General features: G+C 36.6%; 14 protein-coding genes across 24 annotated transcripts; 7 read left to right on the forward strand and 7 right to left on the reverse strand.

Moving 5' to 3' along the window:
- The first annotated feature begins 1,670 nt into the window (after positions 1–1,670).
- On the forward strand, positions 1,671–7,039 carry LOC113761709 (ubiquinol oxidase, mitochondrial). The gene is made up of 4 exons (XM_027304811.1): positions 1,671–2,377; positions 4,318–4,446; positions 5,378–5,866; positions 6,626–7,039. The coding sequence occupies exons 1-4, from the start codon at positions 2,009–2,011 to the stop codon at positions 6,683–6,685; spliced, it is 1,047 nt and encodes a 348-aa protein (XP_027160612.1). The 5' UTR covers positions 1,671–2,008; the 3' UTR covers positions 6,686–7,039.
- Positions 7,040–9,423: 2,384 nt separating this feature from the next.
- On the forward strand, positions 9,424–25,546 carry LOC113760753 (copper-transporting ATPase PAA1, chloroplastic). Its single transcript, XM_027303459.1, has 17 exons — positions 9,424–9,980; positions 10,102–10,155; positions 10,699–10,852; positions 13,751–13,825; positions 13,985–14,262; positions 16,193–16,411; positions 17,137–17,235; positions 17,641–17,790; positions 18,207–18,353; positions 18,619–18,669; positions 18,809–18,981; positions 19,806–19,938; positions 20,407–20,504; positions 21,898–22,138; positions 22,563–22,763; positions 23,894–23,974; positions 24,823–25,546. Exons 1-17 carry the CDS (start codon positions 9,510–9,512, stop codon positions 25,072–25,074), a joined length of 2,877 nt encoding a protein of 958 aa, XP_027159260.1. The 5' UTR covers positions 9,424–9,509; the 3' UTR covers positions 25,075–25,546.
- Positions 25,547–25,967: 421 nt separating this feature from the next.
- LOC113760754 (potassium transporter 7-like) lies at positions 25,968–34,166 on the reverse strand. 2 transcript variants are annotated; one of them, XM_027303460.1, is made up of 10 exons: positions 33,496–34,166; positions 32,483–32,711; positions 32,135–32,383; positions 31,951–32,001; positions 31,268–31,528; positions 30,850–30,902; positions 30,579–30,693; positions 30,196–30,450; positions 28,624–29,146; positions 25,968–26,984 (listed from the first exon to the last, which is right to left on the reverse strand). In XM_027303460.1, the coding sequence occupies exons 1-10, from the start codon at positions 33,787–33,789 to the stop codon at positions 26,444–26,446; spliced, it is 2,571 nt and encodes an 856-aa protein (XP_027159261.1). In that variant the 5' UTR covers positions 33,790–34,166; the 3' UTR covers positions 25,968–26,443. The 2 variants fall into 2 exon arrangements, with proteins under 2 accessions (XP_027159261.1, XP_027159262.1); XM_027303461.1 differs by lacking the exon at positions 33,496–34,166 and adding an exon at positions 33,214–33,301.
- Positions 34,167–36,841: 2,675 nt separating this feature from the next.
- On the forward strand, positions 36,842–42,301 carry LOC113763726 (serine/arginine-rich splicing factor SC35). 6 transcript variants are annotated; one of them, XR_003467386.1, is made up of 11 exons: positions 36,842–37,019; positions 37,131–37,209; positions 37,956–38,035; positions 38,879–38,945; positions 39,574–39,645; positions 40,144–40,224; positions 40,405–40,686; positions 40,764–40,944; positions 41,033–41,122; positions 41,449–41,597; positions 41,722–42,301. XR_003467386.1 is itself a non-coding variant. In XM_027307634.1 (9 exons), the coding sequence occupies exons 1-9, from the start codon at positions 36,944–36,946 to the stop codon at positions 41,036–41,038; spliced, it is 924 nt and encodes a 307-aa protein (XP_027163435.1). In that variant the 5' UTR covers positions 36,842–36,943; the 3' UTR covers positions 41,039–41,298. The 6 variants fall into 6 exon arrangements, 4 of the variants coding, with proteins under 4 accessions (XP_027163435.1, XP_027163434.1, XP_027163437.1 ...); XR_003467387.1 differs by having other exon boundaries at positions 41,449–41,593; XM_027307634.1 differs by lacking the exons at positions 41,449–41,597; positions 41,722–42,301 and having other exon boundaries at positions 41,033–41,298.
- Positions 42,302–44,208: 1,907 nt separating this feature from the next.
- Positions 44,209–46,746, reverse strand: LOC113761955 (DNA-directed RNA polymerase V subunit 7). The gene is made up of 2 exons (XM_027305161.1): positions 46,566–46,746; positions 44,209–44,976 (listed from the first exon to the last, which is right to left on the reverse strand). Exon 2 carries the CDS (start codon positions 44,963–44,965, stop codon positions 44,441–44,443), a length of 525 nt encoding a protein of 174 aa, XP_027160962.1. The 5' UTR covers positions 44,966–44,976; positions 46,566–46,746; the 3' UTR covers positions 44,209–44,440.
- A 1,092-nt stretch (positions 46,747–47,838) lies between these two features.
- Positions 47,839–48,507, forward strand: LOC113759268. The gene has a single exon (XM_027301834.1). It carries the CDS (start codon positions 47,839–47,841, stop codon positions 48,505–48,507), a length of 669 nt encoding a protein of 222 aa, XP_027157635.1.
- A 162-nt stretch (positions 48,508–48,669) lies between these two features.
- Positions 48,670–54,021, reverse strand: LOC113761619 (CD2 antigen cytoplasmic tail-binding protein 2). The gene is made up of 10 exons (XM_027304687.1): positions 53,816–54,021; positions 52,723–52,936; positions 51,947–52,072; positions 51,706–51,858; positions 50,967–51,096; positions 50,844–50,885; positions 50,117–50,407; positions 49,975–50,017; positions 49,109–49,186; positions 48,670–49,019 (listed from the first exon to the last, which is right to left on the reverse strand). The coding sequence occupies exons 1-10, from the start codon at positions 53,881–53,883 to the stop codon at positions 48,953–48,955; spliced, it is 1,212 nt and encodes a 403-aa protein (XP_027160488.1). The 5' UTR covers positions 53,884–54,021; the 3' UTR covers positions 48,670–48,952.
- Positions 54,022–57,254: 3,233 nt separating this feature from the next.
- LOC113763942 lies at positions 57,255–60,651 on the reverse strand. The gene is made up of 3 exons (XM_027307941.1): positions 60,402–60,651; positions 58,901–59,057; positions 57,255–57,684 (listed from the first exon to the last, which is right to left on the reverse strand). Exons 1-3 carry the CDS (start codon positions 60,585–60,587, stop codon positions 57,560–57,562), a joined length of 468 nt encoding a protein of 155 aa, XP_027163742.1. The 5' UTR covers positions 60,588–60,651; the 3' UTR covers positions 57,255–57,559.
- A 4,162-nt stretch (positions 60,652–64,813) lies between these two features.
- Positions 64,814–70,910, forward strand: LOC113762559 (putative pumilio homolog 7, chloroplastic). The gene is made up of 5 exons (XM_027306059.1): positions 64,814–66,832; positions 66,905–67,067; positions 68,947–69,110; positions 69,686–69,944; positions 70,362–70,910. Exons 1-5 carry the CDS (start codon positions 65,274–65,276, stop codon positions 70,467–70,469), a joined length of 2,253 nt encoding a protein of 750 aa, XP_027161860.1. The 5' UTR covers positions 64,814–65,273; the 3' UTR covers positions 70,470–70,910.
- Positions 70,911–75,990: 5,080 nt separating this feature from the next.
- Positions 75,991–86,659, forward strand: LOC113760657 (protein LNK1). 2 transcript variants are annotated; one of them, XM_027303328.1, is made up of 9 exons: positions 75,991–76,155; positions 76,719–76,826; positions 81,529–82,115; positions 82,199–82,535; positions 82,659–82,733; positions 82,982–83,674; positions 84,758–84,909; positions 86,018–86,153; positions 86,228–86,659. In XM_027303328.1, the coding sequence occupies exons 2-9, from the start codon at positions 76,803–76,805 to the stop codon at positions 86,291–86,293; spliced, it is 2,070 nt and encodes a 689-aa protein (XP_027159129.1). In that variant the 5' UTR covers positions 75,991–76,155; positions 76,719–76,802; the 3' UTR covers positions 86,294–86,659. The 2 variants fall into 2 exon arrangements, with proteins under 2 accessions (XP_027159129.1, XP_027159130.1); XM_027303329.1 differs by having other exon boundaries at positions 82,202–82,535.
- Positions 86,660–87,485: 826 nt separating this feature from the next.
- Positions 87,486–90,462, reverse strand: LOC113761758. 2 transcript variants are annotated; one of them, XM_027304878.1, is made up of 5 exons: positions 89,972–90,462; positions 89,739–89,859; positions 89,242–89,404; positions 88,517–88,610; positions 87,714–87,876 (listed from the first exon to the last, which is right to left on the reverse strand). In XM_027304878.1, the coding sequence occupies exons 1-5, from the start codon at positions 90,173–90,175 to the stop codon at positions 87,805–87,807; spliced, it is 654 nt and encodes a 217-aa protein (XP_027160679.1). In that variant the 5' UTR covers positions 90,176–90,462; the 3' UTR covers positions 87,714–87,804. The 2 variants fall into 2 exon arrangements, with proteins under 2 accessions (XP_027160678.1, XP_027160679.1); XM_027304877.1 differs by lacking the exon at positions 88,517–88,610 and having other exon boundaries at positions 87,486–87,876.
- A 2,542-nt stretch (positions 90,463–93,004) lies between these two features.
- LOC113760508 (endoplasmic reticulum-Golgi intermediate compartment protein 3-like) lies at positions 93,005–100,621 on the forward strand. Of its 3 annotated transcripts, none has more exons than XR_003467057.1 (14): positions 93,005–93,440; positions 94,651–94,724; positions 95,025–95,108; positions 95,297–95,377; positions 95,955–96,035; positions 96,477–96,569; positions 97,615–97,794; positions 97,953–98,020; positions 98,433–98,484; positions 98,899–98,952; positions 99,042–99,134; positions 99,423–99,489; positions 100,059–100,299; positions 100,416–100,621. XR_003467057.1 is itself a non-coding variant. In XM_027303115.1 (14 exons), the coding sequence occupies exons 1-13, from the start codon at positions 93,299–93,301 to the stop codon at positions 100,148–100,150; spliced, it is 1,161 nt and encodes a 386-aa protein (XP_027158916.1). In that variant the 5' UTR covers positions 93,005–93,298; the 3' UTR covers positions 100,151–100,192; positions 100,294–100,621. The 3 variants fall into 3 exon arrangements, 2 of the variants coding, with proteins under 2 accessions (XP_027158916.1, XP_027158915.1); XM_027303115.1 differs by having other exon boundaries at positions 100,059–100,192; positions 100,294–100,621; XM_027303114.1 differs by having other exon boundaries at positions 100,059–100,621.
- Positions 100,622–100,924: 303 nt separating this feature from the next.
- On the reverse strand, positions 100,925–103,934 carry LOC113760507 (3',5'-nucleoside bisphosphate phosphatase). Its single transcript, XM_027303113.1, has 5 exons — positions 103,389–103,934; positions 102,538–102,662; positions 102,020–102,334; positions 101,764–101,933; positions 100,925–101,564 (listed from the first exon to the last, which is right to left on the reverse strand). The coding sequence occupies exons 1-5, from the start codon at positions 103,716–103,718 to the stop codon at positions 101,146–101,148; spliced, it is 1,359 nt and encodes a 452-aa protein (XP_027158914.1). The 5' UTR covers positions 103,719–103,934; the 3' UTR covers positions 100,925–101,145.
- Positions 103,935–107,412: 3,478 nt separating this feature from the next.
- On the reverse strand, positions 107,413–109,402 carry LOC113759270 (probable inactive receptor kinase At2g26730). Its single transcript, XM_027301835.1, has 2 exons — positions 108,190–109,402; positions 107,413–108,095 (listed from the first exon to the last, which is right to left on the reverse strand). Exons 1-2 carry the CDS (start codon positions 109,400–109,402, stop codon positions 107,413–107,415), a joined length of 1,896 nt encoding a protein of 631 aa, XP_027157636.1.
- Positions 109,403–110,383: the final 981 nt, after the last annotated feature.

Here is a 110,383-nt window from a genome sequence, read left to right on the forward strand (position 1 = left end):
TTTTTTTTAAAAAATAGTTGGTGAAATGTAACAGCATGTGACCAAATTCTGGTAGCAATTGGTGAAAATTAGTCAATATAACTAAATGTGCTTAGAGATTGAAACATTTGATACCAAAAAATACAATTATTTCTTCTTTTTTAATATGTGAATTGGAAGTTGTTTTTTTCCTTTCCCACTTTTTGTGCAAGGCTGCATACATACATACATGTATGTATACCCAAAATGTATTGTGTACCTCCCAATAGGTAGTATTTTTCTCTTAGTTGGATTTTCAGGGCATCCTGACCTAAGGAAATTATTTCTAGAGTTATTTGGCAACTTGTTGAAAACAAAAAAAAAATGAAAGAGAAGTTCAAGATTCTTGACTCTAAATGCACCTGGCTAATTCCTACATACTGCAATTACCTCGTTGATTGCTTACTATGGTTGCTTTGTTTTGTGCCAATGTCTATTTTTGCATGAAATTAAAAGAGTCATTGATGCTCTCAACCTGGTAAGGTACATGACCCAACGGAATGGAAAACTCTTAACTGTATCTTTTTTATTTATAAAATTTTGAAAAAAATTGTTTAAAATATCACTTATATTTTGTTGAATGAATTTTTTTTTGTTCTTCATTTTTAAAATTGCTACCTCTCTTACAAACTCAATTCGACAAAATTTGGTCCAATCGAAGTTTTCAATTACATTTGACCCTAATTCATCATGTGGCCTGTGTATGGTCAGTTTTTAGGGTAAAAAAGATTAGGTCCCATTTACAATTAAATAAATGGTCTAATTCATATTCATTTTTGTTCATAAAAAAATAAGATATAACCTAAATTATATTCATTTTATGCTCTAAAAAAGTGAGATCTGACCCAATATATATTCAAATTTCGCCACTAAAAAGATGAGATCTGACATTTTATTTTTAAATATAAAAAAATTGATAGCATATGGATCAGTAGTGATTTCAAAATAAAAAATGGTGAAATTTTTAGATTGGGATCAAACTTCGTTAACTTATATTTGTAAGAGACGTAAAGTTAATATTTTAAAAATGAAGGATTTAAAAATTCATTTGACAAAATACGAATGACGTGTTGAACAAATTTTTCTAAAATTTTCTAATAAGTGTCTCAGTACATTTAAAATGGATTCAACTTATCACGTAAACACGCATAATCATAATTATTACATCTGCCACATTTAGTTATTTTTCTAAATTAATGACATTTTTTTCAAAAAAATAACATCTAAAACCCCTATTAACGAGTGTTTATTGAATACCTGTTAGTGCATTGTTTATTTACTTAATCTTTAACTCGTGCTCAAAATTGTGAACTAATGTACACAAGGACTCAAGCCTGAAAAAAGAATTGCATAACAAGTTGAGAACAATTATTGTTAGCAGTAGACTCTCAGTCATTATTGTGTCTGACCGAAAAAACAAAGAACATGATTATAAACACAAGTTTCTGTCAAAAAATACAACCATGAACATAAAATAAGAAAAAGATTTTTTTCATGGGAAAGTTTGTTATGCCATAAGCTTACTAATTTAGTATGTCTGTTTCTTTGTAAGAATATCACAAATGTTTATCGCTAATCTCACCTGCTAATCACTTTGTCCGGCAGCCGCAGCCGCAGCCGCAGCCGCAGCCGCAGCGGGACAGAGATGATGATCGTGTGTTGTTATTCTCACCTAGCTTTGCATTTCTGCTATGTCACGGCCAATCCTCAGTGCCACTTTCTTATTACGTGTCACCATGATGTGGTGACCGCGTGTTACGCTCAAGCACATCGATAAATTGCCCATAAACTTGGATAAAAAGTAAAGGCAAATTCCATTAGACTAGGGAATTCCATTTTGCAACAATGGGCTCTCCAGTCATTTCACAACAACGTCAAAAGCAACCGTCGCGTCCCACCATGATCGAAGTTCTTATTTTCAATTTCAACCCACAAACTACGCCAGTGAAAGGAAAAGCAATCCTGAGTTCGCCGTGCGGTAATTACGAAAATGAGCCACCTGTTGACTAGGTTAGCACTAAGGCGTTTGGTTGCCGGCGGTAACTGTGGCCGGTACCTGCCGTCGTCGCTGTCAGTGACTCCCGGAGCTGCAGGGGCGACGATGGCGGTTGTGAAGCCGTGGGATGACGTTGCTGTGGCTAGGGGCCAAGGTTTGGGGGCTTTGGTTGGTCAGTGGAGGAGGATGGTGAGCTCGGTACCGGAGCATGCAGCCCCGCCAGAGAAGGAGAAGAAAGAGAGTGGTGAAGCTGCGGTGATGGGAGAAAAGAACGACGAAATGATGGTTTCAAGTTATTGGGGCATTTCTAAGAAAAAGATCGTCAGAGAAGATGGCTCTGATTGGCCTTGGAACTGCTTCATGGTATAGATTCTACATACTATTTTACATAAATACTTGTTTTCGTGGATAAAAGTATAAAGGAACTCTGTGCAAACATGGTAATTGTGTGAATAAACCAAAGATTAATGCACAAAGTTATATAACTTCGGAACGGCGATTTTTTATTTTTCAATTTTTAAAGTTTCTGGATTGGCGGTGGCATTTTTGTTATCTAGGTCGTTTCATGCTTTAGATATAAAGAGGAATATCCAAAAGAATTTCGAATATTCGCATCTGAAATAACTAGTTTTCATTCTCCATCTGTTAATTAATTTACCCTCTGTTCTTTATTCTGCTGCTGAATTTTTTTTTTCCCTATTGGAAATGCGAACTATTTTGAGGATTTCTTTAGATCGTATTGTAGGTTTTTGTTACATCTCTACCGGTTGAGAAATTGTTATGTTATTGTTCTCTTTGTTCCGTTTCTCTTTCAGTTTCTAGAGGAAAAGTTAATAAAGTTCTGTGATGAGAAAGAAAATGGGATATGATACGGCTGTGAGCTAGTTGGGTGGAAAGTACGATTACCTGATAAAAATTGAGTATGATATCATTAACGATCAAATAAACCAATTTAGGCTGATTTAATAAAGAGTTCATGGTGGATTGGTTCGGATTGAAACTTGTTCGAATGAGTTTGATCATATACATCAATCCTGGAATGCTGTGGAGAAACTTACCTCTCAGTCACATGAACTAGATCTGAAAATTTTGTAATAGTGGATGCAAGTCTACTTTCCTAATTGGTGGGGCCTAAGACTGGGTCTTGAACTAGGAATATGCAGGGAGATATTTGGTAATTTTGTTCTTATGCGTGACCAACAAATACTTATTGTTAACAACAGTAGCAGGAAAATGTATACAAGATCATAAATCAGCTTGTATTAAAAATTTTGTGCTTCTTAGATTGTAGTATTTGATTCCATTAACTTGAATTGAAAAATTTAAACTGAATTTGTTTTGGGCATGAACATAATTGTGCAAAACCTATGTTGAATTCATTTCTCAAATTAGTGATTGGCTTAATTTTACTTGAACCATTGAGTATGCCTCTTGCCACAAGTAACAGAATGAATACCTATTTCCCCTGGAAATTCGCCTTCAAGCTAACTGTTACCTCTATCTCAATAGAATGTGATAAATCTATGAAGAAGCATAAGTATCACGTGCAAAGGTGTATTAGCATACCATGAATTATGCTAGTAAATGATCTCTATTCAGCTTATTAAGCTCAAGCATCTGTAATTGGGCTACGTATTTGTAGTCCGATCATTTAGCTGGTCATTATGTTGAAGGAGGTCTCTAGAATGTGCTTTCACTAATAGTTTGAACTGTGCTCGTGTCTACTCGAATAAAGTAAGTGTGAAAGAAATCACTTACTCTTCTTACAGAATCTTGCTAATATTTGTTTGATTCAGTTGAGTAGAGTATGAACTCTTTCATTCTGCAATTATCATTAGGTTACCTTGTCATTTAATATCCACTATTGCTTACTGGTGATTTTTTTTTTTTCTGTGTGGCTTTTTTCCTTCTGAAAGTACTAAATTAGGAAGAAATGCACAGGAAAGAAAAATTGAAGTTCTCAGCATTGAGGAAACAAGTCATCATCAAGAAGTCCTTGAATATGCCTATCGATATGTAGAACTCAATTTTGAAGTCCTACATGCCAGGTCTATAGTTCTTGCATTTTGTAGAGTTAAAAGATTGTTCAATATCTATAAAGTTGATTAGTATCTAACATTGTTGTTTGTAGAGTTAAAAGGTTGTAATGCTCATAATTTTGATTAGTATCTAGCTTTGTTTTGCATTTTTGCATTTTTGGTCTTCATATGTGTTTTGTTTTTCCATCATTTTTGTATCTGCACCATTGCAATCTTAATGTATAATATCATTTACTTACATTCAATTTGCCTTTTCTTTTGCAGCCTTGGGAAACATACCATTCCAACTTGACAATTGATCTGAAGAAGCATCACAAGCCCAAAAATTTTATTGACAAAGTTGCTTTCAGGACTGTGAAGATTCTTAGAATTCCTACGGATATTTTTTTCCAGGTGCCTTATTGTTCCATTAACTTGTTTCTTTATTGCAAATATAACTACTGAAGATTGATTCAAGGAAGATCATGGTTAGTTGTTGTCATGAGTCTCATGATAGTGGAATGTGTGCCCATAGGTGCTGATAAACAGTTAGAAAGCAGCTGTTTTTCTAACTGGAGACTATGTATTGTCAAAGATCCCAGTTCTCATACTTCCAAGGGTAGGTCTACCAAACATGACTGAGCATGTCGTTTACTCACCGTTATTTTGAAACGCAGACTATTATGTTGATTATAATAGAGATGATATGTCTTTACACTTTAGACCAACAATCTAAATATTGGTGTAATAAGCTGATTTCTAGATGATTTAGCATGTTCTATGCATGTTACTTCTGAATGCTCTTTCGTGAGTTGATGGGCAATAGGACCCTAAATGGTTAGAGAAGATTAATGCTGATATGACACAGTTGTTTTCAAGTTAAATATGCTGAGCAAAGAATGCACAGCCGGTGCTCCTAGCCTGTGCATTAAGGTAGTCCTGAAGTGGGTCTTTACGAAACTCAGACATCGTACCGACTGACCTACCATCAAGTCACTGAATTATGTCCTACGGAATGAGAATCAGAGATGACAAGGAAAAAATGTATGATATATTTCAGTGATTTGTTTAATGATGTCTTCCTAGTTATATACTATGAAATATATTCACCCACAGTAGTAATGATATTGTTTCGAATGCTTAGATGGATAGGGGCATGTTTAATTCTTTATAAGCATTTTTCTTTTTCTTTTTCCAGCCTTTGTTTCCTTTCATTCTCATTGCTTCAATATTGTCTTTGTTTGGAGTTCCCTTGTGGCTGAGTAATAAATGTTGCCTATCAGTTGGGTGCCTCTCTGTTCTGCTTGTTCTAGTAGGTGGTAACAATTCGTGCCATGTGATGCAGAGGAGGTATGGCTGTCGTGCAATGATGCTTGAAACTGTGGCTGCTGTTCCTGGTATGGTGGGAGGGATGCTGTTGCACCTGAGGTCTTTGCGCAAGTTTGAGCAAAGTGGCGGCTGGATCAAGGCATTACTTGAAGAAGCTGAGAATGAGAGGATGCACCTAATGACCATGGTAGAGCTTGTGAAACCCAAATGGTATGAAAGGCTGCTGGTTCTTGCTGTTCAGGGAGTCTTCTTCAATGTTTTTTTTGTGCTTTACGTTCTATCTCCCAAGCTGGCGCACAGAATTGTCGGGTATCTGGAAGAAGAAGCTATACACTCTTATACAGAATTTCTGACGGATATTAATAGTGGGGCAATTGAGAATGTTCCAGCTCCTGTTATTGCAATTGACTACTGGAGACTGCCTAAGGATGCAACCCTGAAAGATGTTGTTACTGTTATCCGTGCAGATGAAGCCCACCATCGGGACGTTAACCATTTTGCTTCTGTGAGTTTAACAGTTCTTGATTAATTCATTTCATTGGTTTAAGTAATCTGTAGAAATTGTCATTCTTTGGTAGTAAAATATATGCTTGTGTTATTATATCCCCCTTTGAAGCTTCTTTATCTCCTTCGATTTGTTTGGCTTTCTAGATTGTGATGGCAATCTAGCATTGTCATATTACACGAGAGAGGGCTTGGAACAGATACTTGTATATTATACAAGTCAGGAAACTTGACAATAATTTGTTTCTACTTTTAAGGCAGTGACTACACCTGCCTGATTCATCTCGAAACTTTAGAGATTGTTTGGTTCTCTCTGAGCTCTTGGTTTTATTATTTGATCTATCTTTTGTAGCATTTGCTTGTTTCTCAGTAATTAGTTTTTCTTCAGTTGTCCAGTTGCCTGTGGCAGGCACAATGCTTCTTTACATTCTCTGCTACCATGGAGTGATGATTGAAGAAAGAAAAGAAATCTTCGATTTTAAGTGTAAAAGAAGTTACAGAGGATTACAAGCATATGGCAACTCTTTTTGTCAGGAAATTGTTTCATTTATTAATCAGGAGTGCAGCTTTTATGTCTTGTTTCAGGGGATGAGATTGTGCGTTTTGTATAGCATTCAGTAATTTTTGCATCATCTCTCTAATATTTGGTTCAAAATCAATATTGTCCATTTTTTATGTGTGTCCTTCCTTGATAATCGTTGAATACTTTCTTTTTAAATCTTAGCATGCTGATGCTCAGAGACTATGCTTCTTTTTGTAGGATATTCATTTCCAAGGGAAGGAGTTAAGAGAGGCACCAGCTCCACTTGGTTACCGCTGATATCAGTCATGTTCTCATACGGTCAGAATTGGAATATCCTATGGTCTATGCGCGCTATACATGCTCAATTGCTTTCTTGAATAAACCAGTTTTAGAAATTTTGTTAGTTATATATTTCATATGTGGTGTGTATATCATGTATATGTATGCGTGTGCGCGCCTTGAAAATGCACTTGTCTTGCTCTGCCCCGCTTCTTTTCAGTTGGACGTTGTATGAATGAGGAAGTAAATGTAGTCAAAACTGCATGATTTTTGTGGGCTGGAAAAGATGCGTATGATCAAAATTTTGCCAAGTAGTCTCTATGGTTTTTTCGGAACAAATGGTCCTAGTACACACTAATATTTTGAATCTAATTCCTAGTTTGTCCGATCCTATTCTTGATTCTATGTAAGCTGCAGGTTTTATACATACAGATGAGAAGCCAAGTCGTTGAAAAGGACGAGCAAATTATGAAACTGGGCTTGTTTTGCTCGTTGCATGTGTACTATCTTTATTTTCAGGTACTGTTTGGCGGCCCCTGGGACGAAAGAAGAAAGAACAAAAAATTGTTGCGGACCCATGAAAATCCCTGTTCCCAATCGCTTACGATTTCCGAATGCCTCCTCAATAACGCGGTAACGCGGTCGTCTGGGTATGCTTACGATTTCTCTGAGGTTTGGAAAGTTTGAGAACGAAAACAAAACAGATCATATGCAGAGGAAAAATTGCCGTGTGATCCGAAGAACCCACAAATCAATAAAAACCATCTTTTAGTTTCAATTTTTGTCATAAAAGAGGTAGACATGATTTTCTCAATTTAGAGATAAGCTTGGATATCAGCATCCCTCTCTTTTGGGGTCTTGGTGGTTGTTCGAATTGCTGGATTGACCGCATGTGAGATTTCTTCCCTCCAGTATTTATGGCCGCGCGAGTATAGGTAGGCAGAGGCATGAAGGTGGCGGACACCAACCAGACTTTGGCTTCTTTCTTCTCTTTGTTGTTTCCTCCCTTCTTATTCTCAATTTTATACAGCCAAAAACTCAATGATAAGGAACGAGTTTTGCCGCGGGCAAGCCTCCCGCAGCTTTGGTTCAATCTGTGGAGGGAAGGACTTATAATTTTGGGTTTGTTAAAAATTAAAATTCGAGTTTTGAGTACCAGACAAAGCTGGCTTCCTGGTCAAATAATAATATTGTTTAACCAAGCAGTTTTGACTACAATAATGCTTTGTAAGGCCCGCGATGACGTAGCAGGTCTACACCAGTTTTTTGCTGGTCGGATCGGGATTGGATGAAGAGAGAGAGAGAGAGAGAGAGAGCGCTTTTATAATGTTTGGATAGCTAGGGCCTAGGGGCGTGTTTGGATTGCAGAAAAAATTACTAGTGCCCTGTTTGGAACTGTGAGTTTTTTACCCAAGTTTTTTAGCTCCTAGTTTTTTAACAACTTTTGCTACAGGAACCCTAAAAAATTTCTCAAAGTTTTTTACTTACACACTTCCAAAAATCTAATACACAAAAAATTTTCCAAAAACTTTTTTTCTTTTTCCTCGCTCACCCACCACGCCAGCCACCACATCCACCACCTCTCTCGGCCCCCGGTCACCTCAAATTTTTTTTTTCTGTCCCTCATCCTCACCCCCTCTCCTCCCCTTTCCCTCCCCCGCCACCCTCCCTCTCCTGCTAGGTGCGATCTGGTCGCGCAACCAGATCGCAAAGGGAGAGGGGGAGGGTGGCGGAGGAGGGAGAGGGCCTGAGAAAAAAAGCTAAAAAAAATTAATGGTCCATGCCGGCCTTCCTTTGTCGTCGGAGTGCGAGGGGGAGGGGAGAGGGAGGCGGGCAGAGGGGTTAGCGGGGAGAGGGGAGGAAAGGGATGGTGGGTAGAAGGGGTGGCGGGGGAGGAGAGAGAGGGGTGGCGGGCAGAGGAGAGGAAAGGGATGGTGGGCAGAAGGGGTGGCGGGGGAGGGAGAAAGGGGTGGCGGGGAGGGAGAGAGGGGGAGAGGAGAAAAGGAAAAAAAAAAGAAGAAGAGAGGTGGTGCTGGCGGAGGTGCTGGAGGTGGGAGGCAGAGGTAAGGGGAAGGGGGAGGGGGAAGGAAGAAGAAGAAGAAGAGGAGAGGAAAGAAAAGAAAAAGGAAAGAAAGAAAAAGAAAGAGAAAAGAAAGAGAAAAAAAAAAGAAAAGGAAAAAAATGTTTTTCACTTTACAAAAACTTCTATAAAATTTTTCAAATTACAAAAACTTCTACAAAAAAATTTTTCACCTTACAGAATTTTTTCAAAAACTTCTACAGAATTTTTTCAAAAACTTATACAGTGCACTACAGTAAAGTTTTAGATAAATTCCAAAAAAACTCAGGTTCCAAATAGACTTATAGACATATTTTCCAATCACTTTTTATTTCATATATATCAAATTATTACAGTAATTTTTTTATAAAAAAATTCAAAAAAATACAATTCAAACAAAGCCTAAATTATTTCACATAAAATTTCCTCTCTGTTTACTACCCTTTCTGCTTTTTCATTGTCACGGGCAGGGGGCAGGGTTCCAGCCAGCTTTACACCAGCAAAAGTCTATCTCCAACAACTTTTTCACTGAAAAAAGGAAAAGAAAAGAATAACAATTAGCACACGTGTTTCTTGAATAAATTGCGTCTGCGTTAATTGTTCACCTAACCCAACAGCCCACTGGTCCTCCTGCCATGAGGCCCAAAAGAAGAGTGTTAATGACTACCGTACCTCCGGCCCATGCTTAGAGTATGAAAGCTCTATCCTTCCTTCCTACTCCCTCCTACCGACCACGCAGGACAATTCCGCAGACGTGAATTGAAGCTGCGGAGCTCTTGGCTGATGGCTCTATCGGCAATGGAGTCAACATTATCAGTAACCACAACAATGGCATTTTTATCCCTATCCAAAACCCACAACTCCAGCTCTTCTTCTACTTCTCCATTCATTTCTCATCTCCACCGCCGTTTTTCCCCTGCTCGCCCAACTCAACTCCTACGTCTCCCCCTCCATCGCATTCTCCCCAATAATTCTCTCGCAAAATCAAACCGGTTTGGCTCTATCTATTTGCCGAGGAGCTTGGGTGCGGTGGAACTGCATCCTGCTAGGAGCTGCCTGGAGTGTGTGTCCTACTCCGCCGCCTCATTTGCTTCCGGTAGCGGAGGATTTGGGGGGAATGATGGGAGCAGCGGCGGAGGCGGCGGCGGGGGAGATAGTTCCGCCGAAGGTGGGGAAGTCAAGCCGGCCACTGTTGCTGCTGGAGCTGATGACATCTCTGCTTTGGCTTCTGACGTCATAGTTCTTGATGTTGGGGTAAGCTTTACATTTTTCTCCAGAATATAATAATCATTTCATCTTCTCTCTGTTTGTTTAGTGTTTTTGAAGTAACTTACTTTTGATGGAATTTACCTGTTTATAATGTTATGGTGCACAGGGAATGACTTGTGGGGGATGTGCAGCCAGTGTTAAGAGAATATTAGAAAGTCAAGTGAGTTTTATATTTTGATTGTTATTATTTTTGGCTCTGGTTCTAATTCTAATAAATGTGCCAAACATGAATAAAATGCGGGGTTGGAGTTTGAGAATGGATTTTGGAGTCACTCGTGGAAACTTCAGCATCTCTACTTGTGATATTAGTAAAAGTTAGAGATAAGTGGGCAATCCTGTCGAAAATGTTTAAATAGACTGTCAAAACCTTCACGTCATGCATGCTGTGTTGGAGGTCTTAACCTTTTGAAGGTGTGTTTAGAACATTATATCTTTGTCCAACTTCTATTATATGTACCCTTTTCTGAAGGGGGCGTATTCTCTGAAAATCATGTCCTTATTGAAAACTGTAATATAGAAAACAAACCTTTTTGGGCCGACAAGTATGCAGAAGACCTTAACATGCCTAGTGGTTACCATTTGGAGATCAGGAAAATCTCTATTTAGTGTGCCAAATCCAAATATAAGTAAGCATCATAGTGAGTGGGTTGTTACTCAAAATGGTATCATCAACTAGATACTAATGTGATACTTTTATGAACAGCCTCAGGTTTCATCAGCTAGTGTCAATCTCACTACAGAGACGGCTATTATATGGCCTGTATCTGAAGCTAAAGATATACAGAACTGGCAAACACAATTGGGAGAGGCGCTTGCAAAGCATTTGACTAGTTGTGGTTTTAAATCCAATCTTCGAGGTCAGCATTTGCTCAAGTATATTTTGATCTTCTGTCTTCTTCTTATGGACCCTGTCAAGTTCTACCATTAACATTTTTGTATCAAGTTTGTTTGTGTTTTTGGAATGTGTTAATGTTTTCTCGTACTATCAAATTTCAATGGACATACTCTTTTTTTTTTTTTTTGTGGAGGGGAGGGGGGTGTTCTCATCATTGGGCTTGCTGAGAGTTTGTTCTCCACAGTACTAGTTGTGACAAAACTTCTGTTTGTCAACAACTACAGAAGATTCGCAATGATGCTAACATGCATTTGAAATATTTTTAGAAGTTACTTGTATTCAGGCTGCAAGTGTTGAAATTCCAATGTGATACCTCTGGTGGTAATTATTGATATCTTGTATTGTTGGAATAAGTAAATTTTGCAATGGGGACAGTTGAATTCTTATTACATTGTCAAATAAGTGTCACTTATAGGAATCCAACCAATCAAAATTAATTCACTAGTCACAAGCAAAAGAGGAAGATTATTGATCTGTTTCATGGAAAGTAGAACAGAATGTAAATCTACCTAAATGCAACGACTGACAGAGGGATGTGGGTGACAAGGCATATATTAGCTTCATTATTAGATGATAAGGGCTTAAGCTGATTAAAGTGAAGGGTAGTTCTTTTGCTCATAAGCTTAAGAAACGGTAGAAGTGATTTACAACTGCCCAACACTATTGGCTAATAGTGCATTATTGTGCTTGCATTTGATAATTGATTTTATTTGAGACCTGAGATGACAAGGAAGGAGCCTGAGCATTACAGAAATGCTCTAAATTGTATCTGAAAATTTGAGGATTTCAACTAAAATTTTGTACTGCAGTAACCTTTAGTTTTCTTGACTCAAAAACCATGGAACATTTGTCTTATTCAAACAAGCTGTATGTATGTCCAGATGGCAATTTGGGCTCTTTTTGATGGATCAATTTTATCTAGTTCAAAAGAATGATTTACTGGGTGCTTTTTCTGTACTTTGCTTGAGGGTTTCCTGGGTGCTTTTCATATACATTTCCAATCTAAGAGAGGATTCTTTTATTAGTGACTGTTCAAGAGCCTATCTTGAGTGTTATCATATTGTCTTTTGGTCTAGCAATAGGACATACTGGGATTATTTGCAAAAGTTTGAACATTCAGGTGGTCTTCCTTCTTTAATATGAATTAAGGATGGAGGTAGAACTTAAATCTTGTCAATTTGAAGAAAAGGACTTGTACCTCTAGCTGAGGATAGCCCAGTCTTCATAGTTTTTTTTTTCTTTTTTTTCCCTCTTCTTTTCTTTTCTTGAGTTGATTGTGGTTTGAGTTGAGTGGAAACTAAAAATGGTACACCAGCTTTATCATGACTGAAGGCAATATTTTTCTTGTACATCCCTCTGTAGTTGAGTAAGCAATTTCAAATTGCATATGCTAGTAGAAACTATGAAGCATGTGGGCTTACATATGACTTATGATAGCTTGGTGGGAATGGCAGGTCAGGGAGCTATTGAAAGAGACGTTTCTTCTTAGATATGCAAAGGATTTCTTGTAACAAGTAATCACTCTCCTTCAGGCTATGTCCATAATATGCTGGTTGGAAATATTAGATTTATCCAAAACGTATTCTTCTGATGCAAAAATCTAGGCTTGAAAGATATATATGATAAAATAGTTGTTCTTTTTGTCCCAATAGGTGATTCTCGGTGATTACTAGTGGTGGTTTATGATTGAAGGCAGCGAGTCTTATCACTTGGAAGCCCATATTGGAATATATACTTTTCTACAAGCTGACGCAGTTTGTCTGCAAATTAGCCACTTGAGGAGTTCCCCAACAGAAAGAAGTGTAGTGTGTTGTGTTGATGTTTAAGAATAGATTACATGTTTACTAGCTATTGTAAAACCCTTGCCCGTTGAGGATTTTTTCTTAATTTCTTTTTCTTTCAATTTGTGTAATATCTGCAGAGCATTTTTGGGCTTCTTATTCACCTCTACCTGCCAAGGTCTTGTTGTATACCAAAATTGTTACATGATCACGAGTAAAACACATGAACAATTGAAGTTGTGAACAAATGATGCTTCAGTCTTTTAGTTCTCTAGTAAAGTACATGATACCTTTGCTAATTCTTGCTTATTTACTTGGGCTTTGCTGGAGTACAATGTCTTGTAAGTTTGCATGCTATGCTGGATTTGTGGACCAAAAATTGTCCCCATTTCACTGCAATTATGGTGCAACTGTCACTACCTCATTATATTTCCGGCATTTCAAGCATTACGCTTTTGGTTGATTTTCCTGGGGAGAAGCAGCTATAGAGATATTCTGGGGAGAGGCTTTATATAACTGCTTATACCATATAATGCCTATATGGTATTGAAGAATCTCTATATGGTAGAAGCAGCTATATAGAGATTCTTCAATCATAATGCTTTTGGTTCAATTTTCTCCTTTTCGGCTGGTTGGATAATTTTTATCTTATGGGCTTAGCTTGTTATGCATCTTAATCTCATAAATGTTGTGTGAATATTCAACATAACCAAGTGAGCTTGTTTCATCATTTTTGTTGTTAAACAGCAAGTTGTTTTGCTCTCCAAACACAAGGGCTCAGTTTCAACAGAACTAGCGAGATTGCTTACTCATTTTTGTTATTCAGCACTGAGTTGTTTTGCCATCCAGACCCAAAGATTCAGTCTAAAGATTTCACGTTTATTGCAGCACATGACTTCATTCTGTAGCTTTGTAAAGCAAATTAAGAGTCTGGCAAGGCTGTTAGACTTTCTTGAAACTTGTATTAGTAGTTATTGTGCTTAATTGTTTTGAAGCAGGATATTTTTTTTTGACAAATTGAATGGAAAAAGTCCTTATTGGTTGTAGCTAGATTAATTCTGTTGGCTGCCTAATTGCAGATTCCAGGAAGGAGAACTTCTTTGAGATTTTTGAAAAAAAGATGAATGAAAAGCGCAATCAGTTGAAAGAAAGTGGTACATATCTGATCATCATTTGACTAACTAAAATAGAAAGTGTTTCCTTTTTTATGGTGCTTTCTTGCATTTTCCATTTAATGTTTAATTCAGCACAAGAATCTGTACCACAAATATTTCTAAACCATGAGATTGAAAAAGTTACCTCTTGCTGAGCAGGTCGTGGGCTTGTTGTTTCTTGGGCTCTATGCGCAGTATGTCTTATTGGTCACCTTTCTCATTTTATTGGAGCTAAGGTTTCATGGATTCATGCATTCCATTCAACAGGATTCCATATGTCTTTATCACTATTTACATTGCTTGGTCCTGGTCGGAAACTTATAACTGATGGTCTCAAAAGTTTAATTAAAGGGGCTCCAAACATGAATACTTTAGTTGGTCTTGGGGCAATATCATCATTTGCAGTCAGCTCATTGGCAGCTCTTATACCAAAACTGGTACGTCTTATTTAACAGACTCAAAATAATTTTCTGTTAAGTTGATAATTGTTCTCAATTTCTGAATTAGTCTAAAGTACAACGACTTCTTGTATGGTGCACCTCCTTTGAACATTGTCATATTAGCCCACAGTTGGAGTAGTTTTTAGATTGAAAAATTGATTGAGCACTCTCCATAGCTTAGGGAAGTTCTCTTTTGAAAGTTTTCCTGCTGCAATAAGATCATGCTGAGAGTTGCTGGTTTTTGCTCCAGTTTTCACTTCTTTTGCCTTTGCATTTCTTAGTGATGCAGCATAAATTGATTAGTTAATCGACCGGGGTACCGGTCTTCCTTGTACTCTTGTACTTCTAACTTTGAGAGGGGAAGAGATGTGAAACCTGTCCTGGAGTAAGGCTACTAACCGGGTTAAACTGTGCTGAGGCACATCTTTGTGTGCTTACGGAGTAGCTATATTAGACAAACATATACGTTATTCTTTTTGTTTACAGAAAGTTAAGATTTTTATTTTGCTTATGTGATTCTAGGTGAAGTTTGCACATGTTAGGATCCAAGCGCGGAACACACGACTATTGATATATCAAGTACATAACAATTTAATAACAAACAAGCCACAAGTATGAAAGATAAATGGCATGCAATATTTAACGTGGTTTGGCTCCACCATTGAGCCTACGTCCACGAAGAGAAACTCATTTTTTATTATGAGAGGAAAATCCTACACAAGAATATAACTTGAATCCAAGCCCAATCCTTGTATACCATATCTCATCTCCCAACAACCTTCTCTCACATCCCATGTATTAGGCTGTATGTCACCTCTGTGTGTTCGTGTGTCTCTTGTGTGTCCTTTGTGTGTCTTTTTGTAGTATGCTAACCCACCTATTTATAGGGAACATTATTTCGCCAAAACCTAACAACAAGAAACCAGTGCTAATTCCTAGACTTGTATAGAATAGGAAATAACCTCTAATCCTAAACAAAATAGGAAATTCCTTGGCTATTATTTCAAGTAACTAAAACCAATTAGAAAACTAGTTACTTCCACACAAATTAAGAAACCTGCCTGAAAGAAATTAAACCAATTTCCTAACAGCACATCCCTATTAATGGTTGTGCCACTTGGCAATATGTTGTTTTGAGATTATCTTTTATGTGGTCTAATTAGTGTTGAGAAACTAATTATGTTGCACATCATCTTGCCACTGCTTCTAAAAACTCTGGATTGATAGTAATCAAACTCTGGACACTGATTTTTTGTTCAGTGTGTAGTGTTGCAGCTAGACGCTCTGGGAAAATCCTAATGAAATCTTCAATCTAGACTGTTAAGGCATATTTTTTCTACACCGATATTCAGTGAAAAAGTTTCTCAGTGTATCATGACTTGCACTAGAGATTTCCTAGAAACTCCTTATCACCATAAGAAAGTCCCCTCCTCTTCCACCAACAGTATAAGACAGTAAAATAAAAGGGCAAAAGAATCAGAAACGGCTTTTAGTCTGCCTATGACTTGCTCCTAGCCAAATTAAATTTGGAAATGGTCTTGCTGGAAGGCTTAATGTTCCATCCATCTGGTTGGGGATTTTGAAGTTTTTGCCATTTTCTGATGAGAAATTATCTTTAGTTTTATGTCTTAGATTTGTTCTGATGGCTGGGTCCACGTGTCCTAGATTATGCACTGAAGATGAATTATGTCAGGAGTTACAGATATTGCAATTTGGGGCACTGTAATGGGTCATTGTTTTTGAGATTGGAAAATATGATGCCTTGCCAATTGGAACCGTTTATACTTTTGTGTTCTGATATCTGCATACCTAGATGAAATAGCTAGTCTCTTTATTTACTTTCTTTTATGGACTCAATGATGGATTATGTACAAGTGATGCGATTAATAACTGTTGTACCTGTTAAATGGAATTGTTTTCCATACAGGGTTGGAAAACATTCTTTGAGGAACCAGTTATGTTGATTGCATTTGTCTTGCTGGGAAGGAATCTTGAACAAAGAGCTAAGATCAAAGCAACCAGTGACATGACAGGCCTCCTAAGTCTTTTGCCATCTAAAGCTCGTCTTATTGTCAATGGTGATTTGAGTGTAGAAGTTCCATGTAACAGTCTTTCTGTGGGAGATCAGATTATTGTGCTACCTGGAGTAAGTTAATTGTCCTTAAATTATTCTTAAAAATGTCCTGTTTTTCTCCTGTTTTTATGGAGTCAGGGACAAATGCAATTAGGAAGTGGCTTTGCTTTTTATCTTTGTTTCATCATGTTGAAAAATTTACAAGAGGGTGCAAATGTAGGCTATAACCCTCCGTCTGCACTTCTATGGATTGTCCCATTAGAGTATGGGAATGTTAAACCTTGCTCCTGAATTATGGTGGAAAAGCCTTTCATGTGATCAACATACCTTTTCTCTAATCTTTATCGTTCAACACTGCTTTTTGCATCATATCCTAGGGATTCCTTAGATGTCATCTTAGTGGTTGCAGTTGTGGATTGTAGAATCTGTTGCCTACAGCAGTTATGTGGTCAAGTCTTTGGGAGCAAAGTGGAAATTGTTTTATTTATTATAATGGTGATCAGTGTAGAACCTTACACATAATACTTGGACACAGTCTCCAACAAGTTTTTGGTGATTCATGGGGAGGGTATTGTGAGAAGCTAAACTCCTTACCTCCTGCATTATATCCATTATGGAGAAGGCATCCAATCGCTAGGTTACCGGGCCAATGGCAGTCAGCTCTTATAAGCACTTTTCTGTCCATTCTTTTGTTACTCAGGCTTTTCTTTAACTGCTGCTACCCACAACAGATATGGTGCCCACATGTTATAGTATGTCTCAGAACCTCGTTATGAAACCTTATTTTTTCTGGTTAGGACCGTGTTCCTGCTGATGGGATTGTTAGAGCTGGTAGAAGCACGGTTGATGAGTCAAGTTTCACAGGGGAGCCTTTACCTGTTACAAAATTACCTGGGGTAAGAATATTATCCTACTTATTTTCACTCATGCTATTTTGTTATCTTTCGTTTTTCTGATAAGCAAGAAAATATTGATTTTTAGAGAAGGATTAAAAGCTTAACTGCTTTGAGGGTTTCTAACATGGTTGTTTATTGAAATAAATGGGGAACTGGATCCTGTTCTATATCTTTCTTGTTTATAGTTACATGGAGAAGTAACTGGTCCTATTAGAAGCTTAACTACTATTAAGAGTCTTGATCTCAAAAGATGGTTGTGTTTTTGGGAAAAATTAGTAAGCGGGACTTCTCTCTCTTATCTGTTGTTGTTTGCAGAAGTAAACCACTAAGCCTGCTTGGTTTACTTTGTAGATTTCTTCCTTGAAAACCATCATGTCCTTATAGGTTATTTTTGTTTGTTATCAGGCTGAAGTTGCTGCAGGAAGTGTTAATCTAAATGGAACACTCACCATTGAAGTGAGAAGACCTGGTGGTGAGACTTCCATGGGTGACATTGTTCGATTGGTCGAAGAAGCTCAGACTAGAGAAGCACCTGTGCAGCAGTTGGCTGACAAGGTCAAGTATCTGTATGTTAAACCTTGCATAATTTGGCGGTAGTATGCAAAAAGTTGGTAGTTAAGAATGAACGGTACCATATATAGGGTTGAGTGAGTGACATGGATTTGTCTCTTAAATTTTGTTTGGTGTCCGTAAGGTTTGAAGTTTCAGGGTTACATGGAAGTTCAGTTAGGCTCTTACTTAATTAGCTCTTTAGAAACTAGTTAGTACTTCAAAATGAGAATTTTTTAAAATGTCTTACCTTCCATGCAGAAGTCTTTTCATTTAGAGGCATTTAGCATCTCTTTCTAACATCTGTATCTTTCCTGACAAAACTATGAAGTGACAGAGGATTGAAGTCTTTCCTGTCCTTTCTAGTTACAGTTTTATTGGAGTATTTATTTACATCTGAAGAAATTGATTCTCTTCTGCAGATTGCTGGGCACTTCACTTATGGGGTAATGGCACTTTCTGCTGCCACTTTTGTATTCTGGAACCTCTTTGGTGCACGGGTCCTGCCAGCTGCTCTTCATCAAGGAAGTCCAGTTTCACTGGCATTGCAGCTTTCTTGTAGTGTTCTGGTATGATATAAATTGACTCATGAACAAGTACATTTATGAATAATATTAGTTATAGATGTCTGTCTCTTAGACCAGAAGGCCTGCATGGGGGCACTTTTGGCATAATTTTCGTTAGGTAAGTATATAATAACACAAATGTTACCCAAACTGCTCTAGGTCTTCTAAAAAAATTCTTTTTGAAATTCAGAAAGTTCATCTTTGTTCATTTAATGCTATCAAATTTTTTTTTTCTGTTGAAGTTACAAATGCTTGTCTTCAAGTGCAGGTTGTTGCATGTCCCTGTGCACTTGGTTTAGCAACACCTACTGCTGTGCTGGTAATACTTTATAATAGTGAACTGATTAATATGATTAATATGAACTGATGTGCTGGAATTCAGATAATAGTGAACTGATTAATATGATTAATACTTTTGATTTAGATGCATTCAGAGAGTACTGGATTTTTCCTTGCAGGTTGGAACCTCACTTGGCGCTAAAAAGGGCTTGCTTTTTCGTGGTGGAAGTGTTTTGGAAAGATTTTCAGCTGTCGACACAATTGTGTTTGACAAAACTGGGACATTAACACTTGGCAGGCCTGTTGTGACAAAAATTATGACTCAGGGACATGACAAGGATACAAATACAAAGTTGAGTCCGTGAGCTTTTTTGAGTCAATTTCATTTGTGTTTTAAGTCTTAGCCCATTATGTCCCAAATTTAGGCTGGCCAGTTCTCATATATGCAATGGTTTCCTCTTTTCTTATTTCTCCATATGATACAGATTTTACTGCATTTGAGCTAGATGTGATTGTTGAAGAGTTTGTTATATCGTCTATCAGTATCTGAAGGATATTTGGTGACCAATCGCGTCATTGACTTCGTTTTCCAACCAAAACCTCCTCCTCTTCTCTCTCACTATATCATGATGCTAATGAAAATATCTGCCAGAGAAAAATTTGTTGATCGACATAAAGGAAACATTTGCAAGATTACAGATCAATCCTGCAATACTTCATTCATCATAATTTGTTAGCATAACTCGGTGGATATAGGACTATAACTACCATTTATCTGTCTCACCAAACAAGCTCTGAATAATCTACACTAACATCCTATCTCACCTTCTTCTTCATCTTTTTCTTCTTTGGGGAGGAGTAGAAACATTTTTTTTCCTATTAGACAAAATCTATTTGTCATCCCTTGCTTTCTTCTTCTCTTTTCATCAATTTTCTTCTTCATCTCTTTTCATTCCATCAGGTAATGTGCTGGAAACATGATTGTCATTTTTATTGCTTGTAGAGTTTGTATGACTTCTATACTTCTCATTCTGCATAAAGTTTTTATGAATAATGTCTAATTCTTGAAAAGTTTGATCACATGAAAACAGAAGTTTTATCATAAAAGTTTATACCTGCCATTAGTATATATGTTTTTTAGATTGCCTATTGACAATGAGCATAGTTTTTCCACAGACAAGATTCATCTCTTAAATGGTCAGAAGTCGATATCCTGAGGTTAGCTGCTGGAGTTGAGACAAATACAAATCATCCTGTAGGAAAAGCAATTGTGCATGCTGCTCAGGCAGCTAACTGCCCGGTCATGAAGGTAATTTCTTGCTTTTGGCAATCCTGCTATCTATGGAGCCCTGAATTAATTTCGTTTGCGGCATATTTTATGGTCTCCAAATTCATAAACCAACCTCTGGGCACTTAAGATTTTCCTGGGGCATGGAAAATTTTTTTCACACTAGAGTATTGGCTGTTCTATTTTTATTAGCATTTACATTCCCAGTTTGTACATCTGGGTAGTTTCTCTTTACAGAGGCACCGAAATACATATATAGGGGCCAGCTTTATGCATTGTACGTGACCTGTGTTCTCTTTTCCTGTCTTTAGTTTCTGATTTTCAGAAAATATGGGAACCAATTTTCGGTTATATTTTTTAATATAAAGTCAGATTTGTTCTGTTAGATCTAGTGGAAATCTCCATTTTTATCCCCCATATCATTTGGTCAACAACTTGTTGCACCAACTTCTCAATCCTTTGAAACATTTAGTTATGCAATATTTGCAGGCTGGAGAGGGAACATATATAGAGGAACCTGGATCTGGTGCAGTAGCAATTGTTGAGAATAGAAAGGTGTCGGTTGGTACACTGGATTGGATAAAAAGGTACATGAGGCAGTTATCTTTAGAACTTAATCATTGTGGTAGCTTTATGTGGCAACTATTTGTCTGTTTAAGTTAGATTGAAGTTTTACTTGCATTTTCTTTTCTTGAAGTAAGTTCAATCCTGTGAGTATTTTCTGGTTAATTGCTATCATTGTCTCTAACTGAATGAAGTTCCCTGCCTCTTTCTTTTGTGCTAGGTGAATTATTTTCTTTTGGTTTATGTAAATGATCAACTTTAACTCCTTTCATTCTAGGTTAATTGTGGATGAATTAACCATAGATACACAGGACAAGGTATCTAATCCATGTTTTTTGGCTGGTGTTATGCTTTTGGTTAGCAAAATTGGAAAAGAATTTAGTACTACTACATCAGTAGTAGATGAAAACTGTGATGATCCCAGCCGAATTAACCAACCGTCTTCAGTCCCATATTTTAGTGGACTTCTCAAATGCAGCCTGCTAGGGCATTTAGGCTGCTGGGTTGCATGTTTGGGTGGGTCCTGCTCAGCTTAACTAAACAGCTTGACCTGTTTAGAACCAGGCAAGATCCTTACTATCAAAAGAAAATAAGATCTTTAACAAACTAAATGTGGTTGGTTACCAAGATGCCAAATTGGGAAGAGAATTGAGGGTTTATAATGAAAAAAATATATTTTAAAGTGCACATCGATATTTATTTAGTATGCAATCATCAGAACTTTTTTTGGATAAGAATCAAGTTATCTGAGATTTGAAGTAATTCTTACACAAGACATAAACAGAAGACTTCATGAGGTGCTTATAATGAGAAAAATGCATATTAAAGCGCACATATACCAATGTAATTTAGTATAAAATTGTTAGAAGAGCTTTTCTAGGATGAGAATCGAGTTGTCTGAGATTGGATAATTCTTACAGGTGTGACTTCTTATGCTAAAAAGTTACTTTGTATGGAAATCTATGTGTAATTTATGGAGGGCATTTTGTTGAAAGATGAAGATAATGCAGTTAGACTTGGGCCCAGGTTCAGCTAGGTCTGACTAATATATCACATATATTGGAACTGAGATGAAATGGTCCATGTTGATAGGCCAAATGGCAGCCCTCCTGAATAACATGAGGGTCAGGCAGTGTGCCCAATGCAGTAAAGGTAAACAATGTTCTAGGGCAGTTGATTTGTGATCATTCTATCCAAACTGATCCAGTCATCCTCCCAATTCTGATTGATTTGACGGTTAAATGTGTTCCCTGTTTTGTTGCTGAAGCTACTTGCAGTACCTTCTCTTATGGGGTCACCCTTAGTATTTGTGAAACCTGGAAACTAGAGGAAGCCTTTAAAAATCTTTCTTTTCTCAACTCGGAAGAAAAACCAAGTGCAATTGCATTTGCCATGATATTTTCACGTCCACTGCAGGCATGGAGTTGATGAAAGTCCACTTCAGGAACTTGAGGAGACTAAGAATCAGTCTGCTGTCTATGTGGGAATAGATGATGATCTTGCTGGCATTATTTATGTCGAGGATGAAATCAGAGAAGATGCTAACCATGTTGTTGAATCATTGTCCAAACAAGGAATAAGCACTTATCTGTTATCGGGGGACAAGAAGAATGCTGCAGAGTATGTTGCATCTGTTGTTGGAATCCCTAAGGACAAAGTAAGCTACTCATTTTTTGTCTTTGTTCTGGACTATGATGATGGGATTGGACTGTCAAGTTTTTTTCTTGAAGATCAACTGATTCTTACATTGAGTTACTTGAGGAACATATCCATTGTGCTCTGAGAGAGACTAAAGATAGGGGGTTAGTGATGAAAAAACCTGCCAGACCAGCTTATTACAAAGTGTATACCTAAAGCTGCAAGTCGTATCATTTCAAGGAGATTTTTTATCCCAATACCCATCCTTGTATTTTAACGTGTGACTTATTCAATCACTCTCTAACCTCTTCTCAAAAGAGTTGGATGAATTTTCTGTAGTTGCTTGTGTACACGGAGCTGCACCAAACAAGCTTATGAGCTTTGCAAGTTTTGCATCCATATAATCAAAATCTGAGATATTTTTATGGTCTGGTGGATGACAGGTTTTATATGGAGTCAAACCAGAGCAGAAAAAGAAGTTTATAAGTGAACTTCAGAAGGAGCACATTGTGGCTATGGTTGGCGATGGAATTAATGATGCTGCTGCTTTGGCATCAGCACATGTAGGAGTTGCCATTGGTGGAGGTGTTGGAGCTGCTAGTGAGGTGTCTTCTGTTGTGCTGATGCACAACAGGTTGTCCCAGGTACGTCTAACAATTCTAATCTGCAAATCTATGAAAACTGTTTTCCTTTGCATTCCCTTCTTGTCTAGGTAAAAGAGGGATAATGGCACAGGTACCTTTCTGGATTTTTTTTTTTTGTTTTGTTTTGGTGTGCAAATTTTTTATTCTTGCATGTTAAAAGTAATCAAAATTTTTGCAAAACCCATGTTTGTTTTCTGAACTGATAGGACTCCTTCCACATTTCTATGACGGAGTGCTATGAAATTTCATCTCCAATGATTCCCAAAGCTATGTTGCCAGGATTCTGAAAAAAGCATGGATCTTGAAGCAACTGTAGGCCCTAGTATCACCATGAAAGTTTGCAGCCTTAAATGACTTAATGAACGTAGCTTCTGCACACATGCAAAAACTGGAACAATTTACATGAAATGGGATGATTGCTGATTGCTTTATAATTGGCAGGCAGCAAATTACAGCTTCTCTTAAATCCCATGTTCTGTCACCATCCATATTGAATTCAAAAATTGAATATAATAAAGTTTGGGATAGATGGAAAATTTTACTTGTACAAATAAGAAAAACCATCTGAATCATGCATTCAACCCCAACCTGATAAAAAACTTAGATGAAAAACAGACAATGCTGTTTCAATTTTTCCTTTTTAAGACATGGGAATTGAGGATTAAATTATGAGAAAATCCACATCAATATACAAAATGATAGTTTTGACTTTTAATTAGGACTAGCATAAAGTAGATGGAATTCAATTTCCGATGGAGCAAGAGACAAATCTCAAGCAATCAGATTACCTGCATAAAGCCAACTTCGTCATTCTTCTGCATCTTTTCTATCTGAATACATGTTACTGTACTGAATGGATATATTTAATTTTTCTGTTTGATTTTTCCAATCTTATGCCTGGTGCAATAAGAAAACGAACGACTTCATGGGGGACCTAGAGAATATATTATCCTGTAAATGAATTAAGATTGGTACACAATCTACTAAATCTTCATATTGTAGACAAGTAAGTCCTGCTACACTTGCATGATCACCGCTTCAAGATTTCTAGTAATTAATTGTGACTCTACTTGTGTCATTTCTTCATCATGTGCACTACTTCAATAACTGGTATGACCTTGTCATTGCAGTTACTTGATGCACTGGAACTAAGCAGGCTAACCATGAAAACTGTGAAGCAAAACCTTTGGTGGGCTTTTGCATACAATATTGTAAGTTCATTTTAATTGCAATTCATCAATATTTGAAGTTGATATTAGGCATCAAGGTTCTAAGACTTGAATTGCTGTCATTGTTTAATTAACTATTATCACCTTTTCTGTTGGCCTGTTTTCTCAACCTACCAAAACCAAGGTGCTATTGCTAAATAAAGCAAATATAATTCCTAAACTGCAGTTTAAATGTCTGGATATTTTTTGCAGAAATTGATCAGTTACCGTTATCGATTATGATATGACAACTCTTCATGTTTCCCCTTTTCAATTGATGAGTAGAAATTTTTCTTAAATTATTCTCGAGTTTTTCGACAAATCAGTGTAGCCATCTATTTCTGACTACTTGAAGGATTTTGCACTCATCAACATTGTGCTATTCGATATTTGCTAATTTACTTCGGGGAATTATTAATATTCTATACCATCTAGTGGATGAATAGTTTGTGACTTAATGATTTATTTGGTGAATGCATAATTCTGACTTACATTGAACCTCTGTGAAGTTTGATTTTTTCCGCCATTGGCTAAAGGAACGGGGTTATTCATAAAAGAATTTCTTGGGTTAATAATAGCTAATGAATTTTAGGGAGGATTGGATGTGAGTTGCACACCTGTTTGGTTTTCACCTTCTTGTCGAGAAGGTGATGCCTGTTTTTGTTTTTATCTTTTAGTTTTGTTTTCTTTTGAAACTGTCAGTCTAGTTCCATTCCAACATGTTAACCTTCTACAGTTCATGGTTATCCTTCAACATTTTCTTCCTTTCTTCCCCAAAACTGGTCTGGAGGATCTTACTTTGATGTCACCCCACTACAAGCTTATTTGCTTTTTCTTCTCTTCTCTTACAGTTTGGAATTCCTATAGCCGCTGGAGCATTGTTGCCAGTTACCGGAACTATGCTTACTCCATCAATTGCTGGTGCCCTCATGGGCTTGAGCTCTATTGGGGTAATGACAAATTCACTGCTTTTGAGATTCAAGTATTCGTCAAGAGAGAAAGAAATCGGTGGACCATCAGTACGGATTGATATCCCTCTTGATGCTGATAGAGTGCTGGACCAAGACAAAAAGTTGAAAGACCCTTTTGTATCCACTCGATGATGAGAACTGCAAACATGGGAAGTGAATTGGTTCTTGTGGACATTGCAGAGCCCTGTCAATTTCACTGACATGCCTTCTTAGTTGGAAGTTAGTTGGAGATGATCAATGTTCATGAGGATGTGTTGGCATTGGGGTTGCAAAGTACTGGGTTGGTGCACGAAATTATGCAACAAGACAGCAGTGAAGAAGGAAAAGCATGACCTAGGGATGTGCTATCAGACATCGCGGCTGGATGAGCCAAAAGGTGGCTAAAGCATGAAGCACATGACGAGGGAATACTGAGCTACGAGGATCATTGCTGCATCAATTAGGCATGAATTGGTATCGAGTAGTTTTTTGTTCTATTGCACGTCCAAGGATATCAAATTTGGTGGTTCTGGTAAGAAAATGATGCGTGAATGGGTACCCCACTCGTGACAATGCTAATTGAATGCTAGAAATATAATCAAGTATTCTTTCGCTTGGGGAATCATCACGAGTAGTTCGACAAAAGAGCAACGTACGTATTAAGACTCTCGTCCATAATTAATCCAACGTATTGGGAATGTCGTCCGTCATTAATCCAGTTGAACAGTCTCAAGGACCTGGGAATACGTCAAATGAAATAGTGGATTCAATTGTTGGGTGACACTTGACAAAAGCAAAGGCATGATAAAATGTCCGCGTGCTCTCAATACGTTATTGGTTGAGATGTTAGATCTCAACCTCCCAGAAAAGTATCCAAACGAAATGGCTTGGGTCGTGGTTTCACTGGTGGTTTTCAGCGCTTACGTCAATGGATGCCTATGCGCATAAATAGTAATACAAAATCAGAGAGTTCGAGACAAACAAGAAGTGGGGAAATTTAAAGTTTATGCAGGCAACAAAGCCAATCACCCAGGAATCAGGTGAAATCGGGCAATCAATATCAGTAGCAATATTTTCATTAGCACAACTAAATATGCATGTGTCGAAGATTCATATGATGTACATTAAGCAATCCCAATGTTACACAATAAGCGAGCAGCTTTTCCACATTAGTGAAATATCATCAAATTCACATAGCTCCAGTGACAGCTACGGTATGTTCAATCTGTGTGACTCCTGAAGGTATGGAGACTATAACGGGAATGGGAGTTCAAGTCATAAAATTAATTGCAAAATTTCGCGGTAACTGTATCAGAACACCAAAATTATCTGATGCAGAAGTTCAGCCCCAACCCAGCAGACAGCATGCAAAATTCTTCACGTTTAAGGATCAAGCTCCCTCAAATGATAAATGCACCATCCCTCACCGAACTTCTAACAAATCAACCGGCCTGGCCAAAGTATTGGTGCCATATTGATCTAGGTAAGATTTTTTTCAGAGTGCAGCCCGTATCAAGAAACTTCACACCATGTAAGTCATGCCAACCTGTATCAAATGTGAATGTGGCACGCTCAAGTTTGCAATCCCCCTCCTGCAGTTTTTTCTCAAGAAAGCATAAAAGTAATTTATGACCAGCTTCTTTATGAACCAGGAATCTTTCCTTGCCCTAATATCTCCATGACCAAGAAGATAAACAACCCCAGATTCTTTGGCTTTGCGTATGAATGACAGCTCCTTCTCAAGACTCTGTTCAGCGTCAGACAAAGTTGGACTAGAAGAAGACTCAGGCTTGACCTCTTCTGACGTGCTTGCTTGCGCACTAGACTTGCTTGCATCCCTGAACTCAGTCAAGAGAGGAACACCAAGTGAATAGACACTTCCATTTGGAGCTATAAGAACCCTTGAGAAAGAGTGCTCTTCTTCAGAATCTGAATCACCATCATCGCCATCACTCTCTAACGACCGTTCCTGAGCTTCCCGACGAATAAATTTTTCAATACTTTCAATTAGCAGCTGCTCAAATGTCTGGTGATTTTCTTTCCGAACATCTTTGTAGCCATATCTGTTCATAACACAATAGAGAGATGAGGAAGGAAGGGGAAAAAGGAAACAAAAGAATTTTTGTGCAAATACATGAGGAAACACACACATTGCAGATATTTCAAGACACTAGTGACACTAATGTTGGCTATTGACACTAATGACTTTATATGCATATGACACTAATGACTGGTTTTCCATAACAAGAGTAACCTATGCCTATGCTGGCTATTGATCAAACGTGACTTTATACGCATATGACACTAATGACTGGTTTTCCATAACAAGAGTAACCTATCCCTATGCTGGCTATTGATCAAACATTGTAAACTGCCGAGGTTGGATGGTAGGGTAAAGGGACTAAATTTTCTTCTTTCAATGGACGCGGAGCAATGGGAAGTCTAATGAAGTCAAGGTACAAAACCCAGAAAACTTCAATAGATAAACCACAGGACCATCAAGAAATCTGGAAGGTTCCAGTTTATTAGCAATATACAGATTTCTGGTCCCACAAAACACCCTAAGAAACCTCCAATCATGTCCCAAGAAAAAAAGAGAAGGAAAATAGAAGTGCAACATAGAATAACTAGATTTTGCATACAAACAGTAATTACTTGCCATCTATGTAATCTTTTGCAGAGAGACTCATTTTGAAGAAAGCATTGAAAAATGTTTTCCCCAAAAGAAAGAGAACAAAACTAAAAAAGCGAGAGAGTAAAATTCCTAAACATATCACCAACGTCCCAACATCCAAAATAATCCACTATTACTACTCCTTTCACCTCAAAAAGGACAGCAACAGGAGTGAGAGACATGTATGTAGGACCAAGTATTACCCTAGGGAAAAAAAACAGCTATCTGATCTTAAACCCCATTTATATTTGAAATTCATCCCTAAATGTGATAGTTAATTTTATTTTTTTTGAAATTTAAATTTGGAGAAAGATTTCACGCAAAATCTATCTCAAATATTTTATATGATGCTATTGTAAGTTTAGAGCACATTTTATAAATGAAGATGAGCGAATATCTCAAAATACAAACATGACATTTATAATAGATTCAAACTTTGTTAAATTGAAGACCTAAATCATCAATCAAACTCACACAATACTATGGATTCAAAGCACATTGTACCCAATCCTTTAATAAAATGGACATAGTAGTGTTTGAACTTGTCATTGGCATATTTCAAGTTGGACAAGGATCCTAGAACTCAGGAATCAACGTCACATTCAACTTCCAGGCCATATTCATTAGAACGTTTTCAATACAAATTAGAGCCCATAATGAAATTGGTTTAACTGGCCAGGACCAAAAATGGCGCATAATTAGCACACTCAAGCTCTATTATAATATGTAAGTGTTCCATACACTAATGCTTATTACTTTTATAACCTGTAGCATCACAGATGTGTTGTTGGACAATGCAAGTTAAACAAGATCAAGGAGAAAGGAATTTCCTCTGAACAATCAAAGGAATAAATGTGGCTCTGAAGAACCACATGGCAGAAGAGAAGACATTGAGTATACGAGCTGTGCATGGGCCTCTATCCATACAAAAGAAAAACGAGTCAATGAATCTAAACCTAACCTTAGAACTGAACAAAAAATGAGGCAAGCAACTAGCTTTGCAATTTGATAAAATATGAAATACTGACCGGGCAACACAGCGGAATATGTGGAAGCTTTTAGGGCAGACTCGACGGAACAGAAATCTTTCACTTTGGGGAACTACAGGAACCGGAACATACTTTATGCACACAAAGATGATCATGGAATGCACAGCAGGAAGTGTGGTGAGGAAATGTCCAAATATTGCTGGTATGCCCTTTGCCAGCTCATTGTAAAGCAAACCAATACCAGGAGCCCGGACAGTTCCAAGGTTAGGACCCAGTTGCCGCAACAAATCCATTGACATCTTCTGCTTGACCTCAGTTTCATACTTCAGTTTGCTCCCATAATTCCAGATGTACATTATTAAGAAGATGACAATTGCAAACAATAATATGATCCAACTTCCGTCACCCACACTCCATAAAACTGATGAAAAAAATGTCAATTCCAATCCCAAAAAGATACAAGCAAAGCTCAGCACAATGATGATGTTTATCTGCCAAATCAGAAGCATGACAAGGGTAACTAGAATTGTAGTCATCATCATCACTCCTAGCTCAGCAATGCCTGAAAAGTAGAATCAGCAATAGATAAGATAAAAGCCAGGCTAAAAACCATTTGGCATAGCAATTTACAGAAAAAATTAAGAGTTTCTACTTCTGTTTCTTCAGTTTTCTCCTCTTGAGCAGGGGGTGAGGTCTCTGCAGAATATTGTGTGCTAAAATGATTTATAATAGGGGATCCATTATTTCAAATTGAAGTACAATTCTCAACAGAAACTCGCATAGAGCAAACCTTATTTGTTTATGCATTACTGAAAATGAATTTGGGGACAAAACAAGGAATGATCAGATGGAAGTTAATAGTTATAAAACATATAGGACAAGAACCAAATTTAAGAATAAAAGAACCTTCACTATTCTACTACTCCTTCCATCCTGTCCAGCTTTCTTGATGCATTTAGTGATTCCAACTTAGTATGTACACTTTAAGAATTTTAAAGTGGTGGGTTTCGTTTTCGAAGTTTGCCCATGACAATAGCATATTAAAATGCCTTTAGCATAGAATTTGACTCCATCATATGTGGGATCTACTGATTTGATGTTTGTCATCCATATAACTCCAACTGAACACGATGCATAAGACATACAAGTGATCTTGTGGGTGGCATCAGTTGGTATGTGCGTATAGTGGAGATCAGGTCTAGTTAACAAGAGTTGATGTGTCAACAAATAAATTCTACACAAATTGAAAGACTGAAGGATATAGATCAGAAAGTTGTAGTGAACTTTATTCACATTTTTTTGGTAGCAACGAAGTGGACAACCCAAAACAAAAGGCATGACAATATCCATGCAAGGAAGGGAGTATATTAGACATGGCCAGACATTATTCATCAAGAAAATCCTACAGTGAGACTGCTGAAACCCCTCTTGTACATGGAAGCAAAAGCACATCAGCCAAAAAATTTTTTCATTCCTTTATCACTCCTCACTTTTTCAGATAGCAACATCATATGCACAAAATCTTCATCAGAAAAGATTGGGGGAGGGGGGGATTCAAACACACAAGCACAGAAAATCAATCCTGAAGGAAAAAAAAAAGACAAGCATTACCATATGCATTTCCGATCTCATAAATACTTGAGATCTTGCAGACCAGCACCAATGAGAAAAACAGGAGGAACCAGTTCATAACTGGGATATAAATCTGGCCCATGAATTTTCGAGATGTATGAACAATTTTCAGGCGAGGAAAACAACCAAGTGCTGTTGATTGCTTGATACAAGAGAAAGTCGCTGTTGTCATTGTCCTACTGGCAATCAATGCAGCAATATTAGAAATGAGCAAAACTGGCCAGAAAGCCCCACCTGCAGTTTAAGTGAATATCTTTCAACCATTAAATACTTGCAATTGTTTGGCAAAAGGTGGATCTCTGAAACTGAAAGAAACAAATGATGTATTTACTTGGATGACTTAAACAAAAATCATTATTTACTTGGAACAGATGAGAAGAAAGCTTGTGTAGTATCATCATGATTCTCCATAAGGTAGGCAGCTTGACCCAGGTAACCCAAAAGAAGGCAAGGCAGTACAACAAACACAAAAGTGAGCTGCAAACAAATTCCTTCAGGTTTTAGCAACAAAAAGTTTTCAGAGAACTCAAACAAAATTGGAAAGAAGACAGTGGATTTTTCAAAGAGAAAAAAAAAATGCACATAACGCACACACAAAGTGGGGTACAGCACAAATAATAGCTATTTTTTTACCTGAACTGATCTAACAGAGAAGTAGCACAGATCCGCAAACATTGCCTCTGAACCTGTTACAGTCATAACCACATGTAGTAAAGGTCAACTTCTTATTCCCCTTTTCAGAGCTATACAACCCACAGAGATAATAAGTTTTACAATCTTATCAAAGCTAGTAAGTTGCTACAAGAAGCATGGGTCTCATTGAAACTACACGTATCCGACAAGTTTAGAAGATCTACCATTCTGCATCAAAGCTAGTAAGTTGCTACAAGGATCACAGGTTTCATTTAAACGTACGCATATGCAACAAATTTAGAAGACATACCCGTTTATGAAACAAAAAACAAGGCATACCATGGCCCACGAATGACAAAGCTAAAGTTGAGAATCTCAATCATTAACTTAATTATCAGGTAATTACCAAAAAACTTACCTGTGACACAAAGAAGACAGCCTCCGAGAGAATACCATGCCTTAGTCGAGTTACGTTTGAAGAAATAATAGATGTGAATTGGGTTGAATGCCCTCAGAACATGTGTATCATACTTCAAAAGGTTGTAGATGCCAATACCCGCAAGAGAACAAAACCATACGAACAAGGTAGGACCAACGACAATCCCAACTTTACTTGTACCATACTTCTGAACACTGAACAGAATTACAAGAAATGCGACAGAGATCATCACCACTTCATCTGCAGTAATAAAGATAATTAAAACTTAAAAAGCTGATTAAAGTGGAAAACTATATATATAGCAAGCAATTATTTAGTACAAGCAGGAGACGACACTAGTTAAGGGGAAGTGAAATTCTGGAACCATGCATCCACCCAAGCAATATTTCGCTAAGCTTGAAAATGAAATGAAGAAACTGTTTGCTTGTGTTAAAACCACTAAATCTAGAAAATCAAGTGCAACCAGATTATTAGTGTTTTTTGTGATAAATCAACAACAATCAGTATTGTTCGTTAATAGAAAGCCAACCCGCTCAAAGTTTTGGTGATTTTTTGATAAAGATAAATGGATTTCCTTTTCCAGTGATCAATGCTTGAAATCCAAATATCCAAGGGTAAATAGCCTACAAATAGTTATTTCATCAATGTATTGACCATCTTACCTTGCTTTATCCCAGAAACACCGACCTTCAAGCCACCAACAGCAGACATTACTGCAACAACAGAAATTCAGACTGGCACTGCTCCAATACAAATACAAATAAATTTTCTGGAAGAAAAACTGCAAAACATATTCTTATCGACCACTGAAGCATATCCAAAATAAGAATGAAGGACAAGTAGTACCTGACATTGCAGGTGTAACAACACCATCAGCTATCACCATAGAAGTACCAGCAAGCACTAACATCAGAAGAAGCTTTTTCAGAGTCAAAGAAGTTTCAAGCCTCTCCTTTATTTTCAGTGACCTCTCAAGTTCAGCAGATGGCACCTTCAGCCTGAAGCTTGATATACGAGCATCTGAAGGAAGCTGATTTGGAAGAAGACTAACCTTAGCATGCCTACATATCAATGAGTACAATGCAAATGTACCACCTGCATAGTTAGACCACGTAAAACAACTCATCTATGCAATCCAGAGCAAACCATTGACAAGTTTCTGCACAAAATGTTGTGTAATAATTGTTCAACTACCTTCACCATCGTCATTGGCCCAGAGAACAATAAGGACATACTTGATCAGTGGGACCAGGATCAAGGTGTACAATACCAGAGAAAGTGCACCAAGAACATCTTCATTTCCATTGACAGGGGCCTTGCTGAACATTACGCTGAAGGTGTATAATGGGCTTGTCCCCACATCACCAAAAACAATACCCAGTGTCTGAAAGGCCAGCAAAAATTTCCTGCCCACAGTGATATCCTGCGATTATAATTTCGAATCAAGACACCAACTTCTTAATGAAATTTAACAAGAAGAAATATCCTCTTCTATCACACCATTCAAGAGCATGTAGTTTTCCTTAATACAGTAAGAAACCAAAATACATCCAGAACTTCTCTGTTATAACTGATTCCACTTTTCTCTCTCTTCCTATGTGGAGGCGTATGAACACGAAACAAGAAGAAAGGGCAAAAAAAGAAAAAAAAAATCATTTCTGTCTATTTAAACTCTCAACATGTGATAAGTTTCATTTCCATAAAAGTCAAAAGGCTTGTCCATTAGATTATGTGTATGATACCATTTCCATCTCAGTAGAACTAGTTCCTGAGTTATAAGAACAGAGAGCATTGGGGTGATTTTGACTGCAACTAACCAAAAAAATTAAGCCAACTGAAATCAATCTAATTTCTGCTGAAGCAAAAGTCCTCATCTCAAGCTCCTTTTTTTATCCAAAAAGGAAAAAAAAAAAAAAAAAACTCACCAACATGAGGACATCGCCAATTGTTTCATCAAGCAACCAAGGTCAATACGACTATCGCTAATAGTTTCCTCACAAAGAAACTTTAATAACCGACCCTCCTCAATTATTATCTTCCATTTCCACCTCGCACATTCAGTGAAAACATTTAAACACTTGATAGCGCATAAAAAACCGAAACAAATAATAATAGTAGTAAAACCAATCAGCAAACTGAGAAGCATGGTAACGAAAAAAAAAAAGGCTAAATAATCAAATTTTTTTAAAAAAATTGAAACGAAATACCTCAAAATCATTTCTGTGAGCGCCAGGTACTTCAAGAGCTTCAACGTCAAAGGAATCAATCCTCGGCCCGGTCCGAATCAACCGCTGCTCGGCATTATCATTATCATCGTCGTCGGAGTCCATCGTGCCATTGCGTGGCGACAATAAGCCATCAGCATCGTCATTTTCATCGTCGCCTTCGCCATATCCGATCGCCGATGCCTCCTCGTCGTCCTCCTCGTCCTGAAACACCCACCGCGACTCCGAATCCATCGACGATAATAGCCCTCCGTTCTCTCTCTCCGATCCCTCCATTGAATTAATCCGATGCCGAATTTACCCCAACCTACTCGAATACGATTTTATACACCATTACATCGCAATATACGAAAAGCACACTTACTTGAGGCGCATTCCTAGGTGTATTCAAAACAAAAGTGTGCTTAAATTAAACAATTAATAGTAGTAGCAGTAGTAAAATGGAGACCTGGGGGAAGAAGCAGGGGATTTTTTTTCCGCGGATTTTATTCGTAAAATTTTGATTGTGCTCTGGATCTTGTGTGTGATATATATAGAGAAGCACTAAAAGGAAAGGAGACAGGGCGGGGATTGACAAATCTCCGGGCGAGGGATGACGTTTCAACGACTTTGATTAACGGCTGGAGTGGGAGAGTTGGAGGCAGAACCGGGGCGGGGGAGGTCCGAACCGGATCTGAGGAATTTGGGGGCAGTTCCGGTCTGGTGCGGACCAGCTGGGGGATTAAATCCTCGCCACGTGCCCCGTTGGGGGATGGGGATTCTTAATTACTCCTACCAGTATTTTGATTTTTGTTGGCGATTTGGGTGGACCCCCGCCTATACATCTTCTTAACTTTTCTTTTCTTTTTTTATTTTGATAAGATGCTATTTTATATTCTAAACTGTTGTTTAATGATTAATTAATTAAAGAGTAAATCCCGCGTTGTTGAATTCTGCGGGTTTTTTTTCTCTTTACTCATGGAAAGCCATGGCTCCGTAGATGTGGAAAGGGGAACACAAATGCACAATTTTCACATTTTGTTAAATATCTGTATATTTTTTTTTTTGTTGGCTGCCACGGTATCCAAGGCTTTGCCCTGACTAATCCGTTGGTCGACCCGAGTCGCACACCTGGCTGTGGTGGGTAAGTCTCCCAACAAGGGTGACTACGTACGTTAGGTTTCAAATCCGAGACCTGTTTAAGCGGAATCAAGCTGCTTACCACTTGGGGCAACTCCGGTTGATTAAAATATCTGTATCTGTTTTATGGTATGCGGCTAATTCTGTTCGACTCGGTTGAATTTCTTGTGGAGAAAACTCTCTTGATATTGGGTCTGTTTGGTTGGAAGTAAAATGTTTTCCTTGGGAAAATATTTTCCGTGGAAGTAATTTTCCATGAAAATCATTTCCCTTTCATCATTTTCAGGTGTTTGGTTAGCTTATTGAAAATATTTTCTTACTTCATTTTTCTGGTGTTTGTTTAATTTTTGAAATATTTTCACTTTTATCTCTATCTTTACTTTCTACACATTATAACTACATACTTCTTCCCATGCAAAATAAGAAAATTTATCTCATTGTTTAACTTTAAAAAATCTTGAAGAAATGTATATATGAATAAAAAATATCTCCTTAAGCAATAAACAAATTACTGGCCATTTAGTGTCAAATATCAATCACATGCAATGCTTATTGTGACATATATCTTGCACTCTCACTGCTGAAAGTTTCTCTAGAAAAGAATGTCCCTATTATACATAATTAATTACTAGCAAGGATGAGCAGGATGAGGTTTTTTTTTTATTTTGAATATACTAGGAGGAGGGTTGGGTTAGGTTGGGTGGTACGGGGGAGGGAGTGTAAGGAAGAGATTTTGGGTTCGAGTGCACAAATCTCAAGATCAGTAAGTTGCATTACCGTCGCATTTCGCAACTTCAGTAAGTTTGGAAGGGAAGTTATTTTACATAGGAAAATGTTTTCAGTAACTTTTGTGCAACCAAACACGGGAAATTAGGAAAATATTTTCCTGGAAAATATTTTCACCCGAAACAAACGGACCCATTATCCTTTTCATTTACACTAGTTTGGAATTCGAAATTTTATGATTAATGAATGCAAGTCCTTTCAGCATAAATAAAGTAATAAACTGATAAACAGAAGTTGTTGCTCAATTTCGAGTGCAAAATCTCGATCGGTTGCTTACCGTGGGCTATTTTGCCATGGGATGTCGCCTGCGCAGGCTCTAAGCCACGTGGGTTACATTACAGTCACTTTGAGATGGAACTGGACTTTCCTGTTGACTGTTGACGTCATTATGCGTACATGTTACTAATTAATTAATTTTGCTTGGCAACTTGAACTTGTATAATTGGGGACTACTTGGGAGCTGGGATGGGAGTACATTTGAGTTTGATTGTAGACATTTGATTTAAAGAAAATAATTAATATTACAATAAGATAATTCAATCGAAGTTGCAACTTTTCATATCCAATTTCTTTGAATTGATTTGATGCGATGAATATGATTAACAGTCAGGATGGGATTTTTTTCAATTTTTTCTCTCTCTCTCTCTCTTTTTTGTGATTTGGGATTAAGGATGTAAACACTACTAATTAACTCGAACACCATGGTGTTCAAACTTGTTTAATTATTTTATCAAGTTTAAAATTTTGTGCTTGTTAAATTGCCAAACCAGCTTCCTATTTGACAAACCAATTTTTTGCCAAAATTTTCTTCCACATGTTGTTTTAACATTTTAAACTATAAGAATCTTAAAAAAAAAAATTAAAGTTTTTAATATACACACCTTAAAATATCCAAAAAAACACACAAGAAAATTTTCCCCTCTTTCGTTTCTTTTTCTTCCTCTCCACACCTCAACCCACCACCACCTCAATCGTCGACCGCCAGCAGCCTCATTTTTTTCCCTCCTCCTTTTCTCTCCTCCTCCCTCCTCCCCATCCCTCTCCTCCCACTCCTTTGTCCTACCACCCTCCCCCTTAAAAAGTTTTTCTATAAATTTTATAATAATTTACAATAAAATTTTATGCTAACACAAAAAAAAATTAAACCCGAGTTTGAACGTTGTTCAAATTTGACTTGACTAGTTACCGAATCAAACTCGAACGAATATTACAAGTTCATCTCTCTAGTTTAGACATATTATGGGACGGAGTTTACAATGATTAAGCTGTCCCTGTGATAAACGAAACAAAACACGTCTACTTTTATCTCGAGATAATATTGGGCTGAGGAAAGCCCAACCTAAGAACCGATTTTCTTTATATTTTCAAACCAATAAAATGGGGGAAAAATAGCATATAAATACCGGTGACTGGATGGATTCCATCCTGTTCCTTCACGAAAGTTCGTTGCAGGGAGAAAGAGTTTCCAGTGGATAGCGTAGGAGAACTTTGAGCCGATCACCGGACGCCGAGGAAGAAAGTCAGTATGTCACACTTCGGAAGGTCAGGTCCGCCGGACATCGCCGACACCTATTCTCTTCTTGCCCTCAACATAACGTTCCGTACGTCTCTTCCACAAAGCCCCCCCTTCCCTTTCTCTCTTTATTTGTTACATTTTATTTTCTATATTTTTTCACTATTCGTTTTCTCTTGTGGTGGAAAATAATCAATAGGCACGAACGCTGATGATCTCTTTCCGCTGTTCGATAGGTATGGAAAGGTTGTTGATATCTTTATCCCTAGAGACCGAAGGTTTGTTTTTTTCCTTTCTACTCTCTGTCCCCTTTTTATTCGGTTCCCTCTTTGCATTTGTTAGTTTTAATGCAAAAGTTTTTGTTGAAGAAATGGATGGTGTCATGCCCTAAACAATCAGATTCAAGAGTTTATAGTAGGTCTTTGTTGTTTTTGTGGAAATATCGCGGACATGCTGATCTCTGCTGCTTCATGCTTAACCAATTGCCTAATTTCGATGAGAAGTTTGTCCTAAACGGCTTCTTTTTTATTGTTAGAGTTTATAAAAGCGGATTATGAAACAGATGGCTGTTGAAAATCGCATTGGAAGCATGTTTTGTTGAAGTGTTTTTTCAGAAGAAAATAAATTATTTTTTTAAAGCATCCAAGTATCTTTGTTGCATAACTGTATTTTGCTGCTTCGATTAAGCTAAAGGAAATGACAGAAGCAAATTGAGACCACTTACAACAGCTTTTAGCTTAATGAAAAGATGTGGTTAGTTGAAAACATGCACTTAGTCATTGACATTGTTTTACTATAATGATATTGGATGCAGAAATAGCATCTTCTCCGTATCTTAAACCTATTAGTTAATAGATGATTGATTTTTATTGAAAATTTGTGTTCTACTTTATCTCCAGTGGTGCATTTAAACCGTGCTCTGAAATTCATAGAGTGAACATTGAACTGATAAAAATGGAGGTCCTTTTCTCCAGATCTCTGTATTTGGTTGCATGTTTCTTATTTTAATCTTAATTAATTGCAGGACTGGTGAGTCACGAGGGTTTGCATTTGTCCGCTATAAGTATGCAGATGAAGCCCAAAAAGCAGTGGATAGACTAGATGGTATATTTGTCCATTATATGTGGTTGAAAGGATAAGTTTTAGCTATTCTTTCTGAAGTAAAATCAATCTCAAACTCTGTGCTAGGGGAATTGTTGGCATGGAATTCGATGCCCAGAATGAATTTTTGTGATGCTTTTCATGGAACATGCCAAGTATTTTTAATCCTCCTACTGGCCTTCCCTGCTCAACTTTGGTGTTCATTTGACTTAATGATTAATAAACCCGTAGGGAAACTGGGGGAGAAGATATATCTGTGGAATTGGAGAAGCCAATTTATTCATTCTGCCTGAGCTTCCTGGGTACTTAATTATGGCACAAAATAGAAGCTCCAATGCACATGATTACAGGCTTTCTACTTGTTTAGCTTACTGGCAGCTTGTGGCTTATCTTCCATGCTCAAACCAAAGGTTCATTTGCATTTATAAGAGTATTAAGCTGGAGAACGGGAAACTGATTTTGTAATCTGCTGCCACATCATCATCTTCTATGTCCTAGACTGGCTTACATGTTGTACTCCAGCAGACTGCTATACAGTCACGCTTGAATTTTCACAATGTTGCAAATGTTCACAATCTCCCTATATGGCTTCACGAGTATCATCATGAGAGTTGTTTCTGAGATCATTCTTTTGTGTATCAGTAGAAATTTTCTGGTCAACGTGTAGGCAAATGCAATTCCAGCATTAGCTTTGTGGAATTCATTAAAGTGATCTGCATGCAGATCACTTGTTGGAGACAGTATTAATATAAGAAACTGATGTACATACTTCTTCACTTGTCTCAGCCTTTGTTAAGTATGTTTCAGTCTAATTAATTGTTGTTCTCTTGATGCCATGTTGGACAGGGAAATTGGTTGATGGAAGAGAAATTGCTGTCCAGTTTGCAAAATATGGGCCAAATGCAGAGAGGATGTAAGTCTCTCTTGCCTTGACCTCTTTCTTAAGTATTGTTCATCGATTGATTGTCATCCTTCTTTGCTGTTATTATGTCCAGTTCATATACAACAGCTTTGTTTTACTGGTTGTGAAATGACTTTCACTTGTGCAGCTAATTTTTTCTCCATTTAATACCAAATTCTAGTGGGAAAGTTATGCCCTATGTATGTGCAATTCTAAAATCAATTTTATATGGAGGATAAAGAAAAAAATGAATAAAGTGGTATTGTTCAAAGTTATCATGAGTTATAGTTATTCTTGGTAAGTTTGTTATGACAAACATTGAATGAGGCCATAACAAAGATTCTAAAGTGACATAAATTATTAACATCAAGCCACACTGATTTTGCTTTTTCTATAGTATTGGACAATTAACAATATTTTGTCTTTGTTTTTGTAATTGTCTAACTTTTCCTCAATGGTAAATATGTTATGTCTTGCCTACCTTTTGTTTCCAAATCCTTGTTTGGGGTGTTTTATCTTTGTTCTCTCTTTTTCCGTGTCTAGGTATGTATTGTCTTGAAGCTCTTTTTTTTTTCTAACTGTTTTTCTGCTAATTCCTTTTCTGGACATGTTGATTTGATCTTTCATGTTTGGATCTCAGCCACAAAGGGAGGATTGTTGAAAAGTTGCCCAGAAGCAGGTTCAGGTCAAGAAGTCGAAGTCCTCGACGAAGGTGAGGTCTTTGCCTTTTTTTGTTTGGGCTCAACTTATGGTAATATTGTCGAGAAAGTGCCACTCTAAATCTTCTAAAATTTTCATTGTCATGTGACTTCTGTCACGTGTATGCAGTTTATTACGTATATGACTTCATGTTGGTATTCTGTAATCATGAGGCTACATTATGTTGCTGGAATTTCATTTTTTTTTGTTCTGTTGTGTAAGTGTGGCATGGGTTGCAATTTGCTGAGAAGTTGGGGTTGGTTTAAGTGTGTTCCATGGTGTAAGGATAGAAAGAATCCAATACTAGGGGTGTAGTTTTTCTCTGCTCGACTTATTTTCTGGGGCAGATGAGGTATTGCAACAGAATATCATATACATGTTGGCTTGTGGTTTACATATCATGTTAGAAATTATTGGCATTTCTGGCCTTGAATTCTTCAAGATGCCAACATCTTTTTCTTTTTACTGGCATAAATGGGGATACGACTTTTAGGACTCAACTGTTTTCCAGGTATCGGGATGATTATCATAGGGGCAGAGATTACTGGCGGAGAAGTCGGAGCAGAAGTTGGGACAGCTATGAGAGTGATAGGTACTGAGGCAGGGAACGAGATTACCATTATCGATGCTATGATATCCATATGGACTTTTGGTTCACTTGCTGTGTTAGAATTTTTTGGCTTCTAGCCTTGAATTCTTTCAGATGCCAACATCTTTTCCATTTTACTGGCATAAAACGGGGATATGATTTTGGGATTGAACTGTTTTCCAGGAATCGGGATGATTATCATAGGGGCAGAGATTACCGGAGGAGAAGTCGGAGCAGAAGTTGGGACAGTTATGAGAGTGACAAGTATCGAGGCAGGGGACGAGATTACAATTATCGAAGCAGGGGACGAGATTACCATTATCGAAGCAGGAGCCGTAGTGCAAGTCCATATGATAGAAGCCATAGGAGGGGTCATTATGATGATGAAAGTCCAGAATATGATAGAATTCGTGGCAGGGGTCGACATGATAAACGCAGGATGAGTAGTAGTATATCTTCTGAAAGGTACTGTAAATGTTATGTCTGCTCTATTATTAAGACTACTGTTTTCTCCTAGCTAAATTGTTCTGGAAATGTTGCAGTGCATCGCTGCGCCGGCGTAGCCCCAGCTCTCAGAGTGATATATCACCACGGAGCGCATCATCCCCCAGGAATGGTACTGGTGCTCTAACCCATAATGATCTGTACTCCACTGCTCAAAGCTTGTCTCCACAAGGCCGAGCTGCTGATTCACAAAGCCTCTCTCCCCTCAATTTAGAGAAGGTCGTATCCTGAGTTGTGTTCTGCTTTATGAAATTTTACAGGCAATGACCTAATATCGTGATGCTTCTCCTTTTTTTTTTTTTTGCAGGAGTGATGGTTTTCTGGAAGGCACCCTGCTTTAAGTCAACATGTTGATTATGTTGCATGTTCTACATTGTGGTTTTAGCCCATGCTTTTGGTAGGAGGATCCTCTGAATCAACTAATTTGTAATTGGACTATATGTTCTGGGGGGTAGTCGTTCCTGTTTCTAAAACTTTAATGCTAGTCTGAATCACCTTGTTTTTGGCATCCATTTTGTCTCTATAAAGTTCTGTTTTTGTTCAATGGTGAAGCATCACTGTGTGCTTAATTTATGGTCTAGAATGTTCCTGGTGGTTGCATGCATTTATTGTAAATATATTTCAATTCCCAGTTTCTTCGTGTGATCTGCATAAATATTTTCTCCTGTCTGGGTGGTTCATAAAAATTCTATATGATGATGAAACTCGTGTTCTATTTTATAGCATGCTCGAGAAAAGGTGACATGAGGCTGATGATTAAGTAGCTGTTGATGCCGTCTGTTAGTTAGTAGATGCATATGCACTATTTTATAGTGGTTGAACAGCAGAATATGGTGTGCGGTGATTGACGTTCTTTGATAGTTATGTGGTGGGTAAGGCTTCTTTCCTGTATAGAATATGGCATTGAATACTTATTAAGAGATTTTGATGTGTGATAGGCTCATTATCGCATCTCTTTCTGGCTTGACCTTGTTATCCTTCATCTTTGGTGCTTAGATTGGACTTCAAATTGGTCATATAATTGTGCACATGTCCACCTATTGCTGATGCTGCTAGTCTGTTTACGCGGTAGAGGGAGAGATGTAGAAGCACATATCCATCCACCACCTATTGCTGATGCTGCCGGCGGGTAGATCTTTTACATGGTAGTGTTGGCGATGTAGAAGCGCGGTATTGGCCTGAATTTTGCGGTGGGACCCTAGAAAAAGGGTGTGGTCATCGGTTTTTTCTTTGTTAGTGTGTGTTAAATTAGGATCCTCAGGCTTCTGGACTCGTGGTACATCTACTGGGGAGATTAGATGTAGACGGCTGTGATAAACATCATCTTTGTTCATCGAGTTGGGTAGGTGTGATAAAAAAAAATTAAAAAGAAGCTTCGCATTATTTTTTACGGCAGACGTTGCTGGGTTGATGCTACTTGTGTTTTGGCAGCTTCTTTGTTGGGTTCGATTCCTATGGGGAGCTTTGAACTGGAAGATGCTAAGAATTTGTCAGGATAAAATTGCCCTAAACGAATTGGTCATGCATCTATAAAGTTTTTAAACATTTTTCTTTTCTCGTCTCCATTGGATTGTTTACCACAGTTCTGGTTTCGACTATTTGGGACACCATATGAGTTTTACCGAATAATTCAGTAATCTTGAGAACGAATCGAGGTCTATCATCTGTTGGTGAAGGAATTTTGAGGCGGCACTTTAAAAAATAAATTTCTGAAATTGGTAACTAAGCATGACCTCTGCGTCCTTCTCCTTTTGGGAATTATGGGTTCACTCTAATTTTAAGGCTCTAGGATTTAACCCAAGAGTTGCTCCTGTTCTGTTGGGAAGGAAAACACACTGGGCTAGGGATGCGTACTCGAGTTCGAATCGTTACTACAAAGGCATTACTCGACTCGATACTACAAAGGCATTACTTGAGTTTGAGTTTGAATAATTGTTTGAATATTCGATATCGATTCGATTATGCTTGATTTTCTTGCAAGTATGATCAAGTTCGATACTACAAAGGCATTACTTGAGTTTGAGTTTGAATAATTGTTTGAATATTCGATATCGATTCGATTATGCTTGATTTTCTTGCAAGTATGATCAAGTTCGAGTCAGTACTTGAATTTGAGATCCTTGTTTTATTTTACAAATACTCAATTTTGCTTTTTTAACCTATCAAATAATTTTTTTTTCATGTGAAATGACTGTATGACCTATAAATGTTTTAAAGTCATAGTCAATATTCTCGTAATTTATATAACTATCAAGCCTAAAAGAGTAAAAATATAATAATTTAATATATAATTTTAATTAATTACTTGATGCTCGATAAGATTCGATGAGCCTTCGATCCTAAAAAAATAATACTTGAACTCGAATTAAAGTACACAATCAAGCCACTGAGTCGAGTTCTTGATCGAGTTACATGCAAGTGGTTCGATTACATCCCTACTCTAGACTAGGCGATGATCACAAAAGGAAGGAGCAAAGATTAATGAATATCTTATTTTTGGATGAAGACACCAATGCCTTTTTCCCTGCAATGGATCTTCTATCCAATAATAATTATTGGATCTTAAGGAAACAAAAAAGAACTAAAACATGATGTTTATGTAGGAGAAATAGCAATATAATAAAAAGTGGGATACAGAGTTGCATAAAATGTGATATAGAAGATCCGTTGTGCTTTTTTCCCCTTACAATTAATAATTTCTTATTTCCATTGACCCGCAGCATAACAACAGTGCAAAAATATTGGATCTGACGTCTATGATAATTTTTAATGATATATCTTTATCCACAGCATTAGAAGGGTACTTAATGGAGATATGTAACAACGCACGGTGCAGAATTGGTCCACCATATAACTTTGCAATCCCTTGCAAGTAGGTTGCACGCGAGTTGAACCAATAAAAAATATTCAGTTAGTTAGTTTGTGACTCAGTTCGATTATATATATATACATATATATTTATTTATTTATTTTAATAATAAAATTATATATATTCTTAATATTTTATTATTTATTAAGAAAAATTATTGTTTTATTCATTTTTTTAAAAAAAAATAATTAATTTTTATTTTTTTAAACTCAACTCAACTAGAATTGGAAATTGAAATCGCAACCGAACTTTACATTGAAAACTCGTCGAATTTGAGTTCAAGCTCGAACTTGATAAAATAAAATCAAGATTCGGCTCAGTTAGGCCAAAACTCGTTTCAATTCTATTTGTTTGCTGCCTACTTGCAAGTGAAAAGGTGGATCCGCTCTCCTCGATGCATGGACTGCCTTCTTGTTTTCGATGCCGTTTGCATTATAGCTACTTATATTCTGATGTTAATGGTGCTTGTCCAGTATGGAATCTAGGCTCAAGACATAATAGTACACGACCACGTTAATTAAACACCATAGGCTGCAAGATACAACATTAGCTACACAATGTTGAAAAGTCCAAGCATTTCTAAGTGGTAGCAGATTAACAACCACGCCAGCACATGATCAACGGAAATTATATTCAGGTGGAGAACCAAAACAGGACAACAGTGAGATATTCACCACAAAAGATACAAAGTTGAGACAGCATTCTAAGATAAACAAGAAGTAACACCTTTTTTTCAGGAATCCTACCGAAAAGTATAAAGGAAATGTCAAACTACATTTACAATCAGCTAGACCGTGATCAAATAGGTGTTTCTTCAAAGTCAGAGGCTAAAAAGATTTGAGACTCCTACACTGGTCCAAGGAAGTCACCATTCAAGCCAACGACTGCTCGGAAATCCGCCTCAGCCTCAACATACTGCTCACCAATTACCATGAAACGTACAGTCACATCTTTCTCAATCTTGGATGTTTCACTTATGAAGATTGGGTTTTCTCCAGGCACATATCGATAATCAGGCATTTTTTGATGTGAGAGATAAATTTTGTCCATAGGTCCACATCTCAAGAAAACCCCATGCTTCAGAATCTTGTGAACAACACCTTCCAGAACCTCTCCCTTGAAGATTTTGAAAGTAATGCAGCTGAACTCTACTGGAAAGAGTACATCCCCAGTACGCTCTCTAATTTTTCCTTCCCCAATCTTATCCAAAGTAGTCACAGCAAGAAAGTAACCCAGATCCTTTGTTGCCTTTTTGGCAGCAAAATCATCCATAAGGCGAATGATAATGGCCTTTTGAAGTGCCAAACCATTGGAATCAAGGCTCTCAGGAGGGATTATTACATTCCATGAGAGTTGTGATTGAAGAAACATTTTGCTGTAACCTGTAGAAACATCAGAACAGAATAGACATTTTAAATGAAATTCAGAAAAATTCAAATGATCATTTGACAGTTAGGCTTCCAGGGAAAAGTTTATATGTGGTGTTTCTCAAAGTAAAACATATTAGCAGCACTAAATGTGATGCATGAAAGAGATCAACAAGAGTTCCACTATGGCTACTCGTAATCAAATAAGTCTTGAGCAAGAAAGGATAATTCATGGTTCCATATGCATAACTAAAACCGCATTGAAACAACTCGGACATTTCATATATCATTGCTATGGGTAAGCAGCGACAGAAAACTCACTAACTTCTGATATTCGTCCACATTTTGCATTCTTTTTACATGGTCTTTTATGTGCAGAACAAGGAACACTGGGCAGGCAGATGACCTTTTAGTTTTCATTATTGATTCATCAATTATCTTTTAATAACTTCTCCAACCTCAAACGCACAAGGCTTGGTCTGCCATCTGAATTATCTTGACTGCAAAAACATAGCATTAACCTACAAATGTTGGTGTCCAAATAATAAAAGCCCATTATGCATGCATCTGATACTTTGGCCTAATAAAGATTAATTAGTACGATAACTCCAGAAAGGAAGTTGAGAGCCTCATTTCAAAGAGTTTTAAATTAGCCAAGTTATCAACATATCCCCCTCTCTCTCTTCCTGCACATCACCAGTCTCAAAAAGTGATGAAGACTTAAAAAGAAGTAGCATATACAATCTATAAATCAACATGCATTTTGACAGACAAAACACATAAATCACCATGTCCAGTGGACAATTTTCTAGGAGATATCTGATCTCCATGAGTTGACAAATCAGATCTGTTAAACCTCTTTTGCTACCATAACAACCCCAGGAAGGGGGAGGGGGAAGGGGGAGGGGGTTGGGGGTGGGGGAATATAAGTAAAATTTTTTTAAAAAAATACACGGGAAAGAACTTGATGGCATAATTTATTCAATTCTAAACATACAACTATACAAAAAAATACCAGAATTGGGAGGTAGATGTCTACCGGAGGCCATTGCACAAAAAATAAGACGAGACTGTACGAGCTCCGGACTTTAGCTTAAGAAAGGGAAAGGCAATAGCTGCAACAGGCCTTGATTAGACCCATAAGATCCTAAATCAGAACAATGACCCACAATGTGGAGAAAAATCAACTGTCTAGTACACGGTTTGGACTCAGATAATCCAACCAACAAACTCAACAAACAGCAAGACTTCTACAATACTATTATCTACTATCTTATCAGTTGTTATTTTCTTCCTTTTTTTTTCCCTCTAGAACCAGAAATTTTAAAGAACCATTCGACAACCCTCGAAGAAGGCCTAAAACCCAAAACCCTTCGACCCAAAATGCCAACATGCTGTAACATTCAACCTTCACGACTTCAGCAGTTCATTTCACACACAGAAGAATCGGAGAATCCCATAACATACGAAAAAATTCCAAAAAGAAAAAGCGAAAAAAAAAAGCAATCTTGAACTTGATTTTCTCCGATTGAATGAATGTCAAGACAAGGTAGAAGCATGCTATGGAGAGCTGCTGGATTTAAAAAGGTAGGAGGGGGCTATACCTGGTGAATCAACTGGACTGACAACCCCTGTTCTCCCAATGGGGAATTCGCTTTCCACCTTCCTCACGCTAACCCAGAAACCAGCGTGAAAGTTTCGTACCGAAGCAGGAGGTGTAAAGGAATAGAGCAGTACTATTTGCTCTGCTTAGCAAGAGCATTATACTACTACAAAAGTTAAGTAGATACCGTCTAATTTGATTAACGTTAAACAATAAACAGATGAAGGAACAGAGAGATACGACGCCGTTGGGCTCGACAAACTACGCGTTACCTTTTTTTTGTTTTTTGGATGATACTACGCGCTACTTAAGCGCCTGATTATTAACCGACCCAGACAGATCAGTTCAAATGAGTCAGTCTAATATTTTATTTAATCAGATTTGTTGTAGTGAATCGTTGTTTTACTTGGTTTCGGCTTTTTGGTCCAGCGAAAGGGTTTTGAATTTAGATAAATATAATAAATTTTTTAAAAAAAAAGATTCCAATTTGAGGTAGACTAATTATGAGAAAATCGTTAAATAAATGTTGCACAATTCTAGACATTAATTTTCTGGTTTTTTCCCCTCCTCCAAGCCAGCCAGCTAACGCACAAGACACAGGAAAAGAAGTTGTATCCTCCCCTCCCCCCCCCCCCCCCGGGGGGGCTTCTTTTTTTTCTTAAATTCCCTCGTTCGTGTTTGAGTAGTTTTTCTTCTTTCGATATGCTCTGTAAGCTGGCAAACTGCCATCAACGCTGCCATTCTACGCCTCTCTATTGGCGGGTATAAATCTGTTTTACGGGAAAAGAAGAAAAAAAAAAAAAGAGTCAACAGCTCGAAGTACGTCTGTAACATCGCTGATATCCATGATGAAAATCAGACCTTGAACGATGGTATTTCATTCTATGGTTTAGCGAAGGCAAAGAGAAGTAAAAAAACAAATAATTCCCAAGGCTAAGGGAAAAGCAGGAAATAAATAAGGCAAAAAACCTCAGCGCCATTAAACTATTGTCAGGATCATATTTTAGCCATCAAACTATTTTTTGTCAATACTTGACCACTAAACAACTTAATCAATAGACCCGTGACCATTTCATCGGTAATAACTCTTAATTTCTCAAATTAGCATGACACGTGGCAAAGTACAAGGCAAATTTGTCCAACAATTTACTGTCATAATTTTGGATCTTGATATGGATCTTGACCAAAAACACTGTCAAATTTCTAATTCCAACATCCATCTCTGGGGAAATCATCAATTCTCAAGTAAAGATGGCGGATACTACTAGCAATTAATGGGGAAGTTGCACGGGAACAACCTCGGATCCGTGGTACTGGACCACCCGACTCCCGGCGGAGGGCGTCAGTTTAAGATTTGGTCAGCCTCATTCCGCCGCATTATAGTGGACACAGTTCGGTGCGGGACGCGGCAGCATCATAAGCACAACAACATTGGCAAATTAACCATCCAAGAGTCCAAGCCCGAGCCCGACATTGATCTCACTGCAGTCACAACACTGAGATCTGAGTTGAGTAAAGGTAGTACTAGCGACGGTAGGACTGAGACTAAGTATCCAGCAAACACACCGCCCTCCGGATCAGACAAGTTATCAGACCTTCTGAAGTTATCGGAAAAGGAAAACGAACCGGACGAGGAGGAGGCGGAGGCGGTGAAGAGGAAAGTGGAGGCACTGGAGGAATTGAAGACAGTGGTGAAGAATCTCCAAAATAGCAGTAGCAGTGGCAGCAGCCAACAACTCGAGGAAAATGAAAACCACGGCTTCTTAGCTCCAGATATTCGCGTGTTGGAGGCAGCCAAGGAGGTCAGCAGGCTCGCTAAAGGCGATTCTCAAGCCAAAACCACTCTTGCTTTGCTCGGAGCAATCCCCCCGCTCGTGGCTTTGCTAGACGCCCCCCCTGCCTTCGGATGTCTGCCCCCGCTCGTAATTTGTTTCAACAGTTAGTAAATTGTTGGACAAATTTGCCCTGTACTTTGCCACGTGTCATGCTAATTTCAGAAAATAAGAGTCATTACCGACGAAATGATCACAGGTCTACTGATTGAGTTATTTAATGGTCAATTATTGACAAAAAATAGTTCAATGACCAAAACATGATCTTGGCAATAGTTTAATAATCGCTGAGATTTTTTGCCCAACAAATAATATGCAAGAGCTTCAAGACTACACCGAAACTTTCATCTACAAGACTCCACATAGGAATTGAATCTCTACAAGACTGCAGAGTGCGCCAATGTGGGCTTAAGCAGACAAGTTAATAAATAGAGCCATAAAGGTAGTAGTGTTAACAGCACAAAGATTAGTGTATACAGCCATCTGTTTCAAGCCTCAGAACTCCGTAGTATGTACACAGCACTCCGCAATGTTTGAACTAACATACATATTGCAATCAGCTCATGGTGTAGGCAGCCTGTTGAACCTCATCATAGGTGCCTGATTCCTCATTATAAGAAAACCTACACGTAAAAAGGTTAAATTTCATTGAGTGTGCCTCCCGGTTGAAAACATAATAGTAGACAAGAAACATTAAACACAAGTACATTACCATTGTCCCGATGCCGCATAGCAATATAGCCCCGAAGACGGATCATAATAGTAACCCAGCCTGCTACTATAGTAATAACTGAACACAAGAAAGATCGGACTTTGTAAGCCAACTTCCAAGGTTTAAACATTCAGAGATATTTGTTAATCTTCGAAGGGCTCAAAATCATAAATCCAAGCGGTCCAGCACAAATTGTTGTCCCAAGCACATTACCAAACGGAGGAAGCAAAATTAAGATGGACTGAGCCAACTTTCTGCTTGAATGGTTAACATCACATTTGTCTTCAATAACTGAAACGGACTACTTACCAAACATTCAATTATGTAGAACAATCTTCCTAATACCCAAAACATTAGTAACCAATATTCATGATTGATTGCACTGTTACATCACAACATGAGGACAAGTTCTCAATTTTCGCAAGTGGTTCAAGAACCAATGAAGACAAGAAATAGAATTAACAAAACCCCAAGTAAAAGAAGGTTAAATAGGAATGCTCTGTAAGTCTGTCTCCTTGCATGACCAACACAGTTTCTTACTCTATTTTGCCGAACCAGACCAAAAATCATGCCAGCTATTCAACAGACTGAAATCACCCATCCCTTCCCAATTACCAAACTTTGGAAGCAAGGAACTGCTTGTGCACATCTTACTGAACAAGCATTCCAAAGCAAAGAAACACTCAACCCATCCTCAGCCATCCAGATTCATTAATGATTTTGTCTTCCATTTTCGACTTATCCATTGGACATTGGAGTAAAAAACAAAGAATCCTAACTACTTTCACTGCTGAGGCAATGTTGTTATTGGAGCAAATCTACTTCATTTTGCATCTTAAATTAATAGGTTTAAGATCAAGGCATACCCAGAAGATTCATCGTATACATAATCATCCTGCAGATCTCCACCTGCAATGGAATTCAGTTGCAAGTTATAACAAAATTCAGGTAGTGGCATATGTACCATTTTAAATAATAAATAAGCAGATTTTGGGGTCCAAGCCTTACCTTCTGAATGTTGACTAGATTTACTGAGATCAAGATTACTCCCATCAGAGACTGGATTGAAAGTTGCATTTTCATCATCTTCACCAAACATATCAAATCCATCACCAATGTTGTCTGCAGCAGCAGAGCTATTCAATGAAGCACCATTGCCCATGTTGAAAACGGAAGCAGCCTTCCCATTGTCCATTCCATTGGGAATGAAGTCCTCATCAAGGACACTACCAGATTTCCCTGGTCCTGAGCTAATGGAAGTGCCTTGCCTCCTTGCCGCAGCTAACTTTTCATATCCCTCTGAAAATCAAGAAAGAAATGCAAGAAAAAGGGAATTATTACAATAAGGTATGGACACATTTAGGGAAACCCACACAAAACTAAACTTTCTGGTAGGATAGACAACTCAGCACCAATTATAACTTCGCTTGTCCGACTATTTGTCATTCAGTGTATGGGCCACAAAAAGCTGTTAGAGAACAAGAAAAACACATAATATGCTATTATTCATCAGAAGTTCACACACAACATAATTCAATGTCTTCAAGATTTATCCCTCTCTGTCACTCTCTGTCTTCTCATATGAACTTATATTTCTGATTTCAGGATAGGCTTAATGAAATAGACTCTGCAGCTACCTTCCAATTTCCACAAGTCAGCAATAGCACTTGTACATCAGATTACCAGAACAAAAATGGTAAAGGCTGTTTAGACATAAACAAGCAACTAACCATACCTGCTTCACGCTGAAAAGTTTCCTGTTTTTCATTATATACATCTGCCATACCAAAATAACAAAATATGTCAGTTTTCTTCCCTCCAGGATCAAGTCTCTAAGCACTGAGAGAGTATACTGAACTGTAATCTCCATTGTCCATCAGCATCATAGCATCTTCAGTCAACTGATCAAAAAGCTGTTTAGTTTCTGCTGACATCTTTTCCTTCCTGTTATTTGAGGTTCCTTTCAACCTCCTCAAGGCTTGCAGAACCTGTATATAGTAGCAAAATGCCACCCACAACAACAAAACAAGAAATTAACTGTAAAAGTCAACAACTGAATCTAGGCATTTGTGACCCTTAAAAGGATTATACCAGGACGGTTCATGATTAGTTATGATTCTAAAAACTCCAAAAAATTGGAGGTTCCACCATGGGTAAAACCCCACAATAAATGCGAACACAGGGACAAAGAAAGGCTACTTCAACATCCTCTGGCAGATAACATCCAGAAGAAAAGTCTATTTGCAAATAATGACAAGATACGCAAATTTTTTAATAAACTAAATCTCAAATTACATCAAAGCAATCGACTTGGCTCTCTTAGCAAACTTGCATGAATCCACGTGAAAGCAAATAATGTCAGGCAAAAACATTTATAACATAACTATATTTTAATTTGAAGTGGTAATGACATGAAATACCCTCTCAAATGGCAAAATGTTCATGACAGCATACTTTGAAGCCATTTGCATGGTTTCGCCCAAAACAAAAATACTGCATTTTCCACATTGTAAGACAATACCAAATATTAAGAAAAGACATTCAATCCTTATCTCACATAGAACAGCAATAACTGAAAATAGGGAAATTAGTCTCACCGTTTCCCCAGGCTCAAGGGAGTCAGCGATGCGCCTGTTGATCTTCCCCAAATCGTCAGATGAAAGATCAGCAACATCATCGTCATTTTTCGGGACAGCAAAGGTATTTGCAGCATAATCTTTATTAGCATCAATGCTATCAAGCCATGCATCCTGCAAGAACACAAATACAAAAATAACGACTACACGCGCCATAAACGTGTAAGTGCCTAATATATGCATCTTAGATTTGCATTCACACCTTGATCTCATTCTCATTTAAAAATTCAACATAATTTCCTTGTGGATCAAAGTAGCCTCCTTCTCTCTCTTTTTCCAGATTAAAAGGTTCTATCTGGATCCCATCTTCAACAAATGTCTCATCATCCTGCAGAAAAGTAAGGTAGCATTAATGCCTACCCTTTTTGCCTTTCATATAAATATGCCTCTTCTCTATACACTGGACAGAAAGGACCATGCATTTGAACTCATTCTATTTGGATAAGTTAGTTTTTTTCCCCTATCAATAAAAGAGTAGGAAATTCTGGAATTCAGGAAGACAACACATATATCATAAAATGACATATTAAAAGCCTTCATGATCAGCCATGCGAACAACATGAGCAGGACTGCAGACAACAGAAAATATAATTAAATATCTGAAAGTGTCAGAAAGGAAGAGAGAGTTGAGGCAAGATACTAGTACTCATTCACCAAAGCATGCTTCAATATTGGACAAAGAACTCTAAATCTCAAAAAGTTGGCAACAGAAACTCTAGTAAAAGTTCCAAACACCGTAAAAAAAGTAGGGATAATTAATGGGAACATCAAAAAATGTTAGAACAGCATCATCTTTTCACTGTTAGATCATAGACCAATTATTTCTCCTCCGATGAGCCACATCTCTAAATACAGTTTAAAAGCACAATAGATAAATAGAAACAAAAAAATAATTGTACCAACATGAGAACACATGCTTTAAAAAAATACATCAATGCTTGCATAAGACCACAAGCCAAATGCCACAAAAAACCACACCTCATATTGGACTTCAGCCCTCGTTATGTCAGGAAGCATTCCTCTATTTTCTTCATCAAGAAGATCAGCTGCCATCTGACTACGGAGCCTTCGCCGCTCCTTAGCCACAAGCTGAGGATCCTGCGAACGAACGGGGCCATCTTCACCAGGTTGGTCATCCACATAATCCCCAGTCTTCACCTTTTTACCTTTTGGAAACCTGACCCTCTTCTGACTGCACATGAGACACATCTCAAAATCAAAGCAAAATTCAAGAATACTAAATAAAAAGCTATATGACCTGTGGAATTATGGCCAAGAACATATAATTTTTTCAAAAGAGTGACAAAAGCGTCATTTGGCAGTCATAAGACCTATCCCTTTTTCAGGCTGTCCTTTACGATTATATATGACTCAAATTTGCAAATAAATGGGAAAAGTGAAAACGTCAGATATGCGTAGCACCATAATTCCTCCTTTGACATGGTATAGAGCTACAGAAGCTCTAAACAATAACAAGCTTGACATATGCAAAATAAAGGGAATGAAGTCCCAGACTCTCCTCTCCAATCTCTAGCGGCAGGAAGGCTTCGAGAAAGGGGCAAAATATACTCGAGAATTAATGAGCCACATACAATTTCTCTCTCACCAATCCCCCACGAATAAGACAACTACTAAAAAGCCAAGTCAAACAAGATTAAAGATCAACTTCTTGCACTAATGATCATCTCCAAATAAGTTTCTCAATGAAAACACTGAACGAAACAGCGTTTTACTCAGCCTTTCAACTGCAAGCAACCTTCCCTCAACTCCAGAAGTTCTAAAACACTTTAAAAAACAATCCCTAATCACTCGAAATCAGTAACCTAACCAGACGTCTAGATTGCTGGGAACACCTATTGACACACAAACCGTATTAATTCAATCTACATGTTAAATTATTTTCAAGCATATCAAGGAAAAAAGCAACCGTTATCAAAATACCTCAATCAACTATGTATATATACCTTATTATCCCAAACCCAAAATTCAATCGGAATGGTGTTACCCAAAATTAGGGCTTCATATTTCTAATTCCAAACTATACGAGAGAGAGAGAGAGAGAGAGAGTTACGCGGGAGGCTTGTTGGATTGATCGTCGTCTTCCACAAAAGAGCGCTTGCGCGACGGCCCTTCTTCCATGGCTACTCAAAAATACTCTGCTTGCTACGCTTCTTCACTCACCACTGGTCGTACCAAAAATTTCGAGAGAGAGAGAGATGTTAGGAGAATATTACGGAAAGGCGGTGACGAAGCCGCATGAATGCTTAATTGGGCAGGCTCGGGTGCGTCAATTCGTGCTTATCGTAAAGCTTTATTAGATTGATTTTGTTCTGGACTAACTCCACTTTGCAGTTCACACCCTTAAATTGTACCGCATTTTCACTTTGCACCTTAAAGTTAATTTTAAACACTTTACATTTAAACCCTTAATTTTAGACACACTAGCATTTTAACCCATGCTATGCACAGGCTTATATGTCAAATCAAAATAACATTGTATATATTTATATATTGTGGTACAGAATAATTTTTATATATAGACTAAAAATTTTAAAGAAGTATATGCTTAACATGTTGAAAAAATTTAATTTATAATGATTTACATGATAAAGGAATTGTTAATGCATTTAAGGAAAGGGTTAGGTTGGGTGGTAAGTTGAGAAGAATTTTCTTTAAAAAATCAATTTATCAATATCTGACAAAACATATTATGTTATACCCAACTATCAAATCTTATAATATAAAAAATAAATTATAACCAATTTATTTTCTTCGGATTTTAGAAAAAAAAATTCTTTCTCCTATCTTGTACCCCTAAAATTGTTGACTGCATTTAGATTAGCATTTTTCATAAACTTTAACGTATATTTTTTTAAAAAATCTTTGTAATATGTGTTTTTAGAGTTCTCAAAATTATTAAAAATCACCATCATTTTCCTCATTTCTCACCTGCCAGCTAGTCATCAACTGCCTCCTACGACTTTCATACCTTCTATCTTGCTACCACTCTCTTTATTATTTTTTTATCATCTCTGTCATATCCCTTTCTTCTTCTCCCCTTTCTCCGCCCTTCATTGTAACCCACATTTCTTCTTTAACCTTTCCCGCCACTCTTCAACTGCTCACTATTTCCTTCCCTTCCCCTACCCAACCTCTAGATTCATATTCCTACAACTCAATATATTTAACTTTACCTGCCGTAATGAAAATATAAAATTAAAAATTGATTACAATGGTTGTAATTATTAGCATTTAAAAATAGAAATGTAAAACTGATAATATCTATAATACCCTCAAGTACTACAATCAATATATATATGTATATATATTAACATAGCAAATACATATTTACATATGAAGATAGCAATAAGAATATATAAAATAATTAATGATACCAAAAGTTTATCCTTAGTATTTGGATTTTGCACTCTTATTCAAATCTAATCAGGGACAAATTTTGGCTCAGATATATACAAATTAAGTAGTATTTTAGGGTCGATTGTTCTATATCTTTCTCTTAAACTGTAATGTTACTTTTTAAAAAAATTTTGGTAGAATTGGTGTTGTTGTTATCATTATTTTTTTTTTATCAAAAATGAATATTTCAAATCAAAATTTCCACATTAAAAGCCCAGTAGTACTTTACTTTCTATTTAGTGATTTCATAATTTAGATTCCATGAACGGTACCATTCTTGACTTTTTAATTCCACGACATTATTTCCTTTTTGTCGAGTATTTAATTTTGCCCTTTTACTTAGGATTATTAAGGTAAAAGATAAATTGTTGTCATTTACTCTTTTACTTTTACTAACTTTGGCAATGTTTGTCTATTTATTTACCCTCCCGCTAATAAACTACAAACCAAATTTCTATATAAGTGGAGTCACTTCTTATTTATTTAAATTAAAAAGGCATGAAAGCCACTTCTTACTTAGGAAAATGTTATTTGCACTCTATTTTTTATTATTTGCACTCCCACCATTTGTTTTATCATATAATCTAATGAATGAAAACTATAATATCAAAATGATTGTGGAAGTGTGAATAACAAAAATGAGAGTGCAAATAACATTTCCCTTTATTAAAATTAAGAAGGCATGAAAAGAGGTTATATTTGTTATCTCTTCTTAAGAAGACATGAAAGCATGGCCTTCATTGGAGTAGAATCGTAAATAATGCATAGCAATTGGGAATGTGATGACTTAAAGTTCAAATACAATAACATGCACATTAACTAACAATTTGAAATGAAATGATTTTACAAAAAACCAACAATTTCAAATATGCAGAGTAGATGCAAAAGTTGAGAGGAATATATTTTATAAATTAAATTAAATGTGAAATACTAGAAAAATGGAACTGGGAGTGGGAAGCTGTGTGGATGCTTGTTGCTGAAAATCCCTTCTCAAGCTTATATAGATATAGATTGCACTTTAGTTTTTAGACACTTTGCACCCATTGAACTCAGACAGTTGGACAAGAATTTGGAAAAATACCTTTTTACTGTCTTGCTTAAAATAAATTACAAACAAAAAAAATTTATTGGAGTTTTAAAATTAGAAGAAAAGCTGTATAACTACCACTGTTTAAGGACTACCTTGTGGACATGGGTAGATCCTACATTACAGTGCTTTGCTTCCATTTCTTCAATTTAAGACCACTAAAATTAACATACTAAAATTTGACCTTCATGTGCTTGTTACTTTTTTTTTATTATTATATGGAGAAGAGATGTTGCAATAATTGATTGTGTATAATTGTGCATTGCTGTGTTTAGTGTTTCAATTGTCTCCTCCGCCCATAAATATACAAAATGATTTTCTCCTTTAAGGAAAATATTTTTTTTTCTAAAAAATTGATGAATAGTAGTTTTCCACTCGCTCCATGATGACTCAAACCCTTGACCTCTTAGTTTCAACAAATGGAGCATCTAACCAATAAGGCCATGTTTCATTGTCCCTTTAAGGAAAATAATGTGTTACTTTCTGAATGTAAATCAAATTTCGTTTCCATCTAGTCTTAGTTTGCAGACTTGTAGACTTTCCCAAGCTCAAATTGGGAAGTTCATATCATAAAAGCAATACATTATGCATGTCACTTGCCAGCGTTCCTCAATTGACTCAGACTTATCTTAGTTTTAGGATGTCTTGACGATATGTTTTTTTACTTTCAATAGTATGCATGTATTAGCATTCAGCCTTGGCGCCCGTCATCAGAAAGACTTTGCCAGCACATGAATGGAGTGTTGGAGGGCTGCCCCAACACTTTCACAGAAAGATTGAGCAGTATGTAGAAGTTCAACTAGAGGTGCTGCTGCATCATTTCTTTACTTGACATTTCTCAAAATAGTCAGCTGTAGCATTCTTAATCTCATGTTCAAGACCGTATCTCTTGTTCCTGCTCTAGTGGAACTATCCACCTGCAGCACAAATCTCATTGTAGCACAAAAATTTACTGATAAAGTAGGCAATTCCTCAATTTAGGGGGAGAAAAAGATAAAAAGGGGAGTGCATAACAATCTCCAGACAAGGAGCAACAATGAATTATGTTATTGGACCAATAACAATCACGAAAACAATAGCCATCTAGGCACAAGTGGTATACTAGGATCGTGGAAGTCAACCAGGTTAATAAGATGTTAAGCAGAATAGAGTAGTTTTTGGAAAATGGAGAACGGTTATATTTTCAGAATTACTTCTCCAGAACTCCTTCCAAGAATTAGTAATATACATGAAGAGACGTATACAGACATCCTGCTATTCGTTTCCCAGCAAAGAATGAACAACATACTGGAGTGATAAGATGGATCTTAATCATTTGAGTGACTCTCTGCCTCCGAGTGTCTGAATTATAGCTTCTAGGAGCTTAATTTCATTGTCCCGCTTAGAAATTTCTTCTTGCTTTGCTCGCAACTCTTCCATGTGCAATTCAAATACTTCTGCAAAAGAGAAACATATTAGGGTGAGAGCAACTGTCACAAGCAATCTTATAACTACAAGATTTAGTATTGTGTGACAGAGAAATTTCTCTCAAATTTGTTAGCTTATAGTCTTCACATTAAATAGGAAATAACATGGCCATCACCAAAATTGCAGAAAGACCTCAACAACTTTCTGAAGGCTGGGGCCAGAAGAATAGAAAACTGACGCAAGGTATGCATAACAGGAGATGACCAAATCAGCTAAAGCCTGCTCCAGACTCTTATTTTGGGTCTAAAACAGCTAGATGATGCAGTTCACCTTCACCTTCCCATGCAGTTATTTCCAAGTATTGCACTCATTACTTTTAACATCAACATACTGAAGCGGCATTGCATGTAGCCCAACGTAAATTAAAAGGCAGGAACAGGCACTAGGCTAGCTCTTTGTGACTTTTGGGAAAGCATTTAGATTTTTAGCCTATTAAAATCCAATTTTAGAAAGAGAGAAAATTCAGGGTTCATCTGAGACAGACAAAGGAAGCAACTTATAAAAATATCTAGAATTACTTTAGGATCTAAACAAGAAAGTTCACTGCACAAAGGCTCAAAGCAAAGAAACTACAAGATGGAGAAGCAATTTAGTTTTCAACTTACTCCTTCATTACATGATCTGACCATAAATTCGGGATAGGTTTTGGAAAACCTGATTATGTAGCCATTCCCCCAAGCATGAGAACAGTATGGGGTCTTTATTTGCTGAGACTGTATAAGTCATAAATCAGAAAAACTTAACCAACTTAACCTTAATGAATAATTACTACAAAGACCTTTTAATCTGAAGATTGTAGGTGGAAATATTGCAAATGAGACGAAAGCTTTACAATATGAACTTCCATCAGAAGCAGATGCCCATGTAACACCAAAAGTTTCCACCGATCAAGATTGCATAACAAGCAGGCTTTTAAAGTACTGTCAGAGTCCCAACAACACAAGCAATCACCCCAACATAACCAGAGTACAGCACACTTACGTTAATGGATGAAGTTCTTCAATAATACAGGACAAATGCACTAGGTAAAGGTAAAGAAATAGATGTAAACTTTTACTAGAACTTATATTATGACCACAGCTTATTTTGGTCAAGAATCTCCTAGAACACAATTGATTCCATTTCTCTTCTTTAATGACGCATAAGGTGCTTATTCCACACTAAAGGAGAGAAAAGAAAATGTACTTGTAGTGTTCTCAAGCTCTCTCGTAACCTCCAAAGCACGTAGTTCGGCAGCTTTCTGTGCTGCCTCAGCCTGTCGTTTTTCATTTCGTGCACGGGCTGCAGCAGATATGGCAGCATCTAACTCCCGTTCCAAGGTCTCAACTCTTTGTTCAAGAACCTGCCATTTGAAAACAGCCCATCAATATGCTCACCTCAGTCAGAATTTCAGTCCTTTAATAGAATTAAAAGCTGATCATTATTTGTAGTTGGAACACAAGGATTTGAAACTAGATTTTTCAGCAATGAACTTCATAGAGATATAAAACTCCGTGGCCTTTATCCATAATCATAACAAACCAATGGTAACACAAGGTAATCAAACAATAAAGTATATGGTTTGGTCTATGAGAAATTTGCAAGAACGTACTCATTTTCAAACAACCTAGCGTTATTTTGAATCACATGACTTATGGAATATAAGTGTATACTTAGTATACTTTCCTTTGAAGTATTTGTTCTATCGAGAATTCCTTTGATGCTAGTCTGAATGGCCAGTGACCCATACATGTCAGTTGATCAGGGCCAAACTGATCTGTAACCTTCAGTTTTGTGCATTATGATCCACCTAAAGCATCGTGTCTTTCAGATTCTCTTACATTTATTGAAGATCCTTGCTTCAGAAAATTAAATTACCCTTCAAATAGCAAAGAACAATATCACTTTAAAGTGAACTCATTGTAATCCTTTTATGATCAAGTCGGCTTCTAAATCAGTATCAACCCCAGTAACAATTGATTCATTTTCTTCTTTTTGTCCTTCTGTTATGCGGCAATAGGTACATGTTGCTCTAACTATAATATGTAATAGTGCACAGATATATGCGCTCTTTGGTTTGCCAAGCACTTGAATTTTACATCTGATTGCCGCCTGAAGCTGTATAAATCTCACAAGCAACAAAAGCATGCAATCCGACATCTATTTAACAACATTGAATAATATAGCTAAAAGATACAGCTTGAACGCAGAAAACAAACTATACTAAGTCTGGTTTAGAAGTTTATACTGACCAGAATCAACAGCTCTAGTGCAGACAAGTGGAGATCACCTCAATACCATGTCAATAACCAAATCAATCATCAATGCAAGGAACAAAAAGCCAAGAAACTCCAATTATAACCATCCCATTTATGAAGCAGAAGGAAAAAAAAACAAATAAATGAAAAGGAATATCACAGTAAAATTGCCCGACAACAGTAGGTGAACGTAGTCAATTAAAAAAACAAACATTCAATCTTTCCAGCACTCCAATAAGATATATTCAGTGAATTAGAACAAAATCTGAGATACTTTAGCTTAAATATCATATAAATAAATTCTAAACGAAAGCAGTTTTCCAACAAAACATACCAAATCAAGGAAAACCCAGAATATAATTAGTCAAATACTGCATGAATATTCAAAGAATCCAATAATATAGAGTAGATAAGATTAATCAAATTGATAATGGTAGCCAAAGAAGTGCCTTGATAGTTCGAGCTTGCTCAGAGCTGAGAGAGGCTTTGGCGAAAGTCTCTTCGTCAACATATACAGCCTTCTTCATTAGTAGCTTCTGAAGTGAATCGAGATTAGCCGCTATCTCTGATAAATTCGTGATCGCTGCAGTCCATCTCTCGCTTCCTTTCGCCTTTTCCTTGTCTCTTTCTTCCATTTTTTCGAAGTCTTCCGAGGCCTTGGCAACTACCCTGCAAGCAAGGTTAGCACCCGATGAAAATATGAAATCCCTTCTTCTGGAGAACGACGCCGTTTCCTTTCTAGACCGATTTCCCAACAAACTTCAACCCAATCCCTCTTATCCTTTTTTTTTGTTTTTGATAACGTAAAATTTCCTCATTGACTTCTTATGCCGTATCATTTTATTCGTTACTGATGTCTATTTCTCTTGTACATTTCTAAGTTCTAACCTTAAAATAAATTTACCCCCTAAAAGAAGAAAGTTCTGGTGACTGCTTTTAAACATGTTAAAAGTTATTATGAAAGTCACATTTACTCAAACATATCCTGTAGCAAAACTAGTGTCATCTGCTTGTGTCCAAATTAATACTACTATTGGAATAATCAGATCAGTTTTAGAAAGTTTGGTATAGTTATTTTTTGCTATAAAAGTTTACTACGTGAGCCTGTTTGGATTGTTGTTTTCTGAAATATAATATAGTGACTTGATATAAATGAGATAAAAATATGATTAAAAAATCTTTTTTTTTTGAGACAGAAAAAATGGCAACTCAAATGAGACACTGTTAATCTACAATGATTGAGTGTTTAAAGATCCTATAAGTAATTGAATGCCTAAAAACCTCCAAATTAGAATAATCTTGATATACTTTAAACTCATATATTATACGTATGTATGCGTGTATTGTTCCCCAACACTAGTTAGTTGTGCTATTTTGTGCTTGATTTCTAACTAAAGTAAGGAGACATGTGGTTAGTAATTTAGATTATGTAGAATAGTTGTTTATGAAGCCGTTGATGGTATACTATTGGATAGTCATATTGCATGATAACAAAAAAGAAACAAATATTATGCTTATTTCTTGTTAGCTAATTATATATAGTCAACATGAAGACTAAAACAAATCTCATATAAAACATCTCCAATTGCACTAGGGCGGATTTACAAACGAGTAAAATGGAGAGAAATGTGCAAAGTTGTTGCTAGGATCAGCGGATATATCCTCATTGTCAACTTTACCCATATTGACTAAATCAATAATACATATCTTGAAGATTGAAAAGTCGTAAGGTTAAATAAGTAAAATAATAAAATTTTGGCTTAATTTAGTTAACTTCAGTAAATAAAACAAGAAAATATGAAACACAAAATGTTTAAATGCATTAATAAAAAAGACATTTATACAGTTAAATTAACAATTATTAGATACGATACCGAAAAGAAATCTTATTTTTTGTTTTCTAAAAATAGGATTCAACTATTTGACACGAAAAACAAGTAGAATAATGCAAATAAGGGTAAAATTAGAATAATGCAAACAAGAATAATTAGAATATTGCAAATAAGGGTAAAATTAGAACTTTTAATATTTTTCAATAGTGAAAGTTTTTTTTTTACCTTCCCTCTCTCCCCTACTATTAGAAAACATAATATTAGAAAAAACTACAAATCCAACCAAACACTAAAGGGCTTAATATATCTAAGCTTAGACAAATTGGTTTAAAGCAATGTTTTGAAACTTTGATTAGACAGTGACTCGGTCAAACCTACGGGTCAGGGGTCAATGGGTTCAATTTGGGTCGAACTCATCTAAGAACCAGGTGATGTCATCATGATGCTATAAATATATAATAATTTTATATAACATATATTAAACTTTATTTCCAAACATCCTATAATTCAATACCCTTTGAACCTAACTCAAATTTAATGTTTAGAAGCTGTAAATAATTGATAAGCTTAGAACTAAATTTGTAAGACCTATTTGAAGAAGTAAAGAAATTAAAGCTACAATTGAGACTCTAGCAAAACTTATAGGAGCAATTATAATTGTTTAAAATATTTGGGGGTCAAAACAGAATAATAGCAAATTTTATTAAACATTTACTTCATTAACCTAGCAATACCGTCTCTCAGCCTCTTCGTCCTCCGATGAGGAGCAACAAATGCATTAATGAGGAAATGGCATACCAAATAGTGAAGCCGGCAAAGGTTGGTTTGGATGAGCCTTAGGAGTGGGTTCATTAGATTAGGATCACACTTTGTTCTGAAAACATTAAAGAGTTGGTACCGTTTTTCGGATGAATTCCATCTTTTTCCGTTTTTTCATTCTTCTTTTGGGTCTCTTTTTTTATCAATCTCTTTTTTGCTTTTAATCTTTTTCTTTTTTTCTTCCATTACCAGAAGAAAATATCATATCATCTTATTATTTTACATTCTTTCCTCTAATGTTTTTCAAGTTCTTGATTCAAAACTTAAATGAACATTTTTTTTCCTTTTTATTCTCCCTCTCTCTTTCTTACTTTTTCTTTTGATTTTCGAATTTTGATGTTAGATCTGTAGTAGATCTTGCTTGATAGATCAATTAAGCTTGATTTATATTTTTTTTCTTCAATGTAATTTAGGAAAATAAAAAAGTAAAAAATAGAAAGCCAGCCAAAAGAAAAAAGTTTACCTCAAAAAAAGAAAAAAGGAAAAACCCAGTTTTGACTAGTTTAATGGTTTTCGGGTTAAACCTAGGTTTGACCGAGTTTTTGTTAGGTAGGTTTTTGGAGAGGCTCGGACTAGATGCCTGGCCGATTCCCCCATCCAACCGGTCGGTTCAGTACGAGTTCAAAAACATAGGTTTAAAGTTTATGTATATCAAATCAATCATTACATACATTTGAAACTAGTGGCGAAGAGATGAAGAATGTACGTGTAAGAATTGAATTGATAAACTCTCTCTCTCTCTATCTCTCTATCTCTCTCTCTCTCAATAAACCTTTCAACACCCAACTATTAGATCGATGATTCAAGAACGCTAAAAGTCCTCCCATAGTCACTGGATCAACCTTAATAATCAAGAAGTTGTATCATTTATGTAAACAAGTAATAAAAAAATGTGGTTTAATTTTATAAAATTCAATACATAAGAAAAAAAGAATCACATGCTACAGTATACTTAGTATACAAAATTTAAAACATGTGGTTGATTAAAAAACCTAATACACTTATTGAAAAAACTGAATAGTAAAAATATGTTTAAAAAATATCAATACTTCAAAAAAATTAAACAATAAAAATGCCTTTAACAAATATAAATTTGGAACTCGTAATCCTTACTGGTTCATGTATACATACAATACATACTTTAAAAAAAAAAACACTACATAATTTTCCTACTTCACATGGTCAAATATCTCTTGTCATCAACTTATTTTCACATCACAACTTCATTAGGGACACCTAAAAAAAACGTTGTTATTGAGATATAATGTTCTGAAGAAAGCAAAATATGCATCATGATAAAATTTGGAATTGGAATTGGATGCATGTTACCTAGGGTTGCAAATGACTCAAATCTATTTCAATGCTAGCTAGTTGGCTCAATCAAAACTCGATTCAATCTTAGTATTGAGTCGAGTTTGACCTCGCTTGGCGAGCCAATCAAGTATTCAACTTGTCAAGCTAGATTGAATTCATATATTTGTAATATTTTATATTTTAATAGCGAAATTACATATGTCTCTCCTATATTTTTATTATTTATTAAGATTTAATATCCAATCTATTTATTTTTTAATTATATATATATATTATTTTTGTTTGAGCTTGAGTCCAGTTTGACTAGGTTCAAACTAGTGTTTGAACTTGAACTCAAGTTTTCATATGAAGGTTAATTGAGTTCGAATTTGTGGTGTCATTGAGTCTCAGCTTGAGTTTGAATAGATAAAGTTGCGTGGTTTGTCTCATTTATAGTTCTAATACCACCTTATCTTTTAAATTGATTTTAAACTGTATATTTTTAATGTGAGATATATCTATACTCGAAAGTATACAAAATGTTAGTGTAACCTTCACAATACTCACAAACTGACAAAGCTAAACAACGAATGTATTTGGATAAGAATTATTTGCTAAAAAATTATTTGTTTATATTATAAATATATTTTTTAACAAAATTTTTATTTTTAATTATTTTTTATCTTATATATATTATATCGCAAAAAATTATTTTAAATAGTATTTTAAATAATCGCATATCCAAACATCCGAAACGTACGTGGGCGTTGAGAGCAACCAGCACTCCTTGACTCTTTGATTTGTTCAATAATATTTATTTTCGCTCACTCAATTGCTATATATGTTCTCGGGTGTGTGAGACTGTGAGTGAGAGAGGCGGAGAGAGAGTCTGTTGCTTTTCTCCAGCTTTAATGGCGTGAGACCGTACCAGAAGAGTGCGTGTGTATGTATTCTCTACAGTACATGTATGTAACCGTATCCAGTCCATTCTTCTTTGCATGCTTCACCAACTCATCCCAATAGAAAACCCAAAACCCAAATGAGCCGATTATTAAACTTATAATCCAACGAGAAAAAATGGATTTTGAATAAAATTTTACAATCACCATTCCCCACCCCACCTCACTCTTTCCATTTTCTTCAATCAAGACTCTTTTTTTGGTCTTTCACTCCATCCCAGATGATCAAAAGCGGTAATCTTTTCTGCGTTTCTGCGTTTCTGTTACTCTTTTTTTTTCTTAGTCTTTCTTAGATCAGTTTCCAATGTGGGCTTCTTGATTCTTGCCTTGCCTGCTTTTGCTGTAAATCTTTGGTTATTACTACCTTCTTGTTGTGAATCTTAGTTATTGTTGAAGAAGGGGAAAAAGGAGTAGGAAAATGAAAGATGATGAGGAGCTTGAATTGCTATTGGGTGAGATCCCTCATGCAATATCCTTCAATCATCATCATCATCTTAGACATGGTCATGGTAGTGATCACCATCATCATAATCTTGATGAGTCTTTGTTGGCACAAAAAATGACTGGTATGATGTACCGTATGGGTATGTATGATGATGTGACATTGGATCATAATAATAAACATACGTGTGCTTCCCCTGTGAGTGGGTTTTCTCTGCATTCAGATGGCTCTTCTTCAAGTTTGTTCTCTGGTGGGCATTCATTTTCAGACAATGGATCCCCTACCACACCTCCAGTGGAAGAGCTTCAAACTCACTCAAATGGTGGTACTAGTACACAATCACATTACTCTGACCGGTTGTGGATGGAGAACAAATCTCCCGATTCGTATTTTGGGCGGAAGGCTGATGATAACGTGTTTGATGAGCTGAGTTTGTTAAGAAATTTGAGTCGAATGTATGTTAGTAAGGAGCCAGAGGATGTAAAATTGCTAAATTTAAGTGGTCGTCAGATTTTTGATCGTGTTAGTGGTGGGAATATCGGGATGGATTTGGATCAACATGGCTTGTTTTCACAATATTATGCCAGAGGCATTTCTGATTATGGGAGAATTCAGTGCCCTGTTCCAGGAAGTCCCTTGAGTTTAGACGCTAATCTATTAGGATCCCGGTATTCCCTGAGTCAATCAGGTGAACCATATTCTCATTTATATGGTAGAAATGGTTCTGTGAGTGCCCAATTTTGTCTTACGAAGGGACTGGATGCTCATCATTATGTGGGATTTCCAGTTAACAACTTGTCAGGTACTGTGACTCGCCCTTCTATTACTGAGGCTCAATATTATGCTCAGCGAAATGGGATGGGTATCCTATCCAAAAATGATGTATTTCACTCTCTGGATGTGCCTCAGTTGGCTCCAATGAAGACTCAAGCCAATGTGGAAAATGTAAATTATTATCGCCAACAGCGAACAAATGCATGTAAAATAGTACGTCCACACGTTAGAGTACCTCATGGAAGTCTTGAGGCTCTTTCTGGTGAACAAAGCTTGATTATTCAAGGGGAAAGTTTGAATTATGCGTTAAATCGAGGACAGGAACGATCAAGGCACAACAAGGGTTCCCCATATGAGGCTGATGTAAATGCACATCAAGAAAAGCAGTCACTTATAGATGGTTGCCCCCAGATTGCAGGAAATCAAGTACGTGCTCAAAGTCTCAGACTGTGTTGCCCATTTTCTCTGCCATCAAAGTGTAACTCCTTGGGAGAAGCTCAAGGTTACATTTACTACATAGCAAAGGATCAACATGGTTGTCGATTCTTGCAAAGGATGTTTGATGAGGGAACTCCTCAAGATGTTCAAGTCATATTCACTGAGATAATTGACCACGTAGTTGAACTTATGATGAACCCTTTCGGGAATTACCTTATGCAAAAGCTATTGGAAGCGTGCAATGAAGAGCAGAGAATGCAGATTCTGCTCAGGGTAACAGCAAAACCTGGAGAGCTCATCAGAATCTCATTAAACACCCATGGGTAAGATTTGCATCTTTCGCTTGGAGTATTATTCAGCACAATACTGATCTAACAAAGCTATTACTGTATCAGCACACGAGTGGTTCAAAAATTGATTGAGACGCTTAAATCTAGGCAGCAGACGTCACTAGTTATTTCAGCTCTTGAACCTGGATTTCTTGCTCTTATCAAGGACCTAAATGGTAATCATGTCGTCCAAAGATGCCTGCAATGCCTTAGCTATGAAGACAGCAAGGTACTCCTCTATTTCACTGAAGCTTCTTGGACATTCTTAAGTGATCTTCCTCTTTTTTATGCAATTTCTGTCATCGATTTGAGTTATAGTATAAAAGTTTATGTTTTGGATTTCCTGATTGTCTGATTACAGTATAGATGTCTGTAGGATATTGGTTGAGAAGATTGGCTTCATATGTAGGGATAACCTTGTTGCATCATGAGTTAACATAGATTATATCTGACAATGGGCTAAAGTTCATAGCAAATGAATCTTATGCTTTGCTGTGGTTTATTTTTGATGAATTTCAAAGGCCTTCTCGTGAATTTCAAAATGCATTCAACACTATTCTTTTGCTGCTTCACTTATCAGAAGAAGTATGTATGCTCCTTATCTTGGTAAGTATACCAAATGCAAGAATTGGGAAACAGTTTTGTATAAGAGCTTTCTATTGCTTTGTTGTGTCTCTGAAAGATGAGAAGACATGATACCCAATGTTTCTCTTATTTCTTTCTGTGATTCTCATGATTGAAAGGAGAGACTGTGGATCTCTTCTCACTATTACATAATCAAAGTTTCCTGTGGTGATATCCTTTCACGACATTGACACGTTAGTCAGACATCTAAATGCTATAGAGGTTCAGTTCCGATGGTCTAAATGTCGGCCAAAGTCGTCATATTCTCATTTGGTTTTTATGGGACAATTCTTTTAGCTTAGCAAGCCAATAAGCCCTCAATAATAAGGCAAACATATGGGTTTTCTGCTTTGAACGCTGTTATCATTTATGGAGGATTTTTTTTCTTTTTTGGGCATTGCACAAACATTACTGATTGCTGAATTGTCTGTTTTCGACTTTGGCTAGTGTTCAGGCTGCTATAAGATGAATCATGCGTCTTTACTTGAGCATGAAAAACTTAGTTAAATGTTGTTTTCTGTTTTGGTGTAATACATACTGATGTGTCTTGTTTCTTACCTTGAGAAAGGAGGATGGAGTGGCCTATGACAAATAAAAGGGAGTGGTAGTGCCTTGTTTGGAAAAATTGAGAGGACATAGAAATTGAAGTGGATTGGATAGTAAGAAGGCTTGTGACAGAGGGCTTACTCTTATCCTCTACCAAATGTCGTTACTAATTGTTACTTGAGTTCACTAAGACAATACTCATATGCCTTACCTTTGCTCTTACATATGCATCGAATGTGTCATACATGTGGTTTTGACACAGACATGTGAGAGCATAGATAAAAAATTGCTAGCACTGAGGAAAATTGGCTACAGGGAAATGAAAGTTAATTCACAATTAACTAAAGCTTACTATATTATGGAATGGGCATTCCACGTAACAGAAAGTTGGCTTTTCAAGGAGTATAAATCGTGCGCATTGGATAGTGTTTCTGTATAATACAAAAAATTTAGAGTTCCAATTAATGCTAGAAGATGGGGTTGCTGCATTAAGTTATAGTCAGCCAAGTAAAGCTCCCAGATTTGTGGGCTTTCAGAAAGGAATTATTGCTGTATCTTGAATTCATAAAGTCCTTAACTATCAAAAGAGTAGAAACATGAAAAAGTCAGGGCCTTGACTATCATAAGAGTTTGTTCATAAACTTGTGGGTTGCAAAAGAAATCATGCTGAAAGAATTCACATTTCTACATGGCTTAATGAGGGCATAGGCCGGCTGAATCTTACTTTGCCAACAAACAAGAACTTCAATTAACTTTATCAAAGCTAGCATCACTTTTCTGAAGCAACATGAAGTTTGTTATGATCTCAGGATTAGGATTTTCATGGAGACCAATCACTTGTTAAAGCGTTATCAGAGTTGTGATACCATTTGATTCAAGTTGGTTGATTCTTTACCTTATCACCTATCTTATATGGATTCTTTATGACATTTTGGCAGTTCATTTTCGTTGCTGCTGCAAAGTATTGTGTTGACATTGCAACTCATCAGCATGGCTGCTGTGTTCTACAAAGATGTATTAGCCATGCAAGTGGAGAACATCGGGAAAACTTGATTGCAGAAATTTCTGCAAATGGCCTTCTGCTTGCGCAAGATGCATTTGGGTAATTAAGCACAAGAAGAATATCAATTATTATTTTTGTAACAACTTCTTGTTTGAGCATTTTTGTGGAACGTTGTATCATATACTACATAGAAAAGCTAGATGTTCTGTGCCTAACTATAATCACAAGTATTAGAATCCTACTGGAGAGTGGAGTTTGACAGCTTAAGTTTCAAGTTCTAGAGCTACAAAATTTAACCCTTGCCTTGTTTTTCTTTATAATTTTAATCAGCTAATCGTCATATTTATTGGCTCATTTGACTGAAAATCAAGATAAGTTAAGTCTTTCTTCTGTTTGTTGGGTCTTGATATGTCCATATCGCATCATCTCTCCCCCATTCTGCAGGTGGCAACTCTTAATGTTGTTAGTTCATTAGTGTGTTGGTTGTTTACTTGTATTGTTAACTATCTGGTTTTGCAGTTGTTTTCAGTTTGCTTGTGTTTTGAAAAATTCTACTAAAACCATTATACTTTAAACAAAATTTGAAGCTCTAATTCTTCCAGCTTAGGTAGATACATATTATCTTCCTCAGTTCTTCCAGTTATTTCTTATTTCAAGATGTGTTTTTATTACAGGAATTATGTTGTTCAGTTCATCTTGGAGCTTAAGATCCCATCTGCCACAACCAAGTTGGTTTGCCAGTTTGAGGGAAACTATGTCCATCTCTCGACACAAAAGTTCAGCAGCCATGTGGTTGAAAAATGCCTAGCAGTATGTAGTAATGAAGTGCGGTCAACGATAATTCATGAATTACTGTCTGCAACTCATTTTGAGCAGTTGCTTCAAGATCCACATGCCAATTATGTTGTCCAAACAGCTCTCAAAGTTTCTGAGGTATGAGTTCCCACATTGTACAGATATTTACTCATTTAAGATACTTCTTAAGCAATTATCTACCATGTTGTGAAATTCTTTTGATGAAAAGCTTTGTTCTTTATTTTGATTCATGTAATATGGGTTTCATTTTGCGCATTAACTTGAACCAAGAAAATTTTCTTTCTTCAGTTCTCAGAGTCTAACATTTGTATACAATACATGGAATAGAAGTGGCCTTGTTGGAATGAATTAGTTGAACAAGTTTTTTCCTGGGATTTGATCTGTTAAGTTTGTTGAATGCACTCTAGATTTTCCGGACATTTAAGTTACCAGTTGGCTGCTTATTTTGCTTGCAATCTATTTAAGAGATTTGGAGGCCAATGAATGCTGATAAGCATGTGTATCCTAATAATTTAACCTTCGATATGAAATCAGGGTCCTCTTCACAATTCGTTGGTTGAGGCAATTGAGTCCCACAAGGCAATCTCACGTAACAGTCCGTATTCTAAGAGAATTTTTTCCCACAAGCTTTTGAAGAAGTGATACAAATCATCCCTCTTTGGTAAGGCTCATGTTGTTGTTCTCCCTTCAGGGGTTATTACATTTTGCACTCCCCACTGAATAGTATCCATGAGGAATGGGTATTTATCTGTACGAATATCCTAAGACAGAATCCATTTCTTCAATTTTGCTCTTCAAAGTTTGTTCACTTGGTCCTTAACTGGGATCTGCAGAGTGTAAAGAAGAGGCAACTATGCTTTCAGTTACTTGAAAATGGAGCTGTAATGTACTATTTTGTTGTTAATGTACTTTCCAATAGTTTTAATCCCTAAACCTCACATTGTATGAGTTTAAACAGATGTAGGGCTCTTTTTTGTTTTGTTTCAAGGCATATATGTAGGCTTTCATCGTTAGAAGTACAGTACTTTGAATGCTTCTCAAGTGCGAGTGCTTTGCCAGATCTGAGACTTTAATCTTTGGTTGAAGTGCTCAATGAATGAACTTTGATAACTAGTTAATTCTACTGAGTTGACTAGACCTAACTTCGAAATTGAACATCTTGTACTTGCCTCTATCATCATTTCTGAGACAGTTTTGCTTGGGTAAGGATCTGTTACGTCTTGTCTGGCCGATCAGTCTTTTTTTTCTTTTTTTTTTTGAGATCGATTGTCATCATCTAAACCTACTCCTATTCTTATTCTAATCCATTCTAAGGGGGTGACCCAACAGGGTCACGGGGACTGAACCACTATCGGACTATACGAGTGCATTATATACTCATATGGATTTAAGAGAAGTCACATCAAATGATAATTTTGATGGACTCATATGGATTTAAAAGAAATCACATCAAATGATAATTTTGATGGGAGATAAGGTTTGAACTCTTGACCTCCCATCCTACAAGACATGCATTTCTTACTCCAACCTCCAACCAGGGAGACCCAGTCCAACCTTTGCAATTTTAAGTTGCAAATCCAACGTATCAAGCTAATACAAAGGATCTGGAGTCTTAGAGCATTAGCTCGCAATAGTCTCAATCTCATTTCCCTCGTTAACATATATGCTCCTTCACCTTCACGAATACTGCATGTTACTCTCTGATTAACAAATGAAAGTACAACGTATGGGTAAAGTCTAGGAGGTCAAGGTTCAAACGAGGCCATAACAACCATATGTCATAGCAGGGCCAGAGAGAGAAAACAACCAGAGCCAGAAGAGGGGTTTGTGTAAGATACACTAACCACGTACGTATGGTTGTGCTGCTACTTTCAGGCCTAAATATCCTTCCAAGGTTGGCAGTCGGCAGCCAAGAAACCACTCCTTAAACTCAGTCCAAAACTCAAATTAAAAGAACCACATTCACGATTTACTTTTAGATATAGACACGCAAATGCACTCATCATCTCAAGTTTTTGACATGTGCTTCACATTATTCTTACGTTCATAATTTTTTTTTTTTTCATGTTACCTGCATCCTAGTTTCCTATCAGAAAACTGTAAGCTGAAATATAGGCAGATATCGACGCCATGTGCAACCAAGAAAAGATCAAATTTGCACGACAATACAACATGTTCCCCGAGCAAAAGAACGGCTACACATGCTCGATCAGCTGGAGTCAAATTTCCCCCACCCTTCATGGCTTCTTGGCAAGCCCTACAACAGCTGTATATTAATCAAGTCCTTCACGTCGGCGACAATTCAACTATAGGGTTCCATCCCGTATAAATAAGCAGTATAGGGAAGCCCTCAACTTGGCTAGTAACAAATCAATGTCGTCCAAGGTTGCAGCGTACCAAGAAGGAGGCATGAGCGGAAGAACTCCAAGGAGGCACTTCGTAGTTTACGTAGGTGCTTGTTTGAAAAGATTTGTTCTTCCTGTGTCCTACTTGAAAAAACATTCGTTCCAGCAACTGCTCCAGATGTCTGCAGAGATGTATGGCTTCGACAACCGAAACGGCATTGTTATACCTTGTGATGAGTCTACCTTCCGAAGCATTGCAGAGCTCGAAGAGGGCAAGTGATCATCTACGCTACACTGCAGCTTGGATCTGCCCTTTTTTTATTTGTTCTTTTTTATTTGTACCATGAATTATTAGTTGATTGGCTTGTTTGTCTTGCATGATTATCTACCTTAATTACATATTAAGCTTAGGAAGCGGGCAGGATCATGCATGAAATAGGCAGTCGGGGCCTTTTCCAGGTATAGCAATTGATGATTTGGAAGCAAATCACTGGTTGGATTGGATAAAGATGTCTGAAAATATGGCTTATTCTGGATTTGATGATGGTGGAACCCAATCTTAAAGCAAGTTAAAGCTTAAAAAGAAAAAAAAATATATTTGAAGTTACTAGTACCAGGTTCCCTGCCAGTCCTCTGGACAAGTTGCTTTCATGAGTCCCTTCTTTGCTCCCCGTTTGCTTATGGAGACCTGAAAAACTGAAATATGATTACCACATCATTAGAGAAGTTTTGACGATATAAAGACAGACAACGAAAAACTTGCTGTTCACATCAGAGACATGTTTGGGTTTTCTCAAAAAATGTGGGGTACAAGAAAAGGAATTGCATCATTTTGTGGCTGATAAAGAAAGTGGATGTTGAAGCTTGCTTGCTTGCTTATGCAAATTTTCATCGGAAATGATAAAAGTAAATGTGGGCCTAAGCATAAAGGTCAAGAGTGGAGAAGGTCCTCTCATATATTTTGTTAGAGAGTACAAGAAATTGGTGGACATTAAGGGTCTGTTTGGTTGGAAGTAAAATATTTTCCTTGGGAAAATATTTTCCGTGGAAGTAATTTTCCATGAAAATCATTTCCCTTTCATCATTTTCAGGTGTTTGGTTAGCTTATTGAAAATATTTTCTTACTTCATTTTTCTGGTGTTTGTTTAACTTTTGAAATATTTTTACTTTTATCTCTATCTTTACTTTCTACACATTATAACTATATACTTCTTGCTATGCAAAATAAGAAAATTTATCTCATTGTTTAACTTTAAAAAATCTTGGAGAAAGGTATATATGAATAAAAAATATCTCCTTAAGCAAATAAATAAAATTGCTGGCCATTTAGTGTCAAATATCAATCACATGCAATGCTTATTGTGACATATATCTTGCACTCTCACTGCTGAAAGTTTCTCTAGAAAAGAATGTCCCTATTATACATAATTAATTACTAGCATAGGATGAGCAGGATGAGGTTTTTTTTTTATTTTGAATATACTAGGGGGAGGGTTGGGTGGTACGGGGGAGGGAGTAAGTAAGGAAGAGTCTTGGGTTCGAATCTTCCTGTTTACACTAAAAAAAAAAAAGAACATACTGCAAGATGATTTCAGTAAGTTTGGAACATACTACAGGCAAGATGCATGCATTTCGGAAAACAACTTCAGGAAGTTGGGAAGGGAAGTTGTTTTCCATAAGATGAGTGAAAATATTTTACATAGGAAAATGTTTTCAGTAATTTTTGTGCAACCAAACACGGGAAATTAGGAAAATATTTTCCTGGAAAACATTTTCACCCGAAACAAACGGACCCTAAAAAGCACACGTCTGAGATATCGAAAATGTAAAAAGCCCTTGTTTGGATTGTTATTTTTCTTCAAAAAATTTTATTTTTCATGAATATATTATTTCATTATCTTTTTAACTTACATATATCAAATTATTATATAATGTATATATATATATATTGTAAAAACTCAAAAAATAATAATTCAAACGGGCTCTAAAAGATGTGCAGCAAGATATGGTGAAAGCAGTGGAAAAACCCTTGAATTTTATACATTTCAAACTCATATCAATTTCAGAGTTAATTTAAATTAATTTAAGATCTTGAAGTTCAGTACTCGCTTTTTGAGTTGTATTACTTAATAGTTACTTCACAAAAGCGAATCAATTTATAGATCATTTTGGTTTTAAGAATTCAAGCGTCCTGTTATGTCAAATCTGTGGTATTTGTAAATTCATGACATTTCAAATTTCTTAAATCATATGGAAAAATTTTAGAGTCACCCAAAAATATTGCCATTCTAAAATCCTATGGCTTTCTTGATTATTGCTTTTCTCATCACTTAAATTTTTTATATCTTCATACAAATCTTATCCTAACACAAAAATAACACTGAAACTCTCCGATATAATTTTGATTCTAGATTTTCAATCGTGTCATTTCAAGAATCCCATGATTTCAATTATTGTAAAAAGAAGACACCATTGGTGATCATTCTCGATATTGATATATTGAATTTTAGATTTTTTTTTATTAAGTAACTTTTTAATCTATGCGTGGTCAAGTTGAAGGTAATGAGCAATTTGTTTTCGTTAAGTAATAATTATCCTGAAAATGAAAAAAAAAAAATACTAGCAAATAAACGAGACTTTATAAGGATCAAAACAGATCACAAAGTCTTCAAACCTCGTGAACTTTGGATGAAACATGAGCCGAGGATGGGACGACTCTTTTTGCCCACAGACAACTTTGTAAGGCCCAGGCTAGGCCTTCAGTAAATGTATTAGGCCCATTTAGGTGTTGCACGGCAATCCAATTTAGTACTTAAATTTAACGGAATCAGATCTTATTGTATCGGGACAATTTGATAACAAAAAATTGAACATCTGAATTGAATTAACTAAGTGGCACTGAATTTTCTAAACAAAACTTGCTCTCAAAATTAATTAATAAACCATTCACTTATCACTGAATGTAATATGCACTCAATTATATTGGATTTAATACTTAACAATTCAATAACTTAATGGATTCACACTTCAGATTTCATATTTCGAATTGAAGTTTGATCAAACGCACCACCCTTAATTTTACACTATAAAAGTAAAGATCTTCTTGTAAAACAAATTTTTTTTGGGGGGTTTTTTTTCAATGGGTATTTTAATGCTGCTATCATTCATTTTTCTTCATATGTTTGTATACTGCATTTTCAGTCTCCAAATAAAAATCATTACCTATGGAACATTAAAAAAAACCAAAAAATAAAAAAAAAGCAGTTCTCTTTTTTAAAATAAAAAAAAGAACTGCAAATATTCTCTTAGGGGTTTATTCCATAAACTATCCAAAACTAGCAAAGATACAAATGAGTCAGCATCACAAAAAAAAAAACCAATAAAATGCAAACGTTATCACTTATCAACTTTCCACCGCAGTATTACACCCGCCGAAGCAACTAGAACGGCCGCAAAACAAGTGTCCACCGTTGAAAACCATGTCCGCAATTTTTACCCACAACCCGTTTCTCCTTTCCGACCGTACAACCACCCCAGAAAATTGACACGTGTCTAACCTCACTAAAACGTAACACGCACCTGGACCAATCACGTCGCAGAAACAGATCGTATCTCCAGCCGCCCTCTCGTCCACGAATTCTGATACCCACCCGTCGCTCTACCGCCCTTGTTTTGATCTCCTTCCCACGTGGCACCTCATGCGTATCACTCATTATTTAAATAATATTAACAATTTCTTTAAAATATTCATACCCATAAGAAGAGAAAATTTTTTTTTACTTGTATTATTTTTTTTATTTCTCTCTCCCCCCCCCACCCCAACAGCCGCTGAGCAATATCCTTCTTCCTTTATCTCTCTCCTGTCTTCCCTGGTTTCTAGAACCTCCCAGATTTGTGTCCTTCATCATCAAATTAGGGTTTTGCCACTGCGTTACTGGATTCAATCGAAATTTCTTACTTTCTGCATAGTTCTTGATTTTCCGGTGAGTTTTCCGTCAAGTATCTTTGTTTAAGCTATCAACTTTAGCTGAAAATAGTACTTCTAGTTTTTTTTATTTTTTTTTATTTTTAACTGGACTGTTTTAGTCTTGTTATTGGCTTTCTTCTTTGTTTGATTTTCATATGTAAGCTTTAAAAAAAAAAAAAATCTTCATATGTAACTTGTTTTATGCTGTGCCATATGCTTTTTGTGGTTGTTGAGAAATGAAGGAAGATAAAAAGCAAGTTTAATATGATAACAAAGCTATTTCAAGTTTTCATTTCTTAAAGTAGAACTGAGGTGAATTTACTAAAGCTTGTACTTAGCTGAAGTAAAGATCTTACCTTTTTTTATTTATTTTTATTTTTTTCAAAGATCCCTTTAGATCAGAATTCTGTTCTCTATGCTTGTTTTGCTTTTCAGAAAAAATAAAAACTTTTCCTCTTTTTTTTTTCTCCTTCTTCTCATTTTTGTTGTCTTTGAATTGATGGAATAGGAAAGAAATCAATTGGAGATCAGATTCTAATGCTTTTGTCCTTTTCTGTGTTTGAAATTCTACGAACGAAGGTGGGAAGAGGGTTTGGGTTGTGGAGTATGATACCAGATCAGCAAGCTGCATGTGGTTTGAGTTCTGGTTGAGAAATTGTAGGAATGTCAGACTTGTCCATGTATGAGGTACTGTAACTTTTCCGATTGGTCAATTTGCATCTATGCTTGCATACCCAATCTGCTCTTGTGATTGCTTAAATGAGGTTAGCATTTTGGTCAGCCTATGATGACTTGATCATCATAGGTTGGCATTTTGAACCATGTTGTTAACATGGTTCAAAACTTGGCCTCTCGGTTTATGTATTTTATGGTAGCTAGTACACGGGAGATATAACGAATTCTGGTCATTAAGAAGCTTCCAAGTTGTTGAAGGTGTTAAATGTAATGCAACTCTATAATTGGAATATTCTGTCACTGGCAACAGCAATCTTTTGTTGCTCAGATTTGAATTCAGTAACAACATGGTAGTGCAACAGTAAATGCTTAACTTCCTTGACCTTACTCAGGATAGGTGACGAGGTTAATAAATAATTCATGAGAACTTGCTGATGATCAAAGTAACGGTCAGCATAGTTAACTGATATGCAAATGATTACTACATATGCTTTCTTAAATATGACAGCTATGGATAGTCTATAATACTTGGAATTTCTGTCTCTTTATGGTGATTTGAGAATGGTCTTGATGCAATTGAATATCGTGCATGATGATATTGATCGAAAAAGTAGATATTGGGCAATTAAAAGTATCCGACACGTTGAACATATTGAAGTTTGACAACTTCTAGGTTGTTTCCCTTTGTCAGCTACCTATTGCAGTGTGGGACTTATTCTTGAATTTAATTTTCTACCAAAGACGTATTGGGCTACACGCTCTTCACATGAGAACCTGTAGATAGGTTGCAAAACTTTTGTCCGTTAGTGTTATTTCCACAGTGATATCAATGATGGAGGACTCCTTAAGTGCCATGTATACGTAATATGTCTTACATAAAGAGGCTAAGTTTCAGAAACCAGATCTGTAGCTTTTAAGCAGTGGGTGGACATATCAATGTCTGTCAGCTGACCACCAGATACGAATTAAATCTATATTATCGGAGGACATTTTTTGATATTATAGTTATTTAGTAATTTCTCCTTTTAACTAGAGAGAAGTTCAAGAAAGATAGGAAATTTATATTGGAAAATTGTTTATTGTTTTTATTGGTATTTATATTGAATTGAAGAAGATCAAATGCTTATAACTTCTTTGCTTCCCTAGTTGATATGATAAGATTTTAGGTCCCACACTATCATGTCCAAAGATGTCATGATTGGTAGTCATAGTTCTTTTCTCTAATTTAATTTAGTTTATAGACCTTATTTGCTACAAAGGACAACACAACTTGCGAAAGCATTGAATACAAATAGCCAATCTCCTATGCACTTATAACAATGGAAAAACTTTATACCTGCTTGAAAAAACAGAATGGAAGATGTGCAAGCCACTGACGGATAAACAAGCATGAAAGAAATAACTGACACATGGTTCACGATCTAACCAGCGTCGACTTCATTTTCAACTCCTTTTTTGTCTTTTCAATGGCTTTGTTTGTAAGTACATTCCATCTTGCTCACAAAACTCAATGATGCATATGTTGAGTTTTGAAGAATCTGTCCTTGGTTTGTATAATGTTATGGTAACAATCATGTCTATAAATTTTTGGATTGATTATATTTAGGTGAACGGACAATTTTGAAACATTATACCGTGACTTTTTTGGGCCACGGGTTGTTGGGGTTTTTCTTTTACTATTTCTGCATAATGGTTCTTCATATGTTAAATTTTTGCTGTATTTTTTTTTTCTGGCTAACGAAAGTGCTGTTCCTCACTGAAACATTATTGAGTTCGTGCACAATAGCAACGTAATGGCTGAAAAATTTTGCAACACTACTTGATACTAAAAGCAAGATGTGAAATTATTCTGCTGCTTATAGGCATTTAAATTGTGCAGATATTCTCTAACTTTAATGCATTTGTTCTCACAAGCGTAGTTTTTAGAAAATATCTGTAATATAACCACAATCATCTATTATAAACAATATTTTTTTTGGAATAGTCACTATACTTATACTTTCTGCTCTTGAATCTATTTGTCTTTAGGCCTTCCTTGAAATATCTCATTTCTTTTGTCCTTCAATAAAGTGAATAACATGTTATCAGTATCAAGTTGGAGACCTTGAGCATAGCTTAGTTTTCTTGTATGTTTATAATAAGCTTTGGCCAAAAGGTGAAGTTTTTCTATAGGAAGTTATAACTTTGAGGCGGATGAATAATCATTTTGCTTATGTGAGATAAGGTCATATAAACCTTTCAATAGATGAAGCCTAGTGCGCTGGCTTCCTCAGTACTGCGAAGCAAAAATGACGAGACACTTGAGTTGTTGAGCTTCATTGAATTCGATATTCTACAAGTGATGGTTGTATTCAAGTGGGAGCTATACAGAATTCAATTTCTAGCGTTTCCTAAATATTTTGCTTTTTTTACTTGGTATATAATTCAAATCTGTAAAATCTATAATTGGGAATGCTACTAACAGGGGGCAGAAAAGTATACTGCCTCGAAAAAGATTAGAGTTCCAAACAATCTTTGTGCTATTCTATTTTGTATTTTTCCCCCTTTTCTTCTCACCCAGTCATTTATTGGCTCGCCATCGGAACAACTTTGCATAGTTTTCACTTAGCTGTGCATGAAATCTAAAGGTCGTTGGTCACTTCTGTTTGTCGAGATTGAGAACTTATAGTCACATTGGAATGTATTTTAATTGCTAAATTTTGTTTGAAGTAGTCATGTACTCGTGTTCTTTGATGTCGTCATTGAGGTTTTGAAAAAAAACTCCTTTTAGGGCTATAAAAATAAGTTGTAGATTTTTTGTCTTTTTCCAACAAAATGCATCTTTGGACTAAAGAGCACAAGACCTAAGTTAGATAAGAACTGAATTTTAGCTCATTGAAAATTTGTAAACATCAGTTATGTATTGACTTAATCATGGGATTTTGTAGAGAGTGCACCATCCGTACATTGTGGATGTTGTTGACTTTGCAAAAGCAAGAGGGCAACATCTTGCAAAAGACTGGGCATTAGTGACTAGGCACACCATGGAAATAGCCAAACTTATGCAACTATATGTCAAGGGAGTTTTTAAATGAGTTGTTAAGTTATTTGTTTTTGTAGGAGTGTGTGTTCTGTGTTAAGAGTGTACAATATGTTTGAAAGAACAAAGAATTTGACCAAGTTGCAAGGAAGAGGTTTTGGTTGGGATTTTCAGTCCTGAGAAACACAGATAAGATGATAAACAAGTACTATTGATGCGCTTATTAATAGGTTGTAGTTGTGTTGACATCCTGTTGATTTTTACTTAGTACCATCAACTCCATCTTCTTGGATAACCTGCTTGACAATTGCTGTGAAAGTTTTTTTTTCCTCTTTTGTTGATTTGTTCATCTTGTTCATTCTTACAGTACCATATGTAATGTGGGCCTGATGTCATCATAGATAGAACAAGTTTTGTGTGTTTCTGCCCTTGAAAATCTAAAAGGAGGTGGGACTGAAGGTGCTTGGCATAACATATTCTTGCTTTAACAAGCAAACATATAGGGTGTGTTTGGACAGGAGATTATTTTGGAAAAATTATTTAGAATAACACTGTAGACTTTTGCGATGTGATGCATGTGAGATAAGAAGATGGTTGGGATTATAGAAGGGTGGTTGGAAATTGTCTTTATGATGCAAGCAGAATAATATTTGAAATTTTTTTCCTAAATTATTGTATTCCAATGAACACATAGTTTCCTTTGTAACTTAGTTCAGCTCATAGTTGCTGTAACTATTTTCCAGACTAATTATCTGATATAGGAGTTCAAACACGCTATAAAGACTGTTCATGTTAAGTAATAAGAAAGGCGCAAGTTTTTGCTCCAGATAACTGGATTTAATCTTGCATCTACCATATGATACGATTTTTATAAACTGAGTCACAAGGTGGGCTCAAAATACATCTAGTTTTTTATGCTTTTTTTTTTTTTTAATTTCTTGGTGCATCATAGTTAACCAACTGTTCTACTGTTTGAGATGTTGGATGCTTGTTATTTTCCGTTCTCTTTTGTATATGCCTTCCTATAGCAATCATGTGAAAGCCGAGACAGCAAAAACATGACCTTTCATTTATGTTGATGCTATTGTTTAGAATATTTAGGTGGTCCAAAGTAAATTATGTAGACAAAAATGTTCCTTTTAGTCTTGTATAATCGCTTGGAAAATTTTCCATTCATCCTTAGGACGGAAGTTAAGTCTATTCCTAATTTGTATTTGCTCTAAGGCTATACTGTCTATATCTATTTTCTTTGGAGTTCTTGGTTTGTAGATAAACGTTTGCCCTTTGGTCGGATTGTGTGCTTGTAGTCGATGGGAGTCCTTCACATGAAGATAGATACATAAATTTGCTGTCTTGTTATTTCAGATGTGCCCTTTAAAGATATTTAATGTACTTTTGACATTTTGATGAGGTTGGACTGTGTGATGGTGTTTGGGGATGGAGGGCTCAAAATCATGTTGAATTGGACTATGTATAATTTTATTTGGTATTGTTGGTGTACTGTTGAGCTTCCTCAACGAAGTAAAGTGATGTTTGAAATGTAAAAAATCCAAGTTGGGTGGTGCGACTTGCCTTTGCAACTTCTTATTTATGATACATATGCTATTTTTGTCTCTTCTTTTGGATTTGTTTCACTCATTTTATGGGAGCACTTCTGCAGTTATTACAGCTAAAATTCTGTAACTGCTTTTACAGTTTGGAGACATAGTATGGGATGAATTTTGCCAGAGTGAGGACCATATAGTTCCCCATCCTGTTGGCGAAGCAGCAAGTGAACAATTATTTGTAGGTGACAGCCGTAAAAAACCTCGACATCAGTTTAGTGTTCTGGGTAATTCTAAAGAACAATCAGCAAAAGACATTGTTTGCCAGGAAAAGGACCTAGGAAATACATCAGTTCTGAACAATAGAAGGAAGATAATGTTGGAAAAGAATTCCTGGTCAGACACGCCTGATGGCATATTTCCTTCTTCATGCAATAGTAACTCCGTTAAAGAAGTGCCAAGTTTAGCATCTGATAGTGCCAGGGCATCAAGTCATTGCTTCAAAAGCAGTAATACAGATTTGCTTGGAAATGAGTTATGTACCACTGACTCCATGCTCATCGACGAGAGTGCTGCAGTTGATAGTAACTCGTACAATTATCCTCTGGACCCTCTGTCCCAAACAGACGACGATCTTAGCTTCTTTGACAGTGATCAAAATGGCAAAGATTCCAGTGATTTCTTATACTATAGTTGGCCAGATATTGGAAACTTCGAGGATGTGGACAGGATGTTTAGGTAATTATTGGCCTCATTTTCACTTAGAGTCAATTCTTCAAAACTGCTGTTATAGTTATATTGTTGTACATTTTTCCTTCCAGAAGTTGTGATTCAACGTTTGGACTTGGGGCTAGTAATGAAGATGAATTGGGATGGTTTTCATCATCAGACGCAATTGGAGGATCTGCAGATGCTTTGAAGTCAGAATTCAAAGCTTCATGTCCTGCCTCTGGTGCAATGGCTAAAAACTCAGAAAACCATGAGCCTGTAGGATTAAATGATACCTGCTGTTCTTTGAATGATACTAGCTTTGAAGTGGCATCTGTTAGCTGTAAAAATAATTCCTGGTCGTCAGACAAAGATGAATCCGACACTTTTGGTGATATGTCTGGGACTCGTAGCTATGACAGCAAGGATAATTATAGGCCTAGAAAGCAGGTCAGTAATCTCAATGTATTTTGAAGCTGGTGATAACATTTTCATCTTAGTACTTCTTTCAGAAAAACTCAGTGATGAAACGTTTTGGTTTGAATTAACTGTTTTTTTTTTAATTGTGTGTAGGCTGTTGAGCTCAACAACGAAGTACAACAGAGGATCTCGGCCACCAACATCTCAACAACTGGTAGCACTGGAATGGTATATTTTGTACTTCTGTTTAAGGGAAAAAATTGCAGAGCATGTAATTTTTGCAGTCCAGAAATTTTTAAACTTATTTTAGTGTGGTCTTGCTGTTGGACTTCGTTTTAACAATTGTCAGTCACAATCATGCCTATTTGTTTGTAGCTGCAAGTTGGCAGTGTTAGACATTGTACATTTTATTGGTATTGAAAATGAACTTGGAAAGATTTAAAGTCCTGACTCCATGTAATAATCATCTTTGACAGAGCAATGTGCACAAAAAGCAGCAAAAGAATCAAAGCCGATATGACTCAAAGAGAAAAAATCCATATGGTGGTTCGTTTTACTATAATGGAAGCCTTCCAACTGAAGACAAAGAAGCTCCTTTTGAAGCCACATCTGACCAGAGTCTTCCATCAGGAGGCATTCAGCAGCAAAAACAAGCATCGGGACCTGAATCCTTTGGTTACTTGCAGAATGACATTCCCTACATGCAAGATTGCAGTCATATTTCAGATCACACTTCAATTTTTCCAACACTCTCTGCTGTTAAGTCTGATACTAATGGCTTTAGGAACATTTCTCCCAAGGAGTCCTCCTATTCATCAAATCAGGTGCTTTCTTCAGACAGCTCTCACAGTCCTGCATTTCAGTTGGCTACTGGTGTACATTCTGAAAAGAGGGAAATACCACATCACCAACAACCTCTCCAATCATCATTTAGTAGCAAAGCTGAAAGTATGGAGATGGGGGTTCAGGTCCCCTTGTGTGATCCAGTGTCTGTAGAGAAAAAAGTCCAGTACTTGGGAAAGAATTTTGAAAGTCACACAGATGGTGAAGGAGTTCCTGGAGAATTTGGTTCCTCAACTATGCAGGAGAGCTCTTCTGCGAGTTCTGGTTTAGATGAAATTTCACTGGAAGCCGCAAGTTTTCGCCAGCTTCAACTTGTTATGGAGCAGGTAAATGTCTTTTCAATTATGAAATGTATTACATTGGATGACTTAACCTGTCTACAAGTTCGAGTTGGTGGACATTATATGAATGTATCTCCTTGAGTCTTTTCGTTTGTCAGACAGAGAACCTTTTGAGTTGATATTGAAGGTTCATTGAAAGGTTGACTAAGTCTAAGGACTCAGAGGATGTGTTAGTGTTCTAAATCAAATGAAATATTGTCAGTCAATCTGGTTTTTTAGCTGTACATTCACATGTTGCAGGGTGTAAATCACTTTCTTACATAATCTACTAATTTACATTTGTTTGGAAATGTAAAGGAGTTCTGACTCCTTAATTGAGCAGCTTGAGCCCCCTTTTGCCGACATTTATGTCTATCATACCTATGGTCATGCTTGGGTCATATCTAACTGAAGCAATAGCTTACACTGTTTGATTTTTTTTTTTTTTCTGAACTTCCAATTAGCTTGAGTTAGGAGCTTGCATTGTTCAGTTTTCATATACTTGTTTGCAAGGTTTTTGTCTGTTATCCATCTCGATTCACTGGCCGTGCCCTGTCCCACTACCATGTTTCATCAATACCCTGACCCAGATTTATCTAAACACCCATTGTGAAACCTGCACTGGAACCCTATTCAACTACCATCTTGTCATTTTGTCTCTCTACCTTGTTCTGCTGCCATGTCCCGTTCCTTCTCCACATTCCCTTTCCATTCATTTAACACACAATCCTGTTCCCTTCTGTCTCTCTAGTACCAACTTTGTACTGCTACCTGTCTTTATCTTGTTTACTACTACATATCAACACTTTGTTGCGACCTTGTCCCACTATTCATTCCCTTCTCACAACCCAGGCATGCCAATCCTTGGCCCGCCCCCACACAAAGAATAAAAGGAAAAAACCAGAATAGTAAATAAAGTCAGATATACTAGAGAATCTCACATGTAAAGTGTGGCAAAAATTCTTATTTCTACACTTATACAGATTCCAAATAGGCCCTCATAGCTGGTCATTCTAGACATTCGTAGTTTCCTATTTTTCTTGTCATATTGTACTTAATTACTCACAAGGTTGAATCTCCTTGGTCTAGTTGGATCTGAGGACAAAGCTATGTATACGAGATAGTCTATACCGCTTGGCCCAAAGTGCTGAACAACGCCATAACCAAGCAAATCTGAAGGGTAGCTACTCTGGAGATAATAGAGATGCCAGAGGAGTACCGCTAGCTGAAGGCACAAACAAGTATGTAATCTTTTGTTTTATTTTACCCATTGCATTAAGATATAATTACTTTGGTCTGTTTGACTACTAGTTTGTTTACTAGAGCAGAATGTGGCAATCGCCAATTTCTGTGAGAACTCAGCACTAAATCAGTAAAACCTCTTTTTTCTGCTACATAATTTCTATGTTTTCATCTTTCACATTTAAGATGCTTACTGTCTTTTGATAGTTTTCCAAGGTTGTGAATGGCATCTGTGCTTACTGTGGAATGCTTAATAGTCATAGACATGCAAAGCTACCTGTGTGCTTGCAGAAACTATGGTGCAGCTATCAAGACGTTATAGATATGTAACTTACCTCTAGATTTTCTGCCTTTTTTCTCCTTAGGTCTTGGGCAATGACTTTTTACTCTTTAGGGATTCATTGTGGGTTGACTGATTAAAATTTAGAGCGTCAGATAGCTAAGTTTAATTTGATGCTGTTGTATGTGTAAGTTCTATTATGAAGAATGCCAGACCAGTGATTGAATTCTCATCAACAATAAGATTTCTGTTGATGGATAACCTTGTTCTGGGAGAGAAGTAAAATACTTTTCCCTTTAGAAGTAGTTTCCTTGTCACAGAAGTATATGGCACCAAAAACCCATCTTATTAGATGCTTAACTTACTTGAAAAATGTGACTTTTGTTGGTTGGAAGAGGCATGTCACTTTTATTAACTTTCACACCTATAGATTCATTGTACAATTATTTGGTTCTGGGAGTATCTCATGTAAGCATGGCTGCTGTCCCAGCTGGGGACACCATAATCTCTGCACTCTTTTTGGTATCTCTCGATGTTCTCTTTTGCCAAAAAAGAAAACCATTACCTTCATCATTTTCTTCTTCTTCTTTTTTTGTTTCCTTCTTTTTTCCGATTTTGATTTGGGTGTCTCTTAAGAGTTTCTCTAAATGCTCTTTTGTTTTGTGGGGGGGGGGGGGGGGGGGGAGGGGGGTGTGGGGAAGGTAAATATGAGGTTCATTTGGACACTGAACTGGAATTTGGTATTGATTTCCCTTATTTGTATTGCTTTTCCATCTTCAGTTGGGGGGTCAGTCCAGTTCTTATTCTGTTTAACTACTCTAATTCAGGTGCACTGGATTTATGGATATGGAAACTGGCACAAATCCTATAGATCGGTCCATAGCTCACCTACTATTTCACAGGCCTTCAGAGTCGCCTATCATTACTGCCCAAGACTCTCTGTCTTTGAAGTCACCAACTCTGGTAAGCTCCATAACTGCTTGTGTACATTTCATCTTTTCCTCTTAGATTATCTATAATCATAGGCTTTTTGCTAGATGGAACCTGATCCTATTGAAGTCACAAAAAACGGATTCATGGTTCTGTCAGTAGTCCACCTGTGATGCCTGAGAAATCAGTTAATGATGAAGCAATGGCAGCTGAAACGGAGAAAAGTGTTGGGGATGGCTGACCCAAAAATGTAACAGAAATAACTGATACAGCATAGGAAGAAGGCCTAGGAATTGTATTTAACTACCTTGTGCGCTTGTATAGAAGTATTTTACAGAATTTAGCGAAGTGCGAAGTTGGTCTCCTATTTGGATACTGAACAAGGATATCCCCGCCTCACACAACCCCCCCCCTCCCCCCGGCGCGGCGGGTATCATATGTAATATTTCTACATTGTATTTAGCTTGTAACTATTATATTTCGTGCTGTTTGGCATCAAGTTTTCAATGGTGATTGCTTTGAAAGCAGAAGATTGTGCATAGGTGCCGTTAGTAGGAAGTTTAAGACATTTGCAAGCATATTATTTTCACCACTTGTATGCACAGTATGACGAGTGTTTAATTCGCTTGTAGTACGTGCAGATGTCAGGGATAGTCGTCTTCTGGAGATGTTCAGAATAGTTTGATTCAAGTGTTATCTTGATCATAATTACTGCTCTAGTTCTTGTTCAAGTAAGAAAAACATGTTCCCGTTTGACCGCAAGCCTGAACACAAAGACTAGGCGAGTGGGATGGGAATGAAAGACACGAATAGCCCCAGCCCGAAACCGCACGGGGGGAGGTGTGAAAGGAAAACGTTCTGGTTCCTAATACTGCTATATTGAGTTAGGGAAGACGGTGTGAAAACCAAACATATTCATTCTTGATCCTGCAACACAGAGTCAAGGATGCCCCTTGATATGGATCATGCATCTACGAGGGTTCGTGAAATTTGCAGCTGGACTTGTCTTCTTGGAATCGCTAAGGTTAGTACAGTAGCTAGGGAAGAAGTTAAAGATTTTTCTTACTGTGAGGGTCAATAACACTGAAGAACCAATTCGCCAATAGCAACTTAGGCTATCCAGGGGGATTCGCCAATGAGCTAAACATGGTTGTCAAAAGCTCAATAAAACCCCATCAGAAAACGAAAGAAAAATTTCATAATCCTAAACTAACGCATATACTGCATAAATTTTCACTAGTAACTACGTCAAGCTCTGCATTGTTTTCGATGCTATTTGTATGCATTGATATTCAGCATTTTACCTTTTAGTTCACATGTTATCTCCCCCCGCAATTACCATCATGGTCGGGAACAGTTGCATCAGGCATGAGAAAGGAAAAGAGATTGCTTCAAGATACAGTTTCAGATATTTGTCCTTGGCGCCTGCCACATTTAGACTTGAAAACAATGCGTGCTTTACAAATTTTTTTCACCTCATCCATAATCCAACCGCAACAAAAGCAAAGGTCCATAGATAACATAGATCATGACACGGGCCTGGCCACAGGGTTAACAAAGCTAATCAAACTGCTGTCTAAGCTGCATTTCTGTCTCACTTTTCCATGATGCATGCGATGACTGACCCTTCATCCTCTTAAGCTTCTCCTTGTCTTTGACGGTAGATCCCTTCTTCATGGATTCATCACCACAAACTGGACAGACCATTCCTTTGGCACCAGAGTACGTTTTCAGCATTCCACAGGTTAAGCACATCCTATGAGCAAAACAAAATTAAGTTTCAAAAAGCTCATACATTTACAGAATGAACACATGAAAATACTCAGATTTCAAAGCAAATTTTTACATTTGAAATGGTAATTTAAAGACCAGGTTATAAAGTTTAAACTAGACATTATTACATAGATGGTATCACAATAAGCAAAGCAGTCATAACTGCTAGATGAAGACATCAAGTTTGGGCTACCATTTCTTCTAGAATATTTAATTACCATAGCTGAAATGATACAAGTTCTCTATTCTAATTTTATGCAGCCACGGATATAGGTACACAACTGGTTTCATCTGTTCAATCTCTTATTTACCACTTGGAAGCTGGTACAGCCAATTCCTTTAGCCTAAACGCCTCTACAATCTAAATAAATGGTTGAAATCCAAGGAGAATGGGATATATATATTTCCAGTTTCAAAATCTTAAGTCAACTACTACTCTCCTCCTCAATTCAACATTCTAATATATCACTCTACTACTTAGTGCAAATCCAGATGTAAACCAACCTTTGGTTAACCTTATCCTAGGAATCTTTCGATTAGCTATTTCTTAGTGAAAGGAGGCAAGAATACAAGAATGGCTGTGTGAGTGAAAAGAAGAAGTTTGCATCCTATTATGGTCATACCATGTAGAAGATGGATCCAACAAACAACACTCTGAGAGGGCAATAGACACAGAGCAACCATCTCACAATTGTTTTCTCCAGCAAGTACTCAAATCTGCAGATTAATCTCGAAAAAGAAAACTATAACATCTAAAGCTGTTTACAAGAAGATCACCATTTTAAAGTGCTGAAAATAAAGCGTTTATCACATGTAGGAAAAGTCAAGAAGGGCAGTTAAAAAAAAGGGCAGTTATCACATGTAGGAAAACTCAAGAAGCTGTTTGTTCTTATTAAATGGAGGAACGAAACAGGAATTCTGACTCTAAAATGCTAACTAGAAAATCACTAAATTAAAGGACTGAGGACCAACCATCACAGTACCCAGACATACAAATCAAAACAAACTCACATATGCTAAATGTACGCTTCAATCTCTGTCAAGATTTCCCTTTTTTACCTAGTTTTCATTGTATAAGAAAAATGAACAATTTCTTTCCCTAAGTCTCCAACATGTCACAATTAATTATCACATATTCGTTGAACATCTTTATTTCTTGCAAAATAAGGACTTTCAAAGATCAAAGTACATATTTTATTTGTGTTTGTGGAGCCTTATTCTATTTCCCTTTTATATAGTTTTCTCTATTCTTTTCTGGGTGGGAATGGGGATTAGTGAGAATACAGGAAGAGGATGCACAAACTTATCCTTGTTTGGATCAAGTTGTAGACAGAATACCATACTATACCTCATAAGCTCTGCAGCATTCTCATTCAGATTGCTTGCAGAAGTAGTACGCTTTGCATCTTCTGCAGAGTGAGAGGGGGATGTTCTTGGGATGTTGCCCTCAAAATCGCTCCTCACTCTCTCATGGATTCCAACTAACTGAGCTTTAGCCTCCACTACTGCACCTATAATTCCATATTATAGAACTTTTAATTAAAAAAAAAGGAAGGAAATTAAAATCATGGATTGAGCCACGAAAATATCCGATTAGTACTATGCTTTCATGGACAGCGGTATATATATTTACTGTGTCTCTTCCTAGGTACTCGAAGGTTTGAACGCATGCTAGTTAGTCATGAACCCTTTTTGTTCCTTTACCAACATAAACAATAAGCCATTAAATCCATTGAAGAACTCAATAGACAAATCCCATTTACTCGCAACAATAAGTAACAAAATTAGCAAAGATGAAACCGTGATAAAAGTAAAGGACTAGCATTTTGAGTGGTAGATATTTACCGACAGGTAAATCACTTTTATCTCTGCGATTTCTCCGGCGACTGTGGCGCCGCTTCTGCCCATCGTCATCTTTCGCCGCTTCCTCAACGGAATTGTTCAAAAATTCCGGAGGCCCTGACACCTCCAATAGGGGGAAAAAAGACAAAGGGAAAAACCTCTCCGGTCAGCTGATAGTCTTCACAGCAAGGGGGAGAATTCAAGTATTCAAGATGGGAGTTATAATTAGTACTTACTTCGGAGAAAGCGTCGAAAGCGGAAGGAAGGGAAGAGGAAGAGGAGGGATTGGGGTCGAACAAGGGTTTGTATCGGTTGTCCGAGACTTGGTCGTTTCTACGTTTGCCGCCGTCGTCAGAGTCATAATAATCAAATTCTTCAGCTTTTTCTTCTTCTTCTTCTTCTTCTTCAGATGAGTAGCCCTGCAGGAGAGACAAGCTCATCGTTTCTTAATTAAATTATTTTTGGTCGTCCGGTCGCAGCTAAGCTAAATAATCAGCACAAGTATTGCTGCTGCTCAAAAGACGCCGTTTTCAACTGCTTACAGACCCATGCATGGATCTATTGCTTTCTCCTAATCAGCTAAAATAATCAGCCGACAACAATCTACTCAGTCCTTTGCCCTATAGCCCCCTTAGTAGTACCATAGTTCATTGATGATCCATCTAGAGGAGGAAATCGGCTGAGGTTTGCTTTGAATCGGAGCACATATGATTAGAGACTTTTTACGTTTTGGAAATACCTCAATTCCCTTTAACTTGGTCACAATGCCCAAAGGAGCTGTTTATACCCGTTTCATTCGGTGAATGTGATTAATAGAATTGTTAATATTTGGATTAGCAGTTTTTGGAGGTAATTTTTAAAACTTTTTATTATAGCCGTGCAGGTCAAAATACTTTTATTATAAATGAAGTTGTTGTTTTTTGAAACCGTTTTTAGTGTTTTTGAGATTGTTTTTGTTTGTGTATTACTGTAGTATTGTACATAAAAAAACTTATTTTTTAAAAAATGATCAATCCAAACGGAGCCGAAGTGTTTTCTGCGTTAGGTGATACGTTAACAATTTTTCACTTATTATTTGAATAAGTTTTATCTAAATCATTAATAATCATTTAATTAATTAATTGAGACGTTTCATACTTTACACGATCAAGCATACTTGAACATATTAAAAACTGAACCCCTTAAAATCTAAATTGGATTATTAAATCGAGTCGTATACCGTGTATTCCCATGAAATCTAGATCATAATCTCTAAGCCAACAAAAGGTGTGTGTTTTCTTCAGCATGGGTATCTCTTCCCTAAAAAAGAAGAAACAAGTCGGGAGAGGAACAGAAAAGGGATCTCTTCATGTTTATTTTATGCCATTTGCTTGTTTGATTAGGAGATTATCAAAATATAAGATGAGTAATCAATTACAGTGCAAAACTTGGTGTGGAATGATCCCAATTTAGTGGGTTATATGCACGGAGCAACGAATAGCAGATGTATACGAATGAGCTTACGACCAATAATACCTAATAATGTGGATGAATTGGGGGGCGAAAACTTAAAATCACTTCTCTTTCTCTGCAACATTAATTACACTGTATCAAAATGGTTAGCATGACTTGAATAAAAAATCAAATATTATTTAACTTGCATCGTAAATACAATTTTTAATTATATTTTTATCTTTTTTTTTTTTGGACAATATAACTACTTTATTGATCAAAGAAACCGAGCACATGCAGCAGGAATTTAACATTCCAATTACATCACTATATCCCTACCAAAGTACAAAGACAAAATGAACAAATACTACTAACCAAAGCAATCACGAGACAAGCCAAGTTTCAAAACCAGTTCCCAGTTCAACTTAGTACGAGGGATGCTTCTCCAACCCAGAGTGTCAATAGCAAAGATAGGTTTCTGCTAAAAGATAAAAGTACCAGGCAGTTTATAGAATTATTGTAATTCACTTAATGCGTGGGCGACATGTTATAGTCTCCAAATAGGTAAGCCTCCTCTTCTTCTTATACTAAATTGGCTAGTACATGCATTCCACCTTTTAAAAGCCACGATAAGTGTTAGATTGGGGAATGCGAGATAAAGATCATTGGCTAATAGAGTATCCCGTAATTTTCATTACTACTAGTTATTTACTGAATACTAGGGGTGTACACGAGTCGAATCGAGTTCGAATATTGCCGAACAATGTTGGCATCCTACTCGACTCGAGCTTGAGCTCAATTGAGTTGGGAAAATGGAGGATCGAACTTTACTTGAAGAAAATGTTAAAAAATTCGAACTCGACTCGATGTGGTTCAAACAATTATATGTTATTAGTTTTTTGCCATTAAAGAATTTAATTAAGTATGCAAACTAGCTTGTAAATTAACTGAAACATAATCCCTTAATGGTAAATTTATAATTAAAAATATATTATTTAAATTAAAAAATACTCGACAAGTAGCTCGTTGAACTTGAGTACCATATATTCAAACTCGAAACTCGGCTTACATCCTCACTCGAACTTGACCGAGTTCGAGTCGAGCAGTTGACTGACTCGCAAGCAGCTCAGCTCACAATCAACCCTACTGAGCACTAACAATTGACACTATCGACGAACATTAGAGGCAACTGACCCGATTCACTTCGAGCTTTTTCTTGTCCATGTTCCCTGGGCATCGACTTCTGCTCAGTTGCTCAGTCTAGGGTTGCAACTCAATTGAACAGTTTGACTAGAGCTCACAAGTTGTTCAATCAGCTGCTTGATTCAAACTCGGTCAAAGTCGAACTTGAGCTACTCGATTAAGGGTGTGAGTCAAGTTCGAATGGGATATTACGTACTTGAAAGTTCGTTGAGCTCTATCAAGTACTCGCTATAATATTTAATTAATATTTTAAGAATAGCTAAATTATTCCTTCAACTGAAAATTCTTTGACGAACTCGAGTACAAGCTTGATATTGAGTTCGCGTATCGACTTAATCTCCAACAAGTTGAGCTCAAGCCTGGAATATATTACTTTGAGTCGAGTTTGAGATCAGTATAACTAACTCGCTCGAGCTTGAGCAGTGTATTTGAAGTTTTGAACATCAAACTCGAGTATGAGGATATTCAAGCTCGACCTGGCTCAATATCACCCTAACTCAATTCCTCGTTCAAAATCAAACAAATAACGAAAATTAAACAAACAGTAAGGACAGAATAAGAAAGAAAAAAAATATAATAAAAGAAAAATATGTACATAAAGAAACAAATGAAACCAAACAAACACCCACCAAATCAAGAATCAAGCCCAGCTGCACAAAAAACAAAAGCTCTCTCCTTCTGCTTCTCGCCTCTCTGTTTTCTTTCGACCAAGTCGAGCAATTATTTGCTCTCCGGCGCCGGCAGCTCCCCGGAGCTAGCAGCCGCCACCGACCCACCTCGGGTCAGAGTTATACTTTCTTGATTGTGTCTCGAACGGAGACGGAGAGGAGAAAAAGAATTCTGGGAATTCTTTTGCTTCTCCTATATCATATTTGTAAAATAGCAATTGGTGGGCTGGTAAAGAGGGAATAGAGATTAGATAATTAGGGATGAATAAATTATTGAATAAAGTACGGAACTTGGATGCTTACCCGAAGATCAATGAGGATTTTTTCAGCCGTACGCTCTCCGGTGGTGTTATCACTCTTGTTTCCTCCATCGTTATGCTCTTGCTCTTCATCTCCGAGCTCAGTACGTCTCCTCTTGCACCCCCTCCCCCCACTCTTCTCCGCTTTCAATTATTCTTTATTTCTGGAGAGAAGAAAATTTGGCTTCTTTTTTTTTTTCTTTAATAATAATACTGCTTGGTTCATGTGAATTTCTTACCTTGTTCCCTGTGTAATTCAGCAATTCTGTATGAGTTCATTGCTATTCAAGTGGACAATTGTCGCTTTACTTGAGTTTGACATGATATTGGATGATTTTGTGATCGGTTGTCAACGTGGATACCTGCTTCGTATGAGAAGCAACTAGATTTCTAAATTGTTGTAAGAAAAGCTGTAATCTCATCTCAATAGGTCCAATTTTCAAGCTATTTTCCTAGTTCACGTTAAGAATTTCAAATTCTTGTGGATTGCGTACTGCCTATTTCAGGCTGCCTTCAGGTTCTTGAAGAATTATGGTCATTCACTTGAACGGTGTTATAACGAGTATGGATTTCTGGTTTCTGGCTAGGTTGGTTTGCCTCATTTGCTTAATGTAGAATCATCTTCTTCTTAGACAAACAAACAAACAAACAAAAAGATTTTGTTTATTTCTTAAATTAGTACTCCCATATCAAAAGAAGTAAAGACATTTAAGAGTCCCCAAGTTAGCAACAAGGTGGAGGGTCTTGTAGGAAAGTTAAAATTTTCAAATCACCGCCAAGTGGGAACTGATATTCTCCTATATATGGTGGTAGAACTGAGCAAGTTTTTCTGACAATCTAATTGGGAACTATGTGCAAGATACTGATAGAGAGATTCACCTATGTCTAATAGTAGAATTGAGCATTTTTTCTGACTAAATAAGAATGATGTGCAAGATATGGAAGGCGAAGAAGGTGGTCTCTCTGTGATGAAAACTCTCAGGCTGTCAAATGATGGGCTACTAAACTTCTCCTAAGAGCTTTTCAAATAGGATTCTAATACTGGTAACTTGTCTGCCAGATATACCATATGCTAAAGATTTTGGGCAGACAGGTTGTCCTTTTGATTTTACAAGTAGTTTTTGCAATTCCCTATGCGTCCAAACTACTTTAGTGGACTGACAAAAAGAAAAAAAGAAAAACTTTAGTAGAGCTTGCATAATATTTAACGCAATTTGGATCATGCGTTTGTGGTATCCTTTCCTTTGACTCCTTTAATTTGCATTTCTTAGTTGTGAATCTTATTGATCATTTGTGGCTTCTTACCAATTGCAGGGCTATATCTCCATACTGTTACAGAAACCAAGCTTGTAGTGGACACTTCAAGGGGAGGAAAACTACATATCAATGTAAAGAGTATTACTCTGTGTAAAATGATGCAAGTGTCCTATTATACTCTTCATGTTTATTTCTTACTCAATCCCTTGTCTTCAACTTGTATAATCATTTGCTTTATGGAAATCATCATGGTCTTACTAGTTACCATTGTGTAATGATTTCAGGATGCTTTGAACTTAATTTAATTAACTTGATACTTTCTTATGGAGATATTTTCATTGTTTTGAGTGATAATCAGGACATTGCATGGACCTGGTTTGCTGTTAATTTCTTCATAGAAATACTAATTGGTGCTTTTTTTTTTGTGACAGTTTGATGTCACTTTTCCTGCCATTCGGTGTTCATTACTTAGTCTTGATGCCATGGATATCAGTGGGGAGGAACATCTGGACATAGTATGTAATGCTTGCTATACTGATGTGAATTTTTTTGGCACTAGTTGTAGCATGAAGCTATCATGATTCAAATGGTTTATCTCCTACTTGGGCAAATTGTTTGTCCTCTTTGTTGTTGCCTCTCTTTCCTGAATACTATAAGACTTTGACCTGCTTGATCAGTTAAAGATGCCTTCCTGACCTTTCAGAGACATGACATATTCAAGAAGAGAATCGATTCTTATGGTAATGTGATTGAAGTCAGACAGGATAAAATTGGTGCTCCTAAGGTAAGTTATTACAATCCTTTTGTCCGAGAAATCTTGCTTTGAAGCATCTTGTTTTGTGTATAAGTTGGTAATGCATGTTTTATCAACTACCTATTGTCTGTAAGTCTTCACTAGGAATGTGTAGTTCCAAGCCTTTATCAGTTGAGTGAGTTGAAACTGGCGGAAAAAAGCACAACTATGTCTGCAAATCTGATATAATTGCCAACAATATATTGAATCTTGCTCTGACTATTCAAGCATTAACATCACCAATACTGCTGGATTCAATAGTCTAGTATGGCCTTGAATGTTTCCATATGGTGACAAGCAGGACGTTTGCCTATGAGATGCTTTAGAAAAATTCTTATATTTAAATGAACACATATAGAGGCCTGATGTGTTTTGCACTTCTGTCTTTGAACTGTATTTTAAGTTGTCTTTAGTAATTGTCTCATGTTAAATTTAGACATTCATTTTCAGAAAGAGGGAGTATCTTTTGTGATAAATTGCATGTTCTTTGTGTTGAGAGCTGTTACTCTTGAGAGTAATTGGCTGCCTTCTATTCATTATGTTGTTTCTCCAATTAACCTGAATCCAGGTTGAGAAGCCTTTACAAAGACATGGTGGCCGGCTAGAGCACAATGAGACCTATTGCGGTTCATGTTATGGAGCAGAACTGGTATGTCTACTTGTTTTGCTCTGATTGGGTGTAATTTTTCAATATTGAGATGAGAGTTATCTGGGGAGATACACGTGTAACTTTAGGATAGATAGATAGATATCAGAGAGAGAGAGAGATCAGTGATTTTAGTGCTACAGTTAAGGAATTGATTGAAAATAATGATAATGTAGTTGTGGTTTATGGGATCAAAGGACTAATTTGCAGTTGAATTTGGACAAAATGACAAGTAAAGTCAAATCATATTTAGCGTGAAAGCATTGACTTAAAAATAAAAGTCAAAGGTGTTAAGAAATACATGAATGTGCATGTCCAAGCATTGGGGCAGATGGAGCTGTTCAATTGAGTGGCCTCTGATGTGCAGAATGTTATGTGGGCTTTCAGCTTTGTTACTTTTTATTTTTATTTTTATGTATTTATTTATTTCTTTCTTTTTTGCAGTCAGATGATGATTGTTGTAATTCATGTGAAGAAGTTCGTGAGGCTTACCGTAAAAAAGGTTGGGGGTTGACAAATGTGGATTTGATCGACCAGGTTGGAATGAAAATGCATGTTATACTTTCTGAATGATCTTAATTATTGGTAGCTAATGGCTTCTGAGCGTGAGAAAATGAGATGGCTTGACATCATTCTCCAGTTTGAAACAGTAGAAGTGCTTCTATAAGACATCTGTGCTTTAGTTAGTGACTTGATTCACTTGTGTTACTATATCATGGATATTTATCATGGGAAAAGACAGAAATTTAAGAGGAAAAGTTTCAAGGAAATGAAAAATGTTATATACCTTAATTGTACTTCATATGGATTGCCATGTGCTGAGGACAAATTTTATATTGTCATATCGATTATCAATGCATACAGTAATTTGAGGCGGCCTAGAACATAAAATGTGGATTAGATATGTTAATGCATAATATTTGAAATATGAATTTTACATAGAGACAAAAAAGCAAGAGATGACGGTATCATAATAAAATGAGAACTACAGTGCTTGTGACTTGGAAATGGGAAACTTAAGTAGGATACTGCTTTCCCAGTCTTGAAGTTAAAGGAGAATCTGCTTTTAAAATGTGACCATAAACTCACTTATTTTTGTATTGATATGCTTGAACTGAACCTTCTTTTATGAATTTTTTTCAATATGTCCGTTAGGGGAGAGGTACACAGAATCATTTTCAATAACAGTTATCTAGAGTTGACTGAACATTGTTACCCCCTGCATATGAAGATGCGTTTGGGCGGGCATACAGCTGAGGTTGTAATCAAGAGTTCAATAAGCACTTGCACACCACTTTGCGATATTTTTGACACTCATGTAATGTTAATTTCACATACTATAAATGTGGTCCTTCTAGACTGCACATTGCAGGCTAATTAGAAAGAAAAATGAGCAATTGATGATTTTGCAAAAAGACTTGAAACTCATAAATATGAAATTGCCAAAAATGAAGGGTAATGCGTAGATTTTGTATTCAGTATTCAAGCGGGTTATACAGTTTGCATGGGCTTTTCTTCTGTTCCTACATACGTGTCATCATCTTAAGTCTCAGTTTTTGGTGTGATATGTTGCTGATGCCAGTGCAGAAGAGAAGGTTTTATTCAACAGATTAAAGATGAAGAAGGTGAAGGATGCAATATTCATGGATCTTTGGAGGTTAATAGAGTGGCTGGAAATTTTCATTTTACCCTTGGTAAAAGCTTTCATCAGTCAAATGTTCATGTGCATGATTTGCTGGCTTTATCTACAGAGAGTTATAATGTAAGATCTGATTTTTCTTCCCAGGATGTTGTTATAAAACTTAATATTTACTGTGATTATTTTTATTATTGAGTTGAAAACAAAAACCTTTCTGTTTAGTTTGTCTTGAATTCTAAGTATTTGGTCTTCATAACTCTGATTCTTTGCTGGCAATGCAGATAAGCCACAAAATTAATAAGCTAGCCTTTGGAGATTCTATTCCTGGAGTCGTAAACCCACTAGATGGGTAATTTTCTTTGGAACTTCATAATTGCTTTTAATTGTCTATATGTTATTTATTTATTTTTTGAATTGAGAAGTTGTCTTCCTGATGCTTTTCGAGATTATGATAGTTCTCAGTTCTTTTTGGAATAGGTTTCAGTTATGAAATCAAGAAGAAGCTTATGTCCTTGTTATGTGGGTTGCATCTGTGCATATTCCTACTTGAAAATAAGTCCTACTAACAATGTTTACTTTTCATGCACAAATCGTCTTATTTTTCGTGTAACTATTAGTATGGAGTGCTTTTGAGCAGTGAAATTAGCTCTCAGTATATCTTCAACCCAGCCTTCCCCAGATAAGAGAAAGGGTTGACTGTTAAATCTTATGAGTTCTTTCACTGGAATATTTATTTTCTGCTTTATCTGTTTGCAACTTAGAGTGCACTGGGAGCATGAAACACCAAATGGAATGCATCAGTATTTTATTAAGGTAATATTTATTATTAATTCTTTGCTTTCTCTCCATCTATATGACTCAGCTTTTCTTATTCTGTATCAATCCTTTAAAAATCTTAAGCTGCTCCCCCATCGCATTTATCCCCCCTTTTTATTTAAAAATTAAGAACAAGATACACAAATTTAATATAAAATGAAAATCTGGCTTCAGCAATCATACATCATTTGCCTTTTTGGGAAGTGGAAAAGATTTTCATATGAACCATTAATGAGTTCTATGGGTGTTTTACTGAATATATTTGCAGATCAAGAATTATATGAGCATTACTAAGTTTCAAGATATTGACACTGAAGTTGTGGTTCATATGAGCCATTTTGAGTTTTAGAATTGAATTTAGTGGCTGTTGAATTGAGAATGTTTAGTTAACATCTCTGATGACATTTGCAGGTGGTTCCCACTATATATACTGATATTAGAGGCCGTAGTATTGAGTCAAATCAGGTATGCTTAAACATATTGGACATGATATCTTGTTTCGTTGCACTAATTTTTTATCCATGTCATAATTAAGGCCCCTTCTGTTGGTGCAGTTCTCGGTGACAGAGCATTTTAAGAGCTCAGAAGCGGGTCATTCTCGTACACTTCCTGGGGTTTTCTTCTTTTATGACCTTTCTCCTATTAAGGTTAGTTCGGTTTTTCCATTACTGTGGTGCAGGAAGTCTCATTCAATTAATCCGAACTAGTACAGTTTCTTTTAATAACAAAAAACTGTCTATTCAAATATTCTAAAAACTATTAGACTGAAGGCATCTGTTTTGATGATGTGGATTAGAGATTTATGTTAACAACCGTAGTGCGGATAAGGAATCACAGGAAAAATGGGAAGGAGAGAGAGAGAGATTGATCAGAAAGCAGAAAGTATTTTTGGAACTAAGCTGAAAAGTGGTATTTTCTGATATTTGTTTTTACAGGTGACATACAAGGAGGATCATGCATCTTTCTTACACTTCATGACCCATATTTGTGCAATTGTTGGAGGTAATACGATGGTTCAATTTATTTCCGGTCTCATTCTCATCTTTTCTCATCCATAGTGCTTAATTGTCTCATGGATACTGTTCTGATATGTGTGTGTGTGTGTGTGAGAGAGAGAGAGAGAGAGAAGGGGAGTGGGAGAGGAATTACCACCATATGAAGCACAAAGATCATTATTGGAAGTGTTGTCTCACCACAATAAGTTCACCAGCACGATTCGAACATATAGCAAAATTTAATTTCTCGCTGACACATGTTAATGGCCATGGAAATGTTGTAGTGTTCTTTGCATAACAAAAAGAATTGTCCTTTAATACTTAGACATTTAACCCGAACAACATCTTAAAACTAAGAGAAATAGTTAAAAAGACGTTGCTGAGATGAGTTGTGACCTTCATGGTTTATTATGTTGTGAATTTGATAAGTCTCTCATTTAGCCTTTCAGCATATAAATTTATGACTTTGGAACCAGTTTTAAGCCCATTGTCTAACATGTAGTCATTTTGTTTCATCTTTGGCTCCATGCATGTGGCTTCTTTTTAATACACTTTGAAATCCATTTTCTTTTTCAGGTATCTTCACAATTGCTGGAATAGTAGATGCATTGATTTACCATGGTCAAAAGGCATTGAAGAAAAAGATGGAAATCGGAAAATTCAGCTAATGTGGTTTCATTGTGCGATACTGCTTCATTTTCATTTGATAGGTTTGACTAAGCTATGCGTTCAAATGTGAAGCAGTTGGGCGAATTTTTGCCCCTTGACGAGTCTCTTTAGTGCTGAACTTTTCTGTTCTATCTGATGACAGTCACAGGTGAAAACCTAAGCACCAAGCAAGCCAATACTACGTTGATATGATATCCATCTTCTTTTTTGTTGGCTCAATTTAGTGAGTTCTGATTGATTCTTGGATTGACTCGTGATGTTTAGTGTGCAGTAAGATTCCAAGTTTTCATGTCTACAAGGTTGCTGGATGGCCTCTGTCATTTGAGAACTGGGGGACTGTTTTAGACTGAATGTACTTTCATAGACAATCCCTGTCTGATGGCTAAAGTTGCATTTTGTTCTGATTCATTTATCAAAAGAAAGGAAGGAAATTAGCCCTTTAGTTTTAGTATATAAATTTCAGTTTAATATTCTGCAGGGTTTTTTCATAGAGAGAGTCGAGCATGTGCAGGTTTGTCAATACATTGCATGATTGCAGCTAGCAAACTCGGTACTTAAGGTCGTTTGATATCATGTGTCTTGCGTATAGCTGATTGTACGGTCACGAGCCTGCACAAGTAGTCATGGTTGCTTGGCTACTAATGTCAGGCCAGCCATCGTACCCCGAAAAAAAAAAGAAGGTCTGATAAGTGTAAGAATACCGAAGTTTGTTAAACATCCTCCTCCTTAGGAAAGCGTCTGAAGGAGCGAGTAATAGGCATTTCAATACGTGGTTTGCACTTGACAAGGTAGAGAGAGTTTCTTTTTTCATTAGCTTCTTCTAGAACAAGGTGAAATGAAAAGCCACTTCAATAGGCAAAAAGGGAGATTGACAAATGATGCTTCAAGGAAAACTCTGAACATAACCCGCAAAAAAGGACTCCAAAACTGAATATCCTCACCATCCCAGACAACAAGGGGAGCAAAGAAACAAATCTCGATTCCAACGTGATGTTTACTTTGTTCTTGCAGCATCAGTCTCAGGCTGTGCGTGACTGACTGAAACAGCGGAGAGCTTTAGCTTGATAGCCTCGAGCTCTGGATTCAGTCTCTCTTCCTTTGTCAGCCACAAGGATAACAAATGGTTAATCAAGTCACTGGCAGAACTAAAAGCAGAAATACTCTTACGCAGCCTTATTTTCTCAAACTTGGTTATAAATTGAAAATTTGCATCATTGGGATCTTTGACATATTTTTCCAAGATATCCACAATAGCCTTGAACCAAATTGGGCGGGCAACCTTAAGAAATTCATGCACCGACGACATCGGAAGGCTCACGCTCCCCAGATCAGACTCATGCTGTCCATCTCTCCCATGGTAATCTGATCCTCCAAGCTTCACAAGACCATATGCATCAGCAAGGTCGCTGTAAACTGTTTTATCAAGAAAAGGTGATTCAAGCTATCATTACAAACCGCACACGCCCCAAAAGATGATTGAAGAGAATACATTGTATTCTGATACTCGAGATGAAAATTTTCTTTTGAGGAATTACAAATGTGCACAATGAGTTTGGAAATCCAATAGATGAAACAGAAAGTAAAATAAGGCAACACAGTATGAATGATGTACCTGCCAGTTTCCCATCACTTCTGTAAGTTTCTATTCCATGCAAGCCTGCTTCTGTTAGCCTTCTAATCACAGCCACTGGGTTTTTTAGTGCCCAGGGATGTGCCAGAACTGCAACACCTCCTGTTTTACATATCAGTTCAACTGCTTCCTCTGCATTTGGCTCACTTCCCCTGAACAAGACATTCTAATTAATCTATAGACATCATATCAACCAACTTTAGGGACACAGAAAAATTAACTATATCACACTAATTACGTAGAATAAGCAGGTCCACCATCGTAAAGATATCTTGAAAAGGCCTGTTTTAGGTTCTCTACATGGCCTGCTTCAACCAAAGCACGAGCAACATGCAGCCTACCAGGAGCAACCCCTGTGCCTGCAATCTTGGTTATGTGCTCCCACTTGAGAGGCAGCTTCAATTTGTTTAATTTTGAAACCATGCTCTTTGCACGAAGGAAACGTCCATTCCTTATACCAAGTAGCAGCTTCTCTAATTCCTCTATCCTTGTTGGTCCACACACACTATAGTATGCGAGAATATGAACTGGTTCTTCTGATCCTGTCTCTCCTCTGTATATTTCATGTTGAATGTCAGAAAGGAAATGAAACTTGCAAATGAAAAATAAATAAATCAGCAATCCATTAACAATCAATGAGACTGTGGCGCAAGACAGCCACTAAAAGTTAATAGAAGAACAACCTGACCAGCTAAAACGTGTTTTAGCTACTGTTACTTAATGCTGGATATAATTAAGCCAAAATGATGACTTTACCTTGGATAGAAAACTGTGCTAACTTCAACTCCTGGAATAATCTTGATCCCAAATCTGAAAGCTGCTTCCTGGGCTTCAGGTATACCAGACAGTGTATCGTGATCTGTCAAAGCAAGAACTTTCACCTGTTCAGGATATACATAATAAAATAAGTTGTAGTACTCTAACCACATAATACTCATTAAAAAAGCATAGACTAGCAGCATATGTCGTAGCTAATAAATATTAGAAGAACAACAATGGATTGAAGATCTTCTAAAGGATTGAATTATAAATTCATGGCATATAAGTCCATCAAGGTAAATAATTCATTATCATAAGCGATGTTGAGTTGCAAGCATTGGAAAAAAATGATTCTAGACGAATGAGCACAGGGCAAGGTTTCCAAACAGACATCTCTAGTGGACGATGATTGTGGTCCAAATGTACTTAACCATTGTAATTTCACAAAATCTGAGCCACGCAGTACCCTTCTCAGAGTTTTTGAATACACTTTCCCATCAGATTCCAAAATCAGAAACTAGTTATCAAAGTAACCTCTCCCTGTTTTCTCTCCAATTGAAATTCCCTTGCGAATCACTTACATACACTAAAAAAGACCAAACAAAAGAGAAGCAGTCCTTTTTTTTTTCTAATAAATTAGGTAAAGGCTTCAACTTTTTATAGAGCAAAACATGATCCTCTGAGCTCAATCATACGCTAAAAACAATTCCAATATCAGATTCTTCAAAACACAGTCCAGATAATAAAAATAGAACAAGTCCCAAAAGGAAATGGCCTTTCACAAATTCCCAGATTTAACACATAAGAATTACTAGTACAGACAAAGATCGAATTAGGAGAACTCTCACCCCATTTTGATGGGCTCTTTCAACAAGCTTGGTCGGTGATAAGAACCCATCACTGTGAATCGAATGACAGTGAAAGTCAAAGACCAGCCTCTCCTTTGGATGATTCCAGTGCACCACCCCAAAGTCATCAATAATTTCAGCGGCAGATGATGAATTCGCAGAATTGTCCAAGAAGACCCATTCACTTACGGATTTATATGCTACAGTTTGTTCAAGACTCAATTTTCTCTTGCTACCACCTCTCTTCTTCTTCTTCTTGTTTTTTATGTTGCCATTATTAGAGCAATTGGTACCATATGGTTTCTTTGGGCTATCTTTTTCACCCAACATTGGAAGTTTTTTTTTTTTTTCAGAAGAAATCTGTTACTACAAGAATCAAGGAAAGGCTAGGCACGCAAGGGATCTTTTTCTTGACGTGGGGCTTTTATAGCAAAAGGGATGTTATGCCGGGATAGAAGCAGGATCACTTGTCGCAGCAGACTAGGGGAAATAGTACAGCATTGTTATATGGGGGTTCGCATAGCATATTATTATCGCAGCAGCAAAAATAGACAGCCTAGGCCTTAGAGAAGAGATATGCCAGTGGCAACGTTGTTGTAGTTTTTTTTTTCACTTCTACACGGATTGTGTCTTATCTTAATCTGAATCTTCTAGCGATTAGTCCAGTTCATCACACGATCGAGTTGTCAAGGCTCCTCCTTGCTCTCACACGATTCCAACCATAGTAGAGGTGCCACCATTTGTTTGGATATTAGATTATTTATATAAAAAAAAAAATTATTTGAGTGTATTTGAATAGAAATTTATTTGAAATATTATTGAGAATAATTATTGTAGCATTTTTTTGTGATATAATATATATTAGATAAAAATATAATTGGAAAGGCAAAAAAAAATGTGTTGAAAAATATATTTATGATGCAAGTAAGGTAAATAATTTTGGTGCAAATAATGCAAGCAAATTGTTAAAGTGTTTAAATGTTTTATGGGTTTAGTATATAATAAAAGAGATAATACATGTAAGTTGAGGAATTAATAGAAGAAAGTAAGAAATCATACTACAAGGAATATCATGAACCAACAAATCTATAAAGAAAAAGGGTTTTTGGCATTTTCAATGCCTACATATTTTTTTTGGGAGAAATCCTTTAAAACATCCTTTACATTCCATCAAATGAATTTTATCATCCAAAAGGCATAAAGCCTCTCGCTCTTTAAAAGTGCTTCAAAAATTATAAAATTTGTAAAAACACATGACGGTTAAGTCAAAGTAATTTGAGCATCAAAAAATAAAAGGAATTTCATCCACTCTTTTTTTTAAAGAGTGGCATTAATCCTATAATTAAATTTTTTTAATATTGTAAAGTTTTATGTCACTTACAAGTTACACAACTTGTTAAAGGTCAAATTCCACTTTAGTTAAAAGTATAAGGTGGCTCTATAGGAATTTTTAAAAAATAAAAGGTTTTATATCTTTCAGCGATACCACAAGGGGTTTCGTATATTTTTTAAAATGTTAACTTTACACTCCTTACAAATTCAAGTTAGCAAAATTTGGTCTCAATCTAAATTTTTGACCACTTTTAAGTGTAAAATTACCACATGACCTACATGAAATCATTTTTTATGTATAAAAGGTTAATCTTACTTTTTTAGTGATAAAAATAAAGATGAATAGGAAAAACTAAATATGATTCGGGGCCGACCCTACTTTTTTTAATGCAAAAGTGAATAAAAATTGGGTTATTTGTTAACTACAAATAGGATCTTTAACTTTTTTGCTTTAAAAAAAAACTATGTATGGGTCATGTAATGAATTTAGAGTAAAAAATAGTTGACAATTTAGATTGACTTACTATTGTAAGGGTCGCAAATTTATCATTTTAAAAATGAAAGACGAAAAAATTCATTTGGCAATATGTAACGACGTTTTGAACAATTTTTTCATTTTTTTAAAAAATATTCTTGTAACCTCCCAAATGCTGAGAAACCTTCATCCAAACTGCATTTGCAGATCACCCGGATAACGAATGATTTGGGTCTCTTAACTAATAATATTTATTTAATATAATCTAGCTAGCTTTTTTTTTTCGGTGCAATATCAAGCATGTGACCTTTGGGAATAAGAAATTGAAGTTTCTTGAGTTTCGACCATACAAATCTCAATTTTACATATTCGTCAAGTGCATGTAAACAAATTGATTTTTTCTACGGCAAATGAATTGTCACGGTTGAATTTTATTTCTACAGTAATTCCTGTTGAAAATGACAAAACTATACATTTCCACATCCAAATTACATTCGACCTGGAAGAATATTTTTGGCATTTCATTCAATAATAACTGTGAAAATAAAATTCAAATTGTGACGTTAACACTATCCTTTCTTTTACGTATATACCCATGTTGAATTGTTCGAGCCAGAGGAGTTGAAGCAACCTTAAGTTGTGTGTTTGGATTGAAGATTATTTTACTTTATTTGCACCTTATTTACACACACTGATTTGCTTGCATCATCAATACATTTTTCAATTATCTTTTTATCTCACATACATCATCTCAGAAAAAATGCTACAGTAAAAATATCTCAAATAATTTACAATCCAAACATAAAAAGAAGAAGCAACCTTGTTACCAGCGGGTATTGTCTGCTTGGCTAGCGGCCGTAGCCTTTGACAGATAGCTTATCTGCACCATGCACAAGAATGGCTGCAAGGCAAAGTGCGTGCAGGCACCAATGCATGCCATTGAGAGTGCTGTACAAATTGATTCAATTAGTAAGAATGAATTATATTTTCGTAATAAGAACGGATCATTTATTTGTAAACGATTATACGTTTGAATTCTGCTGTTGATATAAAAATTGCATTAATGAACTGTACGTAACAATTTATTTAAGCAATCTCAGATACATGTTCTGTTTTGATCCACGGTCACGATAGAAGTAGAATACAGCCAAACATTTACTGAAAAAGGAAAAACTTTTCGTGATGGGATGGGTGAAAAAAAAAAAGCATGCCCTTAACTCTTCAGTGTGCTGTCATTTGATAGATCTTAATGTTGTCACTTTTTCGGGGAAACTGAACTTTGCTTCTTCTTGTTGTACTGGTAAGCATTGCATGTTGTACCACTTTCATACAGTGGATAGGATCACAATTCAGAGCAAAGGTATCTCATTTTCGGATGGTTATATAGCACAGATACCAGTACAGAAACAGCCTTACACGCTAGTAGAAGTCACATCAGGAGGTGGTTTGGTGGCAACAGCGAGAATGCAAAAGTCGAATAGAAGAAGTAGATGTTGGAGAGTAGGAAATTACAAGAGAAGAAGAAATCGTTTGGGTGCGTAATTACTCGTGTGATATTCTAGGTTTACTTTTAGGATTAGTTTATTAAAAATCAAATGGTTATAATGAAATAGTATACCTTCATTAATAAGTAAGGTGGTGCAAAATGATAAATCATCCATCGATGTAAAGTTAAGTTAATTTATACGGCGTCTAAAAAACTTACTTTTTATTTAATAACTTGGACTCAACAATTTGTTTTTAAGTTGACAACCAACTCCAAGTGAAGGGATGGTATTGAAACATGCTTAAGCTTTACTAACAATCAGCCGTATTTTTTCCTTTCTTTTTTAACAATCAATAATATATTCTTTATCGAACAGGTTGAGCTTCCAGGTTCCAACAGGTTTGCTGAGTTGTGAATTGTTTGTATTGATCATACCATCATGGATTAGTTGTAATCTTATTTCTTTTTTAAAAAACAAAGTACAGTAGATTGAACGCTAATCTAATGAAAGCTAGAAAAGAAGAGTATTTACTTAGGAACAAGAATCACCAGAGTTTATTCACACTCATATACAAATGACCTTTACCAACCAGGAATGCTTTTCAGGTGGCTTCTTACTCTCCGAAACACAAGAAAATCAATTTGTTGGCTTTCAACCTTTGCTAATATACTAATATAGGAAAGTACATCACAGACAAAATTGCAATAAGGCCAATGCAAGAAAAAATAAATTATCGTCGATCGTCTAAAGTTGTAGTACTCCTGGATGGAGTTGACATGGATTCATCCGTGAGCGATCGATCCATTGATGAAAACTCTTCCTCATCTTCGGAATCGGCCGTTACGACTATGTTCTCAACTTCTCTTGCAACCTCACTCATTTCAGGGCGATTTTCAGGGGAACTTGCACAACATCTCATTGCAATCTGCAGTAGTTTTAGCATCCCATGATTGGCACTTCTCTGAACTGCTATTTCAACATCAAAAATCTCAGCTGTCCATTCTTCTCTGACTGCGCGATGAACCCACCTGCAAAGATCAACTGCATTGGTCCCTGGTGGGGCTGAATCAGCTGAAACTCTCCCTGTTACCAGCTCCAGGAGTAAGCAGCCATAGCTCCAAACATCAGACTTTCTTGACACCTTTTTGTGACTTTGGTATTCGGGTGATTTGAATGCAATCATACGTTGAGCTGCCAGTGGAGCTGCTACAAGTGAAGTTAGCCCATAATCCGTTACAAGGACACCATCATTTTCATCAAGAAGTACATTGGATAGCTTCAAATTTCCATGTGGGACAACGTTTGTTGACTTGGTGTTGAGGTGTAGATATTCCAATGCTCGACCTACACCACGAGCTACTGATAATCTTGAGCTCCACCGAAAAGGAATTCGAGTTGGTTTCCCCTTTCCCTCTGTAAGACACATCAGCAGAAGAGCTTAACGCATCCATCTTACTGATTTATACTCCAAAAACACTGCTAATAATGATAAATTGATTATACTTACCATTAAGTCGGTTGTACACGTTTCCGTTTGAAGCAAATTTGTATAGTAGTAGCTTTTCATCTTTGGAATAGTAATAGGCAAGAAGAGATAGCAAGTTTGGATGCTTTTGATGAGCAATCAGTCTTACTTGTTTCATGAATTCTTCACCGCTTAAAGGTTTCAAGTCCTTTAGTCGTTTTACGACAATTGGTCCCCTTTCCAGCATAGTCTTATAGCAGTTACCAAAGTTGCCTTTACCCAAACCTTCAGCAGATGCTTTTAGGAGATCGTCAAGTTCAAATTTCCTATCTTCATTTACGAACACAAGCTTCCCTTTCTCTACTTCATCAGCTGCTACCCTATTTCCCCCCGTTTCCATTTTAATCTTCTCATCCTTTTCTTCGTCCCCGACCAAAACGTGCTTTTCCTCCAGTTTTTTCTTGAGGTTTTTATACTTCTTAAAGAAAATAATGCAGAGGAATAAAAGAATGATCAAAGCAACAACATTAACAACTAATAAGATTGGAACAAGTTTAGACGACTTTGAACTTTTTGACTTGTTAGTATCGGACGTATCATTTTTGCTGTTGCAGTCTGAGGAAGATGGAGGGCCGCACAAGTTTGGATTACCAACGTACGAAAACCGGTTGAATGATTGAAGGACTTTAGTATTGGGAATTGGCCCCGAAAGATTGTTGTAAGACACATTGAATTCCCTCAAGCTAGTCTGATCAAACGATGGAATTGAACCACTCAAATTGTTAGCTTGAAGTTGCAATGATGCCAAGGAATTGAGCTTTAGAAGGGACAACGGTATTGCTCCATCAAACCTGTTGCCTGATAAATCAATGTCTGTCAACTTCTGATTGTTCGAGAAGCCCATCAGTGGTCCTGAAATTGAGTTGTCTTTGAAGCTCAGAATTGATAACTCTGTCAGGTTGAGAAGTGAATCAACTTTGATTTCTCCGGTTAGGCCCAAATTTTCCAATCTTACTCCGGTAACTCTTCCATTCAAACACTCAATGCCAAACCAGTAGGGAGGATCGTTCTCGTAACACATGACCTTAGTCCAGTTATGATGAAGAAACGAATTGCTAAAACCGGCTACGAGAGCCAAAAGGGCATCTCTTTCCTCTCCGTGGAAGCCATTTTGACCATCGTCAGCTGTGATTTTTGGACATAGTAGAAGAAGATATAGAAGAAGGAAGTGCTCGAGGAACTTAGTAAACGTCATTCTACAATTCAATGGAGAAGCCATTTGGTTGAACCTAGCATGGATGAGCCTCGTACAAATAGAAAGGTACGTAGCAAATAAGTTAGCTAGATGGATTTGTAAAATATATATTCACGGTGGGATGCCATGCCGGCTACTAGTTTCCAGTGTTGAAGGGGAAAACAAGGACGATCAAAACAGAGATCAGATAAAAATCTCATGATCTGAGAATCCTAGAAAACGACTTCTTCATAAATTGTTTTTACGTAGGATCAATCACTTGAGCCAAGCTAACTGATTGTTTTGCAAGGAACCTTGGCTTTTTAAACAAGGGGATTGTCGCATGCATATTCCTGCTATTTGGCTTGGTTGGTTACAAAATCTTCCCATTGATCTATATGCAAAATGCTAGAATGGGTAAACGAACTTGCCTCCTCACCTAAGGAATTTTCGGGGTACAAGATAGCCAACTGTGTTAATTAACGGAGGAAACAAGGGATGGAACCAGTTTGTCCGAGGAAAATATCTAGGTAGAATTAGCTGCAACAAAATATTCATAGAATTCAATATCAATAGCATAGCATACGATGGCAAATTTAAAGCATATTCTCAACAAAACACGGATGGATTTGCCTCTTCCTTCACAAAAAAGATATTCTTGCAATGATAAGCAAGCCCCGAATACGCATGCAAAAATTTTGCCTTGCTCCCTGGTTTACTAAGGAATCTTTGATGGGATTAGGGTGTAAAGTAAGATCTGTTAAATTAAATCTTCCAGTCATACGCATGTACGTGAGAGCGTGTTAATTACTTCCTTTTGATCATGAATGCACAAAATGACCATGCATGCCAATTTTCCGTGGGAAGAACCTTTTGTTGTCGAGCCTACTAGTCGCTACGTAAATACTTTTAACCGTGTACGGATCACTACAATTCTTTAAACCCATCTGAAGGGGCTGTTCTATTCGATTTCTTGATCACAAAAACGATGAACCAAAATTT

The sequence above is a fragment of the Coffea eugenioides genome, chromosome 2 (genome assembly GCF_003713205.1).
Source record: "Coffea eugenioides isolate CCC68of chromosome 2, Ceug_1.0, whole genome shotgun sequence".
Taxonomy (NCBI): Eukaryota; Viridiplantae; Streptophyta; class Magnoliopsida; order Gentianales; family Rubiaceae; genus Coffea; species Coffea eugenioides.

Coding starts and splice junctions, on each gene's coding strand:
- LOC113761709 (XM_027304811.1), top strand. CDS start 2,009: ATGAGCCACCTGTTGACTAGGTTAGCACTAAGGCGTTTGGTTGCCGGC. Junction 2,378..4,317: donor GGCCTTGGAACTGCTTCATG/GTATAGATTCTA, acceptor TTTCTTTTGCAG/CCTTGGGAAACATACCATTC. Junction 5,867..6,625: donor ACGTTAACCATTTTGCTTCT/GTGAGTTTAACA, acceptor TTCTTTTTGTAG/GATATTCATTTCCAAGGGAA.
- LOC113760753 (XM_027303459.1), top strand. CDS start 9,510: ATGGCTCTATCGGCAATGGAGTCAACATTATCAGTAACCACAACAATG. Junction 22,139..22,562: donor TTGGAATCCCTAAGGACAAA/GTAAGCTACTCA, acceptor GGTGGATGACAG/GTTTTATATGGAGTCAAACC. Junction 22,764..23,893: donor TGCACAACAGGTTGTCCCAG/GTACGTCTAACA, acceptor TTGTCATTGCAG/TTACTTGATGCACTGGAACT.
- LOC113760754 (XM_027303460.1), bottom strand. CDS start 33,789: ATGGAGGGATCGGAGAGAGAGAACGGAGGGCTATTATCGTCGATGGAT. Junction 32,384..32,482: donor GGCCAATGACGATGGTGAAG/GTAGTTGAACAA, acceptor CTAACTATGCAG/GTGGTACATTTGCATTGTAC. Junction 29,147..30,195: donor TGAGATCGGAAATGCATATG/GTAATGCTTGTC, acceptor TCTACTTTTCAG/GCATTGCTGAGCTAGGAGTG.
- LOC113763726 (XM_027307633.1), top strand. CDS start 36,944: ATGTCACACTTCGGAAGGTCAGGTCCGCCGGACATCGCCGACACCTAT. Junction 38,946..39,573: donor GGGCCAAATGCAGAGAGGAT/GTAAGTCTCTCT, acceptor TTTGGATCTCAG/CCACAAAGGGAGGATTGTTG. Junction 40,225..40,404: donor GACAGCTATGAGAGTGATAG/GTACTGAGGCAG, acceptor ACTGTTTTCCAG/GAATCGGGATGATTATCATA.
- LOC113761955 (XM_027305161.1), bottom strand. CDS start 44,965: ATGTTTCTTCAATCACAACTCTCATGGAATGTAATAATCCCTCCTGAG.
- LOC113759268 (XM_027301834.1), top strand. CDS start 47,839: ATGGGGAAGTTGCACGGGAACAACCTCGGATCCGTGGTACTGGACCAC.
- LOC113761619 (XM_027304687.1), bottom strand. CDS start 53,883: ATGGAAGAAGGGCCGTCGCGCAAGCGCTCTTTTGTGGAAGACGACGAT. Junction 50,408..50,843: donor AACTTTTCAGCGTGAAGCAG/GTATGGTTAGTT, acceptor CTTGATTTTCAG/AGGGATATGAAAAGTTAGCT. Junction 49,020..49,108: donor TATGCGGCATCGGGACAATG/GTAATGTACTTG, acceptor TTTTACGTGTAG/GTTTTCTTATAATGAGGAAT.
- LOC113763942 (XM_027307941.1), bottom strand. CDS start 60,587: ATGGAAGAAAGAGACAAGGAAAAGGCGAAAGGAAGCGAGAGATGGACT. Junction 59,058..60,401: donor AGCAAGCTCGAACTATCAAG/GCACTTCTTTGG, acceptor TTCAAATGGCAG/GTTCTTGAACAAAGAGTTGA. Junction 57,685..58,900: donor AGAGCTTGAGAACACTACAA/GTACATTTTCTT, acceptor TCTCTTTTGCAG/AAGTATTTGAATTGCACATG.
- LOC113762559 (XM_027306059.1), top strand. CDS start 65,274: ATGAAAGATGATGAGGAGCTTGAATTGCTATTGGGTGAGATCCCTCAT. Junction 69,111..69,685: donor CTTGCGCAAGATGCATTTGG/GTAATTAAGCAC, acceptor TTTTTATTACAG/GAATTATGTTGTTCAGTTCA. Junction 69,945..70,361: donor CAGCTCTCAAAGTTTCTGAG/GTATGAGTTCCC, acceptor ATATGAAATCAG/GGTCCTCTTCACAATTCGTT.
- LOC113760657 (XM_027303328.1), top strand. CDS start 76,803: ATGTCAGACTTGTCCATGTATGAG. Junction 82,734..82,981: donor CAACTGGTAGCACTGGAATG/GTATATTTTGTA, acceptor CATCTTTGACAG/AGCAATGTGCACAAAAAGCA. Junction 86,154..86,227: donor CTTTGAAGTCACCAACTCTG/GTAAGCTCCATA, acceptor GCTTTTTGCTAG/ATGGAACCTGATCCTATTGA.
- LOC113761758 (XM_027304877.1), bottom strand. CDS start 90,175: ATGAGCTTGTCTCTCCTGCAGGGCTACTCATCTGAAGAAGAAGAAGAA. Junction 89,405..89,738: donor TAAAAGTGATTTACCTGTCG/GTAAATATCTAC, acceptor ATGGAATTATAG/GTGCAGTAGTGGAGGCTAAA. Junction 87,877..89,241: donor AATGCTGCAGAGCTTATGAG/GTATAGTATGGT, acceptor TTTTGCTCATAG/GATGTGCTTAACCTGTGGAA.
- LOC113760508 (XM_027303114.1), top strand. CDS start 93,299: ATGAATAAATTATTGAATAAAGTACGGAACTTGGATGCTTACCCGAAG. Junction 96,036..96,476: donor CATGTTATGGAGCAGAACTG/GTATGTCTACTT, acceptor TCTTTTTTGCAG/TCAGATGATGATTGTTGTAA. Junction 97,795..97,952: donor TATCTACAGAGAGTTATAAT/GTAAGATCTGAT, acceptor CTGGCAATGCAG/ATAAGCCACAAAATTAATAA.
- LOC113760507 (XM_027303113.1), bottom strand. CDS start 103,718: ATGTTGGGTGAAAAAGATAGCCCAAAGAAACCATATGGTACCAATTGC. Junction 102,663..103,388: donor AAAGAGCCCATCAAAATGGG/GTGAGAGTTCTC, acceptor TATCCTGAACAG/GTGAAAGTTCTTGCTTTGAC. Junction 101,565..101,763: donor AAGTGATGGGAAACTGGCAG/GTACATCATTCA, acceptor TTGATAAAACAG/TTTACAGCGACCTTGCTGAT.
- LOC113759270 (XM_027301835.1), bottom strand. CDS start 109,402: ATGACGTTTACTAAGTTCCTCGAGCACTTCCTTCTTCTATATCTTCTT. Junction 108,096..108,189: donor CGTGTACAACCGACTTAATG/GTAAGTATAATC, acceptor TGTGTCTTACAG/AGGGAAAGGGGAAACCAACT.